Source organism: Phytophthora cinnamomi (genome assembly GCF_018691715.1).
Source record: "Phytophthora cinnamomi strain GKB4 chromosome Unknown Contig25, whole genome shotgun sequence".
Classification (NCBI taxonomy): Eukaryota; Oomycota; class Peronosporomycetes; order Peronosporales; family Peronosporaceae; genus Phytophthora; species Phytophthora cinnamomi.
The window spans coordinates 293,668-429,588 of NW_027150958.1; the positions used below are offsets into that span (position 1 = coordinate 293,668).

Here is a 135,921-nt window from a genome sequence, read left to right on the forward strand (position 1 = left end):
GCTTTGAGTCGATGCTGCTGCTTTCAACCTCCAGCGCCAATGTCAGGGCGTCTTTATAGTCTTCGTCTGCTCCATCGAATCGTGCGAGAAGGCTGCGCAGGTCGCCATGCAGCACATGTGCTTCGATCCTCTCTCCTGACTTCAGCGGTTCAAACGTCACCGCGATATCACACGCATGTAGCGCATGCTGCGTAGCTGTCACATCATGCTCAGACTTGACCACACGCCGCGAGAGCGTCGCGCAACGGTGAAGCCCCGTTCGCACATGCTCCGGCACCTGCTGCTCCGATGGTAGCACGCGTCTCGTCAATAACCTTTCCGTCACTTACGTTCACACGAGTGTCGTCACTCTCTTCGGTGGTCGATGTCCGCCACGCGACCATCGAGAATGCCCAAGACGACGCCGAGTACACGACCGCGAGCTGCACCAAGTAGGCGACCACCAAGCCCGCCAGCACGAGTTTGTAGGCTCGATGGCGGTTCTTCTCGCCGTAGTCTCCTCCTGGTCTCGGGCTGCGCGGGCGTGTCAATGGCGCAGCCGAAGCGCTTGCGGAAGGCCGCGTCTGCCTGTCGGTAGCGCTTCTCCCAGCGGCGCTTGTCCTCGCCGCTCTTCCACCAGCGGAAGTCCTCGTCCAGCTCCACCTCCTCCACTTCCTCCTCACTCATCCCCCGTATCTTGGTGGTAACTCTCGAACAGCTCCTCAGCACTGGGGTCGTCTCCCTCCTCCTTATATTCTTCTTCTTCAATCTCCCGCCCTTCTCCTTCTTCCTCTTCCCCTCCGACGGCTCGTAGTCGCTCTCCGAGTCCTTGTTCGAGTCCGGGAACGTCATGAGGTGGAATGCAGTGCGAATACCTCGCCTACGCAGCGCCGGGGCCTGTAATAGTGGGAACTCTTCCGGCTGGGGTGGTGTGTCAACTTCAACAGGGCTCGGGCCCGTCGCGCCCTGCTCGGCTGCGACCAGCTGCTGCTGCTTGAGGTCAATAAGCATCGTCGTGGTGGTGACGGCGGCGCCAGGCGTCTCCACTGCTGGGCGCGGGGCCGAGACGCCGTCGCCGCTGACTGGGAAGCTCAGCATTGCTAATCGTCCGTTTCGAATGCGTTTTCTGAGACCGACATGAGACATGAATAGTATCCCCATAGTTTATAAAACTATCCACTCAGCGCGGATTTTATCGATCGGAATGCAAGTTGATTCGCTGAAGGGAGATATGAATTATAAGGCGATGTAGTTTACGGCCGCGTGACTGCTTCATTTCACAATTTCTTCGAGAAGCTCCAGGTAGCAGTGCAGGACCAGGCCCAGGCCTAGACGACATGACCCGTGGCAACCAGCGAGACGTGGACCGCGCGGTGCGTACTGACAGCTAGATTTGCTGCCTTGCAGCGCTGTTTGCACCGTTAAAAGTCCAGAAACTCATTGGTTTTGCCGTGGTGTTGCTACTGTTATGCTGCTGCTCCACAGCGCGCCCAGGCGCGTCAGCGCCAAGAATGCCAGCCAGGGTAACCCGCTGGCCAAGCGCAAGGCCGACGCCAAGGCGCTGCAGGACAAGATCGCGCGCAAGGCGGCCATGAAGGCGGAGGGCGGCGACGCCAACGCCAACGGCAACTACAACAAAAGCGGCAAGCAGCAGCCGAAGAAGAAACAGAGAACGGACCCATCTGGCGGTCAAGGGAGGGTGAAGAAACAGGGGAGACCGGGATTAGAGAGAGAGAGTTCTCTGCGGACGGACGAGTTGGTGGCTCTCGAGCCAAAGGGACCGTAGGGCAGATCATGTACTACCACGTCAAATGTGGTCTATCGCACGCAGCTCTTAAGCAGGTGAGGGAGGGGCGACGAAGCTGTTGTAGGAGACGGAGAGAGCGATGAAGCGTACTTTTACTCTAGCATGGCTAGAAAGTCGGCCTGGTTGATGCGGCCGTCGTGGTCGGCGTCCGCGCACGAGGTGAGCACGTCCAGGTCTTCCTCCGTAAGCGCGCCGTAGCCGAGACGCTCGAACACGTAGCGCAACATCTCGCGCGAGATGAAGCCCATCTCCTCCGGGTCGTAGGCCTTGAAGGCCTCCGCCACGGGATCGAAGTTCTTGACTCGTTCGGCAGCATCAGAGCGTTCAGGTACTCCTCCGTGAGCTCGGCCTCCTCGCTGAGCAGCAGACGCACGTCCTTGAGACTCATGTTGTCGCAGAAGATGCCCAGGCGAGAGCGCAGGTTCTCGAGCGTCACGCGGCCACATCTAGGAACTGGAACGCCATCCGGATCTGTTCCGGCGTCACCAACACTCCGCCGAACTCCTGCGCGAACCATTGCAACAATATCAAATGTCAGTAGTCTACGCGTGCAGCAACTAAGTGCAACCATCGGGGACTCACATTTTGGGGCACTTCCGAGGCAAACGAGTCCATCTGCGAGGCACGGCGTGACATGCTTCGGTAGCTTCATGCTGCATCGCATGTAGCAACGGAGCTGCGCTCCACCGCTGCAGGAGCGGTATTAATAGGGTTTAGCTAGAGCTAGCAGTGCGTCGTTGACTGCAGTCAATAACATAAGGCCCAGAAAGAATGCAAGCTGCAGGAATGGGAGCGTCGTCCCCGCCGTCGTCGGGCAGGAGAGCATACTTGCTTTATGAGGCCCAAATTCGGAGCCCAAATGATGCAAATATCGGACCTAAATACCATACCCAAAATCGAATATTTGCGGACTGAAGACGATGGACCCGGCGGCGTTACCTCGCCGAGCTGCTGCGCAAGATGCCGCGAGTGAGACCATCGTGTAGCAGGCGGTATTCACCCCCGAGAAGGCCTCGGGCGGCCAGACGGTGCTCGTGGCAGCCACAAGCTCGGGGCTACTGCACATCTACCAGCTCGGCCAAGTCATGAAGCCCGCATACTGGGACCAAGTGGGGCGGGGCGAGTACGTTCTCGCTCAACAAAATGCGCCACCTGCTTATTCAAAATTTGAGCACTAAGTCTTGCGTAATGTACCCATTTTATTGTGTGTGTACCGAAGCCTATGTTATGCCATGCACCAAAGTGTAGTTACAGAGACCAGTGACGGTACGTCTTTCTATTGAGAGTGATGAAACTCACGTGGTATATTCACTTAGCGCTACAACGCGAAATGCGTGGTCGAAGTCATCGTCTAAGCTAAACTCACCAACTTCTCGACCAAATGATCTCGTACTGAGCACTGCATCAACGACGTCTTGGTCATTTTCGCAAACTACATCCTCATCATGCTCAATGTTGGGGTGCAGGCCCTCATCCAGCAGCTCGATCAGCTTGCAGTTTGATCCGCGTTGTAGATCCGACTTGCTCCTATTTCCTCTGCTTTTGCCTTCACCTCCTCAGCAAATTTGAGAGCAATTTGATCGAGCTCGGGAGGGCGAATCTGGCCCTGTCGCGTTCTTCAACGCAGCGAATATCGATGACGCGCTTTGAAATGGCTTGCCAGCACCACGAGGCCTTGAACGGTTTGATACCAGCGTCCTCACCTACATCTAGCGCTTGAATGCGCAGCATGGTCGGCGTGACTGGCACACCTTCGTCACGCATGCCATTCACCCACCGACCTCTCTCCATTGGCAGAATGGTGGCCTCACCTTTCTGGCGAGCTTTTTCTTGTTGGCACCTCCGCGTTGGGTGCACAATGCTTCGAGTTTGGCCTGAGACCGGCGCCATGCCAGAATTAGGGTCCTGCGGTTGTTGGCCTAGGCTGCAGGCAGGTCCGGATAGTAATGCAGAATTGTCTACATAGCATCGTTGTGGGCCTCGAGATGACGTAAGACGTCAAGCTTGTGTGCTGCAGAGAACGAAGCAATCTCACCTTGCGGCCAAGGCCGCCCGGCAAGCGCTTTCTTCCTTTGGGTTGTCTCGGAGCCATCAAATGGCAGAATAAGCTCGGGAGAGGTAGATGGGGCGCTTGTACGCGATAACAATGTTATCATAACATAGGTTGCTTCCGGATAGCTCTCTCATTGGCTAGATTGGCACTGTATGCGATAACATATAGTATATGATATCATAGGGAATTCGGTACAGGGCGACCGCCTTCCCAGCCCAAACCTCTCGTTCCAGGCGCACTAGACGCAGATCTACTCGCTCCGTTTTGCTGGAGATGACGCGGGCCATTATTCTTTGGTATCAAAACTGCAGTCAATGTGACTGCCAGTACTGGCAAGCTCTGACAAGATAGTTTATTTTTAAACTATCGACGACAGTGGGAGAACCAGGACTTTCGCGTGTGGAAGTGGAAGGACATTCTGGCGGCGGTGAAGCACCCGGCAAGCACCAAGAAGCTGCAGCTAGCGCACGTAGACCACTTGAAGCGGCGCACGCTTGGTTTCCGAGGGGCTCTGCCGCCAGCCTAGGAGGTGAACGATGTGGCCGTGAGCAAGACATCGGAACATTTGTTCCTGGCCGGAGGAAAAGCGTCGCGCACGAGTGGGATGTCGCCACGCAGCAGTTCACGCGACAGTTTGAGGGGCACGAAGACTTCTTGCACGCCGTGCGCCACCTGCAGCATTCACAGGAATTGGTGACGGGGTCGGAGGGCGGCACTCGGCGTCTGGGACGTGCGTCAGGAGAAGAAGGTCGAGTTCCTGCGGCCTCAGCCGGCGACGCAATCGTCCTCAGCATCACCGGCCTTGCCGTCGCTGTGGGTTGGAGCTGTTGCTCACGATGAGTCTGAGATGTGGCTGGCATGTGGTGGTGGCAGTAGACGGTCTCCTGGAGGCCGATCGAGTTCTGGTGGGTTCCTTAGAATGTGGCATCTGCCCTCCCGAGTGCGTGTGCACTACACCCAGACGAGTGATGTTCACGACGTCGTGTTCCACCACATAGAGCTGCTCAGCGTGGGGAATGATGCCAGTCTGAAGAAGTGGAATCGCAGCTCGGGTCAACTGCTCGCGGCTGCCAGATCGACGTTGCCCTCCTGTCATTTTTTGTGTCGCTGACCACGCTACGGATGTCATTGCCGTGGGTGGCGTCGCCCGCGCGATCGACATCTACACGATGCCTGGTGTCGTCAGCTTTTAGCTGGTTGCTGAGAACGAATCGAGCTCTAGCTTGGCGATGTCCATGGGCGTGCAGGGGGGTTGCTGCAGCACGGGGCCCACCTTGGGCACTATCACGACTCCCATGCCCATGGCCTGCGGGATCACCAAAATGTTCGAGACGATGCTCACGGCGTCCATGCGGTAGCGGTGCAGCAGCTGCAGCCTCACTTCCACCGCCAGCTCTGGCACGCAGCACAGGTCGTAATCATGACGCAGCCTCTCGCAGAACTCTGGTAGGTGGCTGTGCATACAAAGAGAGCATAGCGGTAAGGTTTACGATCCGTTGGGCCACAGGCAGCTCAAAGGGAAGCGGATCTGCTCACCTTCCGGTCTGACGCATGCACCACACGGATACGCACTCAGTTCGGTCGCCACACAGCAGCCGGTCTTCTTGAGCTTGGGCAGCTGGCCCAGCGGCACGCGCTCAAGCGGCGTGCACGTCATGAGGAAGGGCAGCGGCTTACTGGGCTTCGATCCTTCTTGCTCTTCTTCTGCTGGTGCTGCACGATGAAGGCAGCGGCCGAGAGCGCTGTGACCAGCGGCGTAGTGGTCACTTCGCCCATGGTGGGTAAGGAGGAGGAAGCGGAGCGAGTTGCGGCGGTCTGGCGCTAAAGGCGCGGGCGGACGCCATTGGCTGGAGGAGACGGGCGCTTTTCGGCGAATGAGCGCGCTGATATTACCGGCTAAGTTCACTTCAACTTCGCCCTGGTAGTGCTGCACTGCTGCACTGCTCCGGGTGCGTGTTGCTGTTTGACACGAATGGTCAGTATGGTGCTGTGTGGAGTGAGGGCAGCTCGCCCGCTTTTAAAAACAAGGTTTTTGCTTGTCCGAAAGTTGCAAGTGAAGATTTTGCTTTGGTGGTCACTTTATCTTCTCGTATTTTTGTTGTACTGTAGGGGTTGGAATGGCTAACCGAACTTACTGAGGGTCTGTGCTGCATATTCCTCTTTGTGCTTAGGCTGGTCCGTACCACCACAACTCTCCTAGAGCTTCCGAGTTATTTGTTCATTTCCATGACGAGTTTGTACACTATTCACCTATCCTATCAGTCGAACCTGTCTACTCTTCCTTCTCTCGTTGGCCTTCCAACTCTCGAATGTGTCTACTTCGGGTAATTAGATAATGTCAAAGAAATCCCTTCCACGGGTGATCTCCCAGCGTTACAGGTCATTGCGTAGGAGGGGCTTCCGTTTGTTTGTTCACTCCCCAACGTTGCTAAGTACGAGAGTACGTTGGAGATGGTGTTTGTGCATTGCACAATGTGCAAGACATACCTGCTTGTTGCAGCGGGTTTCTGAGCGAAGTCGATCCAATACGACTTTCCCAAGCTGTTGCGGGTCAGTTGACAGCTCCAACAACAGTAGAAATTACAGCAGGCACGATGCGTTGCCACGGTTCTGCCTCGACATAGCGGACGACGAATCGCTAGTTCCGACCACCGCAACGCTTTCCATTCTGAACCAATTCGAGACCAATGTTTCCAATTTTTGTGATGCGTACCCTAGCAACGTGTCCGACTGCGTCCTTGGTCAGCAAACGCATAGACGACGACACCTGCAAGAGGGTGTAGTCTCGCGAGTGTTCATCGGAGTCCGAGGGTCCCGGAATCTGCTTCAACGAGAACATTGGGAGGGCCGAGTGTGTCTACTCACAAGAGACGATCGATATGCGCAAAGATGAGATCGCGGCCGGCTGTAGCTGTGACAAGGTAGAGGCGAAGTGGCTAGATTGTAAATGGACAGCGAGATACCTTGACACCATTAGGTCTCGTTATTGATTGCGTCTCGTCATAATAGTGACTCTCCTGCCGCAGGAATTCTGCTCGCCGAATCGTAAGTCACCACGCCCAGAGCCTGCAGGATCTCGGAGTCCTACTACTATCCATGCTGACTACAGCACGCCTTGGTCGACGATGTAGAGTTGCGTGAATAGTACGTTTCCGCCTGGTACTCCTCGTGGCAATACGGGAACGTGGCGCCGTTCGAGTCTAGGTTGAGCAGGTTCTTGCTCGCGTAGAACATGACGTACACGCCGAGGATCGTGGCGACGACGATGGTCAGCATGGAGCCTACGCGCTCGCGCATGGGGAGTTTGTTCCAATAGTGCTTGGGGTAGAAGATGAGCGGTAGAGACAGTCGAAGCGCTCGTGAAATTGACGAGGTCGGGGAAGTGGTCGCGCACGAAGATGGAGGCAACCACCGGCGGCGCCAAGATGCACAGACGCAACAGGATGTAGCGCAGCATGTTGAGCTTGCCGCGGAACTCGGCGAACTCGGCCTTGCACTTGACCGCCACCTGGAGGTTTCAGTGTAGTTGCACTCGATGTCCGGGGTCGCTGGCGACGCGACGGGGACGGACGAGAACTTCTCGACGATCTCGACGCTCGACAGTGGGTGTATTCTTGTGCGTGCCCAGCCGGAACCGCTCCGCCATGACGATCGTCGAGAAGGCGATCACGATGCGCACGTGCATGAAGAGGTAGGCCATGATGACAACGCCGTGGTTGGGGACAAAGCCCACCACGGACGTCGCGTACGGGTCGGGGGTGTAGACAGCCGAGAAGAGCGGGTTACCTGAGAGCTGGCAGCGTCCGGCAGCGTACCCCGCGATGGCGATGGCCATGAAGATCACGGTGCCGACGTTCATGCTGACGGTGATGATGCGCGGCATCTGCTCCGGCTGCATGTGTAGGCACTGCAGGTCGGGGTTCACAACGGCGGCGCCGTACGCCAAAGCGAGTAGCACACGCTAATTTGGGCTTACCCCCCCCCCCCCCCCCCCCCCCCCCCCGCCGCTACCGTCGGCTGCAGCGAGCCGGGGACGTCACTGCTGCGCCAGGGTATCCACCTGGTTCTTCTTGGCCTTCTTCATGAGCGCCTTGATATTGTCCAAGGCCGTGCTGGTGGGCTGAGGGGGGTCAACGCGACACCGTCTAAGTCGAGCGGTGCCCCTGCGAGCTGCTTGGAGAGAGGGCTTGGACCGCTGGAGAGGGGAGGGAAGACCGGCCGCATAACTACCGGTATGCCTTCCCCCCTCTTCACCGTGCACAGGACCAACATCATCATCGCAAAACAATGGAAACTACTATTTTTGACCAATCGTGAATATTAACTGTTTCCCCCAATTTTCGCAGTGTCAGCTTGTCACACGTCACAAAACTTGATGAGTGACACGTAGACTGTACAGATCACATTTATGTTTTCGTTTTCCTAATCTGCTATCATGTCTGCGGCTCCGACCTGAATATTTTTGTGTCGTCGGAGCCTCCGACATTGGTGAATGGGGGGTTAATATTTGTATGGAAAAGGGTAAGCATTTCTTCAAATTCGCAAATTATGCAATGACTTATCACGTTTAATTTTTACGCCGTAAAAACTCATAATTTGCCAACAAATTATATAGGACGGGAACTTTTTACGAGTGTTAGAATGAACCCGTGGTATACGGTACTTGTTCCTCTCTGCTTGTCAAGCATCCCTTCAGTCACGAAGCGATAAAGTTCGATGCAGCTGGCAGCCGACCCACCGACGTTCCAACCATTCGGTTTCGTTGCGGGCGATGCTTTCATAATCCGCGTGACAGCACAACTCGAATGATGCTTCACGAAACCGCACCGCTGGATATGGCGACGAGGATGAAAAAAAAAAAAGAGTAGTTGCAACGGAAAGTTTGGATGCCGGCTTGGCTTGATGACAGCTTTCGTACCAATTGAGTCTCGATTGGTGACGGTGGTCACCGTCACGCAGTTGGCCGACCTGATACCGCCAGTCGCCCTTCGCCACCCGAGACGAGGCGGGTTGCACGACCGTCTCTCTAGTTGCTCCCGCGCACATGTTGCAGGTGACCTATGAGAGAACCTGAGCCAATTTTGTTGGTGTCCATTGTCTCGAGGGCGGTCTACTCTTCAAAGCCGAAGAAATGGATAGGGTAGATGAGCGAAAGGATCCCTCGCCGAGGTATCCCTGCTCCTGCTCCGGTGAACCGTATTGTTTCAGCGTAGTCGCGGCTGATCGTGTACAGTCGCCGGTGTGCCGGCTCACTAGCCGGGCGCAGTGCACGAATGCTTGGCAAGGGCTCCGAATAGTATTGCTGGTGAGCGCCGTGGTGCACTGAGCGTCCTCCATTCGCGCGCGGGCTTCGACGTCGGCGACTTTCGGTGGCTGATTGGGCGATACACCGCGTGATAAGGCGGACAAGCTCCGGTCTCCGCGCGAGCATACCGCGCACATAGCACCATTCGTTGACTGTGACAGACGTGAGCCAGGGGTGTAACATTAGATTCCGGAGTTGCAGAGACCTCCTCCAGCTGCGGAAAATGAGCCGAGGTAGCGAGGGAGTGGCGAATTTGCACATCGTCGAGATGGCTCGGTATCGGGTCTTGCAGGCGCACCAGCCGCTGGAGCCGGAGCTCTGCGCTGGCTGTGCTCGAATTGGCAACAGCACATTGTTGCGTTTGCTGTTGTCACGATCAATCGCTAATTATCGGTTAAATCACTCAAGTGCCACCTCACCACCCAGCTTCCCAAGCTTTTCCGCTTCACCAAGCTCGGTCACTTCGCAATGGCCCCCACTCCCAGTGGCCAGAATGTGCACGACCTGCAGCGCCTCTCGGTCGTGAGTATCACCAAGGAGAGCGCGGCCGACGGCGGCAGCTATGCGGGCATGAAGACGCCCGATGGCGCCCCGGAACCGCTTGAGGACGGCGCTCTGCGTCCCGGTGGTATGCCCAACCTGCTGAGCCCGGACCACATTGGTCTGCTGTTCCAGTACGCCGCCGTCGGTGTCGTCTACGGCATGCTCCCGGAGACCGTGTACCCGTTCATGCAGCAGTACCTCAACTGTAGCGGTGCTCAGGTCGCCGCCGCCAAGGAGCTCGTCATTCTGCCGTGGAGTTTCAAGGTGTTCTACGGTATCATGTCCGACTGCTTCCCGATCCGGGGCTACCGCCGTCGCCCGTACATGATGATCGGCTGGGTTATCTGCATTGCGATGCTTCTTCTCATGGCCGTCATGCCAATCGGTCAGCCGTACTACACCGTTGCGTCGGACCGTGATATCCCCACGTCGCAATACACCGCGGAAATTGAGGCCCGCATTAACTACAACGCTCCCGGTGAAGGTGCCAAGTACGTCGTCATCATGTTCCTCGCCGCGTTCGGCTACGTGCTCTCGGACGTCTGCTCCGACAGTATCGTGTGTGAGCTTGCCCAGCGTGAGCCTACGGCGAAGCGTGGCAAGACCCAGTCGGCCATTTACACGGTTCGCACGACGCTGGTGATTCTTGGCGAGCTGCTGGTCGGCTTCTGCTTTAACGGTGAGGACTACGGCGGCGACTTCAACTTCTCGCTGAGCTTCCCGGAGCTCATGATCATCATGGTCGTCCTTACGGTGCCGGCGATCCCCATCACCTGGTTCTTCATCAAAGAGGAGAAGGCCGAGCGCGCCGACTTCCGCAAGTATATCAAGGAGTTCTGGGACCTCCTGTGCAAGCGCGTTGTGTACCAGGTCATTGCCCACCACTTCTTCGCCGGCATCTTCTCCAGCATCTCGTACACGGCCAGCTCCCCCGTGCAGTCGTACCTGGTCGGTGTTACTCCCATCAACAACACGCTGAACGACGTGCTCGGCCACCTGTGCTTCATGACCGGTATCATGGTCACCTCCAAGTACGGTCTGCACTGGAACTGGCGGTGGATGATCGTTGCTACCGGCATTGTGGTGATTGTTGTCGACTGCTCGGTCGCTCTCATCACGGTTTGGGACATCTTCCGCAACCAGTGGTTCTGGCTCGGCCCCCCTATCGCCGTGCAGGTTCCTAGCGGTGTTGCCTGGATCATTGCACTGTTCGTCACGGTCGAGATTGCTGGCGTCGGCAACGAGGGTGCCGTGTACGGCCTCATGACCACGGTGGGCAACCTGGCCACGCCGTTCGCCACCACGCTGACGCTTCTCATCGACGGCCCGTTCAACATCACGAACGCCCGTGTGCAGGAGGACGACCACTCCATCCGCTCGGACATCACGTACACGGTCATCATTTCGTACGCGATGACGATCTTCTCGTGGTCGTTCCTGGTTCTGCTTCCGCGCCAGAAGCAGGAGACCCAGGAGCTCGCCCGCAACGGCGGCTCTAGCAAGATCCTCGGCGGCATCACCATCGCCTACCTGTCGTTCGCGCTGGTGTGGTCTCTGATGGCCAACACCCTCGCCATCTTCGACAGCACCTCGTGCCTCGTTATTGCCGGTGGCAAGGGCTGCTAATACCCCATCTGTCCCTGTAGCGTGATGAACGGAAGGACCTTCGACGTAAAGCTCCCGACGATCTAATACTAAAGTACATAAGTTGTTGATATGTTATCCACGCTGCTGCGTTCCGCTGCATTCCATTTTCGTTTAGGCCGGCAAAACTCGTTGCAATTCTTAACTTTAAAAACTTATTTAAGTGTCTATCATCGCCTCGGTCACCAACGACTCGTTGGCATCGAGGGGCAACTATCGCCATAACCTACCCACACGTAGTACCAGTAATAAAGTTACCGTCATACTCAAAGTCTGAAGCAACGCGTCGAGTACGTAGCCCCTCAACGGCGACTACCGAGCTCTCGGTGGGTGTGTGGCAACACCACACAGCGCATTCCAGAAGCTCCCGACACGTTGAAGATCATCATCGTCGCGTGGGTGCGGCAACTCGCTCATCCTTCTCGCCAAACTGACGCGCGGGCTTAGCCACGTCACACCGCGTCAATTCCTCTAGATAACCGCCCCAGCAACCACCAACCAAGCCCCAGCCTTCCAGGCACTCGCTTCAACCCACACAGCCAGCCAAGCAAGTTGCACATGCATTCCCGCCTCGTCCAAAACATTACGTGCACCACACCACATCCTCCATTCAAACTGGTACACGGTACCGTTCCAACTCCACTCGAATCATCCTCCCTTCACTTCCCAATTGCCAAGGAGCCGAGCAGCTACGCTAACGCCAACGCCAACGCTAAGCGCTCTCCTCTGCCCTGCTCGCACGCCAACGCCGCCATGGAGCTGGAGGCGCTGCAGCTCGTGGAGTTCGCCTACAACCGGCAGCGCGGAGAGCCGCGCTACACGTCGTTCCGGCACCGCGGCGTGCCGCCCCGCTACCCGGCGTTCGAGCTGCAGCTGCCGGTGCTGCTGCTGCCCTGGGACGACGAGCGCGGCGGCGTCATGTGCTTCGCGCACCCGCAGCATCAGGCACCGCTGGCCAGCGAGGCCGCCAACCAGGACGAGGCGGCGCTGCTTGGCGTGTGCCGCTGCGGCGTCGTGCGCCTGGCCAAGTACTTCCAGCGCGGGCGCCTGGGCGCCGCCCCCACGTACGACGTGGCGCTCAAGGTCATGGACAAGAAGCAGCTCAAGCTGCAGCACGACGACGTGCTGAACGAGGTGCGCGTCATGGCGCAGCTGCAGCCGCCGGGCTTCGCGGGCGTGTACAACTCGCCGCACTTCTCGCAGTGGGAGTGCCTGGCCGACGAGCACAACGAGTACATCGCCATGGACTGGGCGGCCAACGGCAGCCTCATCATGTACGCCAAGCGCCGGCTCACGGACTACAAGCGCTTCGCCGTGGAGCGGCTGGTCAACCGCATGACGTCGCTGCCCGAGCTCGAGCAGGCCGTCAACGCCTTCGTGGCCAGGGCCTGGATGCTCGAGGCGCTGCACATCTTCGAGGGCGTGCTCAAGGGGCTCGCCTACATGCACGCGCAGAACGTGTGCCACCTGGACGTGGACCCGTGCAATGTCGTGATCGACGCCGAGCACAACCCGAGGGTCATCGACTTCGGCAGCTCCGAGATCATGACCAACAACGGCCGCGCCGGGGCGGACGACCGGCTCATCAAGTTCAAGCCACTCTACGTGGCGGAGGAGGTCAGGGCACACAACCAGCACCCGTCACCGAGACCGGGCTTCCTGGGGGCTCCCGCGGATATGTGGTCAGCTGGCGTGTTGGTACGTGTGCATCTTAAGTTTTTTTTTTCCTTTATAGCGTTTGGAGATGTATGCTAAGTATTTTTTTGTTTGTTGTTGCTGTGCAGTTGTACCAGTTGTTGTGCTTCGGATACCCCAAGGGCCACTTGGCACTTGTGTGCGACACGAACTGGGCCACCAACCTGCTCGCCCACGCGCACCAGCCCGGCTACAACTCGTGTCTTGGCCAGGAAGGCTGCCTCATTTGCTTCCGCCGCATTGAGTTCCCACCGCTAATTTATGAAATCTTCCGCGGCTTGCTGCTCGCGGACCGCCCGACCGAGCGACTGACGGCAGTAGCAGCAGCGAACCTGCTTCAGCCGCTGCTCGTCGACTACGACGTCGACTTTGATCGCCGCTCGCAAGCCGTACTCGACACGCTCGGATGATCGACCGGAGGACTAACATAACACCAGATCGCTCGAGCTACTATGGAACCACCTCGAACCAATTCACCGAGTTAGCAAGCCATCTCGAGGGAGCTGTAATGGAACGCCATTCGCAGAGCTCTACAAAAAATATCGGGCCGAGCGATTACCCGGATTCCACAAACTCCGGGAGCACCGCAGGCGGCCGACTAGAAGCAGCAACGCGTTGATAGACACCAATGTGCATGAATGCACGGAGACCAGGTAGACAGATAGATACTGCATTGCCGAAGCGAAATTACCTAAAAGTGTAGTCTCCAAGCCACTTCCATCAGCAATTTTGAGGTCATGGGACTTGATCCCCATTTCCCAAAATCAGAGAACAGCAAAATGGCAGTGAGTTATCTCTTCAAGGAGCCCGCCGAAGACCTTGATCGAAGGATTTCGTAGGTTGAGACACCAAGAGCTGGGTTGCAATCCAGCAGTATGCATCGATACACCAAGCCTCGTTGTGGACCCGAGTTCCCGAGGCGAAGCAGCGGAAGCCATCACGAGCATGCTGAAGCAATCTGAAGCCCAAAATCTTTTGTATGGTTCGCCTGAAGAGTGGGCGCGTGCTGACTGAAGATATTGCAGCTATTGCTGTTGTTATGGACTCAATCGAGCAGATGGACACTAGCGCGCAGACTTTATGCTGAGAGGAGAAATTCGCAGGAAAGTGCAAACAACAATGTCGTTTACCAGGTCCACAACCCCACACGTGCTCTTCGCCCCGGCATAACACCCTCAAACGTTGATTCTTCTCATTACTTTTTTTTTTAGTGAACATGCTCATATACTAATGAAACACACTCACAGGACAGCCAACAAACAGCATAAACTGAACCAGCAACGCGATCGTTGATAGACAGTAATGGAGACCAGGTAGATCTGCATCAAAACCCGCCCAGAGAGATACTCTCCTCTTATTCGCAGAAAACTCTTTTGGCCGTCGTGGGGTTGTGGAGCGTATGGTCCGACGTGACGTATGTAGCATTCCCCAAAGTCTCATCAGACAGTTCCAATCGGCCATGACCATATCCGACGAGACGTCTCTGCTGCTGCCGCTGTCACCGGAGCCCCTTTCATCCGGTCGGCGGCATCGTCACCGCCGCGAATCGTTCGAGACGGGGTTCCCGCTGGTAGTCGCCGAAGAAATCGATGTGCAGACGACTGTCAACGAGCAGGAATCGTCCGAGGCGGAGCCCCAGCTAGCTGCAGTCCGCGTGTCGCCCTGCCAATGGCTGGGACACAACTGCGCCGTGCCGTTCACGCTGCTCATGTCGGCAATCGGTGCCGGCACTTTGGCGGTGCCCTACACTTTCGTATTGTTGTCGCCTGTCCAGGCAGTGCTAGTGTTGTGCTGCGTGGGGCTGGCGATGGCCTTCACGGCCGATACACTCGTGGATGTCCATGTCGCGGTGGCGACGGAGAGTGTGCAGGAGAGCCGAGAAACGTACCAGCATCTGGCGTGGAGAGCTGGCGGCAAACGGCTGGCTCGACTCACGGGTGCACTCACGGCGTTCGCGGTGTTTGGAGCGTGCGTGGGCTGCGTGCGTGTGGTGAAGGACATGGCGCCGGTGATGCTGTCAGCATTGATTACTGGATTTGAGCAACGGAGTGTGGAGGAGCAGCAGCACGCAGTGGTGGTCGCAGTTTGGGCCGTGGTGCTGGTTGTGATGTTGCCGCTCGGTTGTCTGACCAATATTTCGGCGCTCCGCTTTTCATCGTACTTCGGAGTGGCCTTCTCCGTTTACCTTGTCGGTGCCGTGGCGTACCGCGCTGCAGCAGGAGGCTACGAAGGCGACAACTTTGATGGCGTTGTATCACATGTGCCCACACCGGAGAATAAATCGTCATTATTCTGGCGGGTCTCCGAAGTTGTGGGCATTTACAACTTCACGTTCATGCTTCATCTTAACGTGATCCCGCTGCTGGCCCAGATTGTTGCGTCTGAGACCGTGAAAAGGCAAGAGCAACACGACAAGGACATTGAGGCGCTCGGTAGCACTCAAGCCCCCGTATCTGTGCAGTTGTTGCAAGCTGCTGGCCGGACCATGCGCCGTCATTTGGCTTTGGCTGTTGGCACTTGCGTACTGCTCTACGCGATGTTCGGTGTTTGTGCTGCGCAGATCTACGGAAGCAACACACAAGGAAACATTCTACTGAACCTGTCGAACGACCGAATCATGGCGGTTCCTCGAGTGGCGGTTCTGCTGACGATTTTGCTTTCGTTTCCGCTGCTGTTCCATCCGCTTCGCTCGTTGGTCCTTGAGATGTATGTGGCCTGCATCTCCCGTAGTGGTGAATCTGAGGGCGATACTGTGGATGACGAGGAAACTCAAGACCAAGCTCCGTCACAAGCTGTCCAGGCTGCTGTAACTGTGTTGCTGCTGGTTGCTCAGATCCTGTGCGCCTTGCGTGTACCTGGACTGCAAGTAGTTTTCTCGTTCGTGGGGGCGAGTATCCTACTGATGCTCTGTTACCTTTTTCCGCTCGTGTTTTACGTGCGACTCGTCCCCTGGCGATCCACTCGGAAGGGATTGGTGAAACTTGTTTTTCTGGCGGCACTGGCCATGATCGCAATCGTATTTTGCGTCGCTGCTACGCTTCAACTCGTGCTACCTGCTTGATAGATCGGATCGACAAAAAGTAAGCAAATACAACAAACTGTTTCGTTGAACTTACCAGACGCGTTCTGATGTACTTGCACGTATTGTTCGACGGGACGCTGTACAGAGTAAAACAAAAGGTAAAAAACGACTCAGTGCAACATTTGAGAAACAAGAGGGAACGGCGGAAAACTATCCTGAAAGAACCGTTATGAACAAAAAGCTTTGTTGATGAATGGGAGGAAAGCGAGGACGACGATGACGAGCTGGTCGCTAAATTCACTCAGTCCAGCACACTACTTAAGCACTTGTAGGTGAAGGAATTGAGGTGGTTCCAGAAAGCAGCAAGCAAGCATCGAAAGTTTCGCGAGTGATTTGAGCAGTTCTTCGCCACTTTTACCGCAATCGCTTGTGAGCAAGCAAAACAAGTTGGTGAGAGTTACAAATCAGAAGCCACGTGTTCATTCTAACCACTGGAGGTGGTTGATACGTTTGTTTAAGCTATCTACTATTCCCTTTACCTGAAATCAACAAACTATTCTGCAGCACGTATGTGGCCTAGAAGAAAACAGCTCGACGGTGGCCATTTGAGTCCTGTCTTACTGTGTGACTCGCGCCTTCCTGTTCCTGTAGCCTGTGACCAGCTAGAGAAATGTCTCCACCTGCGATCAGCTGAGTAAACGCTAGTGGGTCGTGGTCCATTGCATCAATGAGTGTTGGGAACTTGGTCAGCACAAGCTCGGTCAACAACTGCTCAGCTTCACCCAGGCGCTTTTGCACCATGTACTGGTGAAGCTGGCGGCTAAGCGTGCCGGGAGGAGAATCTTTGAGCCCGTAGGCAGCAGACAGCGCTGGATTCGGGTCGGGATCCGGGTCGTTTCCAGTGTGAGTGCTAGCACCGCGCGTCTCGCGCATGTACTTTTGCAGTTGGGCGGCTTCCATTAGTTCGTCTGCCGAGTAGATATAAATCCCAGCCTCGAATCCATTGACTTCTTGCAGAAGCGATTCTTGCTCGCGCGCCGAAAGAGTGTTCGTCAAATCTGCTACAGGCTCCGCTGGCACGCACTGGGGCAAGGCTGAAGCTGATGTTGACGACAATCTGTCGCCCTCCTGATCTTCGTAATCCGTGAACGACAGCGACCGCATCTCGAGTGCACGCTGCGCAGCTCCAATAAAATCACTCGGCATGCTTTCACGTCTTCCAGAACTATCCGATCTCGAGGCCGCTGCTTCTGACGGCTCTGGCCGTAAGCTATCTTCACTAGGAAGATGAAACGCAAGTTCTGTTGCGTTAAACTGCATAGATGATCGTACATCGTGCAGCGTACTAAATGCGGACGCTGGTGCAGAGGAAACCATAGAAGGCATCGACGCCCTAGTATCGTTGACATGATAACCTCGGCTGCCGCCACTGCTCGGACGGATACGATCCACGCCGCGATTACGGGGCTGGTGTTCTTGCTGGTACGACGAACGTGTAGCAAACGTGTTGTTACGAGTCATAGAGGGCCGTCGCGTCAACACACCAGTAGCGATACCATAGGCGGACTGAGCACCAAGCACGTGAATCCAACCCACTAAGTCAGCCTCGGTTTCGGCTCCGAAAAAGTATGTACGCTGGCCAGCACTAGGAGGAACCACCTTGAAAAAGTGCAAGCATTTGTTCCGAGCGTTTACTTCATGTGCTTCACATATTTCCACCGTCACACGCCGCAAGTTCACTACACCTAGAGGTGTAGCGTCCGACATTCCGTGATAATACATCATCTTGCCCTCACGCACGACGAACCAACGCTTCTTCCAGTTCTTCACAAAGCCGCCCTGCTTGTACAGCCAACCTTGCATGGTTGGTGTTGATTCCTCCGGGCGCCAAGAAGCCTGAGCTTGGACCTGCTTATCGAAGTAGGGCTGGTGTGCTGGCACCGTCATTCGGCGCTGTTGCGGCGCAGACTGAGGTCGTGTCCTTACTTGCTCGACCTCGTCATCGCGAATACTGCTGCTGCTTCCCGACTGCAAAAGTGACGACGATGACGCGGCTTTTGGCGGAAACGGATTCCCATTCGAGTCCAGCATCTCCACGTGGCAGACCACCTGAAAGTTGTCCGGGTACCTCTGGTTGCCCGTAGCTTCGTCCACCTCAACCTTGGGCAGTCGATACAAGTTGCTCTGTTGCACACAAACACGTCGAGGTTAGCCTTAATCCATCAACGTAATCCCGCCTTACTAACACTTTCGTAACACGTACGTAATTGTGGAAAAAGTCGGTGTTGAACGTGAAGTGGAACATCTTGACCATGTGCTTGCCCAAGATGTTGGTGGTGTTGGCATGGAAGCACCTCACCAGCACGTCGCCCTGCACCTCGGCATTCACCTGCACGGCACACCATCCACCCCCATTAGTCTACACCCACCCACCCATTGTCACCCCGACAAAAGCCACCCACCTCAAAGCTAATGGACCCGTTCGGGTCGGCCAAGTACGTCTCGAACTTGGGTCTTTGCCACGAGCTGTTGTACAGCAAGTGCGTCTGCTTGTGCTGCGACGGGGCCGGCAGCACCTGCAGGAAGGGCGTGCAGCCTCCTCTGGGCGGGGCCTCGAAGTCGGGCACCCCGTTGAGCACGATGCTGCGCAGGAACATCTTCTTGGCCGGGCGCAGCGGCGGGATCTGCGCGGGCATGCGCCCCAGGCGGCGCAGCACCTTGATGAAGTAATAAATATACAGCGCCTGGCTCGGGAAGCGCACGCCCTGGCCCCTGGCGTTCCAGAAGTCGCGGATGCTCGAGTTGGCCAGCTCGCGCAGCTCGCGCTCCTTGCGCAGCTTGAACACGCTGCCGTAGTAGCCCGTGAGCAGCAGGTAGCAGGAGCACACGACGCCCGTGCGGCCCTTGCCGGCCAGGCAGTGCACGGCCACGACGTGCTTGGGGCTCTTGGCCACCCACTCGACCATGTCGTTCATGATGTCCAGCAGCAGCTGCAGCGGCGGCGGGTGGTGGTCCGGGAAGCCGCACTCGCTCACGCGGCCCTCGAACTTGGCGTAGTCGTAGCCGCGCTCGCTCAGGTTGTACACGCGGTAGGCGTTCGGGTGCCTCGAGTTGAGCAGGTTGGCCACCTCGTTGATGTCGTTGCGGTACGTCTTCTCCACGCCCGAGGCCGGGTAGCCCATGGCGATGAGCTTGGGCGTGATGTACGTCAGGTCCAGGTCGAACCCGTCCTGCGTGAAGCGCACGCGCGAGCCGGACACGGCGGCCCGCAGCGCCTTCATACTGCTGCCTTGCTAGTGCTAACGTTAGTATTATACCAACGCGGCGAATTGAGCACTGAAGCTATGGGGGGCGGCGGCGTCTGGGTCCGGGGTCGCCAGAAAAGAGGCGACATTTGGGCGCGGCGGTGTCACATATGGCCGAAAAAGAACACGCCCAAAACTGCAGCCACTTGATAATGCGCAGAATATCAAGTTGATATTTTGCGCGGCGCGGGCTGGAAGGAAATCGAGGCGAACGTGTCCGCAGGAAAGGGGCTTTTTGAAGAGCTGGCGCCGCGTTGTAGGGAGACTCACGCAGGAAGGAAAAATCCACGGCGGCGACGTGGTGGACACTGACGGCAAAAGTGCTCAATTGCGTTATATTGCGCGGTGACGCGTGTGATGATGCAACATCAAAGCACGACGCATAAGTTATGCGGCATAACAACGACTCGGACGGCAAGTGTAGGTTCAAGGCGGAGTGTACATACACACACACACACACGTTCGACTAACGCAAGCGCGAGCGCGATCGTCACGCCGGCGGTAAGGTTGCAATGTACTAACCATTTGTTAATACACCACTATAAAAACTACTACAAGTTATTAGTAAATCAAACCTCATTCCGATTCGTCAAAAATCGCCCACACCATCATTCCTCCATCAAAAAGCTCGATCGGTCATGCCGGTGATGGCGACGTCGTCCTCTGCCCGCGCGGACGCGTCTCTGCGGCGCCCCACAGGCCTTCTGGGCGTGCTGCCTCACCCGATACTTCCCAATCCCCACGCTGCCGCTCTGAATGCAGCAATCGCGCCGTCTCTAGCCTCTCTACAGCCAGAGAGACGTCTGCAGCCGTGCTCCACTATGATACAGGCGCTTTGTGACCCAATTCCGCCGTTTACCGCCCCATTCCAGCGCTTCCCAGCCTCCAGATACGCGTGTCTACGTGTCTACGAGTCTCCCGTGCACTCGCGGGCGCTGCAGCGGCAGCATTCGGTGGTTGCAATCGACCTGGCAGCCTCCAGACGCCGGCAGCACGTTCTGCTCACGAATTTGTCCAAGGCGGCGGTGACGGAGTGGTGGGACGCCCTATTTGCAGTGGATTTAGAGCATTTGTTGACATTTTGTGCTCATATTGCGGTGGGTGCAGGCAATTGGAGTATCTGGGACGCGTGGTGGCCATTCTGGAGAGACAGCCAGGCGTGTTCCAGAGACTGGTGCAGGTCTACGATGCAGGCAACAGTTGGGTGCTGGTGCAGGAGCTACGGCCGGGGTGGACAGCGATAAGAGAGAAGTTTGATGATCCGGCGGGGTTTTCCGAGGAGAAGCTGCGTCGAGTGGTGTTCGAGGTTGCGGCGCTCGTAGACTTCTTGCACAGGCACGAGCTAAGCTTGGCGGGCGAGTTGGTGCACTATGACTTGGTGGTTAGTATTCTGAGATGAGGTGTGGGGGCTTGAGGTGTCGAAGCTGTTATCGACGGATGTGCGCGTGACTACGGTTCGGTGTAGATGGAGAACGAGCAAGTGACGCTTTTGCTGCACCTCGACTTGGTGTTGAGTGGGTGCATTCTCGTGCCTGCAACGCCGACGAATCGAGCTGCGGATGTGTACGTATAACACCAAGTATTTTATTTTGGATCGTGGTATAGCTGACGTTGCGCTTTGCTCTCAGGGCTGCGATCGGTATGCTGATGTTTCAGATTGCAATGATGCCACGCTCTCTAAAGAGCGAGGTGGACATCCGCTACGTGGAAGGAACGATTGAAGAGCAGTTGGACCACGTATCGTTAGCGTGTCGCGACTTGCTGCTTGATTGTCTGAGTATGTGCGTTTGATTCGTCTATATGCACTTCAGTTGATCGCTTACATGTGGCTGTGGCTTTGCTTGTAGCCATGAAGCTCAGTGTGCGGGATCTTTTGGCCCGCAAGTGGCTGCGCCAAGTCGACTTCCTCCACACTACTAATAAATTGGACGGAACACTGATCTCTCCGGAAGCACGACATGCGCTCTACAATTCGTTGCTTTGGAAGCTAGCCGCACTCTGCATGATGGATTGGCTAAGGCGTGAACATGAAACCCCTGAAGTGAAGCGCACAGAGGAGGAAGAAGAGACGGAGAGCTCTCGCCAACGCAACCGGGTACGAACATTTAGCTGTGTGTTTACTTTCTGAGGATTACTTGGCGGCTTGTGTACTAATGTATCCGTGGATCGTACATGCAGAGACCAACGCGCCGTATATACACAAGATCAAGACTGTACGTTCCAAATGGTGTGCTTCGACGAGGGCCTCTACCCGTTCCTATGCCAGGAGGTCATTCACTTATGCCCCAAGAAGAAAGGGACAACAGAGAACAGCGGCGGCATGTATACACTCTTTCACCAGACCACCGTATGGATGAAGATGCTGACTCGAAGAGTTGGCGAACATACGACGACTTTGACTACGACTTTCCAAAGTTCTATGCCAGCCCCAAGGGAGTGTCATACTACGATACGTTTGAAGTTGACGGCGATAGCGAAGGTACACTGGAAGAAGATAGTGAGGGTGAGTTCATGGCACTCCCAAAGGATGAGAGACGGTCGTCGATATCGAGTTTTCAGGATATCGATGACGCCCGAAATCTCCAACGAGACGTTGTTCGGTCGCTTCAACATGGGCCGCCCCACAAACACGATGAGAGCGCTAGCGACCCGCACGGTGCGTACGGTGACCCATTCAAGCACCGGCAAAGCGTAACTGCAACAAGCGCGGGTAACGAGCAGGGGGTTAATGGATACGACAGAAGTGTATCCCATGATGCAGTGCACTTTAGCGCGTTCGGGCCAGCACAAGTGGCGCTGTGCGATATTTTCCGCATCGACATTTGGGCATACCTAAAACAGCAGCGCCAAACAATGCTAGAGGCAGCGCTCGAACACAATGACTTCGAGTGTGGGCAGCGCGTACAACCACTCCATATTCAGCGGGGTACGCTGGTTACCGTGTCGATTGAGCCGAGCGCATGTTTTGGCATCAAGGGGGAGGATTGCAAGTCGTTTCGGTGGAACGGAGGTATCACAGGTGTTTCTTTTGAATTGTTCCGCGTAACTACACGATCCGTGTATGAAGACGACGGTGACGGAGACGAGCTTTGCATTGCCAAAATCGTGGCGGGGACCAAGGTTTCATTGCTATACATCCGACTTCAAGCAGTGACTACACAAAGTTACAGTACTGCTGCTGCAGGAATGGCAAGTTCCTCCGACTTGACCCTCTTGGATGCACACATGGAACATGTCGCCCCGAACGTTCTTGACATCCCAGGGGACGATTTGGAATTGATCCGGCCAATCGGCCACGGTGCCTTCGGCGACGCTGTACTGGCAAGATGGAAAAGCACTTCGCAGGACGTAGTAGTGAAGATGATGAACCAAGACGTGTACCGAAGTTCCGACGCCCTAGCTGAATTCCAACATGAAGCAACAGTGATGAATCTGCTGGGTAAGCACCCCCACGTTGTTGAGCTGTTAGGTGTAAGTAGCTCTGGATCCAGCATCGACGCTACCGAGTCGCATGGAATGTCTCTGGTGACTGAGTATCTCCCTAACGGCAGCGTGGAGGACGTCCTGGGTATTAACTCGGAGGCTGCTTCGAGCTCCGTCAGTACGTTTTCTCGAACTGTCATGGCGCGGGACGCTGCCCATGGCTTGGCGAACATCCACCAGGGGAACTTCTTGCACCGCGACATCGCAGCACGGAACTGTTTGGTGGATGCTGACTTCCGTGTGAAAGTGTGCGATTTCGGACTGTCGCGGCGACTGCGTGGCTCAACTCCAGGAGCTTTGGGCAGCTTCTTGTTCGACGACGATCGCCACGGTTTCGGCCCGCTCAAGTGGATGGCACCGGAGTCCATCACGCCGCCGCACCTGTTCTCCACGTACTCGGACTCGTACATGTTCGGCGTGCTGCTCTACGAGATTTTCAGCGGCCAGCCTCCGTTCCCGAACTTGTCGTCTCGAGATGCAGCGGCATTGATCCTGGAAGGTCACCACGTTCCCATTCCGTCTTCGATGCCCCGTGCTCACCAGCAACTCATGGAGCAGTGCTTCGAGGTGCATCCGCTGCGTCGCCCCTCGATGGACCAGATCTACAACACGCTGGACCAGTGGGTGTTGCACGACACCAAGTCGCACGTTGCGTCCACCACCGTGGAGTAGAAGCTTCTACCTTGACGTGCGCCACATTAGATCGCGGCGGTGAAGGGTCGTTGAACGAGCGAGCGGACGCGATCCCTGGACGGATCCTGCTGGGATCTCTCTCGCAGCAGCGCTTTCACTCATCAACCGACAGCGTAGCGCATTCGCTATGAAGACATCGTGGACCGTGCTTCTCGTGGCGGCAGCTGCCGTGCTGACGGACCCCGTGGCAGCTACGTGCAAGTCTTCGTGCCAGTCGCAGCTTGTGCACTATCGCGAGGAGGCGTGTCAGAAGTGGCGAGAGGTGCTTCCGCGCCCGGACCTGTTCAACCACTGCGGCCAGGGCTTCAACCAAGGCAAGACCTCTGGATGCGAGGGCTACTGCCAGGAGACGCCGGACCTCGGAGTCATGAAGTCGAAGCGGCTGGACGCCTGCAGCTCGCTGAAGGGCGTTCCGCCGAGTGAGCGCCAGCAGGCGTGCCAGGCAGGATTCTCAGCAGCTTTGGACTTGGCAAAAAACGCAGCCGTCCCTGACGCGCAGCAATCGGCAACAGCTTCCAGTAACCAGGGCAGTCAGACCACAGACACCGCAGCGGGCGTCCCAGAAAAGAAGGTCAAGGTCAAGAAGGTCATCGAACCGGATTCCCGCAGGGTACGATGATGGTTTCTTGCTTTTGATTTCTAGACGGTTGTGGATCCTGATTATTGCCCGTGTTTTCGCTCTTGTGATTGCAGAACTTGCTCGAAGATGCTCGCAAAGAGGCGGAGGCCGCCTTCACGAACCCAGCGGGAGTCAAGGCGGAGCTGTAAGTGTCGATCTCAGACATCCGAACGGTTAGTTCCCAGTGCTAGCACCGGCATTCAGGGGTTCGCAAGCCTCGCTTTGTTAGCCCCCCCCCCCTTCATAATACTACGAGCAAGCAGTAGCAACCATTTCTCCGACAAATTTATTTTGTTGGTATTTGTACAAGTTAGCTGAGCTCGATATCGAGGGCTTGCACGCAGCTACAGACGAATCCAAATATTAGGCTAGTTTGTACTTAGAAGTTGTGTGAATACGTCTCGCAATGGTGCAACGCGCCCAGCACACCCGTCGTGGCGCCCAAGTAGTGCAGTCGGCGGCGCATCAAAGCGCTTGCGAACGAGTCGGGCAGCGGCGTGGAACCAAGACCAACCATACACTCGATGGCGAATTGTTCACTGGACGGTTTGGTGGGTGTTCGCTTCTGTCGAGGCACCATGTGCGTCGGGAACGTGTTGTACAGATTTTGTCGGCGCCCATTGCCTACGTTGTCCACTCCAAAAGGGTACGGATCAACGAGCGCCTTGCCGTTCACGTACAGCATCTCGGGGTTGTTGTCGTTGACTGGCATGTACTGGAGGATGCTGCCGCAAAGTGTGTCAGGGTGCGCCTTCATGTCCTCGTTGGGTGACGACGACACCACACTCACGCCCCACGGCGAGAAGAAGTAGGGGACGTGCGCCACCTCCATGGTCAGCCAGAAAGTTTCCTACAAACAGAGTTGCGAAGGTCAGTCTCGTTGAAACAACACGAGTCGAAAGTTTGAAAAGGAAGCGTACCTTGTCACCGAACGAGAAGCGGTAGCGGAATCGCTCCTCCGTGATGAACCAGAGCATCACATCCATCGCTGGCTGGCCCACGCGCTCCTTGTCCACAAGCACGAGCGACGAATCCGCCTCGTGGCAAGTGTTGTTGTTGTACGCGAACGACTTCAAGGCGTTGTCGGACGGCTTGGGTTCACCCGAAATGTTGAATCGCTTGTAGTCGAATGTCGAGATGAGCTTGTCCATGTATTGCATGTCGCCGTCCATACCGCTCATGAACTTGCGGCAGTTCTTCACCACGCGGTCGTAGAAGAACGTCGTGCCCGTGCTCGTGTAGCCCTCCAAATCGCGGAGGAGAGCGGGATTTTTCACGAAAATGTCGTCCACGTCTACCAGCATTACATGACGCACGTCTGTGTGATACAAGGCGAGCGGCTTGATCCACCAGTTGCGGAACTGCTCGGCCATCTTCGTCTTGAGCACGCCGCGCTGGACAAGGTCCGAACACACGTCGACCAGCTCCAGTCGATTGTCGGCGCCTAGCAGCATGGTTGTAGACGCGTTGGACAGCTCGTCCTGGCCGCAATGGTACACCTGAATGAGCTCGCGGTTGCCGAGGCAGCGGAGCTCACGCACGAGGGACAGACCCAAGGGCACCACCCCGTCGTACATGCAGGTCACGACGGCTCGGTCGCGACCCACGGTCTCATCAAACTTGTCGCTGCGCTGGTACCATGGCGAGTTCGGATGTGACACATTGGCAGCGACGTCGGCGGCCAGGAAGGTGGCGGACTTGAGGCTGTTGCCCGAGCCAAAGTCGACGCCGCCGGCGCTGATGATGACCGTCATGCCCACCATGGTGGTCAACGCTACACAGACGAGCATCGGCATGCACGCCAACAGGTTGCGGGGCACTGAATGTGGCGACATCACCGAAGTCCTCGTGGAACCAGTGAGCAGACGCGCTGCTTCGACGTCCGAAGGGTGCAGCGAGTCCGACATGGCACTGGTCTGTTGGTTCAGGTTCGGTGAGTGTGTCTGCTGTTGTTGCGCGCGGCGAATTTTTTAGGACTGGCACTTGATGCGGGAGATATGCGCGGATCGGTGATCGTCAGGTTGGGTGGATGGATCGAGCAAAGCAGAGCGTTTTTGTTGCAACGTCCTCTGTCCACGACGCAGCTTCAGATTTGACAGGAACGAGGCCACAAAGCACATGGTGCAGCGGCTGAGTTCAGCTGAGCCCGGGCGATTCGCTCCATACTATAATAGAGTCCACAGTCGGCCGCGCGGTACGTATTCCCAGCCAAACAGTCTAGGGTTATAGAGACGGCTGTAGCCACCTTGAACGCAGCCGAGATGACGGGCGAAAAGTGGCCTATCTGTGCTGTTCGGAGGAGATCTCGGCCACTTACTTGTACTCAGCTGTAGCATTTCGTCAAGCATATTGAGGAGACTTTGCAGCGTAGTCTGTTATAAGTTTTATACCTGGTAACCTATTATAACGGTATGCTAGTCAACCTACCAGGAACTCACCATCTTGCGCGCAGCTACAATCACACAGATCAGTAAGCATCATTGCAGCTCAACAAAATTACTGCACAGTAGCATACATGTACTCGCATCCCTTGGTATACGTGTATTTGATGCAGAAGCTCGTAAGCCACAGGAACGGTAACGCGCCAGAGTGTTGCAACTGCAACGCTGTAAGCACCTTTTGATGGCATTTGTGTGGGGGCTTGATTTGACTTGATTTTGTATGGACCCAGGGTGACGATAATATGAATCATAATCGACGGATATATCATATTATATGATCTTACATTATGTATCTACATCCACTGAAATACACCCCCTCTATATCTTGTGTTTTGTATGGTTACTTAGGTGACCGGAAATATGTAAGTCACGGATGCAGTGCAGGCAAGTGCATTCAGCCCGCCCTAGCTACATGTACTGTACGCTCCAGACTGGAGTCCAGTATTGCAGCAGCACAATGCAGGCTGGTCTCTGGCGAGCACCAAGCACTGCTTGGTCGAAGACGACAACTGCTTGGCAAGCAGTTGTCGTCTTCGACAAGGCTGCTGACAGCAAGATCGGCATAGACGATTACTGTACGCGGCATTGACGATTACTGTACGAGGCTGACGCCCACAGCAAAACGACATTCCACTCAAGTGCCCGGAGGGGTCGCGCCGCCTCGGTTTCCTGCTAGACCTTTCGGATAGAAGTCTCACTTTGCAATCTACCTTGCTAATACAACTACGGCCAACTACCTGGGAGCACCGCCGGCTTCCACCACCGTGTCTTCGTTTCGTGACGACACCACAGATACGTTGATACAAATGCCGCAGACCTTCGAAGAAAGTACCGTAAACGGCGCCATCCAATCTGTAGGATAAATATATTCAGGCAAGAAACGAGAGTGCAACATCTTTTGTGGACAAGTATCGCGTGAATTCAACGGTAGATCATAGAACATGGCTCTGAATGGTGGCGGAAAGAGCTTTCGACGTGCTCCCAAGAATGACTAAGCAGGTACATTAACGTTGTTAAAGTTTCCTAATTTGCCCACAATGACCAACGGGAAAACCTCTATAACGTCTGATGACGCCGGAGACTACTGTACAGTACCGGTACCTCCCCACACACGTGTGCTGCCAGTAACTGGCACCAATGTCCACCATTTTCAAGGAATTCCATTTTCAAAGAATGGAATGTTTATTGGCAAACATTCCCCAGTAATAGTGCCGCTTCAATCTTAGAGCAGCAATTGTACAGTGTAGTCAATACAGAACATGAGGAAGATGTACATTAAATTTTTCATATACATCCGGGGAACAACTGGCGGTGAGACGGCCCTGCCGGTATTACTGGGGAATGTTTGCCTCATTACGGCAATAAACATTCCGTTCTTTGAAAATGGCCTTCCTCGGAAATGGCCCTCGTTGAACATTTCCTATCTTGAGCTCATGTAGTTTGAGCTTACACTTCAAGAAATAGCGGGCGCGTCTCGTATGTTTCGCAGTGTTGCAGGGATCCCAGCACCCCAGTGCTTGCACCCAAGTAAAACAATCGTCGACGCAGCAAGTGGCCAGCGAATTCTTGCGGTAATGGAATTCCACCCAGACCGATAAGGCATTCGCTGTAGAACGTAACTCCGGGGTGACTAGACTTGTTGAGCGCTTGACGCTCCTGACGCGGTGTCATGAGCGTCGGAAATGTGTTGAACATGTTGTTGGAGCGCACCTGGGCGACATGATCGACGCCCTCTGGGAACGGATCTAGCAATGCCTTACCATTCACATACAGCATCTGAGCATCGCCACTGCTATCTGGTAGAAACTGCAAGATGCTGCCACAAAGCGAGTCTGGGTGCTTTTCGGCGTCCTTGTTGGGCCATGAAGACACCACACTAACGCCCCACGGTGAAAACGAATACGCCACATGTGCCATCTCGAACGACAGCCAGAAGGTCTCCTAAAAAGCAACAGCAACAAGTTAATACGCTACGAATACCTGAGTGAATGGTGTAGCAGGTTACCTTGTCACCAAACGAGTACCGGAACCGGAAGCGCTCTTCGGTGATGAACCACAGCATGATATCCATGACCGTTTGCCCTGCGCGCTCCTTGTCAATCAATACGAGAGACGAATCCATTTCGTGGCATGTTTCTCCCAAGTACGCGAATGAATCCTGCACTTGCTCCGACGGGTTTTCGCCTCCCGTCACATTAAAGCGTTCGTAGTCAAACGTGGCAAAAAGCTTGGGCAAATACTTCTGGTTGTCGTCGTCGCCGTTGACAAATTCATTGCATTTGTCGTGTACTCTGTCGTAGAAGAAGGTCGTGCCGGTCGCGCTGTACCCTTCCAGGTCACGCAAAGTCGCCGGGTCCTTGACGAAGATGTCGTCCACGTCCATTAGCATCACGTGGCGCATGTCGGTATGGTACACGGCCAGTGGTTTGATCCACCAGCTCTTAAAGTTGCTCGACATGTTGACACTAATGACATCTCGAGCAACGAGGTCTGAGCACACGTCCACAAGCTCCAGTCGGTTGTCGATGGTGAACAGGACGTCTCTCGAGTCCTCCGACAGCTCGTCCGGGCCGCAGTGGTATATCTGGATGAGCTCCTTGTTGCCCAGACACCGCAACTCGCGGATGAGCGACACGCCCGCGGCCAGTACATCGTCGTGCATACACAAGAGCACTCCACGATCACGAGTGACATTGAGATCGAACCGTTCGCCCCGTTGATAGACCGACGAATCCGGGTGTGGTGTTCCGGACACATCGACGTGCTGCTTCAGCACCACAGCTCCTATGCTGTTGGTGTCCACGTAGCCAGTCATAACGGCGACCATGATCATGCCGGACACGGCGAGTAGCGGCAGCAACAGCAGGAACGACCTCCGGTAGGGTGATGCAGGCGACGCGGGCGTTCGCGCACCGGTCAGCGGACGTGTCTCGATATCCTCCAGGTCGCCATCGATTTCGGTGGGGCGTGGTGTCGGCGGAACACTCGTCATGTCGGACACGGGGAGATGGCGACTCGAGCACTGAATTTGCCACGCGTTGATACATGTACACAGTGGACTCGGCGAACACGATGTACAATTCACGACCGCACGATGGTCAAAGCCTGGGCTCACGTACGTCAGCCGGTGTTGAACCTCCGCCACATGCTGCCAAAGCTTGGATGACATGGGAACTTGCTCTAAATTATTATACCAGCTATTATAATACTGGCACTACCTAGACTTCCAGCACCCGGCGCATCTGGAACGTATCGCACAGCTGCAGCGAGCCGAACACACCGGTCATAACGCCCAGGTAGTGGAGGCGGCGGCGCAGCAGCATGCCAGCGAACGATTCGGGTAACGGCATGGCGCCCAGGCCGATGAGGCACTCGGCGTACATTTTTCCGTGGCCAGTCTTGTTGAGCTCCGTGCGCGGCTGGCGCGGCGCCATGTGGGTCGGGAACGTGTTGAACATGTTGTTCCACTGCGCCTTGGGCACGTAGTCGATACCCTGTGGGTACGGGTCCAACAGCGCCTTGCCGTTCACGTACAGCATTTCCGCGTCTCCTGATGCGACGGGCATGTACTGCAGAATGCTACCACAGAGCGAGTCCGGGTGCTTGGCCATGTCCTTGTTAGGCGTCGAAGACACCACGCTCACGCCCCATGGCGAGAAGAAGTACGGCACGTGGGCCAACTCGTACGAAAGCCAGAACGTCTCCTACAGTACACAAAATAAGTCTCCATGCAAAACGCACACGTGAAAGGTAGATTGCAAATGAAGCTTACCTTGTCTCCCCATGAATACCTGAAGCGGAAGCGCTCCTCCGTGATGAACCAGAACATGATGTCCAGCACTTTTTGGCCCGTGCGCTTCTTGTCGATGAGCACAAGCGACGAATCCATCTCGTGGCAGGTCTTGCCTCTATACGCAAACGACTCCAGCACGTGCTGCGACGGACCGAAGCCTTCCGTGACGTTAAACCTGTCGTAGTCGAATGTATCGAACAGCTTCGGCAAGTACTTCCTGTGGTTATCATCGCCGTTCACGAACTGCTTGCAGTTGGCAAACACACGGTCGTAGAAGAACGTCGTTCCCGTTTCCTTGTACCCATCGAGTTCTCGCAGCCCAGCGGGGTCCTTGGCAATAATGTCGTCGACGTCCATCAGCATGACATGGCGCACGTCCGTGTGATACATGGCGAGCGGCTTGATCCACCAGTTCTTAAACTTCTCCGCCATCTGCTTGGTGATAACCCCGCGCTCGGTTAGATCTGAGCAGACATCCACGAGCTCCAGCCGGTTGTCCGTCGAGAACAGGATCTCCTTCGACTCGGCGGACAGCTCGTCCTGTCCGCAGTGATACACCTGCACCAGCTCTTCGTTGCCCAGACACCTCAGCTCCCGGATGAGCGACAGCCCCATTGCCAACACGCCGTCGTGCATGCAGATAACGATGGCGCGATCGCGCGGGACGTTGCGGTCGAACCGTTCGCCGCGCTGGTAGTGGCGCGACTGGGGGTGCGGGATCACGATGTCGCCGCCCTCGGGCGGGCCCCAAGCAGTGGCGTTGCCGCCCGTGATGACGTTCTTCAGCGTGTTGTGTGTGGTCGACCCAAAGGTAGCGAAGCTGTCGCCGGTGCCAATGTAGCCGCTGTCCGCGTTGTCGCCGCTGAGATATCCCGTCGCCAATGCGACTGCTGTCATTCCAGCCACAACGAGCAGCGGCAATAGAATCAACAACTTGCGTTGCCTGCGCGGAGGTGACGCGACGCCTTTGCCATTGAGAGGAATCGATGCCTCGATATCGTCGTCCAGCAGCTCGTCGTCTTCGACCGGATCCGCAAGCCTTGGCATGCTTCGGGTGGGATATCGGAATGTGAAGTGCGTGAGACTGACGCTGTCTTTCGAGCAAACTGACGAGCATCGGAATTCACTTGCGCTCGGTATGGACTTCATGAATTAATAATATGGTTAGTCGAAAATGGAATGATGGATGTTAACTTCCACATTCCCTTTTATATCTAGGATTAGATATGGAAGGATAGAAAGCAGGATGTAGAAGTTGATATCCTCGTCGTAAATGATGATGCTGAAGGAATGATAGGCCGGGAAAATTTGACAGTCGACAGTGGAGGTTTTGATGGACTGCAACTTGGGGCAGCTCTTTTGGGAGTGGTCCCGAGGCCCATAGCACCCACAGCATATCCCGAGGACATTTTATCTGGTGTCTGTTGATCAGGTGCTGCTGTACATGTAGCAGACGAAATTGTCCATTGATTTGTGGCGACTTCGACACCACGAGGTTCCGGTTCACATCCTGGTCCTTGCATCTTGCAGCATGGGATGAGGTTCAATTTGTGGCTCGTAGCGCCTGGTACGTAGCCAGCTCGAAATAATGGTCTAGGATCTGTTGATGCAGGTTTGAAGCTGGCAGGCAGCGACTCAGCAGAAGATAGAAGAAGAAGAAGTCAGCTTGCTGAGCAGCGGACATCAAGTGTCTCACTCGAGGAGTAGGGAGGGAGGAGGAGTTTTTCACAGGACTATTTCATGGCTACCTAATGTAGGCAGCGACACCCCAAAAGGGACACTAGACACTGTTCTCTCTCTCTCTACTTGCAACGCCCAAGATCCGAAAAAAACTACTAAGTAGTACAGTGCTTTAAAATGGCTCAGCCTAGTATTGTAGGTGTCCTTCTTGAGCAGTGCTACGGAAGTACATCGTTTTTAAGCATTGACGAAAACCTGTACATGAACTCTAAATCATCCCATCGAACGAGAAGCACTGGTCGAGCGCGGAGACCACGCCCATGCGAATACCAAAGTAGAACATGCGGCGGCGCAGCAGCTGAGGCGCGAACTTCTCCGGCAGCGGCTCGGCACCAAATCCCACGAGGCACTCCATGGCGTAGCCGCCTTTCCAGCCAGAGCGCGTACGTCCGTTGGGTTTGCGTCGCTGGCGCGGGGTAATGTGCGTCGGGTTCGTGTTGAAGAGCACGTTGTGCGTGGCCGTGCCGAGCTTGTCCATAGCGACGGGAAACGGGTTCAGCATGGCCTTGCCATTCACGTAGAGAAAGTCGGAAGGCTGGCCCTCCACGGGCATGTACTGCACAATGCTGCCGCAGAGGGTGTCGCTGTGCTTTTCCAAATCTCCGTTCGTCGAGGACGAGATATCGCCAACACCCCAGGGCGAGAAGAAATACTCCTTCTTGGCCAGCTCAAACGCCAACCAGAACGTCTCCTTGTCGCCGTACGAGAAGGGTTCTAGTCCTAAGCGCTTCATTCTAAAGCGCTCCTCGGTAATAAGCCAGAACATAATCGGCATGGCTTGACCCGAGCGCGACTTGTCGATGGCGACGAGTGACGAGTCCTGCTCGTGTGACGTCATGCCGCGGTACGCATAGGACCTCCTGAGGCGCTTCGACGGTTGCGACCCAGGCTCGAGCCCGTACTTGGCGTAGTCAAACTCGTTGAGCATGCGCTTGAGGTACGAAGTGCCGTTCATGTCTTGGTTGAAGAACTCACGGCTGAACAGCACGCGATCGTAGAAGAACGTCGTGCCCGTGTTCTTGTAGCCCTCCGTGGTACGCAGTACGGCCGGGTCGTGCATGAACACGTCGTCGATATCCAGCAGCATGACCTCGGTGATGTCGGTATGGTACATTGCCAGCGGCTTGATCCACCAGTTGCGGAACTTCTCAGCCACCTCCCGCGTCAGCACTTTGCGCTCCACGAGGTCGGAGCACACGTCGACGATTTCGAGGCGGTCATCGGCGCCGAGCAGCAGCGCGCGGTTCTCCTCCGACATCTCCTCCGGGAAGCAGTGGTAGATCTGGACGAGTTCCTTGTTGCCGAGGCAGCGCAGCTCCCGCACAAGCGAGAGCCCCATGGCCACAGCGTCATTGTGCATGCACATGATGATGCCCTTGTCGCGCGTGACGGTCGAGTCGAACTTTGCGCCCCGCTGGCTCAACGACGGGCTGTTCGTCGCCAATGCCGCGGTCGGTCGATCCTCATAGTTTTTGGCAGATTGTTGCTCCTTGACGTCGAGCTCTGTTGTGGGGGGTTTCTGCATTGAAGGGGGCATCAAGACGTACATGACGGTGGCCAGCAGCACGAAAGTCACCACATAGGACCACGTCCGACTGGAGCTGCGACCTGGAGCTGTGTGTTCCCGCGTGGAGCGACCCGATTCCATTTCGTCGACATGGGTGCTGCTGCTTCCGCCGCCGCGACTCACTAGCGTACCGGAGTCGTGCATGTCCAACGTCCGGGGGTTGTGCGCACGTGAGCCGGGAAGAGCAGGAATGGTGCTGGTGCTTGCCTTATCCTGAAACGACTGTGTAAGTTTGTAGGTTGATTATGGTACTCAGAAGCATCACTATAGATTGTGACAACCTAGAGCATAACCACACACGTGGCTACAGGAAAGAGGAATCTCAGGAAGAACGGCTGAAGAGACTCACAATGCATGGCGTTGTCGTGAGCCAATTAGCCGACGGTGCTCAAATATAATGAGGTGAATGAGACGCTTTTCGCTTCAGCAATACTTAAATATTTTTGTAGTACATTTCGGTAACCTAGAATTATTGTATACTGAATCTCATATACAACCTACAAATTTAAAGTGCAGACCGGTACGTTTTGATTATTACCGTAACTTATCACGAGCCTCCTACACGTACCGCGGCATGGGCGCCAAACCATTCTGATATGTGTAGTGTGTGTGGGAGGGGGGGGAGATCAACATGAAAGCTGTATGCTTTGTTTTGCATTTTACGAAATGACAAGCAAGGTACACCAACCGACTCATAAAGGGGTATTTCCACGACCAAACCAACCAAAGTGCAAACTATTGGTTCGAAGTTATATTTCACGACCTTTGAACCAATTCTAGCCGTTACTTTGGTTTGAACGTTACCAGACCAACGCTCTTGAACCATTCCTGAGGTTTGGAGTTTCGTGGTTTGGAGTTGAGCTTCAGCTGCAACCGATGGTTTGCTTTTCCCGCTGCCTGGTTGGTCAATATGACTCTCTGTACTCCATCCAGGCGGGCTCTCTTCAAAGGCCGCTCCCAAGCAAGCGGTATACCCGAAGAATTAGAATCTGCGGCTGGTATCGGTAGCAAAGTTAGCTTATCCGCTTGAACCTACTGGATGGCAGGATTTGCATTCCCGAAGGCGGTGAGCATCTCACCCTGATGCAGCTTTCGTCTTTGACAGCGGCTCCAGCCTTCAACGACGCTTGGCCTTTCGGCTGTGGAGCGCGGCACTTCTCGATAAGAGCCGCATCGCATCGTGAACAGTTTCAATTTTTTTAGCCAACCACAGTCTCGTGGTTTGCTTTGGTTTGTAGCGTCTCACTCTGTTCAAACCACTTCGAACCAAACCATGAAACCGTTTCGAACCTGGTTTATTGGTAATTTTGGTTTGGTTTGTTCTAGGCATGGGTATTTCATGCAGTCTCTTACAGACGGGTGAGAGAAGAATTGCACTTCTTGGCTTCACTTGCTGTAGTGGGCGTCGGCGTCGACGTCGAAACACTAGTGTCGGCTGCAGATGCAGACGATACTGCTGCGGAGGCAGAGCTGGCAGCAGAATTCGAGGTCACATCAACGCCCTGAGTTGTAGCGTTGGCTGCTGAATCACTAGACTCGCTGGCAGGGGTCGAGTACGTGTAGTCAGCGGGAGCGCTGGACTGACTAGCAGCAGCCGAAGTCGTCCTGCTACCCGCGACAGAGCTGGTCACTGAACTCGAAGTCGTGTCAACACCGTCAGCACTAGCGTAGCTTGAGGAATCACTGGACTGGCTGGCAGTAGTTGAAGCAGTTGAATCGACGGTGGTAGTGCTGGACTGGCTGGCAGCATAGCTGCCCGCGACAGAGCTGGTCGTGGAGTTAGCAGTCGTCAAACTATCCTCTTCGTCAGCAACGGAAGAACCCGTACCCGCCTGAGTGTTGCTGGAAGTCGATGATTGCTGAACCGTAGAATCACTGGATGCGGTAGATCCTGATGAAGAGGTAGACCAAGCCGTCGAACTACTTGACCCAATTGACGCTTGGGTCACCTCAGCATTTGACCCACTCGGAGTTTCGATACCTGTCGTAGACCCACTAGACGATGTAGACGCCACAGCCGTCGACGACTCGCTCGATGTAGCCGAACTCGTGCTGCTAGTCGTAGTAGTGGCAGACGAGCTAGAACCGTCGATCGCATCCAGATCGCCCACACCAAAGTTCGAGCTCGACAGCGTCAGCGTGGCCGCCGACGACGCATCGTACGTCTTCGCCACCGTCGCCGCAGCCGTCACGGCAGACTCGTCGTTCTGGCCGGTCAGCTCGGCGTCGCTGTTCACCACCGTGTTCACAACGCAGTCGCGGCCAAGTGCCGACTCGCAGTACGACTGCGTGTCGCTCGACGGCACCATGATCGCGCTGGACGTGTCGTCCAGCAGCACGGGCTCCGTGCAAGTGTCCATGTAGTTGCCCTCCGCCAACGTGTACGACTCGTCGATGGGGTTAAAGTTGTGGCCCGAGTTGTTGTAGAAGTAGTTGTTGGCCGCGTGCAGAATGGTGTTGCCACCCACCTTGGGCGAGCGCCCCGACGTCTGGTGAATGTAGTTGTTCACGAGACTCACCTGCGTCTCCGTTCCGTAGAAGAGCATGGTCCAGTAGTGACGGTTGTCGCAAGACGCCGAGTACTCGGTGTATCCGTCGAAGTCGCAGTTGCTGATGGTCATGCTCTTGACGCTGGCCGTGTTGGTGGCGATCATCTGGCGACCTATGCTCGAGATCTTGACGTGGTCGAGCCACACGTTCTCCTGCGCAGTCTCGCCTCCGTCCGCGCCTTGGATGTAGATGGCGTCGCCGCCCCAGACGAGGTGCGGGTTCAGGTTGGTGATGTGAATGTTCTGCACGATGACGTTGCTGCCGAGGATCCAGAGACCTTTGCCGACGATCACACCGGACGTGCCGACACCGCGGATAGTCTTGTTGCCCTGCACCTGAAGCGGGTTCGGTCCGGCGTTGTCGTAGGTCACCTCGACCGAGATGCCGTCCGTGCAGCCGCCTGTACCAGACATGCCGCCACTCTGCAGGATCACATCTTGGCCCTTGCAGCCGTTGTTCTTGGCGATACACTCCTGGTTGGACAACGGACGACAGCCGTCCTCCGTCGTGGTGCCCTCGGATCCTCGGTAGTCGAACTCCTGCTGCAGGATGATCACGCGCGCCTCGTCGTCCGACAGATACGAGGTGAGCTCGTCGATGGTGGTCGGGTAGACGGGGTCGACGTCGCCGCCACCGGTGGCACCGGATGCGAGTCCGGGAGCCGTGCCAGTGTTGATGGCGGCGGCCGATCGGACGGCGAGCACGAATGCGCAGATGAATCCGTAGCGGAAGATCTTCATTGTGAGCTTGCAATGTTGGACTTGTGCGATGCGGGACTTGTGCCGGGCTTGTAAATTGCAAAGTGATCGATACGAGTGGTGGTGCCTAATTGAATTCTCACCGTGAAGGGATTGCCACCGGTTTGCATGAGCGATAGGTTGTTGAAATCCTCGGTGGGAAGCCATAGGGATGCTACGACTACTGCGATAGTTGGTGCAAGCAGCAATTTTCAGTAGATAAAAGCTGAAGGGATTCACTCAATACAAAGAAGACGCTTGAAAACCAGGAGGGATGTTGGATGAAAACGTCAGCTAAGGTTACACACAGGATAGCTCGCGAAACGTTACCCTCCTGAATTGCCTTACGAGTAGTCAACAAACCCCATGCTGGTCTTCTCGTTGACAGGTAAGCGTGACAGCTTGTCCTGTCGATGCGATCAGCTGTTAGGAGGCCTGACTCAGTTCTGCATTACACACTGTGACTTTAAGTCTGGAGCAAGAATGCTGAGTGCGCTGCCGATCAACAGTGCGCGCCTCTCTAGCAGCAGAGCGATCGCTCCTCTACAGGTGCTTGGCAATTGTGATGGCCATGCAGCATGGCCCATGCTGACAAGTATAATGGTAATACACTGAACGAGCGGTTATCTTAATGGCATTTCAAGAACACTACACCGGCATGCAGCAGCAGACCGACAGCAACGATGATTTAGAAAGTGATATGATTTTATAGCCAGCTGACGCCTCAGCATATAAAGCCTATTCAATACACGTAGTAAACTAGGTGTTTCACGACTGGAAAACAAAGCACAACATTTTATTCACATCGACACGCTTGTAGGGTATCATAAACGATTCCAGTCCACCACCATGCACAAAGTTACTTGCCAAACTGACCAACTTGGCCCTGGAAGTTATAACCACGGCTGCGAGAGGTGCTTGGAGTCGAAGTACTCTTGGCACTGCTAGTAGCAGCCGAACTCGTCGAGGTGTAAGGAGCAGTAGACCCACTTGACGAAGAAGGAGCAACAGTATTGGTAACACTCGACGTTTGAGTGACGGTCGCACCCGACCCGCTCGACGTAGCAGCACTACTCGTAACCGGGCTAGAAGCAGTAGATGTCGCTGAGGGCACCGAGGTCGACACACCAGCCGTCGACGACTCGCTCGATGTAGCCGAACTCGTGCTGCTAGTCGTAGTAGTGGCAGACGAGCTAGAACCGTCGATCGCATCCAGATCGCCCACACCAAAGTTCGAGCTCGACAGCGTCAGCGTGGCCGCCGACGACGCATCGTACGTCTTCGCCACCGTCGCCGCAGCCGTCACGGCAGACTCGTCGTTCTGGCCGGTCAGCTCGGCGTCGCTGTTCACCACCGTGTTCACAACGCAGTCGCGGCCAAGTGCCGACTCGCAGTACGACTGCGTGTCGCTCGACGGCACCATGATCGCGCTGGACGTGTCGTCCAGCAGCACGGGCTCCGTGCAAGTGTCCATGTAGTTGCCCTCCGCCAACGTGTACGACTCGTCGATGGGGTTAAAGTTGTGGCCCGAGTTGTTGTAGAAGTAGTTGTTGGCCGCGTGCAGAATGGTGTTGCCACCCACCTTGGGCGAGCGCCCCGACGTCTGGTGAATGTAGTTGTTCACGAGACTCACCTGCGTCTCCGTTCCGTAGAAGAGCATGGTCCAGTAGTGACGGTTGTCGCAAGACGCCGAGTACTCGGTGTATCCGTCGAAGTCGCAGTTGCTGATGGTCATGCTCTTGACGCTGGCCGTGTTGGTGGCGATCATCTGGCGACCTATGCTCGAGATCTTGACGTGGTCGAGCCACACGTTCTCCTGCGCAGTCTCGCCTCCGTCCGCGCCTTGGATGTAGATGGCGTCGCCGCCCCAGACGAGGTGCGGGTTCAGGTTGGTGATGTGAATGTTCTGCACGATGACGTTGCTGCCGAGGATCCAGAGACCTTTGCCGACGATCACACCGGACGTGCCGACACCGCGGATAGTCTTGTTGCCCTGCACCTGAAGTGGGTTCGGTCCGGCGTTGTCGTAGGTCACCTCGACCGAGATGCCGTCCGTGCAGCCGCCTGTACCAGACATGCCGCCACTCTGCAGGATCACATCTTGGCCCTTGCAGCCGTTGTTCTTGGCGATACACTCCTGGTTGGACAACGGACGACAGCCGTCCTCCGTCGTGGTGCCCTCGGATCCTCGGTAGTCGAACTCCTGCTGCAGGATGATCACGCGCGCTTCGTCGTCCGACAGATACGATGTGAGCTCGTCGATGGTGGTCGGGTAGACGGGGTCGACGTCGCCGCCACCGGTGGAACCGGATGCGAGTCCGGGAGCCGTGCCAGTGTTGATGGCGGCGGCCGATCGGACGGCGAGCACGAATGCGCAGATGAATCCGTAGCGGAAGATCTTCATTGTGAGCTTGCAATGTTGGACTTGTGCGATGCGGGACTTGTGCCGGGCTGGGTAAATTGCAGAATGAATCTAGACTCACGCACCAACGTGGTTAGCGTTTTATTCGTCTGAATGGCGGCCTTCTTGGAGTGCTACCGGTGAGCACTGATATCGGATGGAGTGTCTTCGCCTCACTAGGAAAGCTCAACGATTTGGGCCAAGTTAGACTGAGATAACGAGCTCGAAAAGCAGGCGGGATCTTGGATGAACACACCTGGACGGCGCGTGCGAGATACCCTTACCGACACTTGTGGCTTTAGTGCGTACGAACAAGCTACGTGTACGTATCTTATCAGAACATTTACGTTCGTTGAACTCACTCGCTAGTCGGCATGATGCACTTCTGGTGCGATCAACAGATGGAGCACTTGACTCATTTGGTGCGTTGCAGCGTGCAATCGATCTCCTCGGGAAGTACTGAAAGTGCGTGCTTATCAACAGCACGCGTGCCCCTTTAACAGCAGAGTGGATGAGCGAACATGTATACGAAGCTAGCTGCAAAGCGCCACACGAGCTCTGATCTACGGACACACAACAGCGAAACCCGGTAAGGCCTCGAGCGCAACAGTCGTCATGATGTTATTGTCGCTAGCGTGGCACGTTGCCAATAACAAACTGGTACTTGAAGTACGAGGGTTCCACGACTCCAAGGCTTTCAATCGCGGTTCGACCTGGCGATCGTTGTAAGGACCAATATGATACATGTAGTTCCGCCCGGTCACTACAGCAGCAGAGATGGCGTTGTCACACGACACAACACACGGGCAAAAACGGCAACCAAGTGCAAACGTGCCGTTTGGATGTCGATCATTTACGATCACCAAAATCCAGGACAAACTCTGGCATTCCGCGTATTTAGGCGACCGCGTCCAATCTGTTAGTGTGTAAACACAAGTAGGTAGCAGCAAAAATACATGTACACGCAAAACACCCCGCTCCATGCTGTAACATAAGTACCTGTTGGTCTCAATAAACTTCCACTTCCAGCACTTTTAAGTGCTGGGAACTTTTAAGTTTTTTAAAAAAAGTAGTGTTTGTTTGCGATCACCGAAATGTGTGTTTATCTTCAGCCAATCATATCCCCTGTGACCAATAGCTGGTCATTCCGGCATTATGTTGCGACTTGCGACGCTCCAACGCCAGCTGCGCAGTCCTCGACCGCTGCAGACGCTGGCGAGGAGCTTCACTGCCTCCCCAGGCAAAACCGAGGACGGAGGGCGCGCCGAGCGCAGACTGCAGGCAATATCCTATGCGCGCATCTCTCGCAAGTACCCCATTCACGTGGGGCAGCTGTCCATGGCGGCAGTGGATCGAACCACGCGCTTCTTGATGGACCGTGGACTGAGCCAGACGCAGGCGCTCCGAGTCGTCGCTCTGCATGTCAAAGTTAGTGGTGTTGAAATTGGTGGGAGGGCGTCGATGTGGGTCTGACTGGAACCGGCACTTCCATTTTGCTTAGATGTGTCAATACACAGCAGGAACGATGGAAAGCAAGGTGCGCGCTGTTTCAGAACTGTTGCAAAAAGGAGGAGAGTAATGTGCATTTCTGTGGTGGACAGATCGAGTGGCTTAGCAATTTGGGTCTAAGTCACGACAAAATCAACAGCGCTATCCTGCGCTCTCCGAACATTTTGGGCATGTCGTTCGAGAAGTACGAAGAAACGGTTGACTGGTTCATCTCAAAGGGGGTGCCACGGGATAAGGTGGGTGGAAATTGTGTGCTGTCTGGAGCGTAATAGACCCTGGAGACTAATGAATCACTGACGCTGATGCGTTCTGCCAGATTCCTTACGTGTTCACGGTGTTCCCGCAAGGAGTGTCATACAAAGAAGAAACCTTGGACCAGAAAGTAGATGTTCTCAAGGAGATCGGGTGTGATGATGCCCAGATCGCGCGAATCTTAACCATGTCACCGCAAATGCTTTCTTACGGGACTGAAAGCTTACAGGAGACCGTGAACTTGTTGACGCAGCTGGGCGTTCCTGCTGAAAAGGTCCCAAGCATCCTGGCAAGAGTGCCTCAGTGTCTCGGATTGAGCTTGGACCGGATCCTGGAAACGATAGACGCGTTGGATTCGATGTTTGGACCCGGTGCTGGAGTTCGGGCGCTGACTTGGAATCCCATCATCGTCATGCACAATATCAGCGGCCTTCGACGATCTTTCAACTACTTGGTTTCGATCGGATTCACGAAAGAGCGATTGCAGAGGAACACGAGGTTGCTCACGCGCAGCGCGAGCCGCATCCTTCGTCCGCGTGGTCAGTTTCTTCGGTCGAACGGCGAGGACGTTGTTGCCAGTATCGGATGGATTACCATGTCAGAACGCGCCTTTATGGAGGAGTATCCCGACTTCAAAGCGTACTTGACGGAGCATAAGAGGCGTCCCACGAAGAAAACCCCGTCTGTGTAGTAATGCAAGTTGTACGCAAGACACAGGATAACATGCACCCCTTACTTGTGAATCAACATAACGTTAGTAGCAGTTCCGCTGAACTTCGACCCCAATATATGTTAGTAGTAACTTCACACGTACCCCATAGTGTTCACCGCCCATGGTGAAGAGTGGTCTGGGAATGCCATGTACAACAGTGAAATGAAGAGCAAAATGAGTGGCGTAGTTCTTGAGAATCCACGTTTTCTGACCTTAGCATGCAATCCGAGTCGGCCTTTTGGCTGGCGGCAGACGCGGCGACTGGTGTCTTCTCCGCGAGTGGGGCTTTCGCGGAGAAGACCAAAAGTGGGGTTGCCCCCCCCCCCCCCCTTTCGCGGAGAAGACACCAGTCGCCATCTAACTATCGTATATGGAAAGTTGAACGCTTCCATAGGGGACGGGCACCATATGGCCGATACAATACAGTAGCCGATAGTCTACAGTAAGCGTTTGTTTATTCGCTCTGCCGCCTCTCAAGTTTACTCACGTTTACTGCGAAATCCAAACTCCGAACGTTGGGTAAGCTAAGTCAGCTTAGCTGACTGGCAACCCCACTTTCGCGGAGAAGACACCAGTCTTAGGGTAAAAATCAGAAAATGAGGTCAGATTTGCTCGATTCGCAGCCGTTTTGACGTTATTCGAGCTGAAACACAGAATTTCGTACCGTAACCTTTTTACGGTACCGTAAACCACGGGTTCATTGCAACGCTCGTAAACCTTTTACGGTATGGAAATGGGGTTGCCAATAAAGTGAATGGCGGGCAGACGCCATGTGTTAGCACATCTAAGTGCTCTTTCACTTAGATAAGGTAATTCCTCATCAGCTTACCCAACGTTCGGATTTTGGATTTCACAGTAAACGTGAGTAAACTTAAGAGGCGGTTGATGAGCCATTGCACGTGTCAGGCACAGCATTTTTATTTAGTGTTTCTCATAAGTACGAGTACCATACACTTGGAGTTTGTATACGGAAAAATCACTCATAGTACAAGACCCGCGCTCCGTTAGGTGATCGCCAATACCTCCGCGTTCATATTGAACTTGAGACTGCGGCCCTATGGGACTACCTTCATTCTGAATCTCGGCGGCCCAACGATGAACATAAGGTGCGGACGCACACGTGCCAAGATCACCCCTACAAGACCTGCGAACCTGACTTCCCACGCTAACTGCCCTGCAGTTTTGGAGATTAAATGATTAAGGGGCACTATTCGCGCTGTTGCAGTACCATATCCTATCGGGTATCACGGATTTACAGGAGGATTTTTTTGGCCAAATAATGGGCCGCACTGCCACAATGTATTATAGTCGTCGAGTTGCATCTGAAGCAGGCGACCCGATCTCTCTGGATCAAGCCAATCTCGGAGCAGATCCCGTACTCGAGGCAGCAGTCTGCCTCAGTGGTGTGTCGCACACCATCCCGCTGTTAATCGAGCGCGTTTCTCTTGGTTTCAGTATGGCAACACCCCTAACCGTCCACCAGATGGCTACAGAACCACAACTGGACACTTCGATCCAGGATATCACCTGCGTCCGCCAATTACATCTGCACTTTCCATTCCGCAGTTGAGGGCTCAACTGCCAAGTGCGTGGCAGACCGACCACCCCAAGTTGAGATTTTCGGCCGAGGGAGGAGGACGTCGGGATGTCTCGCCATAGCCGCAATACGCTCGCATGGCTGCTGGCCTGCGTGTGCTGCTTCGTGCTGGGCATGCTCGCGTCCTACGCCAGCACCTTCTCGGTCTCGTCCATCCAGCAGACAGCAGTGCGGGTCAAGTCGAACCTGCTGCGCGCCAGACCGTCGGCCTGGCACACGCCGCAGAGTCGGCACCGCCTGCAGCAGCAGCAACAGGCCAACGGCTCCAACGCCAGCGTCGCCTTACAGGTCAGCGAGGACGACTACCAGCGCGGAATCATCCTGTGCCTGCACAACGGCATCGTGTCCATGGGTGTGTCGCTCATTCGCGAGCTGCGCTGCCTGGGCAACCACGAGATCGTGCAGGTGTACCACTGCTTCCCCGAGGAATTGTCGGTCGAGAACAGGGCGCTGCTGACGCTCAATGACTCGCGCGTGGAGATCGTGGACGTGTGCACGGACGTGCTGGCCAAGAAGGGCCCCGAGAACCTCTTTCTGGGCGACGTCAAGACGGCCAAGGCCTTCCAGAACTACTGGATCAAGCCGCTGGCGCTGTACCACACCAAGCTGAGGGAGGTCATTCTGCTGGACGGAGACGCCGTGATCATGCGCGACCCGGCGGTGTTGCGCACCATGTCTGGGTATGTGCGCACGGGCACGACTTTTTTCCGAGACCGCATTGCCAAGATGAACAAGTTCCTGAACAAGAAGACGGACAAGGGCAAGCCGTATATTAGGTACATGATCGACTCGTTCCCGTATCTGAAGCTGGCGCTGACCGGACCGAAGCCGTCCGAGCAGCTGGAGAAGACGTTCTCGTGGAGGGGCGAGACCGGCCACGAGATGGACTCGTCCATGGTGCTCGTGGACAAGACGAGGGCGGGCAAGGCGATGGAAGTCTTGAAGGAGCTCATCTTTAACACGCGGTTCAAGCTGCAGTTCTCCTGGGGAGACAAGGAGTCCTTCTGGCTGGCGTACGAGCTCGCGCACCAGGACTACTTCTTCTCACCCTGGGGGCTCAGCTTGCTCGAGTCCGTGCCGAACAACGATCTGTCCCATCCGAACACCATGTGCGGAAGCATGGCGCATTTTTTGCCGACGGAGAACGAATCGGAAGTGCCGGAGCTGCTGTATGTGAACGGCAAGGCGCTGCTGGAGCCGTTCCCGTCTGGAGTGGAGAAGACCGTCAAGGGCAAGCGCTCGCGCATGTTTAATTTGAACCCGACGCACCTCACGCCTCGGTATCGGCACGACAATTTTGATCTTGCAACCTCCAAGACATTCGAGTGCATGGACAACCTGGGATCTGTTGCGCTACCGCATTACTTCTTCAATCGTCTGCTACGCCGGCGGTTCCACTTCTTCGCGGCGGAGACAAACGCGTATGAGGCATTGGACGATTGTCCGGAGCGGATAGATTAGGTTGACTAGACTATGTGTAAGCAGACAAGTCGTCGACTCGTCCCGCCTGAATGAGCAGGTGAAGCCGTTGATGGAAAAGTAATGGGACGGGGATCGGCACGGACCTGGTGAAGACTTTCAACTGTCGAATAAAGCAAACTGATGTCGCCCTCATTATCGAATTGGAGCTGATGAAGAACAACCAGCAAGGACAGCAGCAACCAGCCATCGTTGCAAGCGGTGACCGCCCCGTCGGAATTGCTCCTTGTGAGAACTGCGGCCAGCCTTCGCACAAGCGATGCAATCGATGCAGGGCCTTCTCTGTGTGTCGTCAGGCCTGCATGGTGGCTGTGTGGCCCAAACACAAGGCGGACTGCAAGAATGTGGTTAACGCGCGGAGGCAGCTTGAACTGGCGGGGAAAACGGTATCTGGCGTGCCTTGCTCGATTGGAGCCGAGACGTTGGCCCGCCTTAACCGCCTGAGTTTGTTCGTCTACGACAAGTACGATATCACGGAGCCACCAGGGCGCGGATCGAAGATGGACGTGGACAAGAAATTGGCCTTCTTCCTGGAAATGTTAAAGGCGCACGATACGTCGTCTTCGGAAAACAAGAATCTCCCTCTGCCCGAGAAATTGTTCCTGAATCGCCGCTACAATAACACGTACAACCACATCGGGGAAACTTTCACGCCCAGTGAACTTGCTCGGTTTCACGCGCTGATGCGTGTGCACCATGTTGGCCTGTCGAACCAGAGTTGAGGTTTCAAGAGTCCAAGATGTGGACTTGTGGTGCTTGGATAAGGAAGATGCGGGGTTCAGTACTTGTTTGGCCCAAATGCTTTTTTGTTTGCCGCATTTAACGAGACAATCCGCCAATTTTACCAACACATCATGCTAAATATATTTTTCAATTCGTGTCATCAATCAGGCTGAAAGCTCACCTATATCGAGTCCTATACTTTAGAAGAAGATGAGAGATGCTACAAATGCAGGACAAAGCAGGACAGGTGTCTGCGAAAGTGATTGAAGTCGACAACCATTTCGACTGTATTCACGGACAGTGAGTTCGAAGTGTGAAGCCCAGCGAAGCATGGATCACCCCGTCAGTCTATGCGAGCACTGCGGGAAGCTTTCGCGACGACGGTGCAGTCGGTGCAAGGCATTTTTCGTCTGCAGTCGTGAGTGTATGAATGCTGTGTGGCCTTGGCACAAGCCAGGCTGTGATACAGTGGTGGCGGCAACGAAATACTTCGAGCAAATTGGAGCTCCAGAAGGTCCTGGTGTACCCTGCATGATCACAGCCGAAGACATGGCCCGGCTGAATGCTCGCAGCACTGCCGTTTACCACAAGTACGGCGTGGATCAACTACCTGACCACGACTCGACTATGGAGGTGGACACGAAGTACGCGCTCTTCTTGGACGTTTTGCGCGGGAACGATTCGTGCACAACCTCCAACAGGGCCGGTCGTTGCCCGAGAAGCTCATGTTGAACAAGTTCAGCAACGGCATGTACGCTCGGGCCAAGCAAATCTTTCATCCCGACTCAATTTGCGCAGATCAAGGAGGGCCACGTCGTCTACCCAACCCACTAGCTTAGGTTTCCTGTGGTTCGAGTATACAAGACTGGCAAAGCAAAGCAAAGCGAGGACAGCAATGGGTCGGTGCGTGTAGGCCTGGATGAGGTATGACAGCTGCTTGCTCGCAAAGGTGTGGACTTCTGGACGTTGATGAATGGAGCGAGCAGCTATCTTGTTTTTCACGATTTCCCTACCGGTAGCAGATATCGAAGAAGGGTGCCATGAGTTCCATCTGTGCAGTGCAGTTTTACATCCATGAAGGTATCCGGCGACAGGAATTTCACATCTTCACAGCCAAGTGCAATCCAGCCGCTCCATCTCCTTCTTACTCGCAGGCGACGGCGGGGCGGCAGTTGTTCTGCCAGAGACGACGGCGCGCGTAGCACACGGGCGACGATGAGGACGCCCACGGGCCCGTGTAGGTGCTGGCGTAGATCCAGCCGTGTTCGTCGCCCTTCTTGGTCGTGTAGGCCCAGCCCACTCCCTCCAGTCCCTCGGGGACCTCGGGGGCCACTTGGTCGAAGTTGTCCGAGGACGTCTGCAGATCGAAGGTGCTCCAGTGGCGGCGCTCGTTGTTGTGCGAGGGCGTCCACTTGCCGTCCACCCAGTCCTCGTTCTCCCAGATGGAGAGCGTCCTCTGTCCATCTGTCTCTTCAGCGTAACAAATGTCCAACTGGATGGTGGACTTCTTGTCCACGTGCATCGTCGCTTGCTGGAGCGACTCGGGCACTTGGAGTTCGTACGTCTCCACGATGGCTTCATTCGGGCGTCTCTCGAAGGAGGACAATGGGAGACGCAGCTCCCCCAGCAGGTCGTCCATCTTGAGGTGGTCGTTGTCCACCACCTGCACCACCAGGTGCCGCTCGGCGTTGGGCGAGTGGTGGACCTCGAACTCGAACGTCTCGGCCGGCTGCCACACCGGGTCCAACTGCTTACTAATGCAGGACGAGCGCAAGTACTCGTCGCCCAGCTGGAAAGTCACGAAGGGGTCGGACCCGCCGCCCTGGATGAAGGTGTCGGCCACCGGCAGGTTGCCGGCGCGCAGCAGCGTCACGATCAGTTGCGGCATCCTCGGCGGTCTCCTTTTCGAGGGTCGGCGGATTTTTTTGTTTGGATACTGTCGACGTCGTAAAATCTACGTGTATTATTTATGAAGATCTGCAAGTTGAAGCGGACTCTCATAAATGATGTTTCTACCATGTTCTGGTCTAGCTTTCGCAGAGCGCGGGGGTGGCCTGCTTCGGGTTGTTTGGAGCAGGAGTTGCGTTTTTGTGGTTGAAAGTCGTCGGCGCAGGCGTCGCAATTTCAACATTGGGCGTGGTAGGTGCCGGTGTGGCGTCGACCTCGTCGCTGCCGTTGCTGCGGTCGACCGGTGGGCCTTGATCCACCTGACTAGCGTTGTCTGGGGTTGTCGGGGCTGGCGTCACATTGGCGTTGCTCCCGTCGACACTGGAGCCACTGCCACTTTCGGACTCGCTGCTATCTCCCACTTGCACTGCAGTGGAGTCGCTACCGCTGCCTTCTTCGCTGGTATCGCCGACTTGAACCCCACCGGCGTAGTCGCCACTGCCGTTTCCACTGACATCGCCGACTTGAACCGCACTGTCGTCGCTACCCGCGCTCTTACTGCTGTCGTCGTCATCGCCGTTGATCTTGACGAACAGCTGAATGTTTCCTCCGGTCGACGAATGCGGCACCCACAAGACCAACGATCCGCCAGCGGAATTGGGGATACCGAAGCGGCCTGCACGCCAGCGGTCAAAGTACAGCGTTTTGTCTTGCAACTCCTTCACGGTTGAGCTCCAAGACATCGTCTCACCGCTACGAACCTTGACCTTGGCCACCGTGTCGCCGCCTGAGTGGATGACCACAGTCACGTCCTCCGAGTCGACACTCTTGAAGGTGATGTTGACTGCGCCATCGCCAACCCTCTTCCAGCTGCCGTGGCTCCCCTTGAACGCGTCGCCTTCCGTGGTGAGTGCTAAGGCATCTTCCAGCGAGCCGTCGTCAATTTCACCCATAAAGGAGGTGGGCCCACAGATGGACTGGGTGAACGCGGACAACATGCCCGCGATGCCAGTCGGGTCTAAAATGCCAATGACGTCAAGCCCCATCTTAGCCACCGAGACCAGGTAGTCGGCCGTCGAGGTCGCTTTTCCGTTCTTGTCTTCTGCGTTATCTACGATACCATCGACAATCGTGCTCATTATCGACCGCAGACTGTCGCGCATGCTGTAGGCGTCGCCTGTGACGTTGCGAACGCAGTTGTTGGTCACAGTAGGGATATCGGACACCAAGAGCTCCGAGACACTCAGTGCCTGGCGGATAGCACTGATCGAACTGCTGGGGTCATTTTCCTTAACGGCGACCACGAACTTTGTCACCTTGTCGGTAATTTGCTGGAGCTTCGAACCGCAATTTACTCCCGACGTTAGAACGTCCTGGAGCTGCGCAACGCTGTCACCGTCCATGTCTTTGATGGAGTCGTCGACACCAAGATCGCTCATGTATGCCAGAAAGTTCTGTGGGTGCAGCAACGAAGCCCCGTTCGCCACCACTTCCGTAACAATCTGGTTCACGATACCAGCAACTTGAGCGTTCAACTTGAGCGTTTCCTCCGAAACAGGGAGCCCAAGGCACGTGGAAACAGCAGCAGGCAGTTGATTAACGACGAGGTCCGACTGGTTCACCAAGGCCAGCAGCTGCTTGGCTTCGGTGCCGTTGGCCTGCAGTTCATCGACGTAGCTCTTGAGGGAGCTCGTGGCAGTGAAAAGCTTCTGTCCGCACTTGACACCGAGGGTTATCGCCTTGCTAGCTTTGACCAATTCGCCAAAGATGCCAGCCGTCGCAGCGTTGAGCGCCACAGTCCCAACCGAGGAGACCTTCTTCAGCATTTGCGTGGCGCAGTCGGCACTCTGCGGGATGCACTCCATGCCGCACTCCACAGGGTAGTTCAACGGACATAGTGCCCAACATGTTGCGACGCCGTCGGACTCATAGCCTGCAGCGCAGGTCTTTCTAGACAGATACGTCTTGCGGTAGCAGCCGTCCTTTGATGCGTTAACAGGGCTCACCCAATTCGGGAGATCTGCTGACACAGTCGCGATGGTGAACGACACAGCGAGTAGCAACGCTAGACAAGTCGAAACCCGTCGGAACTTCATAGCCATCCAAAGAGCTGTATCCCGTCTTGCTGCAAAATCCGGAATGGCACATGGCAACCGAACGCAGTCAATATGAACTCACCAACGCAGCGCAACGCAACGACATTCGTTACGCGCTGATGTTTGGCTCCAACAGCTGACAGGAAATTTAGTGGCTGGTAAGGTTGTACGGACACAAAAAATATAATTACATTATCGTTTTCTTTTCTGCACCAGATAATAAAAAAGAATGTTCGTTAATCGTCGAGCATACGTTTACTCGGAACCGAATGTACACCCTATCTATTACCGTACGAGCAATATTTCACAGTGAAACTGTACAGCCGAACTGTACCAAGGATACATTTTTTGCTGTGCCTTCTCTTTGTTCAAATTCTTTCAAACCTGCATGTGACGTGCTTCCATCATTCTCGATCAGTGAGGCAGAACTAACCGTTCAACAATTGGTTCTTCATTTCCTGTCGAGGTTGTTCACATGTCGGTGCACGAGCTCAGGTATCCACGGTGGTCAACGATCACAGGGTTTACTTCATCGATCTCTCGACATGGCGCGAGGGATGGATGCATGTGACGCGCTGTCATCTTCGTCATCCCGGCAGCACACGTAATGAAACCGAGTGGTTAGCTCCAACCTAAATAGATTCGCTTACTGACAGTACATGTAAATTACTTTAATACATGTAGTGTATCACATTGATTCCAAAAAGGAAACTTTTCCCATCATTTTGAAGATTTTGAGAGCCATTCGATCTCCAGCGCTGTCCCAACTCCCAGCGACTCCAAGCGCCCCTGAAACAGCCGCCACCCGACCGGGAAGATGACCCCCCACTGCGTTTCTATCCAAGACTCGAAGGCGCGCTGTTTCGCCTGAAATCCTCGCTCTACCGTGCATCTTCAAGCAGATCGACACATTCCTCATGACTTACGAAGAAGCCTCTATCGAGGCAACCAAGGCGGGGCTCGCGGAGAGGTTGTAGCATGTGTTTGGGTGCCGCTGGCAGGGTACGCGACGAAGGAACTCACCGACTACAAGAGCTGGAAAGGCTTGCTGGATGCTGTCAAAGCAGCCGCATACAATGGCCACCTTGACGTCTTCAGACTATTGCTCTCCAAGATCTACCGGGGGTCGGAAAACGAAAGAGATGGAGATGTTTGTGGCACGGCACATCATGCGTTTTTGGCAGCGGCCTAGCGTGGCCACCTTGACGTGCTCAAGTTCACGGTGGAATTCGGAAAAAAGAGGGACTATACAATTGAACTCGACGGCATTGACCCGTGCAATTGCTGACGGTCACAAGGATGTGGTGGAGTTTCTGCTGGGTTTTGATGGGTTCAGCAAGAGTTTTGAACAGGCACAGCGGAAGCTTCGGACCGACTCTCTTGTCTTATGCAGGTCGGGGTCCTACGGGCCCAACATTCAAGGCAAAAAACCCGCACCGAACACGAGGAAAAAAAACTCGTTCAAAGCAGGACCCTGCGAGGAGATACAGGTATTAATACAACGTAAGTGTTCACTGTGTTGGCCAAGTCCTGGCGTGTTGCCGTAAGTGTTCACTGTGTTGGCCAAGTCCTGGCGTGTTGCCGCCGATGAGTTTCCGGAAATGGTCTCGCTGTAGCCGCAGCACGCCGTGAACCAAACGCGTTATTGTTGAAGTGGAACCAACTGTCGCTATGGGTGACGGACTTGGTACACATACCCGCACAACGCCACTCATGAAGTGTAGCCCTTCATCAGCAGCATCGTCCAGCAAACTGTGGGCCGCTCAATCGATTTCCTCCTGCGATTTGCTAGACCTCAACCCTCAAACTGTAGCCATGAAATGCCATCCGTCCTCTTGTCAAGGTTATTTTTCACCTTGAGAGTCATCATCAAGAGCGGGTGTCAACGATACATGCTTGTCACTCTATCAGCTGCTTAGCCATGCGGCAGCCCTCGATCAGATTAAATTCTTGGCTATCCTCCTGTCTGGCAGGGGCTTGACCGACAGCACTCTCGTAATTGCAGCCGACGTCACAATGAAGAGCAAGACCAGTCTCCAGGCCACGACTACGGCCACGATCGAGGAAACGCAGTCGTGGTCGAGTGTTGTGCTGAAGGACAAGCTGACACTAGAACATGCCGCCATCGACATCAATACCGATCGAGTCCTATATCACCTGCACCTCGAACTGGAGCACCCGATCCCTGAAGCGTACCTCGCGAATGCCGAATACATGACGCTGACATGGCCGGTGGGCGGCATCTGGAAGATCATGCACCTCAGCGACAACAACAGAAACGTACACTGCATGGCATGGCGCAAGACCGAAATGGATCACTTCGAGGTGGAGGAGCTGGCCAAGAAAGTCGAGGCAGCTGGAGTAGCAGAAGACCTGGCCAAGAGCAACAGCTCGACATTGGCCGCAGCGGAAGCCGACGATTTACCGCCGACGCTCTTTCCGTGGAAGATGCAACTCGGAAAATGGGGACACGACCAGCATTGGTTTCTTCGCGATATCATGCCACCACACGACCGAGACAGCGTTGGAAGCAGCCACCCGGGACCATTAACCGCACACTTGATGGCTGGGTTTTCGCCGCTTGAAGTGCAGATCGAAGTGAACGCAATTACGTCCGTGGACACGGTGGGTCAGACGTTCACAGCGGACGTGACGTGGGAGGTTACGATGCCTGCTATTACCACAATCCGTGAAGACTCCGTGTTGCGCGAGCTGATGGACATCCTCGAGTTTGATGAAAACCAATTCGAATTCACGAATGTCAACTCGATGCAAGAAGAGCGCGATATGACTTCAAGCCTCTCCCCTGCAGGGCCGGTGCATTTTACGGACTCGACCAGTCTTGCACTGCCACTGAAATCCACATCGGAATTTCTGAGCCATCTGCAGTTTAGCCGCCGTGTTGTTGCCGTCTTCAGCGAGGAAATGACTCTACGTAGCTTCCCCGTGGACCAGCAGAAACTCACATTCGCGTTCTCGACTGGAACTGGTGTTCGTAAATCTCTGCGGATCACTCCTGCGGCTGTGGACGCCGGTACCTTTGTCATCGCGAACTACAAGCTCGGCAACGTGTTCGACGTGGTGCATCACGACAAGGTTTTCGTGGGCGAGATCGATGCTGATGGAGACAAGAAGTTAATTCGTTTTGAGATGATGCTGGAGCGGAGACCTGGGTATTATGTGACGAATGTGGCGATTCCGGCAGGAATCATCACGTACTTGTGTTTCATTTCGTATGCTCCGCTATCTGATGGCTCGCTCATGGACACAGGCGATCGCGTTCAGATCGTGCTGACGCTGCTGCTGACTGCTGTGACGTTCAAGAACCAAGTCGCGTCGTTGACACCGCAGATTTCCTACTTCACCACGCTGGATCAGTACGTGTTCTTCTGTTTCATCATCGCCTGCTTGGTTGCGATCGAGAATGCTCTGTTCCCGCTTTTTGTGGATTTATTCCCGAGACGTGAAAGCTGGCAGGAGAACAGTTTGCTGGGGTTCTCGTGTGGCTTCTTCACGCTTGTGAACGTCGTGTGGGCTCTGTACATCATTGTGTTTGTCAAACTGCGCAGGCGTGCCTCGGAGGCGCTGATCAAAGTGCATGAGATGATCCGAGTGGTTTCCACTTCAATCCCGCCAGAGCATCGCGAAGCCGTTCTGCACGAGTACTTGGAGCGCCTCAACTTCCATAGGTGGGAACTCCCTAAAGTCAGCTGCACCGAATTTGGCTATCTCTATGTGCAGCTACCTGACGACGAAGCACCTCAAACTGCACGAAGTGACGCGAGGGTGGCGCTACACACAGCTAGCCGCCAGAAGGCTGATCGAGAATTCGATGCATTCAAAGAGATCTACGAGAAGCTGAACCCAGCAGGATCGCTGTTGTACTCATCGGGTCCCGACAGCGAGAAACCATTGCGTGCTGCAAGGCCAAATGAAGCCTTTTTGGCTGGTGGTGGTGGCCGCGATCGAAGGCGCTCTGTTGCGTTGACCAGCAGCCCCGTAGCTGCGCCTGCAAGGACAGTCAGCCAGGTTAAGTACCGTCGTATGGTTTAGATGCCTGGTATTGAAGTGGGTCTTACACGTAGTGTCACCACATTAGTGAATGGAAGATTGCATAAGGCAAATCAAGTTGTAGTTAAAGATTCCAGGTATGCTCGACTTGGATTCAGCATGATCGACTGGCACGGTGCCGGCCAGTGTACATGTATCTGGTGACTGCGGTCTCGTCTTGGACTATGCGATGGTGGCCAATACCTTGACATTTCATCTCGTCAACTGAGAATTGGGTTTGCTTCGTCCTGCTTTAGGTTAGAAATGCCATCGGCCCTCACACACGTGGAACACGACACCTCGTCGTATATCCGTGTGGACGAAACAGAGTGGATAGGTACGCTAGGTATGGTGTTATCCCTTGTCAAGCGGTTGCGCGACACACGAAGCATATCGGTGAAGAGCCTTACCTCACTATTTACAGGCTCGTGAGCAAGTGCATTCGAAGTACAAAGTCGCAATGAACCGCAAGCTCAGTATTCCGACCGTCACTATCGAGGAAACTCAGTCGTGGTCGAGCGTCGTGCTCAAGGTCAAACTGGCCCTTGAACATGCCGCCGTCGACATTAAAACCAAGCGTGTGCTGTACCATTTACTTCTCGATCTCGAGAACCCGATGCCAGATTCGTATCTCGCAAATGCCGGTACATGACGCTAACATGACCGGTGGGCGGCATCTGGAAGGTCATGAGCGTCAGTGACAGTAGCTGCAAGGTTAACTGCTTGCCGTGGCGCAACACCGAGATGGACTTGATCAGGGTGGATGAATTGGCAAAGATATTCGAGGCAGTTGAAGAAAAGGCTAACCGGCGTAGTAGCTCTACAATTGCTACTGCAAGCTCATCGAGACTGTTCTACTGGAAGATGCAACTTGGCAAGTGGGGCCACAACCAACACTGGTTTCTTCGCGATATCATGCCTCCGCAGAACAATCTGCCGGGGCACTTGACGGTGCACTTGATGGCTGTTTTTTTTGCCTCCAGATCGAGGTGAACGCGCTCACCGCGGTCGATACGGTGGGCCAAACCTTCTCCGCTGATGTTACCTGGGAGGTCACGATGCCCGCAATCACAACGATCCGCGAGGACTCTGTGGTGTTGAAACGTTGCCCTCGTACCAGAACGCTTGATCCTTCCTGCTCAACGAGACATTTTGGGGTCAAGTTCGGCACCGGCAAGCTCCTTTTGTATGAAGCGTGTTTCTCACCGAACCGGTCAGCAGCTTAACCGTAGTGCATGGGCGAATATTTATTTTTTGATGTCCACTCAACGTGATGTCGAGAACCTCCTGCAGACCTATCACTCTCGCATCGCATGCTTCCTTCGCGTAAAGCACGGTTGCTTTGCCGTACAACCCGCACGCTAGTTCGATACGATTTTCCCTTCGCTATGAACTTTAGCCTGAAGTCACTTGCAGCCACTTCACTTCAGATACAGTATGCACATTCTCATCAAATGCTTGAAAGTGCCTTCTTGCCTCAGAGCATGATGTCATCGCTAACTCACTAGTCGAAACATACCGTTGAATAAGCTTTTTGACTCTGAGTTCCAGAAGTTAAAGTTGACCTTGGCATTCCACTGAAAGCTGCATATATTATCACAGCCCAAAACTCTTCCTTCGAATTGGTGCACTTACTGCCTCCGAGAGGATCACTTGATCCTCTCAAAAGAACTAATCCTCTCGACTTTGACAATCTGATTCCAGGTCCGCCCTCCGTCGGACTCAGACGTTCTCTTGTTCTTTGTATCCGCAACTGCAACCGCCAGCTAGGGAAAGTTCCCAAATTTGTGGAACGTTCACACAGTCTCAGATCTGAGTCCGTTCTGCGGTTGTCGAAGTTGCTTCGTTCAGTCGCCGCCAATTGAACGGGAAGGGATATCATACTCGTCACTATTTGCAGCACTAATGCACCCCCAGCTGCACTCTCTGTGGCCCTGGGCGGGCCTGCGTCGAGCGCTGTACGTGCTCCTGCTCCTTCTGAGCGAGACGCGCCGGACGCTGCTAGCCGCCAGCCCCAGCGCGTCTGCCAAAGGTGAAGGAGAAAGAAACAATCAATCGACGTTCGCACCTCCGCTGGTCGTTTCAGTGTCTGACTCGCTATTATTTCTGTCCCTGTTGCTCTGCATCTCTCTCTCTCTCTCTCTTGGTCATTGCATGCGCCTCTCAGCCGCCAAGACGCGCATGGAGATCCGCGAGCAGGACTTCTCCTTCAGCGGTAGGCTGGGTTGAATGGTCCCGTCGCCCGAGCAGCTCCGCTAAGGATTCACTAACTGGCTCCTGTTGCCCTGTTGCCCACCGCCGCGTGGGTTGACTTTTGTATGCTTTGTGGCACTGTAGATGGCGCCCGGGAGCGGCCAGTGATCGAGGTGGTCACGAAGGACGTGAGGACGGCGGACATTTTCAACATCATGCAAGGTACGGCACCGATCGAGGACCAGCGCGGAAGCTGCGTGCTGTTGCTGCAGTTCGCTGACGGACGGCACGCGCTGGCGCTGTGTGTGTACGCAGCAGTGCAAGGGGACGCGGACGCTGATGCGCCGCTGGAGGAGGCGACGTCCTGGTGGAAGGACGCCGTGACGGACGAGTTCTCCAGGCAGGACGTGGTGGTGCTGGCGCTCATCACGCTCTGCGTGCTCCGGTTGATGGTGTTTGTGATTCAAGTGACGTGGAGGTTGATGAAGCTGCCGATGCAATGGTATAACGCGTTGGAGAAAGCGGAGGAGGAACGGGAGGAGGAGGAGGGAAGTTGCAGTGAGGACGCGACGTCGAGCGAGAGAAAACAGTTGGCGATCGTCCGCTTCTGCCATCTGCAGTTCTTGCTAGTCGTCGAGAAGTTGAAGCGCGAAATGCGGGGAGCGAAGATGGAGGACACGCAACAAATGGTCGCGTCCTTGGCTGTCGCACAGCACGAAGAGGGGAAGGAGGTGACGCTCGCGGAGATTTTGGCGACGCTGCGAAAAATTCAAGCCAAGGACAGCAGCTTCAAGGCGAGCGAGGTGGAGGAGCACCTTCAAGACATCAAGCAAGACGTGGATGACGAAGAGGATGCCGAGGCAGGTCTCTCCGATGCCTGGACTCGGCTACAGGAAATCTACGCGTCGTTTTTGCGGATTCAGGCGACGATTATCCGCCGGCAGCAGCGGAAAAGGAACTGGGAGTGGCAAAGGAAGCAGCACGAGCAGCACCACCCGGACTCTCGACGTCGGCAGCGGCGACTGCCCAGCAGCGAAGATCCGACGGACGAGGTATTGCAACAGCTACAGGAGCTGACGAAGGAGCTGCCGCAGGGCTTCACCGCCGACATGTTCACGTCGCTGGGCAACGCCATGCACGAGAACATGGTCGCATCAGCGGAGCCTGAGACAAGCCCCGCTCCTTCTCCACAGCTGGAGACCAAGCCCACACGCGCTGCCGACACCACGCACACATCCAGCGTCTGTGCGTAGAGTCCAAGAAGGCACCAACAAGCGCACAGACCACCAACTTCGAACTGCGATGGGTACGGGCAAGAAGCACCTCGCTTTTAAAGGGGGGGGGGGCGACAGTAGGTAAAAAAACACGTCAAATAGGAGTAGAACGCACTAGGCAGGTAGGGCTCAAACCAACACCATGTAACATAACTCACCACCCACCAACCGCCTCACCACTTCGATCACCCACCCATCCGTTTCGTTCGTTGCGTGTCAAATCCCACAAAAAAAACCGCCCGCTTCAACTTGACCAGTCACTAAAACGCGGTCCTCCTCCGAGTGCCTACTGTGAAACCAACAGTAAAAGCGCCCACATCTCATAAATGGGGAGTTTTGGCGCGGGATGGTTCTCGGAAACAGCCCAATGGAATCAGGCGGCGGCGGCGGCGGCGGCGGGCACTTCGCCTTGAGGCCCGCGAGACGCACGATGCCGAGCCTCCGCCGGCCGCTGGGCGCCAACGCAGCCTCGCTGCGCTGCCTGCGCCGCCTGCTGGCGCCCGCCTTCCTGCTGCTGAGCGCCAGCGACGCGCGCCGCGCCGTGGCCGAGCGCTCGCACCGTACGTGCACTAAACCGGTCGCTCATGTCGCAGTATCTGGTCGCTAACGTTACTCTCCAATGATTGCCCAGCCTACCGGCGCGTGGAGATCCGCGTGGAGGACTTCAGCTTCTCGGACGGCGCCGAGGACAAGCCGCGCGTGGCCATCGAGGCGCACGACATCAAAGGCTCGGAGCTGCAGCCCTGGCCCGACGGAGACGTGCACGTGGTGACCTGGGAGGCCTCAGACGAGGCGCCGCAGCGTGCAGCTGCGCCCGCCGATGCAGAGCTCAAGAAGAAGCAGACGCAGCCAATTGCAGCCGTTCCCGTGGCTCTAGAAGAGGAGGAAGAAGAGGAGGAAGATGATGACGCAGAGTTCCTGGACTTTGGCGTCCAGGCGGCCATTGCCAAGGCCAAAGACGACGCTGCGCTGCGGCGCTACGCGTCCTACCGCACGGCCGTGTGGTGGTGGAGCCACGACAAGACGGAGCTGTCGCCGCAGGAGCAGGCGGCCGTGCTGGCCGTCGTGGTGGCCATGCTCACCGTGCTGGGGCTGGGTTTAGCGGTGCTCTGGCACCTGCTGTGGTTCGCCTGGCGGTTCTACCGCGAGAAGAGCACGCTCGGCCGCCTCTTCCGGGAGCAGGACCCGGCCGCGCTGCAGCAGGAGCTGCGCAAGTTCCCCGCGGACTTGCTGTCGCTGCGCATCAAGCAGATCGCCTGCGTGCGGCTCCGGCATTTGCAGGTGGTGGCCAATGCCAGGGACTTTAAGCAGCAGTTGGAGGCCGTGGCGTTCCGTGAAGCGGACATGGAACTGGTGAACCTGCCGCTGCACCCGACGAGCCGGAAGGACATGACGTTCGCGGAGATCCTGACTGCTGTGGAGGAGATCGCCTGCAGAGGAGAACAGGTGGCCGTCGAGATGATGCAGCTCGTGGTCCCGCCGAGGTGGAGAGGGTACGTGGATGAGGACTCCTGGCTGAAGGCTCAGGATGAGAGTCTGCAGAGCCTGCACCTGGAGAACGCCCGCGTGCAGCAGCTCTCGGAGCAAATCTCGGAGCTTATCGTGGCCAAGGTGAACTCCAATGAAGCCATCCCGAAGCCAGTGTTTCTCCTGTTGCTCGCCTCGCTGCGGCAAAACTCTGGAAGTCCACCTCAGAATGGCACGAACGGAAACGCGACGTCTAGTGAGATGGACGCATTCGCCCGGTGCTGGAGTGGGAGTATGACCATGAGCGGTAGTGTGAGCAACCTTGGTGGCCAGAAGAACAAGGACGAGTTTAACTTCCTGCTGAAGGCATTTGACGAAGTCGTTGAGCAGCAAAAAGTCCGACAGGAGCTGCAGACCGCCATCGAGAACTTCCAGTCAGCACACGAGCCCGAGCACGAGCAGTTGCTGCTGCTTGAAAATGCAGACAGTTCGAGCAGTAGTCAGATTATCCGGCGCACTAAACAGCTCGGTGCCACAACAGCTGCAACTAGCGGGGCCACAGCCGCATCGATGCGTCGTCTAGAGCGCTGGGTGGACGAAGCTGAAGTGATGGAGATGACCTACGTTGAGGAAGTTGAAAGTGCGCAGTTTATGCTGGAGGATGCCCGACGCGACAGCTTTTGCGCAGCAATTGTCAGCAACGAGGGCAAGGGTCTCGATAGTGTGCAGACTTTGGCGACGAATTTTGTTGCACTGGGCGCAAAGCGTGAGGATGCAATTCTGAAGGCTGGCGAGATCCTTGCCAATCGGTCGAACATGATGTTACTGGTGAACAGTCTTCGCGGTATGTTCGATCAGTTGCGCAAGCGTGACATCATGAAGATGAACGAGCGCCGAAACCGAGACCGCGCCAAAGCTCAGGAGAAGCGCGATCGGATGGCTCAAAAGTTTTACAACAAGCAGCAACTGATCGCTGAAAAGATTGAGCGAAATCGTGAGGCGCAGCGTCAGTTGGAAGAGGAAGCACGTCTTCAGCGACGTATGGAAGAGCTGAAGGAGTGGCGCGCGCAAAATTCACGGGACCGCGCGTCTTTCGTGTGGGCAATTACCAAAACTGACGTCCTCGTGGTGCTGGTGATAATGGCAATCGTGTTCTTTGAGAACGTGCGCGAGGTAGCGTTCGTGAAGCCTTTATGCCAACCGGATGATAGTCACCACTGGTGGATGGTTTCTTGGTGGGCACCGTCAACTCTCCAGGTATTTGGTTGCGAGGTTGCATACGGCATGAAAATCCTGGGTATCCTTTTGGCACTTGGAGTCCTATTTTTCGCTGTGGCTCAACTCAACCTCGTGGCTGTTATGCTACCAGTGATGGGCGCAATCGCGCTCTACTACGTGCGCAACGAATGGATGAACATGTTCTTCCGCCTCCCGTTGTTGCTCGTCATTTATGGCTTCAACTCGGGCATCCTCTTCCTGTTTAACCGCTTCGAGGACCGCAGCAACGACGCCCACGTGGTGAAGGAAGGTGACAAAGAGCTTGTTGTTCACGCTACCAAGAAGCGGAGTATGCTGCTCTACATAGTGTTTCCGCTCTTGTCGCTGCTGCTGACAGTCGTGACAGGTGTAGGCATCGCCTGTGACGCGCCTGACCAGTGCGCAGTCGAAGCATATGAGGCCGTTACGCCAGTCCTGGCGGGTTTATGGGAGCTCGCGCGAGGAGCCTATCGATTGTAAATGCATGCCAGTTAGAGCGTCAGCGCACGGCAGGAGAGAGAACAGCACGCGAGTTGTGCGAGTATTTTGCTGGCTGATTGACCAGGGATTTTTAATTTGAATGTACTACCTAGAGATCGAAGCGAAATTTTTTCTTCAGATGAGTTCGAAGCATCACGTCATCAGTAAGTCCGCAGAGTGCAATCTGGTGCGACGTGCTCAAGGTTATCATTCGACGACACAACAGCACTTGATGGCTGGTTTCGAGGAAATTCTGCTTGAGGTCCGCCACGCTCACCATCACGTCGAAGCAGGCGGTCTGAAGCGTAAGAATGACCAAGTTCGGTGAAGTGCCGAAGGATGGCAATGTTAATATGGCAAAGCAGAGGAACAAGGAATAGATGCTTCGAAGGATAATGGGGGCGCTTCTGTCATTAGTGAAGCAGTTTTATTGCGTAGTCGTCGGTGACTTCGGGATCGTACCAGGAGGTACTTAGTCAGTTCAAGTAGACGCAGAGCATCGCAGCAAGCGTTCCAGCGGCAGCAGCAATACCGAAGCACACCACTGTCGGCAAAGGTTCTTCGTTCACCCACTCCTGACCAAGCATCGCCTGGTTGATCGGATGCTCCGGATCACTAATTGGCTTCGCACGGGACTTAATTGCACGGCGGCTAGCTTTCGCTGGCTCTGCGATAATTCTTTCCTCACGTTTCTTGCGCTTGCGGAGTGAGCGAGACATCACCTTGTTTGGAACCACCATGTTCTCATTCTTTTGCACGACAGCACCATCGTTCAGCACCAAAACTTCGTCTTTCTTGTCGACTAGCGTACTCTCGGATAGATCGGGCGGGGTCAAAGTTGCTTCATCTGCCAAGTTTGCGTCGACGACAATCGTGTTGGTGGGCTCCTCACAATTTGCTGCTGATAAATTATTTGAAATTTCTTTCAGGCCGTGGGAATATTTCTGACGGCTTTCAGCACAACCATCTTCGCTCCAGACATCGTCATCTTCGGTGTCGCTATACGAAAGCGTCGGGACCATATCCTCAAACTGCAGTAGTCGACGAAAGCATAAATCAGTGACTAGGAATCTCGTCATGCAAGTCAAAAAGAGATACACATACCTGAAGGTCCCGGCGAAAAATGTGGTCTGAATAGCGAAGAAGCGTCTGCACGAAGCACACACCCAATGCTTCACTATTGATCTCGTCGCTATCGTCACTATTAATCTCGCTATCGCTGTGATTCTCCATGCCGAAGACTTTAACATGATATTTGTTGGTAAAAGTAGATAGTACCTGCAAAACAACTCGCTGGTCAGCATGGCAGCAAGCGAGTACAGTACTTTAAACGCGTACAAGCTTACCGTTTTGGATTGATCATGCGCTGTCAGCCATCGCAGCAGGTTCATAAGCGCATCGAGACACTCTCGTTGTTCGATGCTCACCAGGTCCACGGCATTCACGAGCGGGTACAACATAGGCAGAGGCACAGGCTCCGTGTTCTCCGAATCCTTCTCCTTCGCCAGCAAGTATTCCAGCGTCGACGACAGCATACTGCTGGGTTCGCAGTGCACCAGTGGGGTCTCCATCTGCGCCAAGTACGCGGTTAAAAGTGCTGCGAGCACACGGCACTGCGCTGCAGCCTTGGCGCGCTGCTGTCGAAAAAGTCTCTTGATCACCACGAAAGCCCTCTGCTCCTGCAATAGTCCGTCAAATTGGTTGCTGTTCACCTCGCTCTGCACCCAGGCGAACAGCGCCGCATGCAGTCGACGTTGCAGCTCCTTCGTCTGTGCATCCAGCAAGTCCGGCGTGGCGGTGTCGGCAGCGAACACTGCGAGTTCCGCGTCCGTCACGGCCAGCTTGGTTGTCTGCGAAAGGAGCACGAACAGGTACAACGCGATGGTGCGGATCAGGTGCAGCAGCATTCCATCCAGCGGATCGGCGTCGTCCTTGTCGTCTCCGAGATCGAATTCCTGGGTTTCTGCGTGTTCGTCAGCGTGCAGCAAAGTCTTCGGGTCGGTTGTCGCCGACACCTCGGCCGTCACGTGCGTCGCCATCGCTCTGTTGGGCTGCAACTCGCCAGCAGCTCCGACAGTGTTGAATTGGCCAGTCGAGTCGAATCGATCGAGTTGAAGTCGCAGCGGTTACCAGCGCAGAGTTCTCTCGATGCAACCAACGGCCAGGCGAGAAACGTGCGTCTGCGGTGGAAATAGCCCCCGCGATGGAGATATTAACGAGGTGTTGACGGCGACTTGAGACGGTGTCAGCCTTGAGGCCAATGGGCTACTGAGCCCTTGAAACGCAAAGCCATAATTTGGTGGGTGGACTGCAAGTCGTGATCCACACAACCAACGGAACGCGCGTGTTCAAATCCCAAGGTTACGATCAAGGCACGCTCGAGACTCTCGAGGTTACCACTGCGTAACTATCCTGCCTGCTCACGTGTCCATGGTGCCGGAGGAACCGATCTACAGCAAGCTACAGCCGGCGTTGGGCGTCGCCGTTCTGCTCGTAACGCTGCATTTTGTGCCATTGGAGGTGGTGGGATATCTGCTACGAGTTCTGGTGTCGGTATATCTGGTTTTGTCGTGTCTCGACGTGGCATTGACGCGTTATCACCGATGGAGCTTCGTGGCTTCCGAGCCCAAGCCTCAGACGAAACATGTCGCTCTCGTCACGGGGGCGTCGTCCGGACTGGGCAAGGAGATGGCGTACCAGTTGGCTGAAAAGGGTCACTCGTTGCTACTGACTGCTAGGAGCGAATCCGTGCTGGAACGCATGCAAACGGAGATCGAACAGGTCCACAGAGGGGTGAAGGTGGCGTTCTGCGCCTGTGACTTGGTGTCCGAGGCAGGGATTCAAGCACTCGTGGAGTTTGCTGCCAAGAACGGATTTGCGGTTGACATCCTCGTGAATTGCGCGGGTTTCTCCATCACCAAGGACTTCGTCATGCTCTCGTCGACGCAGGTTACGCAGATCATGGCTCTCGATATGGCGGCGGTGGCGCAACTTACGCACGCGTTCGTGCCTCAAATGGTGGAGCGTGGGGTTGGAAGAGTGCTCAATATGGGGTCCATGGCTGGATCGATCGTGTCGCCGTCGGCTGCGCTGTACAGCAGCGCCAAGGCGTTCGTCATCAACTTCAGCCAGGGACTTGACTACGAGCTGCGAGGCACGGGGGTCACCGTCACATGCTTCTGTCCTGGACCGGTGCACACGAATTTCGGCAGCACTGCGGACTGCGACAACGCCATCTACATGAATATCCCCGGGACTGCGTGTTCACCCAAGGGCTGCGCTGCACTCGCGTTGCAAGCTATGTTTCGAGGCCAGACTTTGGCTTATGACACGTGGTTTGCGTACATTTCGTCGATCCTCGGAGCTTGCGTGTCCCCGAGGCGTCTTCTGGCGGCGATCTGTGCCGTGGGCATGAACGCACCGAGCCAGATAGGTCGAATGCTACGCTGCTAAGGGGTGAAGAGGCTTCTGTATTGAACGGTACACAACAATTTGATTGAAAACTTTCAACATGAAATCTATCCGCTCACAGTCTAATAGCTGTAGAGATAAGAGTCAAGCTTAGCTCAGCTCCAGGGCGTCGAAGACGACGGACGCCGACAGGTACTTCTGAGCCGGATCGGGAGAGCCGCTGGCAATCGAGAGCGTGATGGTGTTGGAGCCCGCCACAAGAGCGGACGACGGGATCGCGTACTCGTACAGCTTGTAGATGCCCATCGTCACACCGCGGGTGATACCGCGCTTCTTCACAGCCACGGATTCCGGAGTCGCGGTCTGGAAGTCGTTCACCTTGACGCTGGTGCGAGCATTGAGCTGGGCCAGCGTGATACCGATCTTCAGCGTCCTGCTCTCGCCAGCCTGGGCATCCGTCAGGTCAAAAGTGACCTTGATGTCGTCGTTGGCAGCACGGAACTGAGCCATGGGGAACTTGCTGTTGTCGTCCGATCCGGCCGCGAAAGTGATCGGGCCCCACGCAGCCAAGCGCGAGTCGCTCGGGTGCATCTTGTGGATCTTGTCGGCGTTCAGGAAGTCGTCGGGCGTGCCATCCCACTCGCCAATGAGCCAAATGGGCTTGGTGTTCAGCTCGTACGTGACTTCGAAAGTCTCCGAGGCGGACGCACCCTCAGCGACCGTAACACTGGTCGTGCCGACAGCTAACTGCTTCTTGTACACAATGGCCTTGTAGGTGCCGGGCTTCATCTTCGGCGAGGTGAAGGTCTTGGTGCCAGCGGGCACCTTGACCCAGTACTGGGCGTCAGCGTTGGAGAAGCCCACGACGACTTCCGAGTCACCCAAGACATCGTTGGCGTCGGTGATGGTGCCTGCGACCTCGCCACGCTTGGCGTCCGGGACGAAGCCCGTGAGATCCTGGTCCTGGAAGAAGCTGAAGTCCAGGGTCGACGGGTCGGGGGCGGCTCCGCTCGTGAGCGCAAGCGCGTAGGGTCCGTGGAAACCGTAGCGGTAGTCCTCGATACGCGTGTGCTCCGAGTTCATGTAGAACGAGAGCTCGTTCGAGACGTCAAGCTTGTTGTTGATGTCACGGAAGAAGGGGCCGCCGCTGGACGTCTCGTAGCCCTGGTCCGAGATCACAAGGTAGACACCGGCAGCAGTGCTGTTGACGCCGTGGACGGCGTCCTCGATGAATGGCACACCCGAGTAGTATTTGGAACGGGTGATACCCTCACTGTTCTGAACGACATCGGTAGCCTCAATTGCAGTCATGCCGGCCTCGATCGTGGCCTCAAGGATGCCCTGATTCATCACCGTCTTGTCCAGACGAGCGAGGAACCGCAGCTCCTCAAGCACCAGGTCGTTCGTGTGGTACGTGCCCATGTAGACGACGTTCTCGTTGGGACGGAAGAAGTAGGACTGCTCGATGCCGGTCTTCTTGCAGTTCACGTTGATGGTCTTCTTGTCGTCGCTGAGGGACTTAATCGTGGACGTCACCTGGCCCAGACCCGAGTTCACGTGCGTTCCCATGGACTTGTACTGCAGCTCCTGGCCGTTGTAGTTGATGGAGACGATATCGCAGGACGCCTGCCTCATGGCAATCGTCAAGCCGGCGCCGGTGTTGATGATGTACTTGTCGCCGCTGGTCGTGTAGCCGAATTCCGCGTCAGCAGCGGAGGCCGTGGCCAAGCTGGACGCTACCGCCAGGGAGGCAACAAGAAGGCGGCACGACAGCATTGCTTCGGTTGTGCTGGTACAATGTACGCTGGACTTGACTCGTGCAAGGCAGATAACTGAATGTACTCTCCCTGTGGTCGAACAGTGCTGTCGGATGTCTGAGGACATCTGCTGCACGCTCCACACGGTGTTCGTGAACGGATCGTCCGAACAGTGCGAATTTTGCCTATTTAGCTGTTGCGTTGCGCTCCTGGACTATCATATTTTTCCTGTGCAACATCAGGGCCAATGTGCTTGCGGCTCCGGCGGACGACGCGGAGTAAACTCTGGGCGGGTTTGTATGGTAATGATGTCTCTAAGGTGTACTTAGTATAATAACAATATCTTGATAATTCTAGGCTGACGTTTGGACACAAAATCAACTTCGTCCAAAAACCAACTGGAAGATGCTAAAAAAACAATACTGTACTCTCTCTGTAAATGTACAGTACTGTAGTAAGATCGAAAAACCAAATTTTACTTTAGCCAAATCGAGTTAAATACTCTTCCAGCTGTTTGAGCACGAGCACTGTATATAATACTGTATGCACGGCATTTATTTTAAATAAAATACATGAATCATACAAATAGTGCGACTGTGCGTCGAAGAAGCACGACCGAACAATTTCACTTCAAAAAAAATTTGCGAGACACCAAACGGCTGGTACTCAAGAAGCATAACGTCGCGTGATTGCCACAAGTTCACGTGCATGATCTTTTTGTGATTTGTTTCAACAAATCCAGGCTCCAGCTGCTGAAGTTCAGCAATGACGGCCACCCCAAGCTGCTCCACAAGAACACGCTTCATTGAAAATGGCATGGCACGCTCATGGCCAAGGGAGCTTTCAGGTTTCTCCTCCAAGCAAGACCCCGTTCAAGCGTTTGATTTCCATAAATTCATCAAGTTCATAAATTCATTAACGTAAAGCCCGGTTCGCTCGTGAAATAATACGGTATCACTACGTACTCGATGTGTATCCTGCAGTTGCCTTGACCCTCATCAATCACCAAGATGCAACACATACCTCGGCACTGCACCGAAACTTGGTCATTCTTACTCACGCTTCAGACCGCCGGCTTCGAGCCGCTCGACGTGATGGCGAACGTGGCGGATTTCAAGCAGAATTTCCTCGAAACCAGCCTTCATGTGGTCCCACCAAGCTTGAGCGCGGTCGTGTCGTCGAATGATAGCCTTGAGCACCTCACCCCAGAACGCACTGTTGAACGCGACGGCGCCCACCACGAGCCACTGATACCACGGGATGTACTCGAATCCGAAAATGTCGTCCATGATGACAGGGACGTTGGTCACAAGAACGGTAAGAATCAACGACATGCAGGCCGCCAGCTGCATGTATCCGTTCGACAGCATCCGCACGAAGACGTTCTCGGTGAAATGCCGCACCGTGTAGGCTCGCAGCACCTCCGTGAAAGCTAGTCCCAGGAAAACCATGGTCTGGGCGCGCCCCAAGCCTGCCGGGACGCAGTCGTAGTCGCCCCCTTCGCAGTAAACAGTCGAATTCTCAAACGAGCTCATGCCGGCCACCTCGTCGCCGAAGATGTACGTGCCGTCGGAATACTGCGCAGCGCAGTTGCCAAACGTCCTCCACCCGTCGCTCACGCCTTCCCAGCGACGGCAAGTCACGTCCGTGTAGTCCGTTCCGTCGGCACCACCGCCGGCCTTGTAGATGTCGTCCGTCAGCAGCTCCCCAAAGTTCCAGTACAGTCCCAGCAAGAAAGTGGTTGTGGCACCTGCAAGCAGCAGGAAGGCATTGCAGAGCACAAGCAACCAAAGACGACCTTGGATCAGTGAGGAGTGCTTGTGGCGCGGTTTCTCGTTCATGATCTGCGGGTCTCCCTTTTCCAGGCTCAGCGCTACGGCAGGCATACCGTCTGTGAACAAGTTGAGAAGCAGGATGTGGAGCGCCTCCAGGGTAGAGGGAAACCTCCAGCCACCGACAAGAAGATCAGCACGATCTCGCCGATGTTCGTAGACAGCAAGAACATGACGAACTTCTGGATGTTGGCGTAGATGACTCGACCCTTTTCCACTGCTGACACGATACTGCAGAAGTTGTCATCGGTCAGGATCATGTCGGACGCGCCCTTGGCGACCTCCGTACCGGAAATGCCCATAGCTACACCGATGTCCGACTCCTTTAGCGCAGGCGCGTCGTTCACGCCGTCACCAGTCATAGCAGCGATCAGACCTTGACGTTGAAGCGACTTCACGATCTCGATCTTGTCTTCGGGCTTGGCACGGGCGAACACCAGGGTGCGCGAGGTGATCTCATCGATGTCGGCCGGTGGGAGATACACGTCGCCTTGCGGGCGGAGCTGAGTGCAGTCTGTAGCTTGAGCTTCCGGGTCGGCGCCAACTTGGAGCAGATCAATGTTCTTGGCGATAGCGACGGCAGTAGCGAGATAGTCGCCCGTGATCATGACGGTGCGGATGGAAGCAGCTCGGGCAGTGGCAATAGCATCACGGACACCGTCACGCTCCGGGTCAATCGATGCCACAAGCCCGAGGAAGATAAGCGGCTTCGACAATGCTGCAAACTTCTCGTCAGCGTCGTCGCAGTCCTTAGCGTAGGGCAGTTCTGACAGCGGATGAATAGCCACAGCGAGAACACGCAGTGCTTGCGACGACAACGCATCCACAGCCGCGGAGATCTCATCACGCTGGTGGTGTTGAGGGGCTCAAACGTACCATCTCTCCGGCAGTACTGCGTGCAGTTGCGCAGAATGTAGTTGGGAGCACCCTTGACGTTGGCCACGAGCTTCGGTGGCGTGTCTCCTGGAAGTGACAGCGTGTCAAACATGGCGACGTTGTTCACGACGGGAAGAGCGTTGACAGTGATCATCATCTTGCGAGAGGAGCTGAACGGCACTTCCACAAGGCGTGGGTAGTCGCTAAGTAAGTTGTCTTCCCAAATACCCGCTTTGGCGGCTGCTACGATCAGCGGGGCCTCGGACGAGTTGCCGAACGGCATCCAACGAGATGTCTCGCCATCCTCCCCCTGCACCCGCTTCAGCTGCGTGCTGCCTAATATCTCGCCAGTCTTCCTGTAGTCGAAAAATGCGAGTCAAAGCGGAAGAGCTATTGAAAAGTGCGAGTCAAGCTACGTGTATCAGATGTCTGAAAGTGTCCTTGCAGCCGCACGGGCGTGTGATTGGCGCTCACGCGTCGAAATCAACGCATGCATCCAAGCTGCCGCACAGCGAGGGTGGGGGACGCAATGAGGACCCACCAATCACAGCACATCAGCTGTTGGCACCAGGCATGATTGAAATGTACTCTACGCACCCATAAACGAGAGTATTATTATCAGCTACTGTATAGGTTGTCTGCAGAGTTGGCGAACACCCATTTTCCGCTATTGGAACGCTTTTGAGTGCAAATAGCTGGCACCAGCTGTCAAGGATTTCGCCCAAAGGAGGCCGCATTTTCATTCTCGAGCGATGCGGTCGCATGACAGATAACTGTGCGATGCTGTGCGACCGTATGGGTCCGGTTGAGATTGGACCTTGGAGCCTAAGGGACTTATTATAATAGGAGTTCTCTGAATATCATGATAATTCTAGGCTGACGTTTGGACACAAAATCAACTTCGTCCAAAAACCAACTGGAAGATGCTAAAAAAAACAATACTGTACTCTCTCTGTAAATGTACAGTACTGTAGTAAGATCGAAAAATCAAATTTTACTTTAGCCAAATCGAGTTAAATACTCTTCCAGCTGTTTGAGCACGAGCACTGTATATAATACTGTATGCATGGCATTTATTAATACATGAATCATACAAATAGTGCGACTGTGCGTCGAAGAAGCACGACCGAACAATTTCACTTCAAAAAAAATTTGCGAGACACGAAACGGCTGGTACTCAAGAAGCATAACGTCGCGTGATTGCCACAAGTTCACGTGCATGATCTTTTTTTGTGATTTGTTTCAACAAATCCAGGCTCCAGCTGCTGAAGTTCAGCAGTGACGGCCACCCTGCTGCTGCGCAAGAAAACACTTCATTGAAAATGGCATCGCACGCTCATGGCCAGGGAGCTTTCAGGTTTCTCCTCCAACAATGACCCCCATGACTCTCAAAGTTAGGCAGTGTGTGAAGAGAAAGTGCAAAATGCCTTATCCTATTTTTTTTGTTGCAAAATGTCAAATTCCGGATGTGCCTGAATCCACCCCAGCTCGCAGTTTATTCATTCCACCATTCGGCGCTCTACACCTCCTAGCACGAAAGGGGAAGACAAAAGGACCAAGACGAGGGTCTAAGAAGGGTGCTCGTGGAGACCAACAGACCGCATCACAGGCTAAAGTCACCGCCGCAAATCAGTATGTTAACACTGCCCTTCCGGGCTATCGAGACTGCTACGCATTACTTCTTCGAGTGTGACCCCGCCCAGGGATTATGGCGGAAGATATGGGAGCCATGGGCCCCAGGTTTTCGATGTTCCCTGGGGCGGAGGTTGTTGACCTTCCCGTCCGACCGCCATGTCCATGACGAATGGCGTCATCGTCGTGAGGTTCTTCTCATTTTATGGCGCATCTACACAGCCATTGTGTTCCACGCGCTATGGCGTCTCCGGAACGATATCTATTTCCACGGTGTGCGTGCGATCAGCCCAAACATTTCCCGTTTGTTCAGCAACACTACCTGCACCTCTATCGCCGATCAACCGTTCAATCTTGATAGTGATGAGATCAGGACAGTTTTGCTCCACCTGGGGTTCCCTGAACCAATTGGTGACGACGTTGAACTCGTAATTACGCGTGTGTGGATACCTTAGCCTTAGGTTTGATTTTTTGTTTTCACTTAGCCAGCACTACGACAAGTCTACCTCCCAGTTAATCAACTTCATTCTTCTTCTTAACACTGCCCTTTTGCAAACTAAAACCACCCCTCTGGAGCAGCGACAAAATGGATCCCCAAATACAAGGCTGAACCTGGTCTTCAACCTTTGGTTCTAGTATTGATGGAGAAATTACCGAGGCAAGGTGCAAATTCTGCCAAGCGTTTGGCCGTGAAATTGCACCAGCTGAAGACGTTGCACTTCATCGTTTGGGCCCGCCGTACCGCTGGTTCCAGCGTGAGCAGAAGCACGTCCTGCCTGCGATACATGTAACAATTGGAGTGTCCATGCATTTCGCTTTAGTAGACATGCTGCAGCTAATAACTACAGTAGTAGATAGTATTCTATTGCCTACGTCCTCCTCGCCCGCATATGCTGCGAGAGGTAGATACCGCTCTGCTGCGTCGTGTTGTACGTGAACTCGGCCACGCGGCCCAGCTCCACCACGCGAGCGAGCAGGTCGTTCTGATGAGCTGCCTGGTAGCTGTAGCTACTGTATGCGCTGGATGACGTGAAGGTTGAGCCGGTAGACGCTACTTTTTTTAGGGAGTTCAGCGTCTTTAAGCAAGTCAAGAACCCGCAGAGAACAGCTCTAACCAACTATGCAATGGAAGGCCAACTCCAGTCGCTGCAGTACTTCAGTTTGCCCGATCTAGCTAAACGCGTCGCTAGGAACGCACGTAGCGAAGACAATTCACTTATGTATACCACCTGCATGCCTACAGTTTTTTTTTTATTTGAGCTGTTTGCATCGAACTACTAATCAGCCTTTTCCAGAATGCCTATTTGAGGTCAAATTAGGCAGGTAGGAATTTCTGCCTAATTTTGAGAGGCCTGATGACCCCGTTCAAACGTTTACTTCCCATGGCTTGAGTTCATAAATTCATTAACGTAAAGCCCGGTTCGCTCGTGAAATAATACGGTACCACTACGCACTCGATGTGTATCCTGCAGTTGCCTTGACCCTCATCAATCACCAAGATGCAACACATACCTCGGCACTGCACCGAAACTTGGTCATTCTTACTCACGCTTCAGACCGCCGGCTTCGAGCCGCTCGACGTGATGGCGAACGTGGCGGATTTCAAGCAGAATTTCCTCGAAACCAGCCTTCATGTGGTCCCACCGAGCTTGAGCGCGGTCGTGTCGTCGAATGATAGCCTTGAGCACCTCACCCCAGAACGCACTGTTGAACGCGACGGCGCCCACCACGAGCCACTGATACCACGGGATGTACTCGAATCCGAAAATGTCGTCCATGATGACAGGGACGTTGGTCACAAGAACGGTAAGAATCAACGACATGCAGGCCGCCAGCTGCATGTATCCGTTCGACAGCATCCGCACGAAGACGTTCTCGGTGAAATGCCGCACCGTGTAGGCTCGCAGCACCTCCGTGAAAGCTAGTCCCAGGAAAACCATGGTCTGGGCGCGCCCCAAGCCTGCCGGGACGCAGTCGTAGTCGCCCCCTTCGCAGTAAACAGTCGAATTCTCAAACGAGCTCATGCCGGCCACCTCGTCGCCGAAGATGTACGTGCCGTCGGAATACTGCGCAGCGCAGTTGCCAAACGTCCTCCACCCGTCGCTCACGCCTTCCCAGCGACGGCAAGTCACGTCCGTGTAGTCCGTTCCGTCGGCACCACCGCCGGCCTTGTAGATGTCGTCCGTCAGCAGCTCCCCAAAGTTCCAGTACAGTCCCAGCAAGAAAGTGGTTGTGGCACCTGCAAGCAGCAGGAAGGCATTGCAGAGCACAAGCAACCAAAGACGACCTTGGATCAGTGAGGAGTGCTTGTGGCGCGGTTTCTCGTTCATGATCTGCGGGTCTCCCTTTTCCAGGCTCAGCGCTACGGCAGGCATACCGTCTGTGAACAAGTTGAGAAGCAGGATGTGGAGCGCCTCCAGGGGTAGAGGGAAACCTCCAGCCACCGACAAGAAGATCAGCACGATCTCGCCGATGTTCGTAGACAGCAAGAACATGACGAACTTCTGGATGTTGGCGTAGATGACTCGACCCTTTTCCACTGCTGACACGATACTGCAGAAGTTGTCATCGGTCAGGATCATGTCGGACGCGCCCTTGGCGACCTCCGTACCGGAAATGCCCATAGCTACACCGATGTCCGACTCCTTTAGCGCAGGCGCGTCGTTCACGCCGTCACCAGTCATAGCAGCGATCAGACCTTGACGTTGAAGCGACTTCACGATCTCGATCTTGTCTTCGGGCTTGGCACGGGCGAACACCAGGGTGCGCGAGGTGATCTCATCGATGTCGGCCGGTGGGAGATACACGTCGCCTTGCGGGCGGAGCTGAGTGCAGTCTGTAGCTTGAGCTTCCGGGTCGGCGCCAACTTGGAGCAGATCAATGTTCTTGGCGATAGCGACGGCAGTAGCGAGATAGTCGCCCGTGATCATGACGGTGCGGATGGAAGCAGCTCGGGCAGTGGCAATAGCATCACGGACACCGTCACGCTCCGGGTCAATCGATGCCACAAGCCCGAGGAAGATAAGCGGCTTCGACAATGCTGCAAACTTCTCGTCAGCGTCGTCGCAGTCCTTAGCGTAGGGCAGTTCTGACAGCGGATGAATAGCCACAGCGAGAACACGCAGTGCTTGCGACGACAACGCATCCACAGCCGCGGAGATCTCATCACGCTGGGTGGTGTTGAGGGGCTCAAACGTACCATCTCTCCGGCAGTACTGCGTGCAGTTGCGCAGAATGTAGTTGGGAGCACCCTTGACGTTGGCCACGAGCTTCGGTGGCGTGTCTCCTGGAAGTGACAGCGTGTCAAACATGGCGACGTTGTTCACGACGGGAAGAGCGTTGACAGTGATCATCATCTTGCGAGAGGAGCTGAACGGCACTTCCACAAGGCGTGGGTAGTCGCTAAGTAAGTTGTCTTCCCAAATACCCGCTTTGGCGGCTGCTACGATCAGCGGGGCCTCGGACGAGTTGCCGAACGGCATCCAACGAGATGTCTCGCCATCCTCCCCCTGCACCCGCTTCAGCTGCGTGCTGCCTAATATCTCGCCAGTCTTCCTGTAGTCGAAAAATGCGAGTCAAAGCGGAAGAGCTATTGAAAAGTGCGAGTCAAGCTACGTGTATCAGATGTCTGAAAGTGTCCTTGCAGCCGCACGGGCGTGTGATTGGCGCTCACGCGTCGAAATCAACGCATGCATCCAAGCTGCCGCACAGCGAGGGTGGGGGACGCAATGAGGACCCACCAATCACAGCACATCAGCTGTTGGCACCAGGCATGATTGAAATGTACTCTACGCACCCATAAACGAGAGTATTATTATCAGCTACTGTATAGGTTGTCTGCAGAGTTGGCGAACACCCATTTTCCGCTATTGGAACGCTTTTGAGTGCAAATAGCTGGCACCAGCTGTCAAGGATTTCGCCCAAAGGAGGCCGCATTTTCATTCTCGAGCGATGCGGTCGCATGACAGATAACTGTGCGATGCTGTGCGACCGTATGGGTCCGGTTGAGATTGGACCTTGGAGCCTAAGGGACTTATTATAATAGGAGTTCTCTGAATATCATGATAATTCTAGGCTGACGTTTGGACACAAAATCAACTTCGTCCAAAAACCAACTGGAAGATGCTAAAAAAACAATACTGTACTCTCTCTGTAAATGTACAGTACTGTAGTAAGATCGAAAAATCAAATTTTACTTTAGCCAAATCGAGTTAAATACTCTTCCAGCTGTTTGAGCACGAGCACTGTATATAATACTGTATGCATGGCATTTATTAATACATGAATCATACAAATAGTGCGACTGTGCGTCGAAGAAGCACGACCGAACAATTTCACTTCAAAAAAAATTTGCGAGACACGAAACGGCTGGTACTCAAGAAGCATAACGTCGCGTGATTGCCACAAGTTCACGTGCATGATCTTTTTTTGTGATTTGTTTCAACAAATCCAGGCTCCAGCTGCTGAAGTTCAGCAGTGACGGCCACCCCAAGCTGCTGCGCAAGAAAACACTTCATTGAAAATGGCATCGCACGCTCATGGCCAGGGAGCTTTCAGGTTTCTCCTCCAACAATGACCCCCATGACTCTCAAAGTTAGGCAGTGTGTGAAGAGAAAGTGCAAAATGCCTTATCCTATTTTTTTGCAAAATGTCAAATTCCGGATATGCCTGAATCCACCCCAGCTCGCAGTTTATTCATTCCACCATTCGGCGCTCTACACCTCCTAGCACGAAAGGGGAAGACAAAAGGATCAAGACGAGGGTCTAAGAAGGGTGCTCGTGGAGACCAACAGACCGCATCACAGGCTAAAGTCACCGCCGCAAATCAGTATGTTAACACTGCCCTTCCGGGCTATCGAGACTGCTACGCATTACTTCTTCGAGTGTGACCCCGCCCAGGGATTATGGCGGAAGATATGGGAGCCATGGGCCCCAGGTTTTCGATGTTCCCTGGGGCGGAGGTTGTTGACCTTCCCGTCCGACCGCCATGTCCATGACGAATGGCGTCATCGTCGTGAGGTTCTTCTCATTTTATGGCGCATCTACACAGCCATTGTGTTCCACGCGCTATGGCGTCTCCGGAACGATATCTATTTCCACGGTGTGCGTGCGATCAGCCCAAACATTTCCCGTTTGTTCAGCAACACTACCTGCACCTCTATCGCCGATCAACCGTTCAATCTTGATAGTGATGAGATCAGGACAGTTTTGCTCCACCTGGGGTTCCCTGAACCAATTGGTGACGACGTTGAACTCGTAATTACGCGTGTGTGGATACCTTAGCCTTAGGTTTGATTTTTTGTTTTCACTTAGCCAGCACTACGACAAGTCTACCTCCCAGTTAATCAACTTCATTCTTCTTCTTAACACTGCCCTTTTGCAAACTAAAACCACCCCTCTGGAGCAGCGACAAAAATGGATCCCCAAATACAAGGCTGAACCTGGTCTTCAACCTTTGGTTCTAGTATTGATGGAGAAATTACCGAGGCAAGGTGCAAATTCTGCCAAGCGTTTGGCCGTGAAATTGCACCAGCTGAAGACGTTGCACTTCATCGTTTGGGCCCGCCGTACCGCTGGTTCCAGCGTGAGCAGAAGCACGTCCTGCCTGCGATACATGTAACAATTGGAGTGTCCATGCATTTCGCTTTAGTAGACATGCTGCAGCTAATAACTACAGTAGTAGATAGTATTCTATTGCCTACGTCCTCCTCGCCCGCATATGCTGCGAGAGGTAGATACCGCTCTGCTGCGTCGTGTTGTACGTGAACTCGGCCACGCGGCCCAGCTCCACCACGCGAGCGAGCAGGTCGTTCTGATGAGCTGCCTGGTAGCTGTAGCTACTGTATGCGCTGGATGACGTGAAGGTTGAGCCGGTAGACGCTACTTTTTTTAGGGAGTTCAGCGTCTTTAAGCAAGTCAAGAACCCGCAGAGAACAGCTCTAACCAACTATGCAATGGAAGGCCAACTCCAGTCGCTGCAGTACTTCAGTTTGCCCGATCTAGCTGAACGCGTCGCTAGGAACGCACGTAGCGAAGACAATTCACTTATGTATACCACCTGCATGCCTACAGTTTTTTTTTTTATTTGAGCTGTTTGTATCGAACTACTAATCAGCCTTTTCCAGAATGCCTATTTGAGGTCAAATTAGGCAGGTAGGAATTTCTGCCTAATTTTGAGAGGCCTGATGACCCCATTCAAACGTTTACTTACCATGGATTAAGTTCATAAATTCATTAACGTAAAGCCCGGTTCGCTCGTGAAATAATACGGTACCACTACGTACTCGATGTGTATCCTGCAGTTGCCTTGACCCTCATCAATCACCAAGATGCAACACATACCTCGGCACTGCACCGAAACTTGGTCATTCTTACTCACGCTTCAGACCGCCGGCTTCGAGCCGCTCGACGTGATGGCGAACGTGGCGGATTTCAAGCAGAATTTCCTCGAAACCAGCCTTCATGTGGTCCCACCGAGCTTGAGCGCGGTCGTGTCGTCGAATGATAGCCTTGAGCACCTCACCCCAGAACGCACTGTTGAACGCGACGGCGCCCACCACGAGCCACTGATACCACGGGATGTACTCGAATCCGAAAATGTCGTCCATGATGACAGGGACGTTGGTCACAAGAACGGTAAGAATCAACGACATGCAGGCCGCCAGCTGCATGTATCCGTTCGACAGCATCCGCACGAAGACGTTCTCGGTGAAATGCCGCACCGTGTAGGCTCGCAGCACCTCCGTGAAAGCTAGTCCCAGGAAAACCATGGTCTGGGCGCGCCCCAAGCCTGCCGGGACGCAGTCGTAGTCGCCCCCTTCGCAGTAAACAGTCGAATTCTCAAACGAGCTCATGCCGGCCACCTCGTCGCCGAAGATGTACGTGCCGTCGGAATACTGCGCAGCGCAGTTGCCAAACGTCCTCCACCCGTCGCTCACGCCTTCCCAGCGACGGCAAGTCACGTCCGTGTAGTCCGTTCCGTCGGCACCACCGCCGGCCTTGTAGATGTCGTCCGTCAGCAGCTCCCCAAAGTTCCAGTACAGTCCCAGCAAGAAAGTGGTTGTGGCACCTGCAAGCAGCAGGAAGGCATTGCAGAGCACAAGCAACCAAAGACGACCTTGGATCAGTGAGGAGTGCTTGTGGCGCGGTTTCTCGTTCATGATCTGCGGGTCTCCCTTTTCCAGGCTCAGCGCTACGGCAGGCATACCGTCTGTGAACAAGTTGAGAAGCAGGATGTGGAGCGCCTCCAGGGGTAGAGGGAAACCTCCAGCCACCGACAAGAAGATCAGCACGATCTCGCCGATGTTCGTAGACAGCAAGAACATGACGAACTTCTGGATGTTGGCGTAGATGACTCGACCCTTTTCCACTGCTGACACGATACTGCAGAAGTTGTCATCGGTCAGGATCATGTCGGACGCGCCCTTGGCGACCTCCGTACCGGAAATGCCCATAGCTACACCGATGTCCGACTCCTTTAGCGCAGGCGCGTCGTTCACGCCGTCACCAGTCATAGCAGCGATCAGACCTTGACGTTGAAGCGACTTCACGATCTCGATCTTGTCTTCGGGCTTGGCACGGGCGAACACCAGGGTGCGCGAGGTGATCTCATCGATGTCGGCCGGTGGGAGATACACGTCGCCTTGCGGGCGGAGCTGAGTGCAGTCTGTAGCTTGAGCTTCCGGGTCGGCGCCAACTTGGAGCAGATCAATGTTCTTGGCGATAGCGACGGCAGTAGCGAGATAGTCGCCCGTGATCATGACGGTGCGGATGGAAGCAGCTCGGGCAGTGGCAATAGCATCACGGACACCGTCACGCTCCGGGTCAATCGATGCCACAAGCCCGAGGAAGATAAGCGGCTTCGACAATGCTGCAAACTTCTCGTCAGCGTCGTCGCAGTCCTTAGCGTAGGGCAGTTCTGACAGCGGATGAATAGCCACAGCGAGAACACGCAGTGCTTGCGACGACAACGCATCCACAGCCGCGGAGATCTCATCACGCTGGGTGGTGTTGAGGGGCTCAAACGTACCATCTCTCCGGCAGTACTGCGTGCAGTTGCGCAGAATGTAGTTGGGAGCACCCTTGACGTTGGCCACGAGCTTCGGTGGCGTGTCTCCTGGAAGTGACAGCGTGTCAAACATGGCGACGTTGTTCACGACGGGAAGAGCGTTGACAGTGATCATCATCTTGCGAGAGGAGCTGAACGGCACTTCCACAAGGCGTGGGTAGTCGCTAAGTAAGTTGTCTTCCCAAATACCCGCTTTGGCGGCTGCTACGATCAGCGGGGCCTCGGACGAGTTGCCGAATGGCATCCAACGAGATGTCTCGCCATCCTCCCCTTCCACTTGCTTGAGCTGTGTATTGCTGCACAAAACGGATGCCATCAAAGTGGCGCGGAGCTGGACATTCTCCGCTTCAGGCTCAGCTTGGCTGACACCATCCACGGATAGGATCGATCCTTCCGGGTTGAAGCCCTTGCCAGTGATGGTGTACTCCTTGAAATCTCCCCAGAGCTTCACTGCTGTCATCTTGCCTTCAGTCAGCGTGCCGGTCTTGTCAGTACAAATAACCGATGCAGCACCGAGCGTCTCGACAGCAGCAAGTTTGCGCACGAGTACGTTCTTCTTGATCATCTCCGCAGTGCCCGAGGACAAACAGATCGTCACCACCATGGGGAGTCCTTCGGGCACCGCACTCACCGCAACAGATACTGCGGCCATGATCATCGTAAGGTACACCGGTCTGTCCGGATGCTTAGGGTCTTTCTCGCCTCGGATCATGCCGACGATAAACACAAGCAGAGCCACACCCAGAGCGATGACTCCCATGAGGTATCCGGTATGGTGCAAGCTTCGCTGCAGTGGCGTGGGCTTGGGGCGGTGCTTGGCGATGCAGTCTCCAATGGGGTTGCGGATCCACTTCTTCTCGTCAGCGTCGTCGGGCTCACCGCTCTTGGCCTTCAGCAGCGCCGCAATGGACCCCACACGCGTGTTCATGCCAGTCTCAACCACAATTCCACGTGCGTTGCCCGCCGTGATCGTGGTGGACGAGAACACCATGTTGTTGGCCGTGAGCTTGGCCGGTTTGCCTGCCCCAGCACCGTACACTGGCGCGTTGTACTTCTTGGGGACGTCCTCGGACTCGCCCGTGAGCAGCATCTCGTTGCACTTGAGGTCGACGCTGGTGAACAACCGGATGTCAGCGGGCACGACGTCGCCCGTAACGAGGATGACGATGTCTCCTGGTACTAGCTGCTTGCTGTCCACCACCTGCTGCATGCCGTCACGAATAACAAGCGACTGCGGACTCGACATGCTGGCCAGCGCCTCCAGCGCGTTGCTGGCCGAGTGTTCCTGGTAGGTGGCGACGGCGGCATTGAGTGTGACAATGGCGAGGATGGCGATGCCCTCGACCCACTCCTGCAGGGCCAGCGAGGCCAACGCCGCGACCAGCAGCATGGCGATGATGAGATTGTAGAACTGCAGCAGGAACAGCACGATGACTGGTGTGCGCGCCTCCTCCTCGAGCGCGTTGAGGCCGTAGCGCAGGACTCGGCGCTCGACGTCCATGCCGTTGAGTCCGCGCTCGAGGTTGGTGTTGAGCATCTTGGAGATGAGCTCGGTGGAGCGCTGGTGCCAGGCCTTCTCGTCCGTCTCGTTGAGCGTGGCAAACGACTCGCGTGTGGGCACGGGGTTGGCAGCCAGCAGCAGCTCGCCGTCGCTCAAGAAGCGCGAGCGGTGGTCGGGCTGCGGCGTGCTGGGGCCGACCTTGGCCGTGTGGTGGTGGTTGTTGGTGGCCATCTTGGCGCTAGCGTTGTACAGGTCGGCGGCCGAGAAGGAGCGCGCGCCCGCCGACACGTCGACAACGTGGTGTGCTGGCAGCTCGAAGGAGCGCGAGGCCGCGCGCGGCGTCTCCAGGCTGGCGTAGTGAGGCTCGCTGTCGCACAGCGAGCGCGAGGGCAAGGACGCCCCGCTCTCGTAGCCCGACATGGATGTGTTGAAGTGTGTTGTAGCTCGATCGATAGAGTGGACCCCGGTGTTGAAGTGGGGTGCGGCCGGCGATGCCAAATTGGAAGTGAGGCCTCGTGGTCGTGGTCAACATCAAGGACCGGCGTTTACTGTGTAGCACAAGTCGCGGGGATGGAGGGATGATGGATGTGCACTTCGATGCACTTCAACGCGCAGCCTGCGAAGCGCACGTGCGAGGTAACGAGATGGGCACCGGATCCCATTGGTTAATCTCCCTTTCAGGCATCTGATTCGAGTTTTTCGCTGGACGAGACCTTCACTCACGCCGTGTTTGTGGCGCAGATTAATTTGCCAGTCGCTCGACGGAGACCAACGCGTTGGACGGAGAAAGTTTGCTGTCGTGCCGCATGCGTTTGCTGGGCATTGATCAACTGCAGCGGCAACGGCGAAGGCGTGCTGGATACCAGAAGTACAGTGTGTTCTCGAAGGCTGGCGTGCAAATCTCGAAGAAAGGCTGTGCAACACTGCCCCCCATATCGAAGGAGGTCCGTGTCGATAGTGGCTTCTCGCGGGGGGATTCACGCCTCGTACAAGAATGTAGCGCTGTTCTCCGCCGTCGACGAGGAAGAGCTGCAGGGTCCCTCAGGGACCTAACGCTTCCTGCCAAGGAGCGTTGGGGGTTCATGCTGACAGCGCATGGAGCTCCGACGGCAGCAGCGACACCGCCGTCGTGAAAAAGCTGCGGCGGTCTCGCTCTGATGATCGATATCTCGTGCCGAGCGTATGTGCTCGATACGGTGTCGCACAGTGCAGTGCTGTTGTCACACGCTCATACAGGTGCTGCGACACACTGACGAGCACTTCACTACGAGCTAAATGCATGGTGCCCGCTCTCCATGTATCTGGTCGCCAAGGCTTTACAGCACAAAGGTCATGGTGATCGACGTGGCCTGTAAATGCAACACGAGTAAGCTCCACCACGTGTGACTAGCAGGCCAAGTGCATGTTGAAACGGTCCGAATCTCATCGGCACTCGGTTCCTCTACATGACTCGAACGCTAGGATTTGTTTCGGCTGTGGGTGTGATGCGCCTCGCGTGTGCGCGTACATGTATCCTGGAGAGGTGCAGCCGCCCAAGATATTGGCTCGTGGTTGCACTTAGGCGGCCGTAGCTGAGTCAAATTGACACAGAGCCGTCAGGGCTAATCGGTGCTGTTGACTCCCGTGCAAGATTACCCCTTCTATGAATATGCGAAGCTCGTCGACGCCCTCACCGCCGCTCCGGCTTGCACCGTGATTCCTTCTAAATGGTTCGCCCAGGACACTGTGCACGACAGTACGCGGCCACGCTAAAGCGCGTTTCGAAGCGCACGCTCGACTCGAAAAGAACCGGCAGGCCGGAACAACGTGCTTCAGCTTCCGATGGATTAAAAAGCTTCGTCGCAGAGGTCAACTTGAAGCGGTTCATCGTTTGCTATGCCAAACTCATGACGATTCACGCGTCAGACCGTGCACGTTGAAGCTCTATAATAGAGCTCGATCTCTCCTTTCTGCAAATCTTAATGCCGGATGTTAGCCAAACTGCAACGAGGGTTTCATTGAAAACCGCTTCGAGTCGAAGTTCGACATTCGTCACTGCCTCCTTCGACCAGATAACCAGGCGAGAACCATTGTTGAACATGCTTTGCGCTTTAAATTACCGGGGTGAATCGAAGACGGATTGGCCACCAACACGCTCAGGCCAACTTGACAGTACTGTACATGTATACTCATTCTTGCCCATAAAATTGTTACCCTTGAGGCCGCAGTGAATAATCCCACGATCACGAAGGTAGCCAAGTCCCCAAGCCGCGTACCACAAGCTGCACAAAACATTTTTATGATCCATCCCCATTACAAAAGACGCCAGCGTGCCATCGGTTGCTCGCCCACATACCAAAAACGGCCTTCCTTCGTGGCAGGCCCCACACCACCTGATCGTGATCGAAAAGCACAAACCCAGTTCTTGTCGAAATTGGTCTCGGTTTTCACGGTTTACTTGGCCAGTCAGCACTTGCTTAATCATTACATCGGCGCCAGGCCACGACCTCGATACGCTTGATACGATGGAATGAATCGTCGTGGGAGCTCGGCAAAACTGGCACTAGCCATCCTGTTTCGTACAGCATCAACCAACTTGACGAGTGAACGCGATTCCTGCTTATAGTTTCCCAGCCTCTTCACAAGATCCCATCCAAAATCAATGAGCTCCATATTCCCGTATCGTAGTGCTGCCGCAAGGGAATCGCCCGGTCGCATCGCCCGTTTGCACCAGCCCACCATGTGAGCAATGCCACCTTCTCTGGTCTGGGGCGAGTGGATCCACAGCATCACACCATGCAACGAAGGGGATACGCGCGATCGAAGCGCTCCTCATGCCACAGGAACATCGAGGTCGAGTCCACAAACTGGGTGTGGAAGTCGTGTGTAACAGGACAGTTCAAATTTGAGATCGCCACAACAGGCTTCCAGGAAAGGCTTCTCGAACACCTCGAATGGAGAGAATCGACATTGACATTGCTATGAATTCCTCTCGTACATCATGTATCGTCAGAAGCATCGGATGGTCAGATGCTTTGTTGATCTACAACGGGCGGTACGAATGAACAACTGCGAGAATTATGCCCCGGACCGCGACATTTCTTGCACAGCCGAACACGTTGGGGGGCTGCGTCTGGCAATGGCACGGAGTCCGGTTGCGCTGCTACCACTTGTAGATTTTCGGTGATCTGTGGCTCTGTCCCAATAAGCTCAACTACAGTGTCACCTTCAGGGGCTGGCCTTTTAGTTCCGCAATGAGGTGCCGTGTTGAGGTCGAAATCATTCTCGATCTCATTCTCGTTCTCATCAGCACCTGTTGCCTTACGACGGGAGATCGGCGTTGCCATAGGTGGAGCGCATGCAGGGTCCTCAGTCAGCGATGGGCCAAGAGGAAGCTCGACTGCTTTTCCTCTGAAAGCTAGCACGTAGTTGTCCACGAGATAGCCCGGGGCAAACCGATCAATGACCGTGTCCATTTTCTCACAGAACAGCAGGACGGCTATGAGATGGCGGCATGGTATGGCATACTGGTCGATGAAGGCGCACGAGCAGGTGTTGGTCTGCAGATCCACACGGCGCCGATGACTGGGGTCTTTGTTGATCTGCGTCACAAATGCAACCGTATCCGAGGCTTGACTGACCTTGTACTCGCCGATCCGTTTACACTCTGCGTCATATAGATCTTGAGCTCCTTGAGTCACTCGTCGGTTCTGCTGTTTCCATTTCGCCGCCAGGGTGCTGCGCTCAAAGGCGTCCTGCATAAAGGAACTCATCACGGCTTCCAGAAATGCAAATGGCAGCATGTCTCGGTACCGGTCAAGACCCTGGGGATTGGAAGCTGTCAGTTCGGTGCCAGCCGCGCGCGAAGACTTTGAATTTGAGCTGGGAGCTATTGCTGCAGCAGCTAAACTAGCTGCGTTGCTCGCAAGATTGCCGCTTCCCTCGACCTCAACCCCGTTACCTCCAGAAGCCGCTTGTTGCTCTTGCTCCCAAGTCTCGTAGAACGTCCGACTTCGCCAACCGTAAAACGCCACCTTCCCGATATTCCCCGCAACCACCCAGCGTTCAATAGGGAACTGTCTGAGGTACGTCTCGACTCCAGGTCCGCACGTCGTGCCGATCCACTCGAGACGGTTGTTGTACTCCACTTCCGTCTCGGATCCTTGCAGCCCCCACACCAGTGCGTGGTGATGGCAGCTGAACGACCTCATCCGTGTCAAGTCATGCTCGATAATGTACCTCGTGCAGTATCTGAAAGTGAGTCCCAGCTCGCTCTCCAGACTCAGCAACTCCGCGTCGATACCACACAGCACGGGGCAATACCTCAAGCTCACGCCGCTCTCCTCCACGCACCGGAAGAACCACCGGTAATTATCACTAGTCGGTGCGTCGCAACACGCTGCAGCGATAGTCACATTGCGCATGTTGCCATCTTTCCCGAGCAGGAACAGGTGCACCCCCTGGTAAGTCGCCTCACTATTGCAACAAGGGCGCACGTCAAGGCCGTAGATCTGCTGGTTGAACGTGGTCGAGTGCGTGAACACACTGCAGCTCACGAAAGCTCGGGAGAACGCGCCGGGCACTTTGCTCTGCGGGCCGCCGACCTCGTAGCGCGTGAAGGAGCCCGGGTTGAGCTCGGCGAAGCTGCGCAGCAGCGACGGGATCTTGCGGTAGGACGAGTCCACTTGCGTGAGGTGTTCTCTCTTCATTATCTGCTTGGCACGGTAGATCGTGCGTAGGTTCGTTCTACCTTTGAGCTGCTGCAGCAGTTGCGCCGCCGTGCCGTTGGGCGCAGCCGCCAGCGCCTGCTGGAAGCTGGCGCTCTCCACCAATTGGCGCTGCGTGGGCTTGGCCGTGGACGTGCACTCCGCCGAGTGCGACAGGTCGGCGCTGGACACGTACCACGTGTGGTCCGTCTTGGAGTTGTGCAGGTAGAGCTGCACGAAGAACGGGCACGGCTCGGCGGACGCGCAGACCATCTTGCGGTGCTTGCCCCCGCGGCGCGCCACCTTCACCTGCTTGTTGTGGTACAGCGCGTAGTCCTGCACGGCGTAGAACGCGCTCTTGCTGTCCTTGAAGCGCATGCCGCGCGGCAGCGTGGGCGCGGGCGCCGTCGCGGGGAACAGCGAGGGCGCATCCGAGGTGTCCGCGGAGGAACCGGTAGACTCGGCCATCGTGGCTCACCCGATTCCGATTTGGTCAGAAGGAGAATGTGTGGACGAAAAGATGACTTGGGTTCAGTATGGCGAGGAGGCACAGTTTGTCCAAAATGTTGCACGAAGGTGCGCGTTCAAGTAATGAGCGTCTGCATTACTATGCCTACCGTTATCGGATAGTTGATCCTACATCCGCTGCAGGTTTTGGCGTGCCTTGTACTTGGATATGCGGGTATCGAACAATTGTTCCGTTGATTTTTTTTTTCACGCGAAGCCAATCTATATGTGGTTTAAACACCAGGGTATTTACTTGTCAGCAACCCCTTGATAAGTACTGTAGACTGCATGCATCTATGGAGTAACCCCCATACTTTCCGCTGCATTGTTTCGTCCGAGATCGTGGCCAACTGCAACACAGCACGCAATCCAACCATTCGTGCAGTGGCCGAGGGCTTCTCCACAGCCGCAGCGTGAATTTCGAATGAAAGTTCTTGGCCACAACTTTGGGCAAGCAACAGTACCCTCTAACTTTATCGTGTGTTCACTCCTCAATGTTTTAACACCATTACAATGATAAAACTGCCCTAGTGCGCGATGTTCAAGGTAGCCATCTTCTGTTCGTTTGCGTAAAACGCGGCATACCTGTTGGCTAACTTCTCTCCGAGCATTCCATATTCGTCAAAAAGCGCAGCCTTGGCCTTGGCCGGATCCAACTTTTTGGTGTAGTAAAATTGCGTAAAGAGCGAGTATTCGTAGAACGGCTCCAACTCCTTTTGCACGAACGCATTCAGTCTCTTGAGCTTCCCGCTCTTCCCGCTCTGCTCGATCGCATCTGCTGCTTTCTTCGCGATTTTAGCAGTACTCGACGCCCTCTGTTGTGCGTAGTACGCTTGGATGACTGCTGCTCCTGCTCTCTCTTCACGACCCGTGTTGACAGCATCGGCATCGGCGAAATTATAGTTGGTCCGTAGAAGCCTTCTGGGGTTGGCCTCGCGTTCAGCAAGCCAGCGAGATAAGACTTGATCACCTCGTATATTGTTTGTCGGGACCGAGTTGGCGTCTGTGGTGTCGAGAAGTGCAGCGACGCTCAGCAACAGCAGCATCCAACAATACGAATGCATTGCAGAATCTCACGAGGTGTGAAGGCTTCAGTGTTAGCTGTCAGGCTCCTCTTACGCACTGAAAGTCAACAGTAGAAATTACTGTACTACGTCTAACGTTGCCTTACGAATGCATGTTTTGTGACCGATAAACGTCCCGCAATCATCCCACAATCAAATCACGAATAATGTCGTCAAAGTTGTGCACTTTGGGATTGCTACCATTGCTTGATGGAATACCGGTAGTTTCTGCTTTTTGACAAACTAGGCCACCGTAATGGACCTGCAGAAAGCTGGAGCGCGCATACCAATTGACGCAGCTATAATTGCGCGACAATTGCAGTACTAAAGTGAACGCTTCAATATCTGAATGTTTGTCACCACGGTACGACGAAAAAAATCACCTGGCATTGCGTTTAGATCCGATAGATCGTGATCAGGAATAATCCACACGAAGGTCGTACGAACCGATACCGTAGATCGACGGCTAACTGCACCATGCCAGTTTAGATCATACTCAAAGTAATTAGAAGTGCGCGAGCCAACTCACCTTCTAGCTGATCAAGTTCTGGCTGATAAAACGAACGCGCTTGAACCCTCACTGCACATATCACGGAATTGCATGATCTTAATTGCACCAATCTGCTGACCGGCTTCATTTCTTGAGGTCTTTTTAACTGAGCTTTCGGAGGTGTGCTTGCTGTGCTGCAGCGACTTATCTAAGTAAAACGATTGGCCAGATCCCCAGTTTCCGCAAACAATATCGACCAAATCGTGAATTATTTTGGGGCTCGATCTGATAAGTGAACCAATCGAATAGGCAAGACGCCGTGCGGATACGAACAATCGAAAAGCTTGGTGAGGATGCAGTGAAGAGGAGACCGCACTTTGAGAGAAACGACAGGAACACAACTAGGAACGTTCTTGTGGACTCATGTTATCGAGAACACGACGTGGTGACTCACATGTTAGTGGAGTACATTAACGGAGTACTACGTCACGGTTTTAGTCCTCATGCACGAACGCATTCTGTCTCTTCAGCATCTCCCGCTTGTTGCAGTACTTCGTGTACATGTCGACCAAGGTATCAGTATCCTCCTTTCCGTGTTTTTGCTGCTCGTGCTTTATCAAGTTTGATACCCATGTCAGTAAAGCCGTGAAATTCGTTGTTTTGGATTGCCGAAAGGACCACCTTCTTGTTATCCCGCAGCGACTTCCCCACCCTCTCTTCCATTTCCTTCAGTTTGGCGGCTTCCCACCGCTCTTGGCCAAGGAAGATACCTTTTCCACCGATTGCGCTTCACCATGTCTGAAAATGGGCCCCCCATTACTGCTACGTTGACCATCCTCTCTTCGTCACCCGTGGCGTCGTCACCAGTGACTTTATGGTTGGCCCTCAAACCACTTCTGGTGGCCTCGCGACGCGCACTTCCTAGCAACCGCAGTGGCTTGTGGGTGTCTAGAGCGCTCGCCCCTGATTCTACGTCAGTGCTGGTGTATTAAGCAAGTGCACTCAACAGCGACAGCGACAGCGAGCCGATACGCATGACTGGAGCTTGCACGGATAAGTGTGGAGTATTGTGTAGCTGGTCAAAAGAAGAAGAAATGACTTTCGTGGGCTTACAGATTTGTAACAAATTCTCAGTCAACACGAACCCCGTTGTATCTGTCACTGCACACTCAAACTTGATATTTTCGCAGCCGTAATCGATCTCATCACAACACTTGCTACAAAATCGTAATGGATTTGATGAAGAAAGTGACAAGCTTCCTGCAGTCAACTGCTCTAAATTGATACCGTCCATGAGAGGCTTCACGCCTTTCGTTGACAACAGCCCCGAGTCTGCCACGACATCTAACCACTCACTTTCAGGTTTGCGCTGCGGATATCACCAGCGGCGGTTATTCGCCCGGATAGAAGTAGCTCGTACAGGACTACTCGGAGTAGCAACCGAGCGCCTTCTGTCACGACCGCCCCCACCAGCCATCAACGCCTCGTTGGGTTTTGCTGCACGCAATGGTTTCTCGCTGTCCGGGCTCGAAGAATAGAGCAACGATGTCTCCGGGTTCAACTTCTGGTAGATCTCTTTGAAAGTATCAAACTCGCGCTCGGCCCTTTGGCGACTAGCTGCATGGAACGTCACCTTCGCGTCAGCGTGCTCGGTAGGCAGTGCATCATCATTTGGCAACTGGACGAACAGGTATCCAAACTCGGTGCAGCATACTTTCGGGAGGTCCCGCTTGTAAATGTCAAACCCCTCCAAGTACTCGTGCAGCACGTCTTTGCGGTGTGACGGTGGAATTGAGGCAGAAAGCACTCGGATAGCCTCGTGCACTTTGACAAGCGCTTCGGATCTGCGCCTCCGGCATTTGACGTGTCTGATGATGTGCGCTGCCCATACAATATTCACGAATGTGAAGATGCCGATAGAAAAGCCCAGCAAACTGTGCTCTTGCCATTTTTCCCGGGACGGGAAAATGCCCACAAAGAGAGGGAACAGCGCATTTTCGATCGCAACCAAGCAGGCGATGAGGAAACAGAAGAATACGTACTTATCCAGTGCGGTGAAGTACGAAATCTGCGGTGTCAACGACGCAACCTCGCTTTTAAAGGTCACAGCAGTCAGCAACAGCGTCAGCACGATCTGAAGACGGTCACCTGTGTCCATGAGCGAGCCATTAGATAGAGGTGCATACGATATAAAGCTAAGGTACGTGATAATAGCTGCCGGGATTGCCACATTCGTCAAATAATACCCAGGTCGGCGCTCCAGCACCATTTCAAAACGAAGCTCCTTCTTGTCACCGTCAGTATCGATTTTTCCAACGAAAACCTTGTCGTGGTATACCACGTCAAACACGTTACCCAGCCTGTAGTTTGCGATAGCAAAGGTACCAGCATCCACAGCCGCAGGAGTGATCCGCAGAGATTTACGAACACCAGTTCCAGTCGAGAACGCAAACGTAAGCTTTTGCTGGTCCACGGGGAAGCTGCGAAGGGTCATTTCCTCGCTGAAGACGGCAACAACACGGCGGCTAAACTGCAAATGGCTCAGAAACTCCGACGTGGATTTCAGTGGCAGTGCAAGACTGGTGGAGTCCGTAAAATGCACCGGCCCCGCAGGGGAGAGGCTTGAAGTCATATCGCGCTCTACTTGCATCGAGTTGACATTCGTGAATTCGAATTGGTTCTCATCAAACTCGAGGATATCCATCAGCTCGCGCAGCATCGAGTCTTCACGGATTGTGGTAATGGCAGGCATCGTCACCTCCCACGTCACGTCCGCCGTGAATGTCTGACCCACCGTGTCCACGGACGTAATAGCGTTCACTTCGATCTGCACTTCAAGCGGCGAGAACCCAGCCATCAAGTGTGCCGTCAAAGGACCCGGGTGAATGCTTCCAACGCTGCCTCGGTCGTGCGGCGGCATGATATCACGAAGAAACCAATGCTGCTTATGCCCCCATTTGCCAAGCTGCATCTTCCAGTCGAAAAGAGTCAACGGTAGCTCGTCCGACTCGGCTGCGGCCAATGTCGAGCTATTGCTCTTGGTCGGGTCTCCAGACACTCCAGCTGCTTCGACTTTCTTGGCCAGTTCCTCCACCTCGGTATGACTCATCTCGGTCTTGCGCCATGCCATGCAGTGCACGTTTTTGTTGTTGTCGCTGAGGTGCATGATCTTCCAGATGCCGCCCACCGGCCATGTCAGCGTCAGGTATTCAGCGTGTGCGAGATATGGCGCTGGGATCGGGTGCTGTAGCTCCAGATGCAGATGATACTGGACGCGGTCCGTGCTGATATCCACAGCGACGTGCTCTAGCGTCAGCTTGTCCTTCAGCACAATGCTCGACCACGACTGGGTTTCCTCGATCGTGGCCGTGATTGAGTCTTGGAGACTGACCTTGCTCTTCATCTTGATGCTTGAGGGGTTGCAAATGTGGAAGTCCGTCTACATGGTAGATATCAGGATCCTGGCCACGGATCGATAACTAGCATGTGTGGTTGCCACCCCTTCTGGTGCTTGCACTGTACACCGCCTGATTTATATAGCGAATATGGGATACTAAGCTACTAAAGGGACGGGTGGCATTTCTAACCTACGTCGATGGAATGCCCTTGTCACTGATAACTTGTTGCATCAACCGGACGACATTCGCGAAGAGACTATGTTGGAGATTAGACTCGCTAAAGTATCTACAGCTCTACACTACGCGTTGTCTTTCTGCTTCTCGTTGGCTTTGTACTCCGCAAAGTAAGCTTCGTAGTCCGGGTACTTTTTGATGAAGAGGCCTTCTGGCATTAGGATCCACGAGGTGTCTTCAATAAGACTATGGTCCTTTCCCACCAGGAACTGGGCGCGCGGGCGGAGGAAACGGTCGACGTTGCGCGTGATGAATCTCGTGTTTTTCTCTAGACGCTCTCTCGTGAACCCGAGTGAAATGAGGTAGTCGAAAGACTCGCGCATGCCGTTGATGTTGTACATGACGATAATACAATTCCAAGTCAGAGCCCGGATACCAGCTCCTGCACCAAACATTTCATCCAGCGCGTCCACTGTCTCCTTGATTCGTGCCGAGTTCATTCCTAGGCACGTAGGTGCTCTGGCAACAATACAAGGCAAAAGTTCACGAGTTATACCGAGCTCCACCAAATAATTCGCCTTGGCGCGCAACCCCTCAATACTGTTGGTGAAAATCTGCGGGGCCAGCATGAGCACGCTGGTGATCTGCTTATCGCTGCATCCAATCTCTTTCAGGAATTCCACTCTTGGTTCCAAGCTGGTGCTGATGTTGTGCGATACTCCTTGTGGAAACACGTTGAACACATACGCAATCTGGAGGAAAGCAGCGTACACACCCACCCATACATGTGCACGCGTCAGACAGCAAACCACCTTCGCAATCGACAAAATAGCTCACTTTGTTTGCCGGTACTCCTTTCGAAATAAACCAGTCAGCGAATGCTTCGAACTTGTCAAAACTGGTCCCTAAAATGTTGGGGTGGCGCCGAATGATATCGTTGATCTTATCGTGGCTGAGCCCCAAGTCACCGAGCCACTTGATCTGCGCAATACACCGTAAAACCCACGTTAACCACCACCCCAAACGCTGTCAATACTGCAATCTGCCGCCCGCACCTTGCTCTCCATCATGTCGATGGTGTAGTTGGGGAGCTGTGCGTTGTGTAACGGTACATCATTCCCATCAATTCCACCATGGCAACGGTTGCAACTTCTGTCATTATAACAGTTAAGTGCCCACCGTGACATGCAGCGAGATCGCCTTCAGAGCCTGCAACTGGCTGAAGCCTCGGCCCATCAAGAAGCGCGTCGCGCGGTCGAAAGCGTCCTGGGAGACCAGCCCCTGTCTCGGGGCCTTGCGGTTGATGCGGTCGTAGTACACAATCTGCTTCTTCCGCTCTCTGACCGCGTCCTGCGGGGCCGGGATCGGGGCCGCCGCGAAGCCCCTGCAGAGGCCGCGCAATGGCGGGGGGCACCTGCGCACAAGTCGTAGCATATCGGAGACTGTGGTTCTTGACCACCCCATGTTTTTTAGCGACAGATGATTGGCTAATATTCTTCTGAAATACAAGTGCGGTTTTGAAGTTGTTCAAAAAGTGCCAAAATGCGTTATAATACGTTGGACTCTACGCACTAGATAATGCAGCAAGGAGTTTGGCTCGCCGACATTTGTCGTTTAGTTGATGGCGTGCTCGGATACGTAGAGGCAAACTGCACCTGGGATCTGGTACGAGTTGCCTGTGTATGACAGCAGCCCCGTGTGCTCGTCCACCTTGAACACGTACATGTCGTTTGACATCTGGTTCGCCACGATGAGCCAGTCTTCGTAGATGGTGAAGCCGCGAGGCGTCGTGCCGCGCGTGCTCTCCCATCCGATAGGGGTTAGTTTGCCGTTCCCTTGGTTGATTTTGAAGATCGCAATGGAGTCGTGTCCGCGGTTCGACGTGTACAGGAACTTTCCGTTGCTGGACAGGTGGATGTCCGCGCTCGTACTGGTGTTGGTAAAGTCCGCCGGCAGTGTCGTGAGTTTCTGCAGCGCCGTGCTTTCTAGCAGAGCAGTCTTCTTGTTGACGCTGTACACGCCAACAGTGTTGGATATCTCGTCCACCACGTACACAGTCTTACCATCGGGGTGGAGCACCGTGTGACGTGGGCCCGATCCAGGCGGGCGATTCACAGTATTCAAGATCTTCAGCGTCTGTTTTTTATCATCCAGTACGTACTGCAGTAGCTCGTCATTACCGTGGTCAGCAACAACTACGTGGTTCGAGTTGGGGAGCCAAAGAGTGCTGTGAATGTGGCCCGTGGCCTGCTGGTCCATGACAACTTGGCTGCCGTTCGGGAAAGCCTCGTGGAACGTCTCCGGCGCGACCGTGCCATTCTCGTACAGCGGGAATAGCGAGAGACTGCCGGCGTAGTTGGCCACGGCGACAAAGTCCTCGTTCGGGCTCAGCGTGACGTGGGCTGGAGACCCACCCTGCATCTCCTGCGTGTTGAGGATGTCCAGTTTGCCGTTGGCGTTCAGCGTCATCGCCGACACGTACCCGACTCCCGTGGCGCGGTTGAGGCCGTAGATCAGACGCTTGCCGTTGTACCGCTTGTTGGTCGATTCTTGCAGATACGTGGGGTTGATTCCTTCGGTCCCGATGAGGAATGGCGTGATCGCCCACTGCGTCAGGGACCCGTCCGTCGTGTTGAACTTGTACGTGTAGACTCCTTGGGCAGGGTCGGTGATCCATGTGGCGGCGAACAGAATCGGCTGGGCCTTGTCGCTCTGTTGGGTCGAGCCTGCAGTGACACTGGTCATGGCTGCAGCGAAGTAGAGGATGAGATTTGAGAGGTGCATCCGCGACTGAGGTGGAGTCTTGAGCTTGAGGAGTCGAGTTCCGGAATGAGCTGCTCGGACAACCTTATTAATTTATCGTTGGGCTGAGTGTTACCATCAGGATGAGAGTAGTGGATCGACTGCACGCTTTAATCGAGCACGGTAGAAAACGTGGTCTGGCGAAGAATGTTTGTGGGATGCTGACGGGACGATTGACGTGGGTTCCTGATAAACACCAGTTCTCATTTACAAAAACCTTCTTCCTCATTGACAAATCGTTGGCATTCGAGGAGGATAGGAATCTGTCAGCAAGTGTTATAAAGTCAATACATACTTATGCTAGCTCCACTCGGTATTATCGAGTCAACAAGTACTTTTAAAATATGGTCATTGACAGGCCTCGACCAATACGCGAAATTTTCCGTTTTCCCCATATCGGGGTGAAGCCGGCATACGAGAGCAACTTGGTTGAGAATATGCTAATTGTAGTGCTGTCCTGGGACTTCCTGCCAGCTCGATTGGCTTTCTAATTGCTTCTACCACGAATGATAGCAGTCGCAGTTGTTTAATGCTACCCATTGTATACTATTCCACCGTGCTCACTTTTCGGCCACCTACTTCTAACTTATTTTTCGTTTGACTTGATGGCCAACAGCATACTCACCAACGCGTGGGCTACTGCAAGAGGTACAATGAAACAGATGAAGCCTATAAAGCAAACGAAGCTCGACGGAAAGCAGCCTGCGCGTCGCAAAACCACGACAAAGGGAGTGACATTCATCGAAAAGCATATACGGTCTTAAGATTGGAACGCGAAATTCGACCACTGGCCATGTCGAGACAGTTCTCTGTCGATTTTGAAGCACGTTTGGAAGGAAGAAGGCTTCTTCTAGTCGAGCATGATGGTGGAGCTCGCAGCGACAATTGAAGGTCAGCACGACCGATTTCTTCAATACTAAGGAGAGGAAGGTATTAACAAGATTGGTCAGGAGTTCAAGAGTCTCAGCAGAGAGTACGCCAGTAATAAGCCGCTATGGCGCCGATTGACAGTTTTGATCATCGTCTCGCCAGCTTTTAGGCAATGTGGGCGCTCGCCGAAACTTTTTCCAGGTTCCCGAGGTATCGTCACTGCCTTCCCAAACACCGTCACAGTTGAGTCAGACTTCTATTAGGGTGTGAGAAAACGGATAGGAGGACTTCACTAACTGACCTAGCGGTTGAAGGCATCCTGCATTGCTAGCAGTGGCACAGTGTAACTACACTAAGTCCGTAAATGATCTGCAATAGCTCGGTAAACTTTGAATCCTATGTTTTGCTCTACTGAAAATATGGGAAACTTTACCATTTCCGTATTGGTAGAGGACTGAAATTCAATCACTGATTGGTTTTCAACAATTGGTGTACTTACCTAAAGCCGCCAAGCGATACGAATCGATCGCCCGGTTTCACAAGGGCAAAGTACACTGCGGAGGAGAAATCAATACATCGCTGGTCTTACAACACAAATTCGGAGGTTGAATTTGTTGAAAATGTTGAGAACTACTTAAGTACTCACTAGCTTGAGCTTGGCTCACCATTATTTTCGCTGGTGAAGACGTACTCAGATACGTAGAGGCAAACTGCACCTGGGATCTGGTACGAGTTGCCTGTGTACGACAGCAGTCCCGTGTGTTCGTCCACCTTGAACACGTACATGTCGTTTGACATCTGGTTCGCCACGATAAGCCAGTCTTCGTAGATGGTGAATCCACGCGGCATTGAGCCACACGTGCTCTCCCATCCCAGAGGGGTCAACGTGCCGTCCGCATCGTTAATCGCGTAAATGGCGATCGAGTCGTGTCCGCGGTTCGACGTGTACAGGAACTTGCCGTTCTTGGACAGGTGGATGTCCGCCGCAGTGCTCGTGCTCGTGAAGTTGGATGGGATCGTCGAAATGTTCTACACGGATGGGCTCTCCAGCAAAGCCTCCTCGTGGTTGATCTTGTACACTCCGACAGCGTTTGAGATCTCGTTTGTGACGTACAGGAAGTTTCCATTCGAGCTCAGAATCGAGTGCCGCGGTCCGGATCCAGGTGGACGGTAGACAGTGTCAAGGCTGTTGAGCGTCTGCTTCTTCGCGTCAAGCTCGTACTCTAGCAGGGTGTCGCCGCCCAAGTTAGTAGCGACTACGTGGTTCGAGTTGGGGAGCCAACGAATGCTGTGAATGTGGCCCGTTGTAACGCACTGCGTTATATATGACTGGTTTCGTAATTTATTACGGAGCACGTAATTTATATTTGTTGCGGTACGTATTACGGGACAGCTTACGAGACGGCTTACGGGACGAAGTTTACGGGGCGACCCGTCAACTACCAATTGCATTCAACAAGGAGTGACCATGAAGTGAGTAGCTAGTCTAGAGTACAAGAGAGTACGGACTTTAAGTTACAATATCACTTTTCTTTTTGCCTTCTACGAGCCCAAGCTTCGATTACATCACATATTAGCACTTGAAGCGTCCAAGCAGCGACTTGTCCGTTCCCGACCATCGCGCCGATAAAGTTTTGAAGATTTGCGCCACCGTGATGGAACAGACCACCACACCGCAATCGTTTGGAGACGTGCTGCAGCTTCACGCCCGCCAACAAGCTGATTTTCAAGCCATGATGCAGCGGCAGTTCGCTGCTAGTGAAGCCCGCATCGACGCGCTCACCGCAATGCCAACAGGGACCCGCAAGCATCAACCTCCAACCTACCAAGGGAAGCTCGACGAAGATCTCGAGCAGAGGTTTTTCGCTGTGGAGCAATTCTACGCGGTTATCATCCGCAGATGATGGAAGCGTCTTCTCAGTTTGTGACTATGGTGTCGTGTCACCTCGGAGTCACCCCCATCAACTGGTACCGACAGTTCTCGCTGGAGTGCGATAGCTCCGGCCGCGTGAAGACATGGGCGGTTTTCAAAGAGGCCATGCGTCATCGGTTCCTTCCGCCCGACAGCGAGTATCGCTTGCGCGGACGGCTGTGCGCGCTGAGCCAAACATCGTCACTGCACGATTACGTGGCAGATTTTCAAATTTTGCTCATCCAATGCACGGGCCCATCAGCCAGCTGGAGCTTCGTTTCTACTTCCATCAAGGGTTAAAGCCGGCGACCGCAAATCATGTGCGCGAGCATCACCCGGCGACACTGGATGAGACTATCCAACTTGCGATGAGATTTGATCACGCTGGTAAACGTGGTCTCATGCTGGACAACGACTGGCAAACTACGGCTACTTGCCACCGCTGCAAGAAAGTGGGTCACATCGCGCCGAACTGTCCTGCGAAGTAAGTTCACCGCTTTTCAAAACGGGGTCGTGTAACGCACTGCGTTATATATTACTGGTTTCGTAAATTATTACAGAGCACGTAATTTATATTTGTTGCGGTACGTATTACGGGACAGCTTACGAGACGGCTTACGGGACGAAGTTTACGGGGCGACCCGTCAACTACCAATTGCATTCAACAAGGAGTGGCCATGAAGTGAGTAGCTAGTCTAGAGTACAAGAGAGTACGGACTTTAAGTTACAATATCACTTTTCTTTTTGCCTTCTACGAGCCCAAGCTTCGATTTAATCACACCCGTGGCCTGCTGGACCATGACAACTTGGCTGCCGTTCGGAAATGCCTCGTGGAACGTCTCCGGCGCGACCGTGCCATTCTCGTACAGCGGGAATAGCGAGAGACTGCCGGCGTAGTTGGCCACGGCGACAAAGTCCTCGTTCGGGCTCAGCGTGACGTGGGCTGGAGACCCACCCTGCATCTCCTGCGTGTTGAGGATGTCCAGTTTGCCGTTGGCGTTCAGCGTCATCGCCGACACGTACCCGACTCCCGTGGCGCGGTTGAGGCCGTAGATCAGACGCTTGCCGTTGTACCGCTTGTTGGTCGATTCTTGCAGATACGTGGGGTTGATTCCTTCGGTCCCGATGAGGAATGGCGTGATCGCCCACTGCGTCAGGGACCCGTCCGTCGTGTTGAACTTGTACGTGTAGATTCCTTGGGCAGGGTCGGTGGTCCATGTGGCGGCGAACAGGATTGGCTGGGCCTCGTCGCTCCGTTGGGTCGAGCCTGCAGTGACACTGGTAATGGTTTACCCTGAGTCCTCGTCCGGACCAGGCGCGGGGTCTAGAATAAAAATAGCGGGTTGTAGCTCTCGCTCTACTCGCTCGCGCAGACACGCCCCCGCCTAATAATCGGCGGGTGTTGAGTATTAGTGATGAGTCTCGCTCGCATCCGCTCGCCCTCGCCGTAATGTTACTTATGGTAAGGTAAAATGCCAAACCTAGCACGGTGCCAATTCGTGGCACGACTTATACGTTTTGCCAATGACATATCCCTATTTCGTCAATCAAAGACCGCGCGGCGGAAAGTCATCTCTGTGCGCGGCTCAGCCAATGTCTGGCGCAAGGAGACGAAGCCAAGCTTCCACATGACTGTGGTGGGTGCGGTAAGTGCTGATGGCGGTACGGTACCCCCTCTCGTTGTCGTTCCAGGCGTGCGGGTTTTCAAGGAAGACATAGCGGCACTGAATATAAAGGGGGCGGCGATTACGGGGGGGGGGGCAAAAGGCTTTAGTAACACGAAGATCTTTGTGCAATGACTAGCCTTTTTCGGAGACAGCATCGCCCACCTCCCGAAGCCAGTGGTGTTGATCGTGGACAACAGTGCGACGCATATTGCTCCAGGTAAGCGGCGGTGGTGTATACCTTTGTAATCACCAGCTTCTAACCATATCGGTTTTAACGGGATAGTGTGATACAGAGGCGCCTGAGATCTGTGTCGAGTACGGCATCATGCTCGTTGCGTTGCCAGCAAATGCGACGCGCCTCTTCCAGCCCCTGGCCGTCGCATTGTTCAAGCCATACAAGGACTGTGTCCATGACCTTATGCTAGAGCGGCTTTGTGCCATCAGCAATCCTGTGATCAGGAAGACGACAACATTGGGATGGTGTGCACCGCTTACCGGCGTGCCCTCATGGACAAGCATTCAAGCACCGTTAATGGCTTTAGAGAGTGCGGCATATGGCCGCTGTCTATGGTGCAGCTCAAGGCACGCTTGGCCTTATATAAGGGCGGCGGGGTCAAGGGCGAGATTGGCACCGCGGACTGGTTGAAGCACCGAGAAGCTGTCATCGATAAAGTCCGTACTGCGATTCTTTTGCTTCCACCTGTCCCTGTTACAGGAAGAAGAGGAAGCGCTCGACTGTGGACGTTGCCGGGTGGCTTGTTACGAAAGAGCGGTTGCTAGCAGGTGCCTACGACTGAGTAGTCTAAAGCGTGCCACTAATTGGTCCGGCCAAAATTGGTAACAAATAGATGCTTGAGTTGAGTACGGCATAATTTCGTTGTCAGCAGTGATAATGAACAGCGAAAATACGCATCATAAAGCTTTTGCATTATAGTTCGCTGTAGTATGAAGCCGGGCGTTATCTTTTGCGGTCTACTGCGCGTTTTCGAGTGATTTCTGGGGTGTATCGAAACTGTGCCACGATTGGCATTTTACCTTACGCTTTTTTACCAACTTGTCCTAACCTAGTCTCATAAAAGTGTGGTCCACAGGATATTTTACCGCTACATAGTGTGAGTAAAAATATATTGGTCGAAACCAAGTCAAAAGTAAAACCTTATAATTTTTTAAGTTCAGCGGCGATTTCCTCACCAAAGGCACCCCTCCCGCACAAAAACACGACCAACATACAGTTGCACTACAGCACATGCGAATTACGCTGTGCAAACTTACTGAGGAACAGTTTTTGGAGGTACTTGTATCGTGAGAGGCACCGATCACGATTTTGTTAGCAACGCCAGCGAGCGACGTCTGTTACTGTCTCACATTGTTGGTAAGGCGTGGGAAATGGTGGGTAGTGACTCCATCATTAGCGGCTTCAGAAAGGCAAACCCTATTCTGGTGAGCCATTGCTACGTGAACGGTAGATTCAAGACGCACTTGCTGCCTCCTCCGCAAGATGCTGTGGAAGCCAATAAAAAACCGGGCGGAGGGATTCCCGAGTAACGTCATAATACCTATTTCGTTCTGTATCCATTATTTTATAGAGGTTTTATGCGCATCGGATGGTGTGTCACCCCTATGTTACTGATTTCTCTCTCGAGGCGTATGTCTCACTCGATCCGATAAATACGGCAGAGTGTCGCAATATGGTGCCACGTACACCGATAGCAGACCTCTCTCTTGTCGGGCGAGGTCTACTCCGAGGCAGTTGCGTTGGAAGGAAGAAATTTCGAGAAGGTAGCGCCGTGGGGTTGCTCTTCTTTATAAGAGCCTTTCGGCAGCAGTTGCAGGAAACTCGCGTACTTGTCAAGGCCCGTCCGTATTGACTGGGATCGACCCGCTGTTGACGTGGCAGCTGGCCAAATGGGGTGCAGATTAATTTTTAGATGGAAATCAAACAAGCTAATTTGATACGGATGAATTCCAAGCAGCTGAGACTCCAAATAGATTTTGAGCGGTAGAAGCTTAGCTCGCAGTGTAACAGCGGGAATAGCACGTACACAACTACCTCGCTTCATCCGTCTTTCTAGCAGGGCCATGGCTTCCTGTGGAGAGGACAGCGACGATTCTGACTTGGATTTAGGGCATACACGTGTCGCCTCTAATACTGCAACTTTGGCCTATGGGGAGGTTTGTCAGGGTAGGTTCGAGGCGAAGAATGATGCTATGGTCTTCGCCGACAAGAATCAGCGAGCAAAGTATCGCACTGACACAAACAGCACAAGCACCCACCGGAAAACGTACACACCGCTGTTCGACGCACGATAACTGCCAGAGTCGAATCGTATTTAATGGTTCGCCAAGGTGCTTGATGAACATTTCAGAAGTGTATTCTACAAATTTGTCTGAATCTCCTCCTCAAAGTATCGACAAACAGATCGCGGATACTGTTTGTAGTGGGTCTAACTTGACTCACTACTTTAGCTTACACGTTGCGCAACGTGAATGAGGAAGCGTAAGTACTTAGTAATTACTTAGGTTAATTATATTTGAATACACAAATATAATTTAAATCAGATAAGACTCCAAGTGACTTAGAATAGGTAAAACGAGAACTGTATTGTTTGTGAATTGATATTCCTCCTAAAACTGCTAAAACTGTTTATCATCTATGAAAGTGGTTGGCAGCGGCTGTCAGAGCCCCGCTAATATGCACGTCTCTGATTGGTAGAAATATGCTGCTTTCTACCAAGAGGATCTTTGGGTATGTGTGGACCACTCATTGTGATGGCCCACTTCAATGTATCCATTGGTGTGTCTTACACCAAGGTGAGGAAGTATCTAAAACTTTTAACAGATATCCTATCTGTTAAATTCACAAGTGGCTTGCAGCCACTTGTACGTGTAACCCCATTACACCATCCCCCTTAAGGTTAGACGCGCGGGGTCTCCGCACGTCAATCTTCGGAATTGACCATTCGTCAATTCTCCGCGTTTGGAGAAGAAACCCGCGCTCATTCAACGATGAGCGCGCCTCAGAAGAAGTCCGCAAAGTCGGTGGGGAGTCATCTCTCCATCGACGACTACTTCGAACGCCAGAAGGCGAAGTACGGCGACGTCGTCGACTTCGACGACGACGATGAAGACATGGAGGGCGAGGAAGACTCGCCCTCAAAGCGTAAAGACTCAGTGTCGAGCGAATCGCTCGACCCTCACGCCAAGAACGTTCGCCCGCGTGAAGGGGACGAATCGGACGCTTCGAGTTCGAAGCGTTCGCGAACTGAGAGCGATACCCCACTCGCTTCCGCTTGGGCTCTCAGTACTCCGCGCGCTGCAGGCGCAGCGCGCGATCCGTGGATGCCGTCCGCGTCCGAGATCACGGACCGGTTTGGGAACTCGGTACCTCCGAATGAGGTGCCGCTGTACGTATGCAGCGCCATCAAAGATGACGCTGTGGCTGCCGAGCTGCGGAAACGCATCAAAGGCGCGATTATCACATCGGACTCTTCCATGAGCTCCGATGGTTTCAAAGCAAAAAGACATCTTCTCGCCGCAAAGTGCCCGAATGGCAGGCACTTTGTCTAAAGTCGGAATGCTTTTGTTGAGAACAACAACAAGAAGCCGAGTGCTTACCGTGATCGGATTAAGCAAGCGCGTGGTCGCTTCGAGACGTACTCGAAGCGTGGAAAGTTGGAGCAACTCCACGTTGCTGCGGAGGAGGCTAATGTGCCGTGCGCTGTGCCCGAGGGCATTCAGTGCGCGAAGTGCTTCCCAGGCGCGGTCCGCTTGAGCGACCGCGACCTGAACGGGTACACGTCATTCCATGTGCCCGAGAGTCTCAAAGAGCTCCGTGCTAAATTCTTAGCACGTGAGGGTTCGGGCGCCAGCGATGACCGCAGCGCTCGTACTACTTCCGCTGCGCCAGTGCGTACTGCTCCTCGTACGCTCTCACCATTTCCGGAACGTCCTCCAGCAAGACGTTCCGCGGCTCCCATGTATCGCGATGGGGAGGAAATCCTCTCCAACGAATACGAAAACGAGCCCCTAGAGGGTTCGTTTTCGGGATACTATGGTCAACAATCCGCTCAACAATCCAGCGGGTTGAGCCGCGGGCGTCACGGATCGGCGGTGGCGGGAGTGGGAACACGCCCCGGGTATGATCAGCCCCGGGCTGATCAGTATGCGCCTCTCCACGACCGGGTGACCGCCGTGGAGCGTCTTCAGGGCGCTGAGTTCGCCGCCCTGAAACAGGAGCTGGCGAACCAGAAGGCCCAAGTCGCGGCGGTCTCGCAGACCGCCTCGAATATCCAGGTCGAGCTGGGGACCCAGATGAAGGGGTTGCTCCAGCGCGTCCGCGCGCTGGAGGAGAGGTTGCTCGTCGCCGAGGCCAAGTCCTCCGCTTCTGCCTCGGCTCCTGCCGAGGTTTCGGGTCAGCCGAGCTAGATGGCTCGTGCTGCCGGTATGGCTTCAGCCGTCCGACGTAAAAGGTCGGATGGAGGCGCATGCTAGACGGTATGTCTAGCGTGTATGCGTTGCCGTGCCGTGCCAACACAGTGAACGGCCCGATGAAGTGTGGAGCAAGCTTGCTTGCTCCGAAATCCGAAACTGCATGTCTAGGCAGGTTTTGTGTAGATAACAAAACCAATGAACCAACTTTGAATTCATTTGTGTTGCCTCTGCCCACATTGTCTGCGTTCAGCTTCTGTTGATCAACAGAAGCTGCTATTGCATCTTGGACAAACCGAATCACGGCTTGTCTTTTGGTGATGAAATTGATTGCATCCGAGCTGAAGTCATTCAGCTCGCTCTCCGCTAGAGGCCCGGCCTCTGCGTGGTTCTTTGCGGTGTCTGCGCCCTGCGCAGACCCGTGGTCGTTGGCCTTGCTGGTGGAGGAGTCTGCGCCCTGCGCAGACTCATGTGGTTTGTTCGTTGTTGCAGCTGACACTGTGCAAGTGTCAGCGGTTTTCTGCGGCTGCTGTTTTGCAGTCGTAGATCCTCCCCCACTTAAAGTGGGAGCCATCACTCCGAGTAAACTCGGTAAACGTGCATGCCGCATAGCATTCACGTAGAACGGTGTATGCCCGGTCGAGGCATGCACCGAGTTGTTGATGGCAAACTCCGCCATCGACAAACACTCGCTCCAGTATTGGAACGAGTGAGCGTAGCTCTTCAACATATCGACGAGCACGCGATTCACGCGCTCGGTTTGGCCGTCCGTCTGCGAATGATCCGCAGTCGACATTGAAAGCTGGCTCCCAAGAAGTGTAAACACTTCTTGCCACAGGTGCGCTGTGAAGCGCGGGTCTCTGTCCGACACGATGTCGGACGGCATGCCATGGTGTTTGAACACCATGTCGACGAGCAGACGGGCCGTCTGCTTCGCGGTCACTTCTGCCGGCACCGCAGCAAGATGTACCATCTTGCTGAAGCGGTCTACAAAGACCACAACACCGGTGTTCCCTCCGCTATCCGGGGGAAGGCCAAAGATGAAGTCCAAAGACATGGACTTCCAACACTCCGACGGAGTCGGTAGTGATTGTAACGGAGCCTGCGCGAATGGCGCAGGCTTTACGCGTTGACATACCTCGCAAGCACGGATGTACTTGCGCACCCACTTATACTGGTGGTGCCAGTAGAAGTCGCGCGTGAGAAGGACGTATATCCTCTCATGTCCGAGATGTCCCGCAGACGGGTCATCGTGATACTCGTACATGATCCTGAGTCGCAGGTCATGGTCATTTGGCACGACAACGCGATCCGCGTTGTCGTCGACTGCATTGTAAAGCAGTAGTCCGTCGTGCACACGATATCGGTGTGCACGCGCACGAAGGTGTTTGGGCAGCTTCTGACGAGCCTTGTCAGAAGGTGTTGTGCCATAGGCCAACAAACGTTTCGCGTCCGCGTCGTGCGCGTCCGCGGCCTTCACGTCGTCCAACAGAGACGACGTGGGTGTGCTCGATCGCATGACGTCAATGGCATTGACGTCAGCAGCTTCTGCATAATCCGACGTGATAACGCGTCGGCCACCACATTCAATCTTCCGGGTTTGTATTCGACCCGGAAGTTATACTCCCCAAAGAATGAGACCCATCTCGCCATTCTTTGGGATATGTGTGGCGACTTCACTGCGGTGCGCAGTGATGCATGGTCCGTGTAGACCACGAATGGTCTACTTCCAAGTAGATACACTCGGAACTTTGCGAGTGCGTATTTCATGGCAAGGAGTTCCTTGCCATGTGCCGGATAGTTGCGCTCAGCTGGCTTCAGCTGACGCGATTGGTAATAGACGACACGATCACGGCCCTCGTGATCGTGCTGCATCAACGCGCATCAGATCGCGAAATCGGATGCGTCACATACGACGTGGAATTAACGATCTTGGTCAGCCACTGCCAAGATCGGCGCCTCATTCAAGCCCCGCTTGACTGCATCGAATGCCTTTTGGCAATCGGTTGTCCAATTCCACACAGCTTCTTTCTTAAGAAGCTGTGACAGCGGGCGGATCTTGCCCGCGTAATCCTCCACGTACTTGCACAAGTATGTGGCCAAGCCAAGGAACTGCCTCAGTTCCTTGACACTTGAAGGCGTTGGCCATTCGTTAATCACTCTGACCTTTTCTGGGTCAGGGCGAACACCATTCTTTCCTACCAGACACCCGAGGACGGGTATCTCGCTCGCCCCGAAGATACACTTCTTCAGGTTCGCGTAGAGCTTATGATTTCGCATATGCTCAAGTAGCTTCCGGAGATGCACCCTGTGCATCTCTACGTCGGGCTTTCCGTCCACAGCCCGGCTGTGGATGAACACATCATCGAAGTAGCTCGGTGCGACGTCGCGCACTGAGCGCAATAAGTGCGTCACGCACCTGTTGAAAGTCGCAGGGGCGTTCTTAAGCCCCTATGGCATTACTAGTCATTCCCAGAGCATGTCGCTTGGCGTGCTCACTGCCGTGAGAGGGATATCCCTCTCACGCATTAGGATTTGGTAGAATCCATCTCGCAAGTCGAGAGCACTGTAAACGGTGCTCCCGGCCATCGAATCGATGATAACATCTTTTCGTGGTATCGGCGTCTGCGCCGGTACCGTCGCATCGTTCAGCTTGTTGTAGGCATGAACGATGCGCCATCCGCCCTGTGGCTTTTTGACACAGAACGTCGGAGCACTGTGCGGGGACTTCGATTCCCGCACTTGTCCTGCTTTGCGACGACTTTCAAAGAAGTCGTCGATCGCTTTTACTTGCTCTCGCGGCAGTGGCCACTGCCGCGTGACACAGTATTTCGTGCCCAGCACGAGATCAATCTCGTGCTGAATGCCCTTATCCTGCGGAAGCTCCGCAGGGATCTCTTCCGGGAGTACGTCTTTGTACTCCCTCAACAATTCGTAATAGGGACTCGACTTTAGCGAGTCCCAACCTTGTTCCTCGAAGCGCTCTCGCGTCGTCTTCGCACTGAGAGTGTCTTCACTCTCAGTGGTACTTCCCATGAAGAGCTGTCTCAACTCTTCCCTCTCGCTCTCCGTTCTTTCGCTGTTCGAAAGGACGCAGACCTGCTCGATGCGTCCATCGTGCAAGTCGCGCGTGAAGCGCTTCCAGCTCATGGCTGGAAGCGAACTCGCTAATCCTCCGACGAGGGCGTCGGAGGATTAGCGAGTTCCTTTTCCTGATACTGAAATCCAGTATCGGTACGCGTCAAGACGCTCAGCGTCTTGACATTCGGCGTCACCGCCTCAGTCTGCCCGGTAGACAGTTCTTGTAGCATCTCGGTCCCGGACCGAGACTTGCGCAGCGTTCTCCGCTTGCGCTGTCTTCTTGTTGTGCGGAGCCCAGCTCCGTACGGTGGTTCTTCTGACCCAGGCCCGGCCATGGACAGTTGTTTGCCGGCAGACCCTGTCCGCGGGCGCGCGATATCAAGCCCGGCTTGATCGCATGACGCTTCGTCGTGCAGCCTGGCTACACGACAGCATGCAAATTGCGTCAGTGCGGTACGTTTGCAACCGTCCGCACTGTTTGCAGCGTCAACTCCCGGAGTTGATACACCTTCGTCACCTCGACGCCATTCATTGGCGGATCCCCTCATGATCGAGGGTGAGTAGGCTCCCGGAGCCGACACGTCGTTGTCGACCTGACCTCTTCGGGTCAGGGACTGTCCCTTACACGCTTGAACGTGGGTGTTGGTTCCTGGAACCAGTACAACTGTTTCTTCTGACGTCGGCTGCACTGCCGACGTGGATTCCACTTGTGCGCATCCTCACGCACCCCTTGGGCACTCCGGGACAGCGGCATTAGCGCTGTCTCGACTGGCACGTCGCGCGCACGTGCTGGTGCGTGCGCTGCGGTAACAGGGCCATCGCTCTCTGTTTCGCTGTCGCGGCCGAAGCGCACGAGCGTGCGCTTCTTCCAGTCTATCACCGGATCATGCCGTGCAATCCACGGCATGCCCATAACAACGTCGAACTTATCGTCCAGGTCCAGGACGATAAAGTGTTCGACAAACACCCGTTGTTTGCACGAGAAGCGCGTCGGGACCGTGCGCTTCTCGGCCTTCACGATGGCACCTGTTGCCAATCGAAATTCCATAAGACTTCGAGGTACCTTTACCTCTTCGAAGCCAAGACTCGGTAAACTCCGCAGTCGAACAAAGTTGTTCGACGCGCCCGAATCTACCAGAGCGCGAAGAGAGTCGCTCGCTCTCTTCGACGTTACCTTCAATATGACCAGGTTCGGCCTGTCATCGTGCTTCTTCCAGCGAGATCTGGTCTCACTGGGGGCTGCAGTCCTCAGTGTCGCGTGCCCAATGTCGGCACGCGTGACTGCATTACCAGTAGGGCGCCCCGCGCCTACTGGATGTTCACGTTTTTTGTTTGTTCGCGACGATGCCCGTCATCGCCACGACGGTCACCATTGTAGTGCACGGGAGCCGTGTACTCTCTGGCAAAGTGACCGATCCTTCCGCAACGGAAGCATCGCACATTACCTCCGTGCTGCTGGTGACCAGCAGCCGTTGCATTCGAGAGGTCCATTGGTTCCGGACCTCCCGTGCTAACTACCGGGCGCGGTTGCGACCTCGGCACGTTCGCATGCGGTGTTTAGCCTGCCGCAGGCTAAACGCTTCTTGCATTGCGAGAGTAATCGCAGCTTCGAGAGTACTCGGGTACTCTCGGAAGAGATAGGTCTTCACAGGCCCATCTCTCAGTTCCTTCATGAACGTGACGACTTTAGTCGCCTCGTCTATCGGGTTGGTCACGATGTTCGAGATCAAGTATCGTGCACGCTGCGCGTAAGCATGGACGTCATGCTTACCCTGCTGCAGGTCGAGGAACTCCGCCCTCGACCGGAACTCATTTTGCGGGGGCTCAAACGCTTGTTTGAGCTCCTCTTTGAATATATCGTACGTGTTAAAGCACGTAGGATCTGAGAGTCGGCGTCCGTACGCCCAACTCCTCGCTCGTCCGCCAAGACATGACATGGCGAACGCAACTTTTGACAATGGGTCGACGATACGTCGAGCCGCAATGGCTGTGTTGAGTCCGACAAGCCATCGGAGGAGAGGTTCGTCCTCTCTCCCCACGTAATTGCTAACGCTCAACTTTAATGGTTGAGCACGCGGTGTCGTCCCCGACGACGCCGTCGCTGAGGAAGCAGCATCGCGCTGCTCCTTCATGATGAACCCCACCGTGCTCATGGGGTTCTCGGCTCCGCGTTCATACACCCTGTACGAACGCCACGTAGTCGGTCGTTGGACGGACTACAAAGTGCTACCAGGTGTAGTGGACCTACTTTGGCTCACTACTTTAGCTTACACGTCACGCTACGTGTATGAGGAAGCGTAGGAGTTTATTAATAATTTGAATTAATTATACTTGAGTACACAAGTATAATATAAATCAAATAAAACACCAAGTAGCTAGTTTACGGTAAAATGAGAACTGTATTGTTTGTATTGATCTTCCTCCTATATCTGCTAAAACTGTTTATCATCTATGAAAGGGGTTGGCAGCGGCTGGCTGCCAGAGCCCCGTTGACATGTACGTCTCTGATTGGTAGAAATATGCTGCTTTCTACCAATAGGATTATTGGTTATTTGCAGGCCACTCATTCTGGTGGCCGAAAGTGTAGCCAATGGTGTAACTTACACCAATGTGAGGAAGTATCTATCTTCTAACAGGTATCTGTCTGTTAGAACCACTAGTGACTATTGTCACGCACAAGTGACAGTTGTCACTTGTGACCGCTGTTATGCACAAGCGACTATTGTCACTTGTGTGTGTAACCCCGTTACAGTTAAGGTGTTAATGCATCAAATCTTATGTTAGCCAGGATTTGGAAACTGCTTTTTTTGTGTTGACAAGTGTGTTGGTATGAATGCTGTCCACCCAAATGTGCGGATTGTCCTCTCCAAGCCTTCGCGTCGTCCGGCAAGTGCCAAACTTGCTCGCTTGCTCGTTGGCCGGCAAATTCCACATTTTGCCCGCTTGCTCGTCGTCCGGCCAATTTTACACTCGATCGGCCTACTCGTCGGTCGGCGAATTTTATACTTGCCCGCTTGCTCGTTGCCGGCAAATTCTCAACTGAGTGGTTCCCTCGACCGCTTCATTGCCGCCAAACAGCCGTCCTTCAATGTTGACTCGACCCTGGCACTGACCTCCACCCGTGAGTGCCGCCGATCGTGCCACTCCACCGTATTTTGGTCAAACGCAGGCCGTGGGCCGTCGCCGTCACGAGGTACTAGACCTCCACCGTGTAGCTTATCACTGCCGTGACTCGTCCATCTGCTCCTTGCCGTCGTCCGCTATCATCGTGCAGCTCAGGCGGGTCCATCGCCCGGGCCCTCCTGTTACAATTCGATTTCAACTTGCGCTGATGTACAAAACTGAGCTGCCAATAACAAATATTTTACGAGAAAAGAATTATTCGGTACGCTGGGTACACCCCAGGTTTTTGATCTGGAGGTAGACGGTTACATATTTGAGCAATAGAGTTTTTCGTTCAAAAATGCTCTGATCGTGCTATCTTCTTTTCGGTATTATGTTGAAAATGATAAGCCTACGCTCGAAATCATCGATACATCACGACGGAGTTTCCGAAATGCAGTTCTAGCGATCCTAGGCCAGCCAGATTGCGTTGTCGGGGTGACTGATGGAACATATCGGTTGCATCGGGGAGGATGGGTCGTGGTTGATTTCGGAACGTGTTGCACACGTTATCCACGAAACAACTATGCACAAAGCTTTATTCCTTTCGCTCACCTTTTCGTCAGAACTGAGAATATTGATTGCTATCAGATGTTTTTTTTTCACCTTGTGCAGCAAACAATTTTGGATTGTTTTTACTCCATTTGAAATTAAAAGGTGGATCTCATGATCACAGCGACAGTATAAAGGCAGTGTTTTTGCAGAAGTGGCCTTATTTTGTGTTGACAAGTTGCTGGCTTCACGTACTTAGCGGGACCTTTCAAATCAGACAAATTTTAGCAAATTAATTTGTGGTGACATATATAAGAAGCGCATTCGCCCGCCCCTAAATATGCTGCACTCCTGTCGTTTTACCAAACAATTTCAAACAGTGGCAAATCTGTTTTTTGCGGATTGGAAGTCTCAAAGCGAACATGAATATGGGGCGTGGTTAGAGGAGGAGTACCTGACAGATTCGTGGCGTCGGTAGTTCGCTACTGCCACAGGTATGCCTGGTGTGATGCCAAATCAAAAACACATTGAGGCACACCACAGATCAATAAAAATGCTGGCGATAATTTCGAAGCTAGTGTTGTTTGAATGTTTATCTCCCAAGAATACTATTGCAAGCAGGGGAATTAGGAAGTCTTTCGCACAAACTCCGTCCTTACTACGTTGGACCCGTGGCAGGTGAGCTGACAGCCCGAGCTGCAATTTTGTGCAACACTGCAAATCGCATGCTTAATTATAACAAAAGCTGTGGTCACCCTCCAATGGAAATTTATTTCAAGTCACGTGCACAAATGTCCATACCAGAAGCAATACCGTGTTATCAGTGGACGAAGGGCGTATCAAGACGTATAAGGCGTCGCTGCGCGGGTGGATAAATAAGAGCATTACGCTAGCGGATGTACAACGTTAGTGCCTGGGCTTACACAAAGTGCAAGTAAAAAACAGCTGACTGTTGAAGGTGCATTTGACCATTGCACGTGGCCCTTAGAAACTGTGGAATCGATCCGAGCAAAGTTCAGGTGTGACTGCATTTCATTATACGTCTGGTTGGTTTTGCGTCAACATTCTTGCTAGCTTACAGTTACTAAAGAATATCAGGATCGGTCAAACACTTGAAGTACTGGAGCCTCGAAAATTCCCCGGGCGACCCCCGAAAAAGCCAAGATCGAGTCATAGCCGCGATGGTGCACCCGACGAATACTCAGCGGCAAAGCTTGTCCCAAAATTCATTAAACACCCAGGGCTCCCGTCGAAATGGAACCTTCTGAAGGAGTTTGCACTTGACGAAGCCAAAGGGTTTTAGTGACCGTGCCAGGGAAAGTGAACACGCATGCGCTACACGATCAAGTTTACGTTTGGCGCTGCGACGTTGAGCACGGAATCACTGAATACCTGGAGGTTGAAGAACTGGCCGAGTGCGTTGAACGAGCTTGGATGACGAAGTACCACTAGTAGGCAGCAATATTCACTTTCCTTTCAGTTTTCTACAAATTTGGTTCCACTTACTCTACTTGGCTTAATAAACCATTTTTCTTAAAACATATGTTTTCAAGATAATAATAATATGTTCTTAATGCAGTACTCAGTAGTCAAGCTTTAACACGTTTGCTTGGAAAACGTCTGCGCATATGACAATTGCTTGACAAACTGCCAAAATTGCTTGAACAAAATCTTATCCCGGCCAAAGGGTGTGTCTCTGTCCGGGGCTTTCCGCCTCGTGATCTAGGGTGTGGTACATTGCGTCTGCCATCTTGTCTCGACGCTTAGAACTTCACGCTACTCGCCTAAACCCTAAGGCGTCACGCTGCGACAAGCAAGGGCCGACGCTGTTCGTCTTGGAGCGCACAAATTGCTACTTATGATCAGCTCTAAAAACGAAAAGCGAGTAGACTGTCGCTTGGAAGGTGTATTTGAAATTACCGCTCCTCTTACCTAGGCTACTCGCTAAAATAGACAAATATAGATGTCACCACCGGCTTCTTGACATGCTGGTACAAATGTGGGCCTGACTTGGATCACCCATTCGGTAATTGCGAGGTAGAGGAAGTTTCCAAACAGCGACTCGATCAGTGTGAGGGGGCAGGACTCGTGAAGGATTAATTCGTATCGAGCCCACATTAGGGTATGGTGAGCGATCCCCTTGTTAATGCGATCCACGACCTGGTGTGGTTGGTTGTGAATTACTGGAATTGGCGCGGGTCATACCATACGTGTTGACAGATGTACGGTAGCTTTAGCTGCGAGTGTGGGATATTCCTCAAAACAATTTGACATCCATCGCCCGAAGAGCTTATCGACAAGCTGTCAGCTCCTCCGCTCATCAACGCTGTAGCACCACCACTGCGGATAGCGTGCGTCGAGTAGTTGGCTGGCGAAACCTTGGCTGCACGAGCGGTCGCCATTAGCACCGTGGCTACTTCGCTGGCGTGACGATCCACGGACAAGTATCGAGACGATGTCTGCTTCATTTCTCGCCGGGCGCGTCCGATGTGACGTAGTGCTAGAATGGGACGCAGTACTGGGTCGTTGGTGCCGTACATGGTCTGTAGTGGGCCTACTTTGGCTTACTACTTTAGCTTACACGTTGCGCTACGTGTATGAGGAAGCGTAAGTACTTAGTAATTACTTGAGTTAATTATATTTGAATACACAAATATAATTTAAATCAGATAAGACTCCAAGTGACTTAGAATAGGTAAAACGAGAACTGTATTGTTTGTGAATTGATATTCCTCCTAAATCTGCTAAAACTGTTTATCATCTATGAAAGTGGTTGGCAGCGGCTGTCAGAGCCCCGCCAATATGCACGTCTCTAATTGGTAGAAAGATGCTGCTTTCTACGAAGAGGATCTTTGGGTATGTATGGACTACTCATTGTGGTGGCCCACTTCAATGTATCCATTGGTGTGTCTTACACCAAGGTGAGGAAGTATCTAAAACTTTTAACAGATATCCTATCTGTTAAATTCACAAGTGGCTTGCAGCCACTTGTACGTGTAACCCCGTTACATGATCCGCCACGCTTCGCGGCCAAACAGGTCGTTCTTATCCCCTTCTAGGCCGATTGTCACGGATGACACTGCTGTTTGCGTCGCTCTGCAGCCGTTGGCGTCTGTGAAGAAGGTGTTTACAGCTTTGAGACAGTGTTGTTGCTGGTCGATTTTGAGGTATTCGGAGCGTCGTAGCAGGGAGAAATATCCTATGAGGATGCAGCCCCACAAAGCCGCTGGCGAGGGGCCTTCAGGTCGAGATGGCGACATAGCGAGCGGAGAAAAGCAAGCGAAATGGGTTGTTTCCTGGTGACGGGTCCGACATCCGCTTGATGCCTTGGAGAAAAATTGAAAAGTTTGGGGACGGAGTGATTTCGAACCCGCTGAACCGTTTGTGAAACCAGCGGATACTTGCGATCTTGAGCTTAATAGTAGAGTATTGATTTCCATGTCGAAATCGATTCCACCCGAAAGTCCATAGAAAAACTGCGAAATAGCCGAGTCGTTTGTTTGCAGTGCGTCCTGAGCTCTTCAGCCAAGGTGACCACCCCATCTCCTTGTAGAAGCTGGCCCTTGCTTCCTGTAGCAGTTGTACATGGCTGTGGTAGCGCTTGCCAAGGTGTTTCGATGCAGCATGACTCTCACAGAGCGGATAGATCGTCGAAGGGCGGTTGCACGTGTACCTGCGTCCACGACGAGCACAAGTTTGTCCATAAGTTATACAAAGGGGATCATGAGACCAAGCGCGAGACCCAGCATCTGCCATGATGTTGTCGACTCCAGGTATGTGTTTGTGACGAGGTCCGAGCCAATTCTAGGCCAGGACCCATCAGTTAGAAGCCCAAACCCTACCTCGTACCGGCCACATGTCACTTGAAACGTGGATATTTCTTGACCCGAGTATGGTTTTTGTACATACTTCAAGTTGTGCTGGCTACATCTGGAAACTGAGCTCTGCAAACGTCGAGTTGCAGCGACCCCAGGTCCCCAGGTCTGAGATTTGAATTCGGTCTGAGGTCTGAGGTCTGAGAATCGCTCTAGAGGCTACAGATCTGAGGTTCCAGACCTTGGATCGGACTCTGGGCGGAGAGCTGAGCCCTGGCCTTCTGGGTCTGTGATTTGAAGCCCCATGGTTGCTTAAGTCTCAGACCCCAGGTCTCAGATTGGTGACCTCACAGTTTGGAATGCCCGGAGTTCTGAGACCTGAGAGTGGTGGCAAAAGTCTGAGACTTTGTGATTTGGAGTTCGGTCTGAGGTTTGCCTGTGGACCAGACCCTGAGATGTGCAGTCTGGGGTCTGGGAAGAGGGCGTGGCGTGCGGCGTCTGATTTCATCTCGGCTCTGGGGTGCCACAGCTGAGATATGGAGTCAACATCGTAATTTTGCCCCCAGCTCAGATTCCCAGCCTCAGAGTCCCAGAATTCGAGCCAGAATTGAGACATGTCAAATCGGCAGTCCCTCAGCTTGTGCCAAAACTGAGACACGGTGATTGTGGGCGCTAGTTGGTGTCCGGATGCACGATGTTCGTGAGGATAAGTGGCAACTGGTGAAAGACAGCTGACGCTCCGAGCCTGGGACGTGGCTAAAAGCCTCCGGCGTGCCTACAGGGCCTAAAATGCGACTTCGTGGTCTCGCATATGGAGTGGGTACATAAGCGATGGCTACATTGCCGGATGGGAGCTGCGGTAGTTGCTCTTTGGAGTTGGCGGTTGCGGCTTGGAAGGTCACTCTGAAGGGTCGCCCCGTTGTGGCTTTTCGGCCCCTGGTGTCAGGCACAAAAGATTCTGCCTGACCAGTCGCCTATGGATTTGGGCCAACGGGAGCCACAGGATCTTGGCGTCATCCGGATTATACCTGATTTGTACCCAGAGTAATCAGTGTAATCAGGTGATGACAGACCAAGTCCGCACAATCCCGGCCACAACATCCTGGCGTAATCAGGATATCACTGATTTGCACCCAGGTGTAATTTGTGTAATCAAGTGATGACTGACCCAGACAGGCCAATGGAAGGACGCCAAGGCAGCGACAACGCCGCCAACCCAGTAGCTTAGTGGGTGTCTCACCCTTGTTCAAGGTGTACCCAGGAGATGTTTGCACCCTTACTTGATAGGCCTTTTGTATGTGCATGTGCATGACAATAATCAGAGTTTGTTTTGCCCCGAAGACCGCAAGCTGCGGAGTTCGTCTTGCGCCGACGGGCGTGTTGCTTCACAGGGACCAAGTCCCTGCCCCCGGCGGCGCGCGCAAGGTCAAGTGGAGTCGCTACGAGTGTTCTACGGTCAAGCTCAGCTAACTCCAAATAAATTCAAGTTCAACAACCAAGCCTTTTCGTGTTTCGGCCCGGTTTGCCTTCGTTGTTGTATTTCCACACGCGGGACATTGGATTTGCTGGTTTTTCGTGCTGGTTGGCTGGTTTCCTGGCGGTGCTTCATATTTCCGGGCGGAAGGTGCTCCGCTCTGAGGTTTCGGCAGAGCAACACCAGGGATAGTGGTTTCTGGGGTTGCTAGTAGTATCCGTGTGGCGCGAATAATCTGGGATAGTGGTTCCCAGCTTCGCTGTGTCGCCTTCATCAAGGCGTGGTGCGCGGAAGTCCCAGGGTGCAGAGCGAGAACCCTGGATCAAGGTAGGCTCAGACCGAGCCAACACTCGGGGCCACTCTGGTCTGAGGGGCGAGTGAAGACCGTTGTGCGGCTCAGTCTGAGCCGCTGGAGGAAGTGTCGTGACTGGAAGCGACTCGAAGCCGGAGTCGCTGAGCAAGGAGGAGGCTGTTAAGGCCCAGAGTCCAAGGGCCTGAGAAGAGAAGTGGACTAAGTGTGTGTGGAGTGAACGTGTTTATATTCAAGAAAACGGGGCACAGCGGACTCAGCACGTGCGTACAAAGGCCTTCCAAGCAAGGAGCAAGCTTCGTCTGGGGGCACCTGGGAACTGTCGAGTTCGGAGGCAGCTGGTGCGGCCGACGCAAGTCTGGGCCCACAGCGTAGCCTTAGGAAGAACCAAGTCAAGGGATTGCAAGAGTGAGGAACACACGCCTCACCCAGCTTGGGATCTGAGATCTAATCTCAGATTCTGAGTTGAGTGGTCTGAGATCGAGGTCTAGCCGCGAGGCTATTCCCTGATTTTGGAGCCCGCATCGCCACATGTTAGGTAGTGCACGATATGTTGAATTGGAATTCAACCAAGGAGAGCAGTCGATTGTATCGCTGCACGACGGGGTTCCGCTTGGTCGCGCTGACTCCCACGAGACGGCGCTAGTGTTGTCGATATGAATGCATACCACCACAGGATCTTGCTCGGAAGGGAGGTTCCAGGTCCGACCCTAGTGTAAGGTGGCCAGGACTGCACTTTGCAGCTCACGAACGTTGGCTGATGACTCAGCTGGCTTTGCCTTGATCCGTTCTTTGTCTTCGTCTGTGAATTGCACACGTAAATACTGATGTAGTGAGGGTTCTAGCGCACAGAGCCCGACATCCGAGGCATCCATGAACACATGGTAGGTCGGATTAGATTTCTTTGCGAATATTGGAACAGGTAGTGAGTTGAAGCGCGCAGGATTTTGCAATATTGGTCTAAACCAGTAGAGGTCCTCCATGACGTCTCCTGGTACTTTTTGGCGGGCGAATGGGAAGAAGCGTGGTTCAAATGTGTGGATTCGTTGGTAGAAGGCTCGAGCCGGGGGAGGGGGAAGCAGATCGACACGTGGCGGAGACATCCTAAAAGTTTGGAAAGCGACGACCGCGATGTTTCTTCACTAATGACAACGCATTGCAGCCTCGATATTGCTTTTTCCAGCTTTTCAGACGGGGTCGAGAACAGTCCGTGGTGGGTGTCCCAGTCCAGTTCGAGGGCCCGCTCCAAGACGTGAATTTTCTCTCATTTAATGCTGTGGGCAGAGCACCGTCATCACAGCGTCGCGGAGGGCGACATTGGCTTTCAGACATCTGTCGTCCTCGTCTACTTCAATGCATGGATGGTCGTCGCGCCGGAGGTTACCGTGGAGTGGCTCGGCGAGATAGTATGGTGGGCGCAATGAGCCGATTCGTATAGATAGTTGATGGCTGTACCTGCGAGGGAGTAATAGGCTGGTGATCTGCACCACCCGAACCCACAGGCGAGGTCAATAACGATAAAGCTCTCAAATATAAATGCGAACATGTGCACATCCTCGGCGTTCACGGGGATATGGCGGAATGCACCCGCTACATCACCGACCATCATCAGTACCCTCTTCTCGGGAAATCGAACGAGGAGGTCGTGGATCCTCCGTGCTATGTCCGCTGGCGGGTTGTAGGAGATGGCTGGGAATTCGTTGCGGGAGGTAACATCATTGACCGAGGCTCCGGTTGGAAACGAGTAGTCGTTGTTCATTCGTGGATCGACGCCTTCGGGGTTGCGTTTTTCCACAATGCCAAGGGGGCTCATATCAGGTACCTGCCGCCACGCTGTCCTTTCCTGATGCGGCGTCTGTTGCTCGCAGACTCCTGTGCAATTGAGCCATTGTTGGGAGGGCGAAAATGTTGTTTGTCAGGTCGTGCTACGGTTCACTTGGGCTTGACCCCGGATCGAACAATGTTATTCCATTGCGATACCGCAAGGCCCACCGGGTGGGTGGTAGGAACTGGCAGCTCAAACATCTCACTGTTCGGACGGGGATCACTGATCGTTTGCCCACAAAATGTCGACCACATCTCGGCACGACGAGCATTAATGGCTTATTCGTCGCCCTCCGTTGCGTTGACAAAGTCTAATCCATGGCTGTGAGCTAGGGCATGGTGGCGGGCAGTGACATCGGCACAACTTCGGGCTCGAATAGCATCTTGGGTGGCACTCTTTCGCGCGTAGTATATTGCCGCATCCACCGTGGCATCCTAGCGAGAGATATTGACACGATCAAACTCGACTTCTCTAGACTCCTCGGCTTGGGCGTCAGCCTGGGTCGGTAACACTTGGCGTCAGATATCACTGAACTGGCTGGCAAGGCCGTTAACGCGATCTTCGATCACCTTTCTTGCGGCAGTAGAAAGCACACGTGGTCGGAAGTGTCCACGGCTGCATCGACCGTCAAAGTTACCCCTACACCCTGCCTTCGAGAGGTACCTTAGGCATAGCTCGCGGACATCCTGGTGAGGTAAGGAGCTGGTCACAAACCCGTAAATCGGTGGTTTATCACCCCGACGATAGTTACGGCGGATACGGCTGGTCGCTTGTGCTGGTTGGTCCACTGTGAATCCTCTGGCGAAATACTCCATAAGCTCGGCCAGTTCTTCGTCGTTGCGGATGAATTCGCTTTCGAGGAGAGAAGCCTCTGATATACCCCCAGCCAGAAGTCGTGTCCGGAACTTCCCACGTTTCGAGTCGATCCAGAAAACAAACACCTTGCAGAGGGTGCTGTCCAGGTGTGCATCATCTCCATAGCGACTCAGAAACAGCAGAGCTTTGTCGATAAAGTTAACGGCCGGTGACTTGTAGAACTCCATAGCAAATACCCGTAAGTTCTAGAGCGCGCTGAGTATATGATAGACGCTAGTCGCTGCTGGGGCAGCACCCCCAATAATGTTCCGCCGAGAAAAATCGGCCATGTTAACGCCTGCCTCCTTCGCGTGGACTCGTGCTGCCATGGTATCTGTGGTAAGGTGCATGATGGAGAGATCTCGTGCGCCGAACCCAATGTCATATAGGCCACGACACGTCGGTGGCGTTGTTAGAAATCGCGATTGGTCGGAGCGCCGCCAGTATTCAAGTAAAGCCGGTGCATCCTTACCTGCATATGCCGGGTTGGTGATGGCGTCGTGCACTTGACTCTCAATCGCCGAAGGGCGGAAGGATACTGTATTCCACGCGTCCGATTGAACGCTGGCTTCGTCTCCCAGATTGTCAATGCGACGCAGTCGCCGTGGTGGCTGTGTCAAAGGTTCGTTCTGGTGCCGCACCTTCATGATGGCGTTGTCAGGGTCTGAGCTAAGAAAGTCGCCGTCAATTTCTTCTGCGCCACCGCGATGCGAGGGGCGATCGGGTTGCGTCGTATCAGAGCGACCACTCGTCGACTGAATTTGCCTCGTTTCGTCGGCTTGACCTGCCGTTAGGACAGTGGCTGTATTACTCAATAGATCACGCTTTCTCTTGTGATTAAGCTGCAGTTCACAGTCGACGATTTGTTGCAGCTGCACCAGTCGGACCCGGAGGTCGGTGGGAGACACGAGTGGCAGTGTGTCGGCTGAGGCTAACACCTGGCTTAGTGACCCAGGCTCGCGCGCTGGGGGCATGGAGTGGGCCTGTCAGCAACTCGCGCCTACTCGTTGTAGTAGGGCGAGCATTTCGGTGGCGTTCAAACCAGCTGATCACACACCAGATCCCGATTGCAGAGCGTACATCAGAGGCTCCACCTTGATGATGGAAGAGGGCTCCGTCAGCTTGACGCGGCACGAGTGCGCACCGCAGCGCACGACGAGAAGGGCATCGATGCCGTCCATAGCGTATGCCGTGACGACGTCATAACACCTGTTACCCATGTCAGTACAGCCAGGCAGCACGAAAGTGACTGGAGTGGATAAGTAGGAGCCTGGCCACCAGTTCGCCTCTGCAACTGATATCACGCGGGATGCAAGGACACTTGACGGGATTTCCACTGTCGTCGCGAGCCGAGGAGGTTCAGGACCAGTTATCTTGACTGTTGCATTGCCATCATTGATCCGGGCCACTTCGACGTACTGCCAGCTCGAGAAAGCTTCGTGTTGGAGAGGGCCCATGACCGCGAGGGTTCCCATTTGGACGTTTTCATGCGGCATCGTAGATGCTGGGAGCTTGGTACTGGTAGTCGTATCGAATCGAATCGCCGCTCCGAAGGAGGTTATGAAGTGAACTGCGGTTGGCCTTGGACGTACCGCCTCGTCCTCGTTTTTTTTTTGGCTAGCTACACCTAACTATGACAGTGGTTTCCTGGGATTTTGTCGCGACTGGAAATAGACTCAACCGTGTCAGACTGACTCCGCAGACTTGAGAGGCTCATCCTCGACAGAGGTGGAGTCTGGGGCTTGAGGTGTCGTCGCGAAACGAAGGCGCGGCGGGGGACGGGGGTGGTACTCCCAGCTGGTTGGCGGATGGTGTATTAGCATGGCAGATTGCAAAGGGAGCCTTCTATCCGATAGGTATAGCTGAAGACAGAGACGGGAAGGCATCCGCACATTTGGGTGGACAGCATTCATACCAACACACTTGTCAACACAAAAAAAGCAGTTTCCAATTCCTGGCTAACATAAGATTTGATGCATTAACACCTCAACTGTAACGGGGTTACACACACATGTGACAATAGTCACTTGTGCATAACAGCGGTCACAAGTGACAACTGTCACTAGTGCGTGACAATAGTCACTAGTGGTTCTAACAGACAGATATCTCTTAGAAGATAGATACTTCCTCACATTGGTGTAAGTTACACCATTGGCTACACTTTCGGCCACCAGAATGAGTGGCCTGCAAATAAACAATAATCCTATTGGTAGAAAGCAGCATATTTCTACCAATCAGAGACGTACATGTCAACGGGGCTCTGGCAGCCAGCCGCTGCCAACCCCTTTCATAGATGATAAACAGTTTTAGCAGATATAGGAGGAAGATCAATACAAACAATACAGTTCTCATTTTACCGTAAACTAGCTACTTGGTATTTTATTTGATTTATTTTATACTTGTGTACTCAACTATAATTAATTCAAATTATTAATAAACGCCTACGCTTCCTCATACACTTAGCGTGACGTGTAAGCTAAAGTAGTGAGCCAAAGTAGGTCCACTACACCTGGTAGCACTTTGTAGTCCGTCCAACGACCGACTACGTGGCGTTCGTACAGGGTGTACGAACGCGGAGCCGAGAACCCCATGAGCACGGTGAGGTTCATCATGAAGGAGCAGCGCGATGCTGCTTCCTCAGCGACGGCGTCGTCGGGGACGACACCGCGTGCTCAACCATTAAAGTTGAGCGTTAGCAATTACGTGGGGAGAGAGGGCGAACCTCTCCTCCGATGGCTTGTCGAACTCAACAAAGCCATTGCGGCTCGACGTATCGTCGACCCATTGTCAAAGGTTGCGTTCACCATGTCATGTCTTGGCGGACGAGCGAGGAGTTGGGCGTACGGACGCCGACTCTCAGATCCTACGTGCTTTAACACGTACGAGATATTCAAAGAGGAGCTCAGACAAGCGTTTGAGCCCCCGCAAAATGAGTTCCGGTCGAGGGCGGAGTTCCTCGACCTGCAGCAGGGTAAGCATGACGTCCATGCTTACGCGCAGCGTGCACGGTACTTGGTCTCGAACATCGTGACCAACCCGATAGACGAGGCGACTAAAGTCGTCACGTTCATGAAGGAACTGAGAGATGGGCCTGTGAAGACCTATCTCTTCCGAGAGTACCCGAGTACTCTCGAAGCTGCGATTACTCTCGCAATGCAAGAAGAGTTTAGCCTGCGGCAGGCTAAACACCGCATGCGAACGTGCCGAGGTCGCAACCGCGCCCGGTAGTTAGCACGGGAGGTCCGGAACCAATGGACCTCTCGAATGCAACGGCTGCTGGTCACCAGCAGCACGGAAGTAATGTGCGATGCTTCCGTTGCGGAAGGATCGGTCACTTTGCCAGAGAGTACACGGCTCCCGTGCACTACAATGGTGACCGTCGTGGCGATGCCGGGCATCGTCGCGAACAAACAAAAAACGTGAACATCCAGTAGGCGCGGGGCGCCCTACTGGTAATGCAGTCACGCGTGCCGACATTGGGCACGCGACACTGAGGACTGCAGCCCCCAGTGAGACCAGATCTCGCTGGAAGAAGCACGATGACAGGCCGAACCTGGTCATATTGAAGGTAACGTCGAAGAGAGCGAGCGACTCTCTTCGCGCTCTGGTAGATTCGGGCGCGTCGAACAACTTTGTTCGACTGCGGAGTTTACCGAGTCTTGGCTTCGAGGAGGTGAAGGTACCTCGAAGCCTTATGGAATTTCGATTGGCAACAGGTGCCATCATGAAGACCGAGAAGCGCACGGTCCCGACGCGCTTCTCGTGCAAATAACGGGTGTTTGTCGAACACTTTATCGTCCTGGACCTGGACGATAAGTTCGACGTTGTTATGGGCATGCCGTGGCTTGCACGGCATGATCCGGTGATAGACTGGAAGAAGCGCACGCTCGTGCGCTTCGGCCGCGACAGCGAAACAGAGAGCGATGGCCCTGTTACCGCAGCGCACGCACCAGCACGTGCGCGCGACGTGCCAGTCGAGACAGCGCTAATGCCGCTGTCCCGGAGTGCCCAAGGGGTGCGTGAGGATGCGCACAAGTGGAATCCACGTCGGCAGTGCAGCCGACGTCAGAAGAAACAGTTGTACTGGTTCCAGGAACCAATACCCACGTTCATGTGTGTAAGGGACAGTCCCTGACCCGAAGAGGTCAGGTCGACAACGACGTGTCGGCTCCGGGAGCCTACTCACCCTCGATCATGAGGGAATCCGCCAATGAATGGCGTCGAGGTGACGAAGGCGTATCAACTCCGGGAGTTGACGCTGCAAACAGTGCGGACGGTTGCAAACGTACCGCACTGACGCAATTTGCATGCTGTCGTGTAGCCAGGCTGCACGACGAAGCGTCATGCGGTCAAGCCGGGCTTGATACCGCGCGCCCGCGGACAGGGTCCGCCGGCAAACAACTGTCCACGACCAGGCCTGAACCAGAAGAACAACTGTGCGGAACCGGGCTCCGCACAACAAGAAGACGGCGCAAGCGGAGAACGCTGCGCAAGTCTCGGTCCGGGACCGAGACGCTACAAGAACTGTCTGCCGGGCAGACTGAGGCGGTGACGCCGGGCGTTGAGACGCTAAGCGTCTTGACGCGTACCGATACTGGATTTCAGTATCAGGAAAAGGAACTCGCTAATCCTCCGACGACGGCGTCGGAGTTGACTTCGCTTCCAGTCATGAGCTGGAAGCGCTTCACGCGCGACTTGCACGATGGACGCATCGAGCAGGTCTGCGTCCTTTCGAACAGCGAAAGAACGGAGAGCGAGAGCGAAGAGTTGAGACAGCTCTTCATGGGAAGTACCACTGAGAGTGAAGACACTCTCAGTGCGAAGACGAAGCGAGAGCGCTTCGAGGAACAAGGTTGGGACTCGCTAAAGTCGAGTCCCAATTACGAATTGTTGAGGGAGTACAAAGACGTACTCCCGGAAGAGATCCCTGCGGAGCTTCCGCAGGATAAGGGCATTCAGCACGAGATTGATCTCGTGCTGGGCACGAAATACTGTGTCACGCGGTAGTGGCCACTGCCGCGAGAACAAGTAAAAGCGATCGACGACTTCTTTGAAAGTCGTCGCAAAGCAGGACAAGTGCGGGAATCGAAGTCCCCGCACAGTGCTCCGACGTTCTGTGTCAAAAAGCCACAGGGCGGATGGCGCATCGTTCATGCCTACAACAAGCTGAACGATGCGACGGCACCGGCGCAGACGCCGATACCACGAAAAGATGTTATCATCGATTCGATGGCCGGGAGCACCGTTTACAGTGCTCTCGACTTGCGAGATGGATTCTACCAAATCCTAATGCGTGAGAGGGATATCCCTCTCACGGCAGTGAGCACGCCAAGCGACATGCTCTGGGAATGACTAGTAATGCCACAGGGGCTTAAGAACGCCCCTGCGACTTTCAACAGGTGCGTGACGCACTTATTGCGCTCAGTGCGCGACGTCGCACCGAGCTACTTCGATGATGTGTTCATCCACAGCCGGGCTGTGGACGGAAAGCCCGACGTAGAGATGCACAGGGTGCATCTCCGGAAGCTACTTGAGCTTATGCGAAATCATAAGCTCTACGCGAACCTGAAGAAGTGTATCTTCGGGGCGAGCGAGATACCCGTCCTCGGGTGTCTCGTAGGAAAGAATGGTGTTCGCCCTGACCCAGAAAAGGTCAGAGTGATAAATGAATGGCCAACGCCTTCAAGTGTCAAGGAACTGAGGCAGTTCCTTGGCTTGGCCACATATTTGTGCAAGTACGTGGGGGATTACGCGGGCAAGATCCACCCGCTGTCACAAGAAGGAAGCTGCGTGGAATTGGACAACCGATTGCCAAAAGGCATTCGATGCAGTCAAGCGGGGCTTGACTGAGGCGCCGACCTTGGCAGTGGCTGACCAAGATCGTCCATTTCACGTAGTGTGTGACGCATCCGATTTCGCGATCGGATGCGCGTTGATGCAGCACGATCACGAGGGCTGTGATCGCGTCGTCTATCACCAATCGCGTCAGCTGAAGCCAGCTGAGCGCAACTATCCGGTACATGACAAGGAACACCTTGCCATGAAATACACACTCGCAAAGTTCCGAGTGTATCTACTTGGAAGTAGACCATTCGTGGTCTACACCGACCATCCATCACTGCGCACCGCAGTGAAGTCGCCACACATATCCCCAAGAATGGCGAGATGGCTCTCATTCTTTGCGGAGTATAACTTCCGGGTCGAATACAAACCCGGAAGATTGAATGTAGTGGCCGACGCGTTATCACGTCGACCGGACTACGCAGAAGCTGCTGACGTCAATGCCATTGACGCCATGCGATCGAGCAAACCCACATCGTCCCTGTTGGATGATGTGACGGCCGCGGACGCGCACGACGCGGACGCGAAACTTTTGTTGGCCTATGGCACAACACCTTCTGACAAGGCTCGTCAGAAGTTGCCCAAGCACCTTCGTGCGCGTGCACACCGATATCGGGTGCACGACGGACTGCTTCTTTATAATGCAGTCGACGACAACGCGGATCGCGTTGTCGTACCGAATGACCATGACCTGCGACTCAGGATCATGTACGAGTATCACGATGCCCCGTCTGCGGGACATCTCGGACATGAGAAGACATACGTCCTTCTCACGCGCGACTTCTACTGGCACCACCAGTATAAGTGGGTGCGCAAATACGTCCGTGCTTGCGAGGTGTGCCAACGCGTAAAGCCTGCGCCATTCGCGCAGGCTCCGTTACAATCACTACCGACTCCGTCGGAGTGTTGGAAGTCCATGTCTTTGGACTTCATATTTGGTCTTCCCCCGGACAGCGGAGGGAACACCGGTGTTGTGGTCTTCGTCGACCGCTTCCGCAAGATGGTACATCTTCCTGCGGTGCCGGCAGAAGTGACCGCGAAGCAGACGGCCCGTCTGTTCGTCGACATGGTGTTCAAACGCCATGGCATGCCGACCGACATCGTGTCGGACAGAGATCCGCGCTTCACAGCGCACCTGTGGCAAGAAGTGTTTACACTTCTTGGGAGCCAGCTTTCAATGTCGACTGCGGATCATCCGCAGACGGACGGTCAAACCGAGCGCGTGAATCGCGTGCTCGTCGACCTTTTGAAGAGCTACGTTCACTCGTTCCAATACTGGAGCGAGTGTTTGTCGATGGCGGAGTTTGCCATCAACAACTCGGCGCATGCCTCGACCGGGCATACACCGTTCTACGTGAATGCCATGCGGCATCCACGTTTACCGAGTTTACTCGGTGTGATGGCTCCCACTTTAAGTGGGGGAGGATCTACGACTGCAAAACAGCAGCCGCAGAAAACCGCTGACACTTGCACAGTGTCAGCTGCAACAATGGACAAACCACATGAGTCTGCGCAGGGCGCAGACTCCTCCACCAGCAAGGCCAACGACCACGGGTCTGCGCAGGGCGCAGACACCGCAAAGAACCACGCAGAGGCCGGGCCTCTAGCGGATAGCGAGCTGAATGACTTCAGCTCGGATGCAATCAATTTCATCACCAAAAGACAAGCCGTGATTCGGTTTGTCCAAGACACAATAGCAGCTTCTGTTGATCAACAGAAGCTGAACGCAGACAATGCGGGCAGAGGCAACACAAATGAATTCAAAGTTAGTTCATTGGTTTTGTTATCTACTCAAAACCTGCCTAAACATGCAGTTTCGGATTTCGGAGCCAGTAAGCTAGCTCCGCGCTTCATCGGGCCGTTCACTGTGATGGCACGCCACGGTAACGCATACACGCTAGACATACCGTCTAGCATGCGGCTCCACCCGACATTTTATGTCGGGCGGTTAAAGGCATGCCTCCAGCACGAGCCATATGACTCGTCTGACCCGAAGAGACAGACTCAGCAGGGGAAACCCTCCTCTCCAGCGCGACTACGCGCTGGAGTAGTTAATACAGTTGGGTCTACAGCCCGAGCGGCACGTTCAAGGCTGTCTGGAAGACCGCCACAGCCGGGACACGGTGGTACAGACCGGCAACCTCCGCGCTCTGTAGGTACTCCACGACCGTCACCTGGTCGTCAACACGGCGTGGACCATCGGGGCGTGTTTCCACCACCTCCACCACCGCTGCGAGACGCACGCGGAGATAGAGGTTGCCCTCCCCAGCACGACACATGGAACCACGGAACCTCCTGATGGAAGACGTTGAAGGAATACGAAACCAACACGCACTACCAGCAAGAAGGTAGTGCGAGCGCTGTAGTAATCTACAACGCCCGACAGCTCGCGTGCTAGATAATTAGCACGGGGATCAGTGAAGCTTTCAGGTATACATATAGTATACCTGTTGAGGTCGCGGTTGCTAACACGCACCGCCACCTGGACGAAAAGTGCGCACACCAGCCTCCACCGCAATAGCGTGGAGTTGCTACTACTTGCCTCGCTTCGAGAAGGACTCGACGTGCTTTGGCGCTTGCTTACCCGATCACGGTAAGCAACATAAATTCGCTTAGAGATGTCGACGCACAGACGCGATCGACATCGAAGAATCGCACACAAACACTGCGTTGTCTGTTCCCGTGGTGGTTGCGGCGCACCTCGCCCTGCCGCGCGTGGTACTCAGCAACAGAGGGCTTACCCTCTGTTGCAATGGCAGTCTTCAGCTTAGTCGTGCTCATTGCGGATGAGCACGGATCTCCCCAACACAAACAATTGACAAGCAGTCAATTTTAATTGACGTGTCGAGTCCGACACGTCTAAGCTTAACGGGGGGATGATGTAACGGGGTTACACACACATGTGACAATAGTCACTTGTGCATAACAGCGGTCACAAGTGACAACTGTCACTAGTGCGTGACAATAGTCACTAGTGGTTCTAACAGACAGATATCTCTTAGAAGATAGATACTTCCTCACATTGGTGTAAGTTACACCATTGGCTACACTTTCGGCCACCAGAATGAGTGGCCTGCAAATAAACAATAATCCTATTGGTAGAAAGCAGCATATTTCTACCAATCAGAGACGTACATGTCAACGGGGCTCTGGCAGCCAGCCGCTGCCAACCCCTTTCATAGATGATAAACAGTTTTAGCAGATATAGGAGGAAGATCAATACAAACAATACAGTTCTCATTTTACCGTAAACTAGCTACTTGGTGTTTTATTTGATTTATTTTATACTTGTGTACTCAACTATAATTAATTCAAATTATTAATAAACGTCTACGCTTCCTCATACACGTAGCGTGACGTGTAAGCTAAAGTAGTGAGCCAAAGTAGGTCCACTACACCTGGTAGCACTTTGTAGTCCGTCCAACGACCGACTACGTGGCGTTCGTACAGGGTGTACGAACGCGGAGCCGAGAACCCCATGAGCACGGTGGGGTTCATCATGAAGGAGCAGCGCGATGCTGCTTCCTCAGCGACGGCGTCGTCGGGGACGACACCGCGTGCTCAATCATTAAAATTGAGCGTGAGCGATTGTGTATGAAGCGAGGGCGAACCTCTCCTCCGATGGCTTGTCGAACTCAACACAGCTATTGGGGCTCGACGTATCGTCGACCCGTTGTCAAAGGTTGCGTTCGCCATGTCATGTCAATTTATTAATAAACGCTTACGCTTCCTCATACACGTAGCGCGACGTGTAAGCTAAACTAGTGAGCCAAAGTAGGCCCACTACATTAATTGCCTAATGTTAGAAGCCCAAATTAGCATTACAATAGCTTTGGGCACAACCGTGCTATTATACGTAGCCAAAAATTAGATTATTCTCCGATTTCCGTAGTCTCTATGAAGAAGTTTCTGCTGCGAGATGCTTCAACCGCAGGGTGGGTGGCAGCCCAAGAGGCGTGCACGAAGCAAAACAGCGTCAACGTGCAAATTCGCCTCCAGGCGTTTCCAGAACTGTCGAGTAAATCCAGCAGTAAAATCGACTTACTAAAACGGCTTTACCACAGATCCCACCCGCATTTCCTCATCCACTCAATCTCTTTGTCGGTTTATTGAAGAACTAACGCCGGGTGCTCATTGCTCTTACGTGTGCGGACAGGGCTCATTATAAACGAATCTGTCGAAAAGACTCTTGAAAAGCTGTTGATTAGCAACGTGCGTCCCGATCTCGAGAGCGTTTGTAATGGCTAATATCAGCCGGAATCCTAAAACCAGATTTACTACTCGCCGTTGCTTAAGTAAGGTTGTCAAATTCCGTAGCTTCATCCACATCCATAGCCTGACTCGACACAGATATCTCTTGGCTGCTTGTCGGAGAGATCTCACCGTCCGGCTGATTGCAATTCCTGGCCTGTAAAATCTACGCATAGAGATGACCACGTTAGACGCCAGCAAACCATGGACCCTAGTAGTACTAGTCGTACCGTTTGGAAAGATCAGCCTCACCCCAGAGTTAATTGCTGCATATGGTGACTGCAGATGCAACAAGGCGCTGTTTTGTAGTCTTCTGTGCTGTTCTTCGTGAAATCGATAGTGCTGTATTCAACGGAGCTGCCTACGACTCCTACATATGCAATGGCCGTCCGTTATCACTGCGACCTATAGCTCGGCGACTCCCAGCAGGATCTCGTGTTGTCCGTTATGACTGTGGTTGTTAATGTAGCCAAGTCTGGTGAGCTCAGGTTCCACACTGCCCCCCCCCCCCAAGACTTGGTTACTCGTTGACTTCATCTTGCAACTTGTTGTAGAATCGCTTGATCTTAATTCCCGCCGTGTTCGTCACGAAGTCTTTGTTCTGGTACGGCTGCGTTGATGGACTCCAGAGACTCCCAGGAATTCTCTGCTTCTTCAAGTCCTTGACACCGACTAACATTTGCCATTTAGTGACCTGCCGATTGTTTCGGCCATCGAATATCGCACGAACACCGAGCTTGATTCCTTGTATCAACATGATGCTTTAGTTCTTCCTTGACTTCAAGCAAGTCGTCGGCGTAGTGCTTGAGACGAATCAAGTGCACATCAAACGTTTCATCCGTCAGCAAATGTTCAATTAGGAAAGTAGTGGGGAGCTCTTCCACCACTCGGAAGGGCCCTACCCTCTTACCATCAGCTTTGACCCTGTCATTCGTGGGTCTGCTCTAGACCATAGCACGAAATCACCCACCGAAAAAAATGCGGTTCTTGCCCCTTTTGGCCGCTTGCTACCGCAGCTGTCGGCGTTCCTTATCATCAGCCACGTCTTCATGCAATGAGGCTAACCTTGTTCCAAGTGCCTCCAATTTCTCCTCACAGTTCAGATTGTCACGCTGGACTACATCAGGAGTAGTGGTGCCCGCTAGTGGCTTTACGATCACGTTCATGATTGGCTCCTGCTGAGTCCTGTGAAAACCTCCATCTTCGACTTCCCTATGAGCGATCGGACAGGGGTTTGGTTCAAATTCGACTGGATAACCGGAAGTAAGCATACCCAGTTTCTGGTGTCCAACTTGAATTCTAGCAGAAGAACGCGTACAACTTGAAGTAAATATCGCTTGAGTCGCTCTACAGTGCCATTAAGCCAGGGTGTATACACGGGAACGAAACGCTGCACAAACCGCAAAGCACCAAGGCGTGCTTTTAAGTCGTCCATTAGAGTATTGCGAAAGTGTGATTCGTTGTCGGATTGCCACATCTCGTGGAGTCCAAATCGCTTGCACCAATCTAAAACAGCGTTTGCTGCCACATGGCCATTGGCACTTTCACAGGGAATGAGCTCGCAATAGCGATACAAGTCATCCTTCAATGCCAATGCATACTGCATGTCCCGTAACTTTCTCTCATCGAGAGGAAGTCTATATGCTGTAACTCATTTCACCGAGTTGTCTTATGGGTGATATTCCAGGGCCGTTGCACCAGGAGTCCCCCTTCACGTGCTTGCGTAGCAGGCATTCTGCGACGAATCGCTCCACCCTTTTGCTCATATCCTCAAAAACAATTTCATCACGGAGCAGCAACAGCATAGCTTCAGCTCCGCGATGAGCCCGTATTCCACAGTTCGCCACTACCAGCACCCGCGTGATATAATTAGTGTCGTTTGGTGGGAACCAGACCTTGCCGTCCGCAACCCAAATGTGCTGCTCATTATGGCTAAACTTCGATTCTGGTAATTCTGCTGCGTCCTGGGCTGCGCATACGGCACCGAGCATAGGCCAAGTGAAATTATCATCTTTCAAAGGTCGAATTCTCAACAAGTCTGCTACGCGAGCCACTTTTACTATCACAGTTGGCGGACTCCCTATTGTGTCTGCCGGCTTCCATCTCGACACCATGTCTGCCACAAGTTTCGCTCACCGTCTATATGGTCGAGAGTATACCACATGCACGAGATGCGCAACGCCCATCGCAACAATTTTCCTCTCGTGTATTTCTTCACACTCTCCGATGGCGAGAAGATCTTGATCAGATTCGAGTGATCGCAGAACGCCTTAAATCCCCCCGTCTCGCTCCAAATGTACACATGCTCTGACGACGGGGTATGCTTCCTTCTCTACCACCGACCAATGAATTTGCGGTCCACGAAACCCTCCTCCTTGGCAAATTAGCAATTCTCTTCGACCAGACATCCTCTTTCCATATTCGCACCTGGGTAAAAACAAATCGCATATCCATAGTTAGATGCATCAGCCATGAGGCAAATCGTTAACTCGTCCTCCGGAAAATATATTTTGGCTGAGTTTACAATGCCGTGGAGAGCACAGGAATATGAGTTTCTATCCTCCTCCGTCCAGCTAAGTGTTACTGCGCTGGTGGAACGCTTCGTTCTGCTGTGATTAGGCAAGGACTGGTTCAACTTCGACTGTAATAGCACGAACGTTCTTGCAAAGTCGACCATGCTCTCTCGGATCCAGTTGCATGCGCAGACGAAGCGCTGCGAGGCTGGGGCTGCTTTTGCTAATGGGAGTGAAACTAATATAGAGCGTTCCGAGTCTTGGCGAACGCCTTTGCCATCTATAATTCTGCCACACAAGGATACCTCGAGCGACATCAGGAAACTCTTCTTCGCCTTGAGTTTTAGCTGATACTTCTCTGTGAGCTCATAAAATTGTTTCAGGTTAGAAAGAAACTCGCCTTCCGTGCGACCGTAATCGACGATGGCATGGATCCGGATAAGAGCGCCCTTGTACAGCAAAGACTTATACACAGTCTGCATTTGGTTGTGAAAATGCAGAGCAGAACCCGTTGCACCCTGAGGCACTCGTAGTAGTGTGTAGACACCGTCGTGCGTCATAAAGCTGAACACCTCCTGACACTCTTCGGCGAGCAAGATCTGTCAGAAGCACTTCAACATATCAAATGTAGCGATGCATTTCACACCTGCTATGACGCTCAGGATCCCCGAGAAGTGTGGCATTGTGCCCGCAATCGGTACTATCCTCTTATGTGCTTCGATATAATTGTTTGTTGCTCGGACGTCTGTCTTGTTATCCGACTTTCGCACAGGCATGGTATGCGAAGATCACTTACGCAGGTTGTTCATCTTGGCGAAACCAAATTTCACTTGCTGCTACAACATACTCGTCTAGCAAATTCATTTCCGCCAGCGGAAATGAATTTGCTAACAACGGTACGGCTTTGCTGATTTGGTCATCGTCACCACGAGCGGCTCTACCAGAGCGGGTTCGTCGGGGCCGATTTGGGTTCGGTACAAATGCATAAATGTCTTGCTCAATGTGATCACGTCTTCACAAAAATTGAATACTGATCGTCACTTAACACCACGCGCACCTCATCACGCAACCGGTCAACCTCCATTTTGACTTCGCCCTCTATCAAGTCACCCACTTCTGGCTCTTCAGGTATATCATCGCGGTTCAAATCAATACTAGCGTTGGCGAGCTGCTCAAACGCACGCTTCACATCTATCCCCAACCGCTTCATCACGAATTTGCTCAAAAGGAGTTGATCTTCTCCCTCTACCACCAAACACTCAGGTTTGCAGAGATTGACCGGACCTGCTGAAGTTCGTATCTGCAGGTCCATCTGCACTGACTAGTAACTCAGAGTCCCTTTATACCCAGCTCCCATTATTGGCACGGGTGCAGCTAGGTGCTTTGCTGCTTTTGCCACTAAATCGCGTCCTGTTGCTCGCACCTGTTGAATCACTGATGCTGGAAGAATACTTTTCTCGGCATCAGTATCTGGGCACATCGACATCTCCACTGATCCGTTGATCGGTACTGAGCACTCCTCCTCGTCTAACACTTTTTCACACACATTATCAGTCTGACCAACTGCATCAGACGTCCATGTTGGCGTTCCCACAACTGCGCGTTTGACTTTCCAGGTAGATGTCCTTTGCTCCCGAGCTTCCCACTTGTCTGCAGGCGTGACTGTCGGACAATCTCGTAGCCAGTGGTCCCTTTTGCAGTGATGACAGCCTGTCCTAGGTGGAGGGCGCTTATTAAAGCGGCGCCGCCACCGTGCTGCTTGCTGGGGCACCACTTCCGCTAGCTATCGACTGCTGCCGCCCTCATTTAAGCTACGTGACGTGCTCTGCGTCTGCGTGGTTCCCCAGTTGGCATGTGGCCTACCGCCTTTGCGGTTACCGGCCCTGGGAGCTACACTGGCAGTTTCCTGTTCCTTAAATCTGTTGTAGCAGAGCTGCTGGAGCTCCGCGCGCTCAAGGATCAGCTTATTGAGCCGCTGATCGTTGATACAAATGTGCTTATACTTGACCACCTCTAGCATCCCCTTGATCTTGTCCCGGAGCATGGTCGGCGAGAGGTTATCCACTATAATCCTGGTCCTCTGTTTCATGCGAGCCACATAGTTGTCTTCAGTCACATTTCCTCTGCCGAGATTCTCATGAAATCATTGTCAGCAATGATCCTCTCGAACAACCGAAAGTACTTCGCTACGCGATCTGGTACGTCCTTCATTGTGAGGTCCATTTTCAATTGTTGAGAGAATAGAGCCGAGGGGTTCGAGATATAGTCACAGCTCATTGACTGATAGCGTTCGTTGACCTTTGTCAATATATCCTCTTCAGTGATGTCTTTCTTCTCCTTGTCAATCTCGTAAGCCGCCAGGAACTCGAACAGGTCAGGCTCAACCGCGGTACAGATTCCTCGTATTGCTAGCTTGAAATCTTCACCCGGCCATTGACACACCTCCCTGATCCGTCTGTGTTGCTCCCGGCAAGCGACATCACGCCGATCCGACAACACCACAGTCGGTAGTTAGTGCCACGGACGCGGCGTCATCCGACCCCTTTTGAATGTCAACGTAAACAGCTTGCAGCACAACTTCAACAGAGCAGACTAGCTCTCGCTAACCAAATATTAATACATGTCAGTTTTACTTTGCAAGTCCACCGCGCAGAGCGATAGCTCAGATCAAAGAATTCTTTAGTTCGGTTGAGCATCAAGACTCAAGCCCGAACATGGGACGCCGTCGCTCGGTACGACACTCGTCGTTCTCCGAGTTGACAGAAAACTTCGAACGACTCAATGTAGAGACCGACAACGAAGCCGCCGACGCTGCACACCGTGCTGCAGCCGCCCGCCGAATGAGCGCTCGGATCATCAACCCGTTCGGTCCCTCGACACCGGTACCAACCTCCCCGGGTGGTGTCAGCGACGTGTCCATGACCGAAGTTTCGACCCCGGTGCTGAATGCCCCGAATCTCCCCGCAGCCCCTGTCTACGGAGGGAGTACGTTTGAGGAGCGCCGAACCTTCATGCGGCAGTACGAGGTCTACACCATTGCGCTTTCGGCTTTCCAGACCCCCTCAAATCGACCGTTTGTCATGCCTGTCATCGCGTGTATCGACGGGGATACTCGTCGTCGCATTGCAATGTTCGAGTTCGGGTGTGCTCCCGAAACGATCACCGACGAGCAGTGGGTGCAATATTTCCTGGAGGCCAACGTTCCAGTGGATAGAGACAACTACTTGACTATCGATGAAGCTATGGAGTCGCTGCGCATGAATGTCAAGTTGAAGGAGGCCCAGTCGCGTATGAACCAACTCCAGGCGGACATGTACAAGATTCTGGAGGCTCACAATCTTGGCGACGACATGGTCCACAAGGCGCCGAGACGTATCGTGGGCTACCTATTGGAGGCGCTGCAGCAGGCCGGGTTTCGAGAAATTGTCCGGCATCAGCTCACCATGGAATCAAACAAGGAGATGAAGAAGCAAATTGTTCCATTCTGCAAGTGGGTCACCACAATGTTGGCCCAGCACATGCAATGGAATGACGACACGCGAGCCCAGAAGCCTGCATCAGAGGCAAAGCCAGGCCAGCTCCAGCAACGCGGTAAGCCGCCGCACCCGAGCACAACCAGCAGTTCAACGACGACCAGTAGTAAACCGAGCAGTGACCAGTCTACTACAGGTGAGCGTAAGCGCCCTGCGCTACCATGCTTGAAATGTGCTTCTCCAGAGCACCGTGTGCGTCATTGCCCGCACGCGCAACCAGGCGAAGCAGAGAAGCTTATCGCGGAAGTGCGCGAAAGGAAGCAGGCAAAACAGCGTCTGCACACGAAAAAACTGCACGTACCTCCTGATGGTGGCGTCCCCTCTGGCAGCCGTTCCGAAGGGACACCGACAGCGCCCGGTCACGTTATTGCCGTTGCTGATGGGCTAGAGGTGACTGCAACTCTCCTCGACAGTGGGTCTGACGACACTCTCATTTCCCGCGCAGCTGTTGAGGCGCTACTGAAACTCGACCCGGGTCTCGACCTGCGCGACGCACTCACACCAGCGTATGGAAAACCGATCGGGGACCAGCTCATTGTGCTATCTCGGCTCGCCCTGATACGCAAAGTGAGTCTAGCCACTTCAGCTGGGCCCCTAGTGCTAAGAAACCTACGGTGCTGGGTGAACGAAACGGACGAGGAGCTCAACATTACGATTGGCCGTCCGAGGATGGAGCGGTTAGGATACTCGGTGGACGCGTTTTTGGTGGCAGCGCTTACAAAGCAGCCGGAAAACGACGGGGGAGGCGGCGCCCAGCTTCCACCTGACAGCTCGTCGATGCTGAAGATGCAAAGACTCCAGTATCAGGCTTGCTACGACCCACCATTTAGCAGCGAAGCGACCCCATTGGAAGATTTTGCCTTCACGCCGAAGTTCGAGAGCGATGACGTGGCCTCCCAGCGTTTTTTGTCAAGGGCTTAAAGGAGGCTGTCGCACGTGGTCTAAGCGAGCGGGGCCTACTACGAATGAAAGCGTCGTTGGACAAGTACACCGACAATTTCCGTGTGCAGTTTGGTTTGAACCCGCCGGGTAAAGTTGCTCCACTCAAGGTTCGACTTAAGCCTGGTGCTACGCCCGTAAAATGCAAAGCCCGTCGATACCCGCTGCTCCACCGCATATTTCTGGACGCGCACGTGAAGGAATTGCTCGACGCGATGCTGATTCGAGAGAACAACCGCAGTCGATGGTGCTCGCCACCACGCATCGTCCCGAAGAAGGACGTGGGAGACCTACGCATGACCATCGACGACCGCGCAGTAAATTCGTGCACAGAGGCCATGCCCTTCCCCATGCCGCAGCTGGAAGTCGTGATGGATTCCAAGTGACTTAGATTAGGTAAAATGAGAACTGTATTGCTTGTAAATTGATCTTCCTCCTAAATCTGCTAAAAACTGTTTATCATCTATGAAAGGGTTGAGAGAGGCTGGCTGTCAGAGCCCCGCTAATATGCATGACTCTGATTGGTAGAAAGATGCTGCTTTCTACCAATAGGATCTTTGGGTATGTGTGGAACACTCACTGTGGTGGTCCACTTCAATGTATCCATCGCTGTGTCTTACACCAATGTGAGGAAGTATCCAAAACGTTTAACAGATAACCTATCTGTTAAATTCGCAAGTGGCTTGCAGCCACTTGTATGTGTAACCCCGTTACACCATCCCCCCCTTAAGGTTAGACGCGCGGGGTCCCCGCACGTCAATCTTTTGGAATTGACCATTCGTCAATTCTCCGCGTTTGGAGAAGAAACCCGCGCTCATTCAACGATGAGCGCGCCACATAAGAAGACCTCGAAGTCGGTGGGGAGTCATCTCTCCATCGACGACTACTTCGAGCGTCAGAAGGCGAAGTACGGCGACGTCGTCGACTTCGACGACGACGATGAAGACATGGAGGGCGAGGAGGACTCGCCCTCAAAGCGTAAAGACTCAGTGTCGAGCGAATCGCTCGACCCTCACGCCAAGAACATTCGCCCGCGTGAAGGGGACGAATCGGACGCTTCGAGCTCGAAGCGTTCGCGAACTGAGAGCGATACCCCACTCGCTTCCGCTGGGGCTCTCAGTACTCCGCGCGCTGCTGTTGCAGCGCGTGATTCCAAAGCTCAAGGCTCTCCGCGCTCTGCACCCGCAGCGCGCGAGCCGTGGATGCCGTCCGCGTACGAGATCTCGGACCGGTATGGGAACTCGGTACCTCCGAATGAGGTGCCGTTATACGTATGCAGCGCCATCAAAGATGACGCTGTGGCTGCCGAGCTGCACTTTGATGCGGAAACGCATCAAAGGCGCGATTATTACATCGGGCTCTTCCATGAGCTCCGATGGTTCCAAAGCAAGAAGACATCTTCTCGCCGCAAAGTGCCCGAATGGCAGGCACTTTGTCTAAAGTCGGAATGCTTTTGTTGAGAACAACAACAAGAAGCCGAGTGCTTACCGTGATCGGATTAAGCAAGCGCGTGATCGCTTCGAGACGTACTCGAAGCGTGGAAAGTTGGAGCAACTCCACGTTGCTGCTGAGGAGGCAAAATGTGCCGTGCGCTGTGCCCGAGGGCTTTCAGTGCACGAAGTGCTTTCCAGGCGCGGTCCGCTTGAGCGACCGCGATCTGAACGGGTACACGTCGTTCCGTGTGCCCGAGAGTCTCAAAGAGCTCCGTGCTAAGTTCTTAGCACGTGAGGGTTCGGGCGCTAGCGATGATCGCAGCGATCGTGTACTTCCGCTGCGCCAGCGCGTACTGCTCTTCGTACGCCCTCACCATTTCCGGAACGTCCTCCAGCAAGACGTTCCGCGGCTCCCATGTATCGCGATGGGGAGGAAATCCTCTCCAACGAATACGAAAACGAGCCCCTAGAGGGTTCGTTTTCGGGATACTATGGTCAACAATCCGCTCAACAATCCAGCGGGTTGAGCCGCGGGCGTCACGGATCGGCGGTGGCGGGGTGGGAACACGCCCGGGTATGATCAGCCCCGGGCTGATCAGTATGCGCCTCTCCACGACCGGGTGACCGTCGTGGAGCGTCTGCAGGGCGCTGAGTTCGCCGCCCTGAAACAGGAGCTGGCGAACCAGAAGGCCCAAGTCGCGGCGGTCTCGCAGACCGCCTCGAATATCCAGGTCGAGCTGGGGACCCAGATGAAGGGGTTGCTCCAGCGCGTCCGCGCGCTGGAGGAGAGGTTGCTCGTCGCCGAGGCCAAGTCCTCCGCTTCTGCCTCGGCTCCTGCCGAGGCTTTGGGTCAGCCGAGCTAGATGGCTCGTGCTGCCGGTATGGCTTCAGCCGTCCGACGTAAAAGGTCGGATGGAGGCGCATGCTAGACGGTATGTCTAGCGTGTATGCGTTGCCGTGCCGTGCCAAC

General features: G+C 54.1%; 36 protein-coding genes across 38 annotated transcripts; 14 read left to right on the forward strand and 22 right to left on the reverse strand.

The window, feature by feature from the left end:
* Window positions 1–9,612: 9,612 nt before the first annotated feature.
* IUM83_16868 (Folate-Biopterin Transporter (FBT) Family) lies at window positions 9,613–11,313 on the forward strand (the record flags this gene model as incomplete). Its single annotated transcript, XM_067941780.1, has 1 exon — window positions 9,613–11,313. The coding sequence occupies one exon, from the start codon at window positions 9,613–9,615 to the stop codon at window positions 11,311–11,313; it is 1,701 nt and encodes a 566-aa protein (XP_067794340.1).
* Window positions 11,314–12,084: 771 nt separating this feature from the next.
* Window positions 12,085–13,436, forward strand: IUM83_16869 (CAMK/CAMKL protein Kinase; the record flags this gene model as incomplete). Its single annotated transcript, XM_067941781.1, has 2 exons — window positions 12,085–13,029; window positions 13,116–13,436. 2 exons carry the CDS (start codon window positions 12,085–12,087, stop codon window positions 13,434–13,436), a joined length of 1,266 nt encoding a protein of 421 aa, XP_067794402.1.
* Window positions 13,437–14,485: 1,049 nt separating this feature from the next.
* Window positions 14,486–15,896, forward strand: IUM83_16870 (Amino Acid/Auxin Permease (AAAP) Family; the record flags this gene model as incomplete). Its single annotated transcript, XM_067941782.1, has 2 exons — window positions 14,486–15,732; window positions 15,860–15,896. The coding sequence occupies 2 exons, from the start codon at window positions 14,486–14,488 to the stop codon at window positions 15,894–15,896; spliced, it is 1,284 nt and encodes a 427-aa protein (XP_067794342.1).
* Window positions 15,897–16,624: 728 nt separating this feature from the next.
* On the reverse strand, window positions 16,625–17,212 carry IUM83_16871 (putative phosphatidylinositol-3,4,5-trisphosphate 3-phosphatase; the record flags this gene model as incomplete). The annotated part of the gene is made up of 1 exon (XM_067941783.1): window positions 16,625–17,212. One exon carries the CDS (start codon window positions 17,210–17,212, stop codon window positions 16,625–16,627), a length of 588 nt encoding a protein of 195 aa, XP_067794367.1.
* A 346-nt stretch (window positions 17,213–17,558) lies between these two features.
* Window positions 17,559–19,329, reverse strand: IUM83_16872 (Phosphatidylinositol-3,4,5-trisphosphate 3-phosphatase; the record flags this gene model as incomplete). Its single annotated transcript, XM_067941784.1, has 4 exons — window positions 17,559–17,614; window positions 17,683–18,232; window positions 18,312–18,437; window positions 18,511–19,329. 4 exons carry the CDS (start codon window positions 19,327–19,329, stop codon window positions 17,559–17,561), a joined length of 1,551 nt encoding a protein of 516 aa, XP_067794343.1.
* Window positions 19,330–19,991: 662 nt separating this feature from the next.
* IUM83_16873 (TKL protein kinase) lies at window positions 19,992–23,508 on the forward strand (the record flags this gene model as incomplete). The annotated part of the gene is made up of 6 exons (XM_067941785.1): window positions 19,992–20,389; window positions 20,461–20,734; window positions 20,819–20,916; window positions 20,982–21,130; window positions 21,201–21,448; window positions 21,532–23,508. 6 exons carry the CDS (start codon window positions 19,992–19,994, stop codon window positions 23,506–23,508), a joined length of 3,144 nt encoding a protein of 1,047 aa, XP_067794395.1.
* A 148-nt stretch (window positions 23,509–23,656) lies between these two features.
* IUM83_16874 (uncharacterized protein) lies at window positions 23,657–24,297 on the forward strand (the record flags this gene model as incomplete). Its single annotated transcript, XM_067941786.1, has 2 exons — window positions 23,657–24,139; window positions 24,223–24,297. The coding sequence occupies 2 exons, from the start codon at window positions 23,657–23,659 to the stop codon at window positions 24,295–24,297; spliced, it is 558 nt and encodes a 185-aa protein (XP_067794396.1).
* A 161-nt stretch (window positions 24,298–24,458) lies between these two features.
* IUM83_16875 (uncharacterized protein) lies at window positions 24,459–26,055 on the reverse strand (the record flags this gene model as incomplete). The annotated part of the gene is made up of 3 exons (XM_067941787.1): window positions 24,459–24,492; window positions 24,829–24,998; window positions 25,069–26,055. 3 exons carry the CDS (start codon window positions 26,053–26,055, stop codon window positions 24,459–24,461), a joined length of 1,191 nt encoding a protein of 396 aa, XP_067794344.1.
* A 511-nt stretch (window positions 26,056–26,566) lies between these two features.
* IUM83_16876 (uncharacterized protein) lies at window positions 26,567–29,581 on the reverse strand (the record flags this gene model as incomplete). The annotated part of the gene is made up of 3 exons (XM_067941788.1): window positions 26,567–26,600; window positions 28,478–28,530; window positions 28,595–29,581. 3 exons carry the CDS (start codon window positions 29,579–29,581, stop codon window positions 26,567–26,569), a joined length of 1,074 nt encoding a protein of 357 aa, XP_067794388.1.
* A 226-nt stretch (window positions 29,582–29,807) lies between these two features.
* On the reverse strand, window positions 29,808–31,429 carry IUM83_16877 (uncharacterized protein; the record flags this gene model as incomplete). The annotated part of the gene is made up of 2 exons (XM_067941789.1): window positions 29,808–30,293; window positions 30,362–31,429. 2 exons carry the CDS (start codon window positions 31,427–31,429, stop codon window positions 29,808–29,810), a joined length of 1,554 nt encoding a protein of 517 aa, XP_067794368.1.
* A 901-nt stretch (window positions 31,430–32,330) lies between these two features.
* IUM83_16878 (Phospholipase D A) lies at window positions 32,331–33,833 on the reverse strand (the record flags this gene model as incomplete). Its single annotated transcript, XM_067941790.1, has 1 exon — window positions 32,331–33,833. The coding sequence occupies one exon, from the start codon at window positions 33,831–33,833 to the stop codon at window positions 32,331–32,333; it is 1,503 nt and encodes a 500-aa protein (XP_067794393.1).
* A 1,205-nt stretch (window positions 33,834–35,038) lies between these two features.
* IUM83_16879 (Pectate lyase) lies at window positions 35,039–36,235 on the reverse strand (the record flags this gene model as incomplete). The annotated part of the gene is made up of 3 exons (XM_067941791.1): window positions 35,039–35,456; window positions 35,518–35,548; window positions 35,671–36,235. The coding sequence occupies 3 exons, from the start codon at window positions 36,233–36,235 to the stop codon at window positions 35,039–35,041; spliced, it is 1,014 nt and encodes a 337-aa protein (XP_067794341.1).
* Window positions 36,236–37,835: 1,600 nt separating this feature from the next.
* On the reverse strand, window positions 37,836–38,636 carry IUM83_16880 (Pectate lyase; the record flags this gene model as incomplete). The annotated part of the gene is made up of 1 exon (XM_067941792.1): window positions 37,836–38,636. One exon carries the CDS (start codon window positions 38,634–38,636, stop codon window positions 37,836–37,838), a length of 801 nt encoding a protein of 266 aa, XP_067794314.1.
* Window positions 38,637–40,532: 1,896 nt separating this feature from the next.
* Window positions 40,533–41,829, forward strand: IUM83_16881 (Mitochondrial transcription termination factor, mTERF; the record flags this gene model as incomplete). The annotated part of the gene is made up of 4 exons (XM_067941793.1): window positions 40,533–40,805; window positions 40,879–40,914; window positions 40,979–41,122; window positions 41,203–41,829. The coding sequence occupies 4 exons, from the start codon at window positions 40,533–40,535 to the stop codon at window positions 41,827–41,829; spliced, it is 1,080 nt and encodes a 359-aa protein (XP_067794313.1).
* Window positions 41,830–43,495: 1,666 nt separating this feature from the next.
* Window positions 43,496–44,908, forward strand: IUM83_16882 (RxLR effector candidate protein; the record flags this gene model as incomplete). Its single annotated transcript, XM_067941794.1, has 1 exon — window positions 43,496–44,908. One exon carries the CDS (start codon window positions 43,496–43,498, stop codon window positions 44,906–44,908), a length of 1,413 nt encoding a protein of 470 aa, XP_067794389.1.
* A 320-nt stretch (window positions 44,909–45,228) lies between these two features.
* IUM83_16883 (RxLR effector candidate protein) lies at window positions 45,229–45,648 on the forward strand (the record flags this gene model as incomplete). The annotated part of the gene is made up of 1 exon (XM_067941795.1): window positions 45,229–45,648. The coding sequence occupies one exon, from the start codon at window positions 45,229–45,231 to the stop codon at window positions 45,646–45,648; it is 420 nt and encodes a 139-aa protein (XP_067794308.1).
* A 1,145-nt stretch (window positions 45,649–46,793) lies between these two features.
* On the reverse strand, window positions 46,794–47,537 carry IUM83_16884 (putative C2 domain-containing protein; the record flags this gene model as incomplete). Its single annotated transcript, XM_067941796.1, has 1 exon — window positions 46,794–47,537. One exon carries the CDS (start codon window positions 47,535–47,537, stop codon window positions 46,794–46,796), a length of 744 nt encoding a protein of 247 aa, XP_067794315.1.
* A 139-nt stretch (window positions 47,538–47,676) lies between these two features.
* Window positions 47,677–49,362, reverse strand: IUM83_16885 (Protocadherin protein; the record flags this gene model as incomplete). Its single annotated transcript, XM_067941797.1, has 2 exons — window positions 47,677–48,046; window positions 48,515–49,362. The coding sequence occupies 2 exons, from the start codon at window positions 49,360–49,362 to the stop codon at window positions 47,677–47,679; spliced, it is 1,218 nt and encodes a 405-aa protein (XP_067794398.1).
* A 2,286-nt stretch (window positions 49,363–51,648) lies between these two features.
* Window positions 51,649–53,685, forward strand: IUM83_16886 (Gamma-aminobutyric acid receptor subunit beta-3; the record flags this gene model as incomplete). 2 transcript variants are annotated; one of them, XM_067941798.1, is made up of 2 exons in its annotated part: window positions 51,649–52,449; window positions 52,551–52,571. In XM_067941798.1, the coding sequence occupies 2 exons, from the start codon at window positions 51,649–51,651 to the stop codon at window positions 52,569–52,571; spliced, it is 822 nt and encodes a 273-aa protein (XP_067794399.1). The 2 variants fall into 2 exon arrangements, with proteins under 2 accessions (XP_067794399.1, XP_067794400.1); XM_067941799.1 differs by having other exon boundaries at window positions 51,649–53,685.
* A 1,902-nt stretch (window positions 53,686–55,587) lies between these two features.
* On the forward strand, window positions 55,588–57,128 carry IUM83_16887 (uncharacterized protein; the record flags this gene model as incomplete). Its single annotated transcript, XM_067941800.1, has 4 exons — window positions 55,588–55,714; window positions 55,850–55,897; window positions 56,020–56,097; window positions 56,191–57,128. The coding sequence occupies 4 exons, from the start codon at window positions 55,588–55,590 to the stop codon at window positions 57,126–57,128; spliced, it is 1,191 nt and encodes a 396-aa protein (XP_067794309.1).
* Window positions 57,129–57,579: 451 nt separating this feature from the next.
* IUM83_16888 (uncharacterized protein) lies at window positions 57,580–60,353 on the forward strand (the record flags this gene model as incomplete). The annotated part of the gene is made up of 3 exons (XM_067941801.1): window positions 57,580–57,709; window positions 57,781–60,183; window positions 60,241–60,353. 3 exons carry the CDS (start codon window positions 57,580–57,582, stop codon window positions 60,351–60,353), a joined length of 2,646 nt encoding a protein of 881 aa, XP_067794401.1.
* Window positions 60,354–60,829: 476 nt separating this feature from the next.
* Window positions 60,830–62,392, reverse strand: IUM83_16889 (uncharacterized protein; the record flags this gene model as incomplete). Its single annotated transcript, XM_067941802.1, has 3 exons — window positions 60,830–61,384; window positions 61,458–61,631; window positions 61,700–62,392. The coding sequence occupies 3 exons, from the start codon at window positions 62,390–62,392 to the stop codon at window positions 60,830–60,832; spliced, it is 1,422 nt and encodes a 473-aa protein (XP_067794316.1).
* A 391-nt stretch (window positions 62,393–62,783) lies between these two features.
* Window positions 62,784–63,806, forward strand: IUM83_16890 (3-ketoacyl-CoA reductase; the record flags this gene model as incomplete). Its single annotated transcript, XM_067941803.1, has 1 exon — window positions 62,784–63,806. One exon carries the CDS (start codon window positions 62,784–62,786, stop codon window positions 63,804–63,806), a length of 1,023 nt encoding a protein of 340 aa, XP_067794325.1.
* A 108-nt stretch (window positions 63,807–63,914) lies between these two features.
* Window positions 63,915–65,540, reverse strand: IUM83_16891 (putative rhamnogalacturonase; the record flags this gene model as incomplete). Its single annotated transcript, XM_067941804.1, has 1 exon — window positions 63,915–65,540. One exon carries the CDS (start codon window positions 65,538–65,540, stop codon window positions 63,915–63,917), a length of 1,626 nt encoding a protein of 541 aa, XP_067794326.1.
* A 1,033-nt stretch (window positions 65,541–66,573) lies between these two features.
* IUM83_16892 (potassium/sodium efflux P-type ATPase, fungal-type) lies at window positions 66,574–68,512 on the reverse strand (the record flags this gene model as incomplete). The annotated part of the gene is made up of 3 exons (XM_067941805.1): window positions 66,574–67,394; window positions 67,466–68,119; window positions 68,230–68,512. The coding sequence occupies 3 exons, from the start codon at window positions 68,510–68,512 to the stop codon at window positions 66,574–66,576; spliced, it is 1,758 nt and encodes a 585-aa protein (XP_067794337.1).
* Window positions 68,513–71,031: 2,519 nt separating this feature from the next.
* Window positions 71,032–72,485, reverse strand: IUM83_16893 (Potassium/sodium efflux P-type ATPase, fungal-type; the record flags this gene model as incomplete). The annotated part of the gene is made up of 2 exons (XM_067941806.1): window positions 71,032–71,035; window positions 71,815–72,485. The coding sequence occupies 2 exons, from the start codon at window positions 72,483–72,485 to the stop codon at window positions 71,032–71,034; spliced, it is 675 nt and encodes a 224-aa protein (XP_067794307.1).
* Window positions 72,486–76,232: 3,747 nt separating this feature from the next.
* Window positions 76,233–79,850, reverse strand: IUM83_16894 (potassium/sodium efflux P-type ATPase, fungal-type; the record flags this gene model as incomplete). 2 transcript variants are annotated; one of them, XM_067941808.1, is made up of 2 exons in its annotated part: window positions 76,233–79,490; window positions 79,551–79,850. In XM_067941808.1, 2 exons carry the CDS (start codon window positions 79,848–79,850, stop codon window positions 76,233–76,235), a joined length of 3,558 nt encoding a protein of 1,185 aa, XP_067794366.1. The 2 variants fall into 2 exon arrangements, with proteins under 2 accessions (XP_067794366.1, XP_067794365.1); XM_067941807.1 differs by having other exon boundaries at window positions 76,233–79,850.
* Window positions 79,851–80,987: 1,137 nt separating this feature from the next.
* On the reverse strand, window positions 80,988–84,583 carry IUM83_16895 (Mutatorlike Transposase; the record flags this gene model as incomplete). Its single annotated transcript, XM_067941809.1, has 2 exons — window positions 80,988–81,001; window positions 82,636–84,583. The coding sequence occupies 2 exons, from the start codon at window positions 84,581–84,583 to the stop codon at window positions 80,988–80,990; spliced, it is 1,962 nt and encodes a 653-aa protein (XP_067794306.1).
* A 566-nt stretch (window positions 84,584–85,149) lies between these two features.
* IUM83_16896 (putative secreted RxLR effector protein) lies at window positions 85,150–85,668 on the reverse strand (the record flags this gene model as incomplete). The annotated part of the gene is made up of 1 exon (XM_067941810.1): window positions 85,150–85,668. The coding sequence occupies one exon, from the start codon at window positions 85,666–85,668 to the stop codon at window positions 85,150–85,152; it is 519 nt and encodes a 172-aa protein (XP_067794379.1).
* Window positions 85,669–87,554: 1,886 nt separating this feature from the next.
* IUM83_16897 (Gamma-aminobutyric acid receptor subunit beta-3) lies at window positions 87,555–89,579 on the reverse strand (the record flags this gene model as incomplete). Its single annotated transcript, XM_067941811.1, has 1 exon — window positions 87,555–89,579. One exon carries the CDS (start codon window positions 89,577–89,579, stop codon window positions 87,555–87,557), a length of 2,025 nt encoding a protein of 674 aa, XP_067794380.1.
* A 294-nt stretch (window positions 89,580–89,873) lies between these two features.
* Window positions 89,874–91,182, reverse strand: IUM83_16898 (putative mitochondrial protein; the record flags this gene model as incomplete). The annotated part of the gene is made up of 4 exons (XM_067941812.1): window positions 89,874–90,500; window positions 90,586–90,729; window positions 90,804–90,839; window positions 90,928–91,182. 4 exons carry the CDS (start codon window positions 91,180–91,182, stop codon window positions 89,874–89,876), a joined length of 1,062 nt encoding a protein of 353 aa, XP_067794369.1.
* A 180-nt stretch (window positions 91,183–91,362) lies between these two features.
* Window positions 91,363–92,532, reverse strand: IUM83_16899 (uncharacterized protein; the record flags this gene model as incomplete). The annotated part of the gene is made up of 1 exon (XM_067941813.1): window positions 91,363–92,532. The coding sequence occupies one exon, from the start codon at window positions 92,530–92,532 to the stop codon at window positions 91,363–91,365; it is 1,170 nt and encodes a 389-aa protein (XP_067794381.1).
* A 1,533-nt stretch (window positions 92,533–94,065) lies between these two features.
* On the reverse strand, window positions 94,066–94,392 carry IUM83_16900 (sodium-coupled neutral amino acid transporter 6; the record flags this gene model as incomplete). The annotated part of the gene is made up of 1 exon (XM_067941814.1): window positions 94,066–94,392. One exon carries the CDS (start codon window positions 94,390–94,392, stop codon window positions 94,066–94,068), a length of 327 nt encoding a protein of 108 aa, XP_067794319.1.
* Window positions 94,393–96,051: 1,659 nt separating this feature from the next.
* Window positions 96,052–96,564, reverse strand: IUM83_16901 (uncharacterized protein; the record flags this gene model as incomplete). The annotated part of the gene is made up of 1 exon (XM_067941815.1): window positions 96,052–96,564. One exon carries the CDS (start codon window positions 96,562–96,564, stop codon window positions 96,052–96,054), a length of 513 nt encoding a protein of 170 aa, XP_067794327.1.
* A 35,196-nt stretch (window positions 96,565–131,760) lies between these two features.
* IUM83_16902 (DEAD-box ATP-dependent RNA helicase 36) lies at window positions 131,761–133,500 on the forward strand (the record flags this gene model as incomplete). The annotated part of the gene is made up of 1 exon (XM_067941816.1): window positions 131,761–133,500. One exon carries the CDS (start codon window positions 131,761–131,763, stop codon window positions 133,498–133,500), a length of 1,740 nt encoding a protein of 579 aa, XP_067794382.1.
* A 44-nt stretch (window positions 133,501–133,544) lies between these two features.
* IUM83_16903 (Retrotransposon protein, Ty3-gypsy subclass) lies at window positions 133,545–133,904 on the forward strand (the record flags this gene model as incomplete). The annotated part of the gene is made up of 1 exon (XM_067941817.1): window positions 133,545–133,904. One exon carries the CDS (start codon window positions 133,545–133,547, stop codon window positions 133,902–133,904), a length of 360 nt encoding a protein of 119 aa, XP_067794320.1.
* Between the last annotated feature and the right edge of the window lie 2,017 nt (window positions 133,905–135,921).